This window comes from Liolophura sinensis, chromosome 6 (genome assembly GCF_032854445.1).
Source record: "Liolophura sinensis isolate JHLJ2023 chromosome 6, CUHK_Ljap_v2, whole genome shotgun sequence".
In the NCBI taxonomy this organism is placed as follows: Eukaryota; Metazoa; Mollusca; class Polyplacophora; order Chitonida; family Chitonidae; genus Liolophura; species Liolophura sinensis.
In genome coordinates, this window is record NC_088300.1 from 18,299,959 (window position 1) to 18,425,907 (window position 125,949).

The 125,949-nt window shown below is 39.8% G+C and overlaps 7 protein-coding genes across 7 annotated transcripts; 3 read left to right on the top strand and 4 right to left on the bottom strand.

Moving 5' to 3' along the window:
- Positions 1-7,212: 7,212 nt before the first annotated feature.
- Positions 7,213-11,947, top strand: LOC135466446 (NF-kappa-B inhibitor alpha-like). Its single transcript, XM_064743919.1, has 5 exons — positions 7,213-7,786; positions 8,514-8,863; positions 9,191-9,303; positions 9,512-9,763; positions 10,298-11,947. Exons 1-5 carry the CDS (start codon positions 7,362-7,364, stop codon positions 10,349-10,351), a joined length of 1,194 nt encoding a protein of 397 aa, XP_064599989.1. The 5' UTR covers positions 7,213-7,361; the 3' UTR covers positions 10,352-11,947.
- A 12,050-nt stretch (positions 11,948-23,997) lies between these two features.
- Positions 23,998-45,866, bottom strand: LOC135466371 (neutral alpha-glucosidase AB-like). The gene is made up of 23 exons (XM_064743811.1): positions 45,755-45,866; positions 44,320-44,439; positions 43,555-43,794; positions 42,794-42,961; positions 39,883-40,000; positions 39,375-39,489; positions 38,170-38,266; positions 37,603-37,704; positions 37,019-37,097; positions 35,785-35,958; positions 33,811-33,872; positions 32,615-32,692; positions 31,727-31,929; positions 30,917-31,140; positions 30,146-30,242; positions 29,437-29,597; positions 28,731-28,980; positions 28,359-28,435; positions 27,575-27,649; positions 27,145-27,258; positions 26,172-26,281; positions 25,287-25,390; positions 23,998-24,139 (listed from the first exon to the last, which is right to left on the bottom strand). Exons 1-23 carry the CDS (start codon positions 45,853-45,855, stop codon positions 24,030-24,032), a joined length of 2,979 nt encoding a protein of 992 aa, XP_064599881.1. The 5' UTR covers positions 45,856-45,866; the 3' UTR covers positions 23,998-24,029.
- Positions 45,867-46,256: 390 nt separating this feature from the next.
- LOC135466966 (uncharacterized) lies at positions 46,257-51,404 on the top strand. Its single transcript, XM_064744721.1, has 8 exons — positions 46,257-46,376; positions 47,015-47,059; positions 48,098-48,213; positions 48,533-48,696; positions 49,247-49,274; positions 49,558-49,651; positions 49,996-50,193; positions 51,049-51,404. Exons 1-8 carry the CDS (start codon positions 46,340-46,342, stop codon positions 51,402-51,404), a joined length of 1,038 nt encoding a protein of 345 aa, XP_064600791.1. The 5' UTR covers positions 46,257-46,339.
- A 5,410-nt stretch (positions 51,405-56,814) lies between these two features.
- Positions 56,815-67,517, top strand: LOC135466453 (protein kintoun-like). Its single transcript, XM_064743927.1, is given in 4 exon segments — positions 56,815-57,476; positions 57,478-58,533; positions 62,851-63,012; positions 64,893-67,517. Coding segments are annotated over 4 exon segments (2,883 nt in total). The 5' UTR covers positions 56,815-56,816; the 3' UTR covers positions 65,898-67,517.
- Positions 67,518-71,027: 3,510 nt separating this feature from the next.
- Positions 71,028-90,294, bottom strand: LOC135466967 (uncharacterized). Its single transcript, XM_064744722.1, is given in 6 exon segments — positions 71,028-71,261; positions 71,263-71,346; positions 71,743-71,941; positions 72,369-72,549; positions 73,153-73,536; positions 89,848-90,294. Coding segments are annotated over 5 exon segments (810 nt in total). The 5' UTR covers positions 73,397-73,536; positions 89,848-90,294; the 3' UTR covers positions 71,028-71,159.
- Positions 90,295-99,265: 8,971 nt separating this feature from the next.
- On the bottom strand, positions 99,266-106,775 carry LOC135467047 (proton-coupled folate transporter-like). Its single transcript, XM_064744808.1, has 4 exons — positions 104,673-106,775; positions 104,162-104,245; positions 102,618-102,774; positions 99,266-102,132 (listed from the first exon to the last, which is right to left on the bottom strand). The coding sequence occupies exons 1-4, from the start codon at positions 105,739-105,741 to the stop codon at positions 101,994-101,996; spliced, it is 1,449 nt and encodes a 482-aa protein (XP_064600878.1). The 5' UTR covers positions 105,742-106,775; the 3' UTR covers positions 99,266-101,993.
- Positions 106,776-114,224: 7,449 nt separating this feature from the next.
- On the bottom strand, positions 114,225-121,516 carry LOC135466968 (uncharacterized). The gene is made up of 3 exons (XM_064744723.1): positions 120,067-121,516; positions 116,677-116,856; positions 114,225-114,403 (listed from the first exon to the last, which is right to left on the bottom strand). Exons 1-3 carry the CDS (start codon positions 120,380-120,382, stop codon positions 114,225-114,227), a joined length of 675 nt encoding a protein of 224 aa, XP_064600793.1. The 5' UTR covers positions 120,383-121,516.
- Positions 121,517-125,949: the final 4,433 nt, after the last annotated feature.

The window sequence follows — 125,949 nt, forward strand, 5'->3', positions numbered from 1 at the left end:
GAAACCGGGCACAGCCCGGGGGAAACCCACGACCATCCGCAGGTTGCTGTCAGACCTTCCCACTTACGCCCGGAGAGGAAGCCAGCATGAGCTGGACTTGAACTCACAGCAACCGCATTGGTGAGAGGCTCCTGGGTCATTACGCTGCGCTAGCGCGCTAACCGACTGAGCCATGGAGGCCCCGGAGATGTTTTGAAGATGAGTTCTAACAGTTATACAAGTTTCGAGGTACGACCTTACGTGATGTCCCTTGTGGTTCTACGGCGCAACTGACCCAGTCTGCCAATTTTAACATTGGTTGACATATATAAAATAGAAAACTAATTAAAAAGATTCATCGTCTGTGATCTTCATGGGTGATTATGGGTTCCCAATATTGCAAAAAAAAAAAAAAAAAAAAGGAAATAAAATAATAATTGGCCGCCGGTAGTGTAATCTAAACACTGCCATGTTAAAACATGGGTAAGTAGCCCTACTGTGTAGTAATGCAGTCATTTTGCACTGAGACGTCACTTTGTTGTCGTAATGATGTAACTCGAAATCTGGGTATTGCCTGCATATATGTGAATGACAACATCAATTATTCAGGAGGTGACGCCATTTTATTTTTGTCTACAAAAAATGGGTGACTTCATACCTATTCTTTGCTCTGGAAAAAGAACTTTACTGTATATATAGTTGATATCATACTTGTGGTAACAGATAAGCTATTTCCTGGCTCAGCTAAAATGAATTGTAAGATAGAGGCCTTGTGCCGGGCGCTGCATAACATGATTTGTACCATCTATAATTGCAACTGCACAGAATATGTGTACGTGCAACGTATAGCAACGTGTTCTGTGTATATAGCTGCATTGATAACTAGCCGTACGTGGCTATGTCAGCAATTTGCGGATGGTCGTGGGTTTTCCCCTTGGCCGCCGTCGTATAAGTGAAATATTCTTGAGTACGGCGTAAAACACGTTAATACATGTATACATAATTGTTGAACGAATTCATTTTTACAGAAAATCTAATCAAAGAATGTGACCGCTATATTACAAAATGCGTCCTCATAACGTACCGACTAAATATATATGTTGTTACACTTTGCTCGTACTTCACTTCTACAACGGCGGCCAGCATTATGGAGGGGGGAAAACGAGGTCTAAAACACGACCATCTGCAGGTTGCCGGTATATCTTCTGTCGTACGACCGAAAATCAAATCTTGAAATCTAGCAGCAATACGAAATACAATTGTACAATGATGTATACTCAAAACCCTTAGTTTTTGTCAAATGTTATGCATATATATGTATTGCAGTACTGAATACAAGATAAATGTTTACATTACTTACATCTGAGTAACGCAACATTCTTATAGCATGCACAGGACCGGTCTGTCTACAAGTCTATCGTCTATATGTACAGGGAGCTACCACAGCAACGCGTCTTTTCTAATGATATGTCTTAGCCGACATCTATATAACTAGGCTTGACCGCGAGGTAAATCATCTATATCAATATTCTGTTTAAATAACTGCTCTCATTAAAATGTGTTCCTACAAATATTCAAGACTCTGAGTCTTTTTTTTTTCTTTTGCCCGAAAACAAAATATTTGTGATCTGCATTCACAGGAATGAAATGTATATATTTAGTGTTGTGTACCCCTAAATTATCTCGTTGACATTTTCCGCTTGAAATTTTATACGAGACACTTTTTGTAACTATCACTATAATTTGCGTGATTACAAATAACCTCATGATTTCAGCTGAAGTACTTGCATGTAGATAAAGCAACGAATGCGTCATGCATTTGGTAACAAATGTTTATCGTGATAACTCCCACGTCCCGCCGTACGTGGGAAGGTTTGCAGCAACATGCAGATGATTGTGGGTTTCCCCTGGGCTCTGCCCGGTTTCCTGCCAAACATACGGCTGCAATATTGCCAAAGTGGCGTTAAGCAATAATCATTCATTCCTTTTTAACTTAATGCTAGACACCGTCGTATAAGTGAAATATTGTTGAGTACGGCGTAAATAAGTTTAATGTGGCCAGTATTGTTCGGTTATAACATTAATACATGTATACATAATTGTTGAACGAATTCATTTTTACAGAAAATCTAATCAAAGAATGTGACCGCTATATTACAAAATGCATCCTCATAACGTACCGACTAAATATATATGTTGTTACACTTTGCTCAGGACGGCTTTGGTGGCCTAATGGATATAGATCTTCCGAAGTCCGAAGACCGGGGATCCCAACCAAACCGGGTCTTACCAAAGCCTTTATTCATTTATTTGATTTATTTATTTGATTGGTGCCTTACGCCGTACTCAAGAATATTTCACTTATACGACGGTGGCCAGCATTATGGTGGGAGGAAACCAGGCAGAGCCCGGTGGAAACCCACGACCATCCGCATGTTGCTGAAAGACCTCACCACGTACGCTCAGTACTGACTAGGCTAGAGCAAGGAAACAGAACTGGTTAATGGTCTAGTGCATGTCGGTACAATGTGACTGGGTGAGGTGTCATGTACGTCTGGTGTCTTCTGCATGATACTTCAGTGTCTGCTCCGTGGCTCAGTAGGTTAGCGCGCTAGCGCAGGGTAATGACCCAGGAGTCTCTCGCCAATGTGGTCGCTGTGAGTTCAAGTCCAGCTCATGGTGGCTTCCTCTCCGGCCGTACGTGGGAAGGCCCTCAGCAACCTTCGGGTGGCCGTGGGTTTCCCCCGGGATCTGCCCGGCTTCCACCCACCATAATGCTGGTCGCCGTCGTATAAGTGAAATATTCTTGAGTATGTCGTAAAACACCAATCAAATAAATAAATAAATGGACTGTAGATTATATATAGCTAAAACAGTGCCTGGTAGTCCCGATGTTTCGTCTATAATATAGTCACATAACATTGAATATATATAAGTGTAAGTTTGAGTTGGACGATAAAAATAGAAATCATGCAGCTGGAAGTTACTCATGGTCAGCATGCATGAAATTTACATTCTGTGTATATAGACACACAATTTCATGTCCACAATCACGTCTAATTATCTGGCTGAGCTGTACACTGAATAGGTATATATAATGTATGCACACGACACCAATATATATAGGATCCACATGTTGACCACAATGGGGAATACCACGTTAGTTTCCTGAAATGAAAAAAAAGTGAAAAGAGTCATTCACCGAATTCGTTATTATGAATAACTATTATATACAGCCTCATCTTGAAGTTGAAAAAGAAAGTGTTTGCATATTTAACGTTAAACCTATAATTACAAAAAACACGACAGGAACATGTAATATATTATATGATATGATATTTACCCGCAAGGATATATAGCTGTAAAATATCTGAATTTTATTTTTAATGCAAGACTATAGGTGTATTGTACATATATGTACGTTATGTGCACACTGTGTATAGACCTGAACTATATAATTATGCGCCATTAATAGCCCCAAATGAGACTCACTGAATCAAAAACATTAAGATGTGTTATCATTAATTGAAATTAGGTATACATATATTTAATTCTACAAGCGGGGCCTCCGTGGCCGATGGGTTTAGCATACTGGCTTCCTCTCCGGCTGTACGTGGGAAGGTCTGGCAGAAACCTGCAGATGGATTTCCCCCAAACTCTGCCCGGTTTCTACCCACCGTAATGCTGGCCGCCGTCTTATAAGTGAATATTCATGATAAATACATTCTACTAGCGCGTGTGTAATCAGTGTGTACAAATATACAGGCCCGTATAGTATAGAAATATCAACCATGGTCTTAGGAGTGCATTTCGGGAAAACTGTACTTCCTTGAACAAAACTCTCCTCTAGGTTACAGTGTGACTTACTTCCTCACTTTCCCGGATAAACTAATCTGTCACAGTTATACATACAATCAAATATAAAGGCCACCCGATAAGTCTGTATACCTATATATAGGTTTAGCCCAACACTGTCATCATGCTGCTGCAAGTCAAGGAATTATCCTACACTGTCACAAGATGAACTACAGAACTTCCTTTTCCTGGATTTACGTGACAATAAACAATAATTGCCGTGTCTTATCTGATACATCAAAAAATTTATCTGGTGTGTGTGTGTTTTTGGCTGTATAGATACGGACTTCATTCAGGAAAACATGGGTAGCTGTAAATAGAAACACCGGGCAAGTCTAAGCATTATATCCTTAACAAAGAAATAGAGTGGTCCTGTATATGAGACTGTATTGTTTATTCGGACTGCATGGGATAATAAAAAAACGCTATATACCCAGAGAAATGTTACCAGCTGAAATTACGGCATGTGAAGACAAGATCTGTAGATGAACACACAGATTTCATCTCGCGGTTGTTTATGTAATATTTGCAATTTTACGTAATATCTGCACATGAGAGTTTATAATATAACGCATAACTCATTCAGGTTTTATTTATTTATTCTTTTATTTATTTATTTATTCATTTATTTGATTGTTGTTAACGTCGTAACCCCTCCTTCCACCCTCAAGAATACTTCAGTTATATAGAATGGCGATCAGTTTTATGCATGGAGTATGCAGAGGAACCATATGAAGGAGTGCCCGGGGTAAACCGCCAACAAGTCGAAGTCTTGAGATCCCGCGGGATCGAACCCGGGTCGGGTGATACCGAAGACTTTAAAAATCGTACTTGCTGTTGTCTCGCTTGACACCGTACTGTTAGACTAAGGAAACATGACTGGTTGACCTGGTTTCAGTATATAATGTGACGGGGTGGGGTGTCATACCTGTTGTCTTCGGCATGATACTTCCATGGTGGCAGCACCCGCCCTGTCAAAATTTAGAAAGCACAATATATGTACACTCACCAAATGACTCCTCATCGTCATATAACTGAAAAATTGTTACGCACGATAAACCCCAAGTGAACATACATAAAACTTCTCACGTGTGACGTAACAAATAAACAACACACTAGTGGAAGATGTGCAGGTTTCAACACCCACATACAATCTTACACCCTAATCTCCATATATACTCTATATACCCCACGTATCCCACCCTCGATACTACCCCATACCTCTCACACTTTATAGGAGCTGTACATACGTGCATTTCTCAGGCACTTGGCATCGGCACAACTATAGGTCATTTATATATCTGACTCTCATCACCATACATATATATGGCTGACTCTTAGTGTAGAAACCAGGTTACATGGTGATGTGCCCAGTTTTTGAAAACGTCAGCAATGCATGCATGTATATATAGTTAGTACGTAAACCGGGGGAAAGGGGGGAGGGGGGGGGCATACATTATTTGCCATTCTGAGTAAAATATAGAAGATGACCACAGATGCGAAACTAACACGAACAAATCATAGAAAACTCATCTTATTTTATTATTTAACGTTGTACTGCTAAAGATTTTTTCCCCTTTTATACATGATGGGAGTCAGGTTTTTTGTGCATGGAGGAAAGTGATGCGAACCCGGGCTAAACCACACCTCTTCGCCAGATATACTTGAGATACTTCCTGCCTTAAACCTTGAACCGAACCAGCGAGAGCTGGAGTCGAACCATTAAGGTCCGTCACCTTTTAACCCACTCTTTAGATGTAGACTTATATGTAAGCCAGCCTTTTTCTTTGATGTCTCCGTTGTATTGTCTACGTGGGATTAGCTCAAGAGGTACTGATGTAATATGGTACCTGGACTACATCAAATCATATATCAATAAACAAGGTACCCTTTTGTCACATATATAGCTATGAGGTTTTGTTATGATTCGTCAAATAACACAGGGGCCTCCGTGGCTCAGTCGGTTAGCGCGCTAGCGCAGCGTAGTGACCCAGAAGCCTCTCACCAATGCTGTCGCTGTGAGTTGCTGGCTTCCTCTCCGGCCGTACGTGGGAAGGTCTGCCAGCAACCTGCGGATGGTCGTAGGTTTCCCCCTGGTTCTGCCCGGTTTCCACCCACCACAATGCTGGCCGCCGTCGTATAAGTGAAATATTCTTGAGTACGGCGTAAAACAACAATCAAAAAAAAAAATCAAATAATACATGCACAGTGTCAAATATACGCATGCATATTGGTAGTATGCATAAAAATATTAGCCTAGATGTATAGACTATACCTGTTCACACTGTCAATAGTCTATATAAAGCCTGCACAGACAGACACACATACATATATATATATATATATATATATATATATATATATATATATATATATATATATATATATATATATATATATATATATATATACATGTATATAGGACACAAGCCCTTCGAACTGACTGGTTCTGTATCAGCATATCTTGCAACCAATGAAATCCTCTTACTTTTTAAGTTAAACCATGTAAAACGCCGCTTCGCTCGGGGGCGACTACGTCTTATTTTCATATTTCCACGAAGTAAAATAGTTAGTGCGAGAAAAGTGAAACGAAACATTTAACGCCTTTACAGTTGTATATTAAGCTTCGATAAAGTATCACGCACATTATACAGAACTTACTGATTACTTAATTCATTGATTATTCTTACGGCCTTTAGCTATAAAGTACGAACACGTTTGGTTTGAACGAAGTAGTAGGCCTACTCCCATAATATATAAATAAATATATAAATTTATATATACCGGTACATAATATATACAATGTACATGTATATATCGCTATACGCAAGTAAAAAAAATTGTCACCTGCAGAAGTGGCGATGAATAATTAGCGTAAAGTAATTTCTAAAATGTCTCATACTTTTGTGAGATAAGCCAAAGTGAAAGAGGTATCAGCTAAAATATTAGTGTATGTATACACTGTTATGCTGTGGAATCTGTTTGTGTAGGCATATATGTATTATCAGAAGCAGGTAATGGACTTTTGGGATTATGTAGGCCTGTTAAGCTAATAGCCACATTTGTCACGATCATGCAGTAGGAGAACTTTCGTTATAGTAAAAATAGTAAACGCTCCAGGGCTTTTAAAATAACATTTACGAAATATTCTGACAGTTTCCCCTAGTTATTTCGTACGTCGCACATTGGATATACCGTAAGTTTGGTGATGAAAGGTAAAGCTATTGTCATCGTAATGCCTAGGAAAAAAGCTACGGCGTTTCATAGGGTATTCCCCTTCCTATGCAAATGACGAAATGTCACATGACTAGTGCTTACTCATTGGCTGCTGCTGGGAAAGTCCGTCCAGTGGATACTAACGGTTATAAAACCAACAGAAGGAACACTTCTTCACAAAACAGATACACAACCGGTCTGAAATTCTTGACAGCAGATCCAAATAACTAACTAGCGCCATTAAAACTGGCCAAAGTACTGTGAGTACTAGATTTCACAGTGACGCACAGCTGGTTAACTCGCTGATCAACATGGCGGATTTGAGGTCGCGGCTTGCACAGCCCACTAGTCGGTTAGACGAATGTGTAGAGACGGACGAAGTGCCGGTGGCCGATATGGACGTACATGTACAAGATATAAGGAGGTGTTACGGTACGACTGGCCCTGAGACTGACAGTGGTCGCTTGCTATCACAGCCTGGACATTTTGACAGTGGCGTTGGACTCGATTCGTTTCCCAGCTTTTGTCAGGATTTCAAGCTGTTGTCGGTGACCGACCATCGAGTTTCGAATCTGACTATTTTGCCAGAAGTATGTTCAGACGTTTGTGATAGTGGATGTTCAGAAGAAAGATTGAGCAGTGCGAAATGTCCTATCGTAGAAACAGATAACAATGCGGAGTATCATACTAGACCTTCAGAGGTGGCGTTTTTCGAACAGGACGAAGACGGCGATACGTAAGTGTTTTTTGTTTTTTTTCTTCTTTTTATTTTCTTTCTTCTTCACTTTAAACATTTGCAAGGTGTTGATACAGAAATTCAAAGGCAGCTACATTGGACTGGTTGACCTATTTTGTAATTAAGGTGCGTGCGTAGCTGAGCAAATAGCAGTTTATATTTAGAAACAAATTCCCCGGCGCAGTGCACAGTAAGCGTGACCTTGCCCAGGCTGTACTTTCCTGTTCGGTAAAACCCGGTGCTGCGTGGCTTCTCTAATCTCCAACTGCGTCACCGGCCTTTCCCGAAGCTTCACGCACGCGCCTCATGACAAACCCTACAATCCTGTCAGGGGCTTGCCAGGTGACCCAGTTTCTCATGTTCGAATGCAAATACACACTAGGCAATGTGTTGCAGACATACGGAAATCGAAAGTGATAAAAAAGCTTACAGCGCAAAAATTTTTTGAAAAAATTGGCGTTCATAAAATTTGTTATTATCAATTAACAGGCATGTATTATTGTATGCTTTCCGTGTGCTTTTGTTTCTCTTTTTGTTTTATTATTAACTTAATAACACTTTTAATATAATACCGCTGATATAATTGCATTTTAATAGGTAAGGATATTGAATTTAGAGCTCCTTGCCTTTCATGAAATGATATATCAATTCCTAAAAAAAGAAAAACATCATGCCCATATTGCACTCTTGTGACATGCCAGTTATATTTGATGTTTTACTGTTGCAGGCAATTACACATGGCGATTATCCAGCTGGTGGGACAGGTTGCAGAATGCATGATTTTGCGTGCCACAGACCACCAACAAGTGAATCTGATGAATGACCTGAGACAAACCCCACTTCATCTCTCTGTCATAACCAATCAGCCTCACATCAGTAAAAAACTCATGCTTTCTGGAGCCTTATTGGAACTGACAGACAACAAAGGAAATACTGCCCTTCACATTGCGTGTAAAGAGGGTTACAGGGACTGTGTGGAAGTACTTACTACACCTTTTTATTCCGAAGACATCAGGTGCCCTTACGCTCTTCCTGTGCAAAATGTTCCACAAAATTTGGAAATGGCGAATTATGAAGGTAATTTGAATTTTTCCTTGTTTAGTGGAACTATTACTGATGGTTTTTAGCAGGTGCTTTGTCCTCGCAAATTAGACAGGGATATTTATCTATCCAGAATTACATTATGATATACACGCAAAAGTTGATATGAATATTAATGTGTCTCTGGGTTACAATACAAAGTAGTTCCAGTAGCGATAAGTAGCTCTTGTGTCATAAAAAGAACAATTACATTTTGGACCTTCCTTGTGTTGTTCTCATTCGATTATGCTTTGTCCATTGATATCAAAACCACTCATGTTTAATAGTCATCTTTCTAATAAATGTGCTGTTTATATTGTTCAGGTCAGACTTGTTTACACTTGGCAGCAGACAACTACCTGAGGCCACAACAAAAGCACACCTACCTTCAGATTGTCAAGCACCTGTTGAATATCGGGGCCAATGTCAATGCTCCAGTAAGTTTTTACAACTGCTCTTCCCAATGTCTGGATTTTTTTTGTCATTTCTGTCTTCTAATATTTAAAAAACTTGCAGAAATATTAATTTATTAGTGATAATACTGTTCATTTAAATCTGCCAAGTTGTACCGTGGATTTGAATGACAATTGGATATCTCTGCGAATAATCCTGACAACTGATTATTTACTTTTGCATCTTTTGTAGGATGGTAAGAGTGGAAGAACAATTCTGCACTATACGGCTGAGTACGGGAACATGAAGCTCATGTTGGTTATCCTTCAGCTGCCAGGTGTGAACCTCAATGCCACCACCTACGCTGGTAAAACACCCCTAATGCTGGCCATTGGGCGGGGCTTTCATGATCTGGCCCAAGGATTGGTCGAAGCAGGTGCTCATCCTCCTCCAGAGGGCTTTTACAACTTAGATAGTTCTGAAGATATGTCCGATGAAGACTCGGTAAGCTGTCTTTCACATTTTTTATGCGAATTTAGCTGTGTGCAGTATGTGAGCCTTTTAAATATTAACTTTTCTCAAGGGAATGGGAGATAGGAGAATATCTTATACGGTCCATGGGCAAAGTCATATGCGTATATTGTATTATTGTAGCAATATTCAAGCAAAATACTTATATCTGTCTTGTTGGGTTTGTATAGATATTCATCTTTGTTAAACATAATACTCAGTCCACTATGTTACTGAACATAATACTCAGTCCACTATGTTACTGAACATAATACTCAGTCCACTATGTTACTGAACATAATACTCAGTCCACTATGTTACTGAACATAATACTCAATCCACTATGTTACTGAACATAATACTCAGTCCACTATGTTACTGAACATAATACTCAGTCCACTATGTTACTGAACATAATACTCAGTCCACTATGCTACTGAACATAATACTCAGTGCTCCCTGGCAAGACTTGTCTGGTTTAGTCAGTATTACTCAGTTGGTCATGTCTTTATCTTGTTTGTTTCACAGGGCAGTGAGTATGATGACATTTGTATTGATGGTCAGCCCTTGTCAAGAAGCTGAGCTGGCATCTGGAGGGGTCTTCCTATATCCTCTCCCCCAGGCACTGTCAGTGATGTCCTGTCATCTCCAGCCCCAATCCCAACAAGGGGAGGAGTCTAGGGGAGGAGTGGTCAGTCTAGAGTCTGACTGCTCCTCACACCAGCCAGGGCAGGTTTCCAGGCTGATGTCCAAAGAGAGGCTGGGGATCAACTGACAAGGCGGACTGAGCAGGCAGACTGGGCTTTTCCACAGGCAGGTCCTGTAAAAGCCCAGCTGTTTTTCCAGAACACTTTACAACTAGAGCCAAAAGGCCTTAGTGCTTTGGTCAGTTCGTCTGATGGTCATCTACAAATACAGAACGAAACTGTTAATGTTAAATCTGCTTGACCAGTTTCTGTTCACCGAATGACCAACTCTCTACAGTGTTATTTAATATTACTGTATATCTTTTCCAACCTTTGACTTGCACCGACATGTTTTCTTCCAAGATTTTCATTTTATTGAGGGATGATGGCATTCGTTATGTTGTAATTTGCGACTGCTAGTATTTATTAGCTTGAAGCTGTAAAACTAGATTTTGTATGCTTAACTACTTGTTTTGGCATAAAGAGTTCTAACCTCTTTTAAAAAAGCAAATAGGGCTTATTACAGGGAGTATATGTAGGAACACCCTATGCAAAGTTAAACCAATGAACTAAAATAGAAGAGAATATACGTAGCTACAAGTATGTTATATTGTGGTCTTAAATCTTTCAGTTTTAACATTTTTGAATTTATACAAATTAATTTTGATCTTATAGCATCAGTTCAGTGGTGGGTTCAGCTATATGACGAAACTCAGTTCTGGAATGTGGTAAATTGGTCATACAGATTTTGAAGATAGCTGTGGAAGCAAAGGGATACTATAGATGTTGCCATCAGATCTCCGAGAATTGGTGAAGAGTATTTGTCAGAGTAAAGAGTATAGCTACTTAAGCTATGGGGATTTTGTCAGGAAGAGAAGTTCGATATGAATACCAGGCGTAGACGCTTTCTGGGATTTATCTATCAGATAACCCAATTCACGAAAATATATTGGTATCAGGAAGAAAGTAGGGTTGGATTACCTACGTCAGCATGTAGGATCGTGCCACTAAGGCGATTAAGTTTGACAGTAGAAAGGCAGCGAAGAGCTTTGGAAAGTGAGATTGACATTTTCTGCTTAGCCAGTGCGAAATTTATAGCCAGTGAAATAAATATGTGTATATGAATTAGAGCTTAGTAGTAGATGTGCGAGTGAACTGAAAGCCGCCAGTTCGGTTAGAATGTTGTGTTAATGTCGACACCTGCATTATGATGATCTGTAATGTATGTTTGAGTTTGTAATTGTGGACAAACGTTTGTGATCAAGTTATATCGGGCAGCTATGTACATATAATTATCATTGTGAGAAATACACAAGTGTTTAGATTCAGAGTTATGTTCCCTTCATTTATTTTGAATGTGGTGTTTCCTTCAAGGCCACGTGCCGCTGTTAGCAAAAGGTTATGTATAATTTATTCTGTACTTCAAGTGTCAGTATTAGAATTAGAGGTTAGAATTCAGATGAAAAAAATAAAACTTTTCATAAACCAAGAAGTTGAGTTGTAGTGTTCTTCTCTTTGCTGGTAAATTAAGTGTACCAGAGTGGTTAATCGCGTTGAACCAGCTTGGCTAAAATCGAGATGACGCCTTTTTACTGCAGTGACACGGATGCTGAAATCGGCCCAATTATATCGATGATCTGAGGTAGTAAACTGCTTAAAACTCTGGAAGACGAATGCGACCACCTGTGTTTTGGAACAGGTCCTTATAATATTGGCGGATCGAAAATATATGATGCTTTTGTTAACATTAACTTTTGTATTCTCGACCCGCCGCTCCAGAACATCTACAAGTGAACTCATCTCAAAAGTACCCTGATGGTCTTAATGCATATCCAACACTCCACATGTTCATTTATTTTATTTCATTGTTCGTTAACGACATGCAGACTTAATGGGTAGATTACCGACCTTTGGTATGTTACTGGCAAATTTTCCCACATATGAGGTACAGGCAACATAGGAGCGTTTTCGAATGCAACGAACTGTGAGAGATGGGTAATCAAAATACATTCCCTCTCGAAGGCTTGATTCAAAACACCACCTGGTGTGTCCTAGCGATTGAAAGGCAAGTGCCTTCACCAATCCACCATCCACCAAAATAATGTTGTTTTTGTAAAGTAATATTAACAAAATATGCTGTATATGACACATCTATAGACAGAACAACGAAAAGACAGACGTCAATTGTATTGGGCATTTACATAATTCCTGTAATTTCAGCTGATATACATGTACCTCGGCTGTATAAGAGACACGCCCATTTCGAACGCCCATTATTCGGCATTGCTGACATAATCCTTGTAATTCCGTTCCATATTCCTCGGCTGATAGTGCACGGGACGCACCAATCATGCAATACTACTATGTGTATATCTATAAGGCATGCAAAGAGATAAACGGACGGGCACTCACTATTCGACATTGTTCACATTCATAGCATTCGTAGGGTGGAGGGAGTTGAATTTGTAATGGCGTGTACCCGTCCGAAGATGACGATTTACGATTCACAAGCATATTTCTTGTAATTTCTTTAAATATGCCTCAGTCAAGAGAGACGCGCCCAGTGCGGTCATATCTATTAGGTATATGCATGCGGAGTGATGAACGGGTGGATGCGGACTACATTCGCCCGTGTTCACATGCATAGCGCCCAGTGCCACTACTCTAAAATATTAATCTGTTAATTTTAACAGAAAGTCTGTTGTCTGAGTGATGCTAAAGTGTATTCTCTTGCTGTAACACAACAATGCGTCATATTCCACATAATATCCTGTTAGACTAATAGAATTAATAGAACATGTGCATTATATTTAAAAGAATAATATATTGTAATAGCAGAATACATTCTAGCTTCACTCAGACAACAAACATTCTGTTAAAATTAACAGATAAATTTTTTAGTGTATTTAAGCCAGAGTGTATAAATGAACTGAGCATATATCTAAGCATTCTTGTCCATTGATTATTTAACTGACACGTATGATATTACAAAAGACAATATATGGGACAAATGCTGCATGGGAGAAACAACCACACCTTGCCTTCACACATGAACGAGGCACCGTCTGGCGGCTTACATTTCTTCAGAAGTTGATTTTCTTCAGTGTGTGCTCTTTATACCACTCAGCAGCAACGAACAAAATTCTGACATTCAAGTGAAACGAATGATAAGCTATAGTGAAATCGTTTTCATGCATGCTAGTGCATTTGACTGGACTGTGGGCGAAGGAAGCCAACGCCTTTACTTGAAAGGTACTTGACAAACCTCTAAGGGAAACCCCCCGATGTTGGCGTTAACGCAGAAATTGTTAGTAACAGTATATCGAGGGGTTAAGAAATCGGCGTGACTCATATCCGAACTCACGCCCACACGGGTCTCAAGATGAAGAGACCTTTATACCACACCCGTAGCCTATGACCCAACTAAACCTTCGAGAGGAACTCCTGCTATTCTTAAGGCCATGCAAATTGTTAAGACTGCATTACAGCAAGATGCGAATTCCTCTGACGAATATTATTTAATTAATTTAATGTGTGTTTTGCGCCGTACTGAAGAATATTTCATTTATACGCCGGCGGCCAACCTTATTGACAGAGGGAACCGTGCAGTGCCCGGGGAAAGCCCACGACCATCTGCGCGTTGCTGACAGTCTTTCCCAAGTACGGCCGCAGAGGAAGACGGCATGTGCTAGATTTGAACTCACAGCGATCGCATTGGCGAGAGGCTTCTGGGTCATTGCGCCGTGCTGGCACGCTAATCAACTCAGCCACGGAGACCCCTATTATATTATGAGGACATTCACAATTATAATGTCCCAGTATACAGATGTCTGTAACACTCACCACGCTGATAGTGATTTTTCTTCGTTAAATCACGAGCCACATAAGTTATACAGCATATTATATTCCTCGGGGATATTTTAATTAAAAAACATGTCCTGTGTAATATGACAAAGATAGATCTATATAGCAGATGGGCCGTACCTTCTTCCATGGTTATAGCTTGAATGTATAATTAAATTTAATTAAACCCATGTAAGTACTAGAAACCGTTAGAACTCATAATTTAACCATAAACGCTATATGGATACATGATAACCTTTTGAATTTCAGTATTTACAATAAAAGTTGACATGTTTCATGATGAACCAGCGTATTGTGGTAGTGACAGCCCATCGAATTCATCGCTACCATATCTATAGCGGACATATTCATGGCAAGTAGCTTGAGGGGCGTGCTAAATTGCGAATAAGTGAAATCAGTATTCAGATGGTGCTAATATATATGTTGTCGCTAATGAAGTAGGCCTACGTATCTCAGTTGCGCTTAATTCGGCACGATGGAGATACGGTCCTTACGTTGAAAAAAAACAAAAAACAACAACACACAACTGTGTTTTACACTGTGTAGGTTTAATTGTTGTTAACCCTCTCTACACCATCAAATTTAAGCGCGTCATAGAAATTTTTGTCTAATTTTTACATGACAAAACCGTCGAGCCAAACGCAACCCCTATGCGTAAGACCGGAAGTGCCCGCCATCTCTTCTAGGAAGCCCCCCACTCCCCCGATATTTTCCTCATGTATAATTAGACTTTGCTCTGAACATCACAGATATCAAAGACTGTGGGCTGGGTGTGTATATTAAGGAGCAGTGAGAGTATACAGAAAACTATGATTTCTGTCAAATCGGCTGACTACAGCTGGAAGCCGCTGCTTCCGTTTATACGTTCATGCAGTTGTTCATTTCCTGTGACATTTTGATTTCGGCCATCTTTGTTTTACCGTTAAAGATGAACAGATCCTATAGGATAAATTAACCTATACGGGGAATTGTCTTGCAGTTCGTGGAAAAGCGGAAATTCATTCATGACATTCGGGATTTTCGGGGAAAAACGAATAAAAGAAGTTTGTAGAAATAACATTGAATCTATGCGACGAAACAAACATAATTTGTATACCAGCCGTCAACCATTTTGGACGAACTAAGAAAGTATATACAGAATGAAGTTAGAACGGAATCATGCAAAGAAAAGGAATCAAGAAAAGAACAAATTTAATATAATTAAAGACGTACAGAATAGAGAGTAAAACCAGAGCAACGATGACAATGTGATAGCTGGCAAATGGTCACACGAAATATGGCCTCTTGTCAATTTACCTCAGTCAGGGTTTTGCCGTGCAAGTACTAAAATGAACGCATTTATTGTCTGAAATTTTGTAACATAAAAACACAAAGTTCTAATGTCGGTATTTTCAAAAGAATTTATTTTTTAATTATTTATTTGTGGAATGCATGATTCCTTTGCTCGGGTTCTTAAGTGAACAAGACATTTTGAGCTTAATAAATAATCCCACTATAGTATTTGAATGGGGGCTTGGGAAATAACATAAAAACGTGAAACAAGACCAAGCGAGCCGAGTCAAAGATGCGGATCTAACGAATACAAATGAAAACAAATTCACTCTTAAAACGATGTGCTATATATTTTACAATATATGCTATAAAAAGCAAACCTGTAACCCTTTAACCTGGATTCCAATGAGTAACCAAACAATGTTGTGATTGTTGGACACCCAACAGATATGAATGTCGTGTTCATATTGAATCATCACTGGAGGACATGAATTCATGTAAAAACATATGTAAAGGTACATGTGTTATTTGTACTTCTTATATATGGAGAAGGTTACGTTAGGTTCCTATCCTCCGGGAAATGCGTATGGCCCTTTTTTTCCCTTTCACTCAACATTTGCCTTACGTAGACCCTGTATAAATCAAGATTCTGTTAGTGGGGAAGAGTTTTTGAGGGCGCGTCCCTTTGCATTGCTTTCATGTCGCTGCTCATTAAATATGATGGTAACAGAGCAATTGATTTATTTATGTATTTGACTGGTGTTTACCCCGTGCTCAAGAATATCAGAGAATTTAAGTAATACTTGATCAGTGATCTCTGAGAAATTGCAACTACATTTTAGCTAATTTTTCTTAAGCCATGTAAGCTCCTATTATTTAAACATTTTTATGAACAGTTAAAATAAAACCCTAACTAAGGCAGATTGACTTGAAGCCGGATTCATGAAAAGCAGTTTTCATGAAATTGACCCCAAGTTCCAGTCATTTACTAATATATTACGCACGAGGCACTTTTAGATTTTTGACGAAGATGCATGTGACACACGAAAATGCCAAAAACATGCTCAATGTATTCACTTTGTGTATGAGAGGACATAGGTATGGAAGCCCATAGAGGACATCTCGCTACCTCCCTGCCTCGCCTTGTATTACAAAGGTCGAGGTAACACAATGTAGATGTGTACATCACTAAACAATACATCACAAATGTACATACATGTCTTAACATAGCCCTATATAGCATAAATATACGTAGGTGACCTTGCAGGCATCGTGGCTTAGGTTTTGTCTGAGTCTGAGTGTGTCTAACCCACTTTCTGGAGGTGTATATAACCGCCTATACAAACGAGACCAGCAAGACAAATGACATCAGTGGCATCTAAGGACATGCTCACTCTTGCAGCGGATGTGATAAAGGCGGTCTGACGCACTCATTGATGTAATGTGGCATGTACTGACGTATCTATGTATACATTTGTGTATGTGTGAAGCCAGTGTGCGAGGCGACTAGTGTATTCTGGCCTATGTACTTGTAGTCAGTGGTTACATCCTGTATTTGTAGACTGTGTAGGCCATCGACATGAAGCCTTCATCACATGCTAACGCATGGTGTGCACAGAGGCGTGGCATATATAACAAGATGTGACATGCAAGATATGTAATATTACATTTAAAGCCCTATATACCGAAACGTTGCATAAAAGAGGTACGAGTGACGTGGCGTGTTGCAGAAAGTCTACATATACATCACCAGTCATACCTGTGTGTATAGGTCGATAGTTAAGTATAGAAACGTATTGATGGCAATTTCCATAGACATGCCAATTGCGTAAATAGCCTATACAAGTTTTTCGGACGTGTGTTCTTAATATGCTTCAGACGAAATCACGTGACTCGTGGCGTTGGCAGTAGTGTAGCATCGGGGCCGCATAACTACAACAGAGGCTGAAAAATCTGCCCATGTTTCTTATATAATCCACACGTGTATTAAATCTTATCCGTGTAGGCCGGTCTGCATGTCTGATTGATGCACAAATAGCACAATGCAAAGCACAGACACTCCGAATGAACTGGGATTGCTGAATGTGCATAGGGAAAGAGGGTCGTAAGAGGGAGAACACGAAAATGCTGTTGTTCACTTTATGGCATAGCCATGTAGGCTAGTATTGAATGTTCACTATGGCGGCGGTCGCCATTGCACTTGTGTCTAAAGCACCAACTGTCCTCTGTCGCCTTCCATAGATGTTAAATGTCAGCTACATGCATATATATACCCTTATCTACACGGAACAAGGTCGAGCAGCCTGGTTTGCTCTACTTTCTCAGTTCTGCTTGCTATAGAATCAGGCAACAATATGGCAGCCAATGTCCCTTAACAGGAACAAGGCAATTTTTGACAGCAGTTATGTGCTGTCAGCAAATATTCATTTTAAAAAAAAAAACAGCATAGATTTGGTAGCATCCATTAGCAACTGTACCAATCTGTCAGTAAATTTTCATTCACAGAACCAAAGTAATTTTGGCAACATTCGTGTTCTTTTATCCTGCGCTGTCAGGAACTAGACCTATTCACGAGCAAAACCAGCGTAATTTTGACAGCATCATGTACATTTGCTGCATCGTATCAGCAAATATTCATGAACAAAACCAGGGTAATTTTGAAAACATTTGTTCACATGTAGCTGTAGCTTGATGTTAGCAAAGGTTTATGGGTAGAAAAAATAACAATTTAATCAGTGTAGGCCTACTGACAAATACACAGTTAACAAAACATGTTGTCAACAAATGTTTAATCATATAATAGCTTACATATACTCTTGGTACATGACGTGTATATAGGCCTACTAAATAAATTGCCTCACTGCATGATATAAAGTTTTACTGTGTACAAACTTATCCATTACAGATCCAGAACTGAATGACTCCACGCTTAGTGTATTACCAATGCTACAAATATACGTAGGCTTTGTGCCATACATACCTCACGTCATGCACAATTACACTCTTACCTTACGTGTTCGCTTAGTATTTTAGAGTGAATTGCTCCTTTTTGTCTGTTCTAGTGGAAATATAAATGTGTCATAAACAGATCTATAGAAACAGAATGAAGGATGCTGAAACTTAAAGTACACGGTTTGAACAAAGATCTGCATGTGTACAATTATACACTATTTACCGTGTAGATTGGAACATATTATGTATTAAGATAAACACAAATATCTCATGTCTTTTATATCGTATGGAATATGTTACATAACTGATTTATTTATTTATTGGATTGGTGTTTTATGCCGTACTGAAGAATATTTCACTTATACGACGGCCGCCAGCATTATGGTGGGAGGAAACAGGTCAGAACCCGGTGGAAACCCATATATAAATATGCAGAATATAATACGAGAGACCTCAGTATATATAGCTTGGGTAAAATTACATGCCTATAAGTAAGAAATGCATGCGTGGTATTCCTCAACCCCTGCACAGATCATTTAATACAGCTACATGAAGGGAAACGTAGCGCGGCCATCATCCATGCAGGGTCCCCTGTTCCCAGTGTGGAAATATAGGCCAATACACCCAGGGAGAAAGTAAAACTATTGTGCAGCCAAAAGCTGTAGCCTGCTGACGAGGCATAACCATTAATTAAAAGTTGTGGACAACAGAGAATGTCATACCCTTTCTATATTCATTTATTTACACTGATGCATACATAGGTCTATTCTCCAGGTGCAAATAGAAACATTATTTCTGAATTTCATTTATGAATTATATACCAGTGAAATTTGTTGTGAGCAAAATCTGCACCAGCTTACTTTTGCTTTATAAATGTCGATGACTTGGAAATTTCCAAACCGTGCATAAGCCTGTACATTGCAGAGCGGACGGAGTGACCTAGCGACACGGATAGCCTACTTGTGTTTCTGAACCAGATAACGTGAAAATGGGTTAAGTACAATGAAGCCATATGTTACATACGCGCGCGGGTGAGAGCAAACGAACAGGGGATTCCCCGTAATAATTCCCCACAGTGCGCCTTAAATGTAACTTCAGCAGGCCTATCATATGCATGTTAGGAGAATAGGGCTATTGATCTATATATTACCCCAAGTCATATACACACTGGACGAGAGTTAACTAAGCTTTATCATAAGGCAAGATGAATAAGACACATATTTTAAGGGTTGACAATCTGGACTTAGGATCTTAACATACACCTGACATCATGTATATATTGCAGTCGACGCATAACATAACTTGTACTAGCTTGGGAATGTAATCATGATCTTTTAGGCCTAGGCCTATATGAAGAGTTCATAAAACAGAAAACGGCCTTCATCTACACTGCCTCCAGTTTGATTTCGCCTCTGCACATACTAAATATTAATTTGAACGCATTGGAGCACATTTCAGATAAGTTTGACAATAGCATATAGGGCCTACAAGCACGGGAGTTTCCTGTAAGCAAATTACAAGAACTATAGCAGCAAACTTCGTATCAGGAATATATATATATATTTATCAGGAATATATATCTGGTATTGACAAGCAATGGGGTCTGGTGTAAGCAATCTGCAAGAACTGGACGCAGTTTTTGTACCACGCAGGGGTGACGACAGTTGTGAAATTTGCCCTATACACTGCATGAAATCTTTAGCTCCGCAGAGTGACCTTCAGCTTCGTTGAACACAATGGAAAATCCACCATTGCTGTGCAGCGCGTATAGCTAGCTTTATAAGGAGAAAGGGAAATGTGAAAGAAAAAACCCTAAGGCTTAGAAGACAAAGAAAGCACACCAGGTGCACAACGAAAAGAAAAAAGATATTGTACGAAATAGACCTCACACACGGGGTATTACCGTTTATACCGGCATTGTGCCGCAGTTAAGTACAAACGTGGTAACGTGAGCTCTGCTGAGGTCAAATGTAAACAGGTTTACAACGAAAAATTCCAACCGGGCACTTTCTTTCGATTTCATTTTTATTACAGACTGACATCAACATTGTCACTTTTATGGAAAATAGAAGCTTCTGCTGCATGCATGCACTCTCAATGCACGTGTGTAAGCTATAATTGTCTCATTATATATATATACAACTATCAGATTCATGGCCAATAACCTGTACAGGTACATGTTCATGTATACACCTGATGCTGACCGCTATATACACTACGTAGTCAACCCAAGGCACTCTTGTTCCCTTCATCCATAAACACCTCTCCGGCCGTACGTGTGAAGGTCTGTCAGCAACATACGGATGGTCGTGGGATTCCCCCGAGCTCTTACCGGTTTCACCATAATGCTGGTCACCGTCATATAAGTGAAATGTTCTTGAGTACGGGGTAAGACACCAATCAAACAATTCTTCCATAAACCAGCTTGTTCGTTGTTGTTTAAAAAATTCTCAAGCGCGGAGTTAACCGCCACTGAAAAAAAAAACAAAAAAAAAAACAAAAAAAAAAAACAGCAAGATTGCGCTATACGGCGTTAGGACCTACAGTGATGACTCATGCACAGGTGCTCAAAACCAGTTAGTGTTTTAAATTTTAGATGGTCTGTACGTCGGTTAGCCATAGCTCAAACAAGAGAAAGTACTTGGTCCGATACAGCGTTCAACGCTACGATATGGTAGACATGTAGGTCTACTTTAATTTGTTACCTACCTACATTCCAATTTTGTAAAATGGGGTGAAATTTGCCTGGAATGTACATCTTTCAATTGGACGCATCTCCGCACAGTACCAGACAGTTAAATGCAGAGCTTAAAAACAAGTAAAGGGTGTGGGTTCTTTTTGAATTTGATGACTATTCGATATTGGCGTGCTTACAGGCCTTGTATATAGGATTGCACTGAATTAAGTTGGGTACGGTTTTCTGCTTTTAATTTTCTCATTTTTCTCATAAGGTGAACTACCACACTGCGTGTGTTATCCGAATAGATTGTTATTGCGATGTCGGGGATGAGGTGAGCTACCACATTGCGGGTATTGTCCAAACAGATTATAACGGCAACTTCATGGACAAAATGAACTACCACACTGCGGGTATTGCCCGAATGGATTGTAATGGCGACCTCAGGGATATGGTGATTGATTGATTGGTGTTTTTACGCCGTACTCAAGAATATTTCACTTATACGACGGCGGCCAGCATTATGGTGGGTGGAAACCGGGCAGAGCCCGGCGGAAACCCACGACCATCCGCAGGTTGCTGCAAGACCTTCCCACGTACGGCCGTAGAGGAAGCCAGCATGAGCTGGTCTTGAACTCACAGCGACCGCATTGGTGAGAGGCTTCTGGGTCACTACGCTGCGCTAGCGCGCTAACCGACTGAGCCACGGAGGCCCCCAGGGATATGGTGAGATACCACACTGCGGGTATTGTCGGAATAGATTGTAATGGCGATGTCAAGAGATATGGTGAACTACCACACTACGGGTACTGCCCGAATAGATTGTAATGGCCACAAGGATATGACCTCTGGGGATATGGTGAACTACAACATTGCGTTACTATTCGAATACACAGTAATGGTGACGTCAGGGATAAAATGAGCTATACTGTCTGAACATAAATCACACAAAACATGGCTAATGCTTATGTCCGCGGTACGGTCAGCTGGACTGCCATTATGCGTGTCATGCCCGCAATCAAGTATTAAGTTAATGACAGTCGCGGATAACATCACAATTATCATGTTGCACATACTGCGCAATCTCGCTGCGCAGTATTCATGGGTAAGGCAGACTCTGCAACAAGATCACGGAATGTGGGTCAATATTGCACATCAGACGGGATTGGGATTGCGATAGGAATTGCATATGTAGGATACATCGTACACACCAAAAGTTAATACACTACAAGTCGCACTGCAGCGGTGAGTATACACCATCGAAATATGCATTCCGACTTGACCTTTATTACAGCGATAAAACAACAGACACAAAACTAACTAGTATGGGACAACAAGGGACAGTTTATTTCTCAATGTTTTGTAACAAAGCACATAAAATGGAATGCCAAACTAAGTTTTTTTTAATACTTTTGGAGTCGGAAACGACAAAAATTTTTTCAGATGACTGTCCATGATTTTGACAATGCTTTATGACACATACAAAGTTTCTTTCGCTAAAATCTCAGCATAAACATACACCCAGGTAAAGGGGACAAATTTTTTATCTTGGTCGTACTGCGACAGTATTTCAACACACTTTTTCTTCAACATATACAGTAACTAACGCCATGGCGACATATTGAAAGAGTTACCGTGCGAAATCAGAAGAATCAATTACATATTTTTGTGATGACTATATGCATGAAAAATGAATGAATGACGAGTACAAAATAGCAATCAAACTGTATTTAAGCGATCACAGTGGACAGAACGGATTACATAACTGCACTGGCTACTGTGAAATGTTATTTATGGTATCACGATTTCTTTTAACACATTCCTTACCCGCTAATTCCACACTATCAAAATCCACATCAAAGTCAAAGTCTTTATACATTAATAATTAACAATTTAATGGCATAATCTGGAAAATCTATATGACAGAGTGGTAATAGTGTGCCATACATAATCAATCACTCAGAAATGTTTGCATATAGACAGTGTGTGTGTGTGGGTGTTTGTGTGACAGTACATTGAGCAAGGAGAGTTCAAGCATATTATCAATCGTGATACAAACAATATAGGTCAGAGGAACAAGTTATAAATGGTCAATTCAGCTGTTTTGGATTTCAATACCAATGATTGTGACGTTAATCTGGAATGTTTGCCTCCCCAGAATACTTACTTCACCCTGCATCACAAAAACCAACAGAATTGTAATCAAGAGTGGGAGCAAATGTTGTGAAACAGCTCCTTGATTGCCACTGGTCTCACCGAGTTTTGTTTGTCTTTAAGGGTGACATGAATACGTTATGTAACAGATACATTCTAACTAACAGTCAGAACCATGATGTGTTGAGACAGGAATTCTGTAGATTACAGTGTCATACAGTGTCATAGTGTCATTCTTTGATTTTTAATTTCATATCATTTCATCATGATGCAGGAACAACTGTGTCATGAAAGATTAAATGCATGTACAAAAATGCCCTCAGCTATTTAATCACCGTTTGCCTGAGACAATGTTAATATTTTCATTGATAACAGGCTTATTAGCACTTTTTTTTTCACATTAAAATTTTCAAAATATATCACGTGCTGTTATGCACACAAAATTTCTGAGTGGATTTGCACTCTGTGCACTATAGGAAGGGTAATAGCACTGGGTCTCATTCTTGGGGCTTGGTGTGGGACAGTATGTATGACGAATACAAAGACGGGTGAATAAATTATAGTGCTTAATCAGATAAGGTGGTACAGGTGACACAGTGGCCTCCCAGCCCGCACAACACATAGCACTGTTCATACAGACATACTGCTGAGCTCTCTACATCAAAGAGATTGTCCAGTCAGTGCCTATGTTAACTGCTGGTTTTCGTATCGTTAGTACGTGCTGACTTGGGTTGTAATTAAATTCCAATGACTGGCTCCCTCCTCCTGTACAAAAAACCACAAAGACACATGATTATTAACAGTGGAAAATGTCACTGAATAAGCATAAATTCGAAACAGGTCTCAGGTCTCTCATTAAAGAGGCTATATCCGGGAATTTCTGTGGCCTGACTTTTATATATATATTCAAATCACACCGCAGCTTTGCATGCTACACAATAAGCTTAAATGTAAGTATTTAAAGACAAGTTAGGATGGAAAACCAGGCTTCTCTGCACTTTTCTGCAATACACACAACAATAATGTGATGTCATTAGAACTCCTAACTCCCATTCAACTAAAGTTTAATGAAATGTCATTCCATAACCCACATGACCAATCATAGTCAATATCACTGCAAGTACTTCAACTGGATATCTCACACATTGCTTACATATGTTCATTCTTTCTGAGATGCCAAGACAGCACAATTGCTTTTGCAAATGAAAAGTGTTTAACTTGCACGAACATTGCTGTGCATATTTTCGCAGCCTTATAAAGCAATGCTCATTGTCATGCACACATTAATTTTCATAAATCATGTCAAATTACTACTGACCAGATTCACTATTACATAAAAACAAAAACTCACATACTGCTGAAAATGGCACTTTCTGAAAATGCCTAAGACAGATACTACAGAAAAAAACACAACCTGAATGATGTTGATCGAAAATTTACATTCATCCTCTTGTAAAGGCCTATTGAAGGAAGGGCCCATGTTATAAAAACTATGATGTCAAAATTTGACTGATCTTTCATCTAACAAGACAGGATGTCCAACATTTGACCAACTGAAAAAGGGATTTTTTGAGCTGCTTATCCTGGCAGAGAGCCATGTTGACAAATTCTGGTTATACGTTTTACAAAAGACAAGCTCAGATCAATCTGTGTGTGTGTGTATATATATATATATATATATATATATATATATATATATATATATATATATATATATATACATGGAGTCCTGAAGATTGTTATCCAACAAAATGGATACTTATGTCAATCTTAACAGTACTCCAAATTTGCTTCTAAAATCATACAGTTTACAGGTATATTTGATGAAGTTTTATGATCAGAAAATGTATCGTTTTGTATATACAAGCCCTCTTTAATGGGGAAAAATTACCCCAGATGTCTTCTCACTTACCTGGGAGGCTCACTTCTATTTTTGAAGGCTTTTTTGGTAAACCTATGATAACGACTCTCTCCAGCCAGGCTTTTGTTGTATATGTCCCAGTTGTGTTGACCTTACTAAAAACACAAAATACAAAAATGTAAATTGTCAATGAGCAGAAAAAAAAGACTATTTCAGTGCGCGAATTTTAAGCCCTGTCGATCATACATAGTTTGTAACTTATTGTCTTTGCATGGGTATATCATCAGTATGTCCGTTCGAATTTTAAGCCCTGTCGATCATACATAGTTTGTAACTTATTGTCTTTGCATGGGTGTATCATCAGTATGTCCGTTTATCTTTAAATCAATCAATTACCATCAGTTATAGAACATGCTAGATAAGTGTTTCCTACATTGAACTAAATACTCCGTGAGCAACTCCTCACGCTCTGGACGCATTGGACAAGTGTTTGAGTGAGTGCATGGGGCCTTGATGTATTTAACAATTTTTCAGTCATATGATGACGAAGGAGTCCATAGAGTGCTTGTAATGCACCGCCTTGTTCCAGGACGCATTTCTGTCGCTCTTATATCTAGTGCTGCTTTCCCTGAGACGAATTACCAAAGGCCAGGAAGCAGCCACGTCTCAGCCATTAGACTGATACGGGTCAACCAGTTGTTGCACTATCCCCTTAATGATGAACACCAAGCGAGGAAGTTACAACTTCCTCTTTTAAGATTTTAAGGTGTGACCCGACCCAGGACTGGCCCTGGATCTTTTGCCCTGGAAGCGGATGCTCTACCAAATGAGCTAGCGGGGCCAGTGGATGCATACTGAAGGCTTTCCACTACTGTCCTACAAACATATATACATGTACTTTTCATACTCTCACAAAGTCATATCTCTGTGTATTACCTGTTTACTAATTTATTTTGCCTATATGTGAATTTCCGTAGTTGGTATTTTGCGTTTTTGTTTTCAGTAGTGACATAGTCGTCAATATATAGCTCCCCTTCTGCTTCATTCTGCAAGATACAAAAAGAACAAAGACAATAGTACAGATGCTGGACTACAAATCAGATTGTGTTACCTTCATTCTACATCAGAGGCCACCAACAACTGCTGGGCTCTATTGACACATAATAATTATAAGGAACACAAATTACTCTTACACAAGACAACAGACTTGAAAATTGCATAAAATAGAGGAAAAGTATAGGGCATCACCAATGAGTTTGATTTTTAAAACACATTCAACTTTGGGATTTAACCCACACCTTGTGTGTTCTAGCAACTAAAAGACGAGCATCTTAAACCACTCAGCCACAACATGCTCCAGGGGGCCTCCGTGGCTCAGTTGGTTAGCGCGCTAGCACAGCACGATGAGCCAGGGGCCTCTCACCAATGCGGTCGCTATGAGTTCAAGTCCAGCTCATGCTGGCTTCCTCTCTGGCCATAAGTGGGGAGGTCTGCCAGCAGTCTGCGGATGACCATGGGTTTCCTCCTACGCCTGGTTTTCTCCCACCATAATGCTGGCTGCCGTCGTATAAGTGAAATATTCTTGAGTACGGCGTACAACACTAATCAAATAAATCAAATGAAATAAACAACTTGCTCCCAAACTTTTCTTTGTTAAACTGTAATATCTATTTATATATTGATTTGATTGGTGTTTTACACAGTACTCACGAATATTTCATTTTTACAATGACGGCTTAAACTGTATTAACTGCTCCCAGCAGCTTTCACAGCTTGGAAGTGAAAAGGTAGAAACTGGCCTTTAAAACATCCAGAATTGCTAGTACTGCAATGATCTATAAAATATACAGCTAATAGTTCAAGGCTACAGGCATTCCAAAGAAGATATAGTCCTATTTTCTCAACTCACCTTTAAATCTACACATATTATTAATGTGAATGGGTCATTATAGGTTAGAGAGGATGACCGTCGTATTCTTTCTTTTCTTGGTATAATTGTGCCTCCTCGCTGGAAAACTGGAATCTACAACAACATCAAAATTATTACGATGTGCTTGTATTTTACTCTTGTGTGAAACATCAGCATGTATGTGAAATAACAGTCAGATGGCTGACTCCTCGGGTACACTCCGACATAACACCCAACACTGGGTACGTGTGTGTTCATAAATACGAAAGACTTTACATTCCATTATTTGTAGCATTTGCAACCAAACGTCTGAAACTTCCAAAATTTTTAAACCCACATGAAATTTATATTAAATTGAAGAATATATATGCATATTATATTATCAATTTAATGGAATAATATAAAGATTATTACAAAAAAAGTTACCTACCTTTGATATAGGAGCGTTAATGTGCGTGGTTTGTCCACCGTGGTATGTCTCATGTGTCACCACATCATACCAGATCTAAACAGAGCAGAAACATCGTTACTGGTAGTGTTATTAGCTGTCTCGGTGCATACATAGAGTGAGTGAGTGAGTGCTTGGGGTTTAATGTCGTACTTAACAATTTTTCAGTTATGTGACGACGAAGGAATCCTTAGAGTGCATATACTTGTAATGTACCTCCTTGTTGCAAGATGGATTTCCACCGCTCTTTTATCTAGTGCTGCTTCAATGAGAAGCTTTACCGAAGGCAAGTAAGCCGACCCACCCGAGCCATTATACTGATATGGGTCAACCAGTCGTTGCACTATCCCCTTCACTCTAAACGCCAAGCGAGGAGGCTACAACTTCCTCTTTTACCTTCTTAGGTGTGACCCGGCCCAGGATTGACCCTGGATCTAAGGCTCCTGAAGCGGAAAAGTGTTAGGAGTAATGTATGGATTATAATTCTTCTAATTTTTATGACAGATACTGATAGTGCTGAAAAATTACAATTCTCTCTCAGTTTTCCAGAAAATTAAAGATATGTACATGTTATTCATTAGATGTTCTGACCAAGTGGGGAAAAAAAAAAATGTATTCCTGCAGAAAAGATGTCCCAAAAATTAGAAGAATTACAGTAAGCATCTTCAGCACTACAAAGGTTTGTTTAATACATGCTTAAGGAGGTTAGAAAACATTGTTAAATCCTTGACGTGCAATGCAGGTCAGGTTGATGTTGTGTTCTCACCTGGTCTGCTCCAGGAAAGTAGACACTGAATCCTGTCACTGCAGCTTCTACCACTGGCTTCACCAGCAATGCCTTACCTGCAAAACAATTTCTCATATAATGTAAGTAGAATCCAGAATAAAAATAAAGAAAACTTGTTTGTCTCTTTTTTTTTTGCATGACTTACAATTCCAAATGTCCAAAGCCTCAAAAAATTTGGATCTAAAGCTCCAAAACTTTCAATGCTTCACAAGTCAGGAATCTGGAGCTGCTAAATTCTTGAGCTTGACATGGTAAAATTTACACAGCCTTACAAATCCCAAACTAACTGTTTCTACAACAAAAGTTAACATTCCACTACCAAAGAGGGTGTTGGCACAGGTAATACATTACCTAGCATGTATTCATCATCAATGGGAAAGGTTTCCTTGTCTTGAGGAAACTCCACCCACAAGGGCCTCATGGGCGGGGGTCCCCCTTTTGAGCCCTCATAAAACAGGGTGTACCAGTAGGGCAGGAGGGCATAGCGCTCACGGATCACATGACGAATGATCTTCATGTTCTCCTCTGGCAGTAACCATGGCTCTCGTCTCTTTGTGTCCAGATGTGAGTGTGCCCGGAAGAACGGCTGATAAGCCCCTGCCTGGAAGAGGAGCAAGGGAGACAACTGTTGAATTTCTACAGGGCATGTAACGTGAGTGGATTAACTGAAATGGCGGCAACCACCTCAAATTTTCCCTGCTAGCAGATCAAACAAGTTCTATAGGAATAGAAGTAATAACATCATACATGAAACAAAGAAAGAAAAGAATGTGACAAAGATAAGCTCCATGCGATAAATTCATAATATCTGGCATGTTATTTTTTGTCTGCCTTCCCTCGTAAAATATGTTTGATTTCCCTTCAATTACATCTTAATTTCATCAGTATATTACACCATTCAAACAATGTTTCACTTTTGCATTACAGATTAAGATTATTAGAAACATTGTGCATTGCACCTCAGTAAATCTGCCACACCCACTGGATACCTCGTTGAACCTTCTCTATAGCCTGGAAACAATTCTAACATCAGGTGTTAAGTACAGAGGTGAGTTACCTGATACCACCGAGTCATTAGTTCAGCTTCCGGATTCCTGAAAAAGCCGCCGACATCAGCACCAGAGAAGGATATTCCAGCCAGAGAGAGGGAGAGGACCATGGGTACAGAGGCCTTCAGGTGGTCCCATTCACCCATGTTGTCCCCAGTCCACACAGCACCTACACACAAACCACAAACCCAATAATTGTCACACAAATATTCTTCACAAATCACAAGCTCAAGTATGGAAAGACAACAAATACTGAATAGTTACTATGACACAATATAAGGTCGAAACAAACTGTCAAACAAAAATTTTTGGCCAAAATTAATCGAAAAGCAAATCATTTTAATATTCACTGCTCCTTCATGTACAGTGACATGGAATTCTCGAAACCTTATTTTCTGAAACTTGCTAGTTGTTTCATAGAAAAATACTCACACTTTAAAATCAAGAATAACGACCCATGTAAACAATGGAACGGCTACACCAAAACGATTAATAGATGTTTAGTGCCTTATGAATTCTTCTCTCATTTGATCACTGCTAGGTTTACGGGTGGAGGAAACCAGAATGCCCATTGTAAAACCGACTTAATGCACAGCCAACAAAACAAGAGCTGGATTCGAGTAAAACACGATGTCACAGACAAAGGGCCTTAATCTCCTTAACCATCTAGCTCCTTTATCATCTATGACAGTGACCCTACCAGGAGTACTGACTTACCATATCTCTGAGAACCAGCAAAGAAGCCCCTGGTGAGAACAAATGGTCTTAATTTGTTTTTTGATCTCTTTAGTAGACCGTCCCATGTAGCCTTGTGCTGGGAAACAAAACAGCATAAATGTCTTTAATTTAGCCAAATAAGATTTGGGGGGGAAGGAGGGGGGGGACAAGGTTAATACTTAACTTGTTGCACTTTTCACCCCAAAACAGACTGTGTCTTGATTTTATGGAAAGGAACAAAACCTGCAGGTTGGGATTTACCTCATAAAGCAGCTCAGACACACAGAAGAAACCAGGTACACTGATTGGAGGTAATTTACATATCTTTTTCAGGCCCACAAACATCATCAAAGTGATGTATAACTAGAAAACAGACCGGCCAATGTTTATATTTATGTTAATCGCAGTTATGTGACAGCGTCATAATACAACTGTGGTTCCCTCCTTGCTCATATGAACAGTCACGCAATGAGCATCTACAAGTTCAGAGTTATTATTTACCCATAAGTGACTGATTATAATATTTATTTCACTGTCGTTCAATTCTGTACTCAAAGATGTTTCACTTATATCTTGACGATCCATTTTTCATAGGAGGAAGAAACCGGAGTGCCTCTGGCAAACCGCCTGCCCTTAGCAAGTTACTATCTCTTTTAATTGATGCGTTGATTTACACATGATGGTGGTGAAGACAAATGTTCTATAACAAATGGGAGATTGTGCAAAGGGCCCCAACCAGAGAGGGAGGAAGCGTAAATTTATCAAACTAACCACATAAAAAGCATAGATGTTATGGACATCTCTATTTTCTGTGTCCCCGAAATGTTTGACATCCTTGTGGAATGTGATCTCAGGTCCATTGAACACTGAAGGCTCGTTCATATCGTTCCAGACCATGAGATTCTCTGTGGAGCCCTCGTACTCCTCAAAGGCAAAATTGTTGGCCCACCAGTCACGCACTTCTGGGTTAATAAAGTCTGGCCAGCTGGAGGAGCCTAGTACAGAAAAGACAGGAGCATTACAGTACACGTCTCAATGTATTTCGGAAGAGCCAGCAGCTATGGAGACAGACAGAAATTACATGTACAGGTTTACAATGATTGGGAGACACCACTATCGTCAGCTTAATGTTTATTTTATTTATTTATTTATTTAATTGTTGTTTAATTCCATACTAAAGAATTTTTTACTTACATGCCAGATTTAGCAAGCCTGAGTACCCAGAGTAAACCACTAATCTTTGGCAACTTAATGACAAATGAGTGACACCCATATATACACATCATTTTGGTGTCAGACAGCACATAAGGCTATCAACAAATGTCATCAATCACTTATTGTCACCAAGGCCCCAAAAACAACAGTGGGTAATCCAAAAATTCCTTGTGCGAGAATTGAACTCCTGTCTTGTGTGAGTTATAACTGAAAGGCAAGCCAGCTCATGGCCATAGCACCCTGCAGATAAAGAGATAGGAACCAAGAGTCTGATACATACAGATGGAGGGTTACCAAGAGTTGCACACAAACAGGATTTGCAAGAGACAATATGTGGTGGAAGTGGGGTAGACAGGATATACATACCAGGCCAGCACCAGCCATCGTAGTCCCCACCATCCTTGTTCTTCACCAGGTATCCTCGGTTCTTAGCATCAGTGTACACCTTGTAATTATCATCTCTTTTAAGATGTGGGTCAACAATAGTCACCAACCTCCGTCCCTTGGTGGTCAGGTTATTCACCATCTCAGTGGGGTTTGGGAAACGGGATTTGTCCCAGGTGAAGTACCTAAGGAAAGGTATAGTGGAAAGTTGAATAGTTTGGCAGATGAACAAATAAAAGGTTAAATCCAAGCCTAGAAAAACAGAGAAACCTTGAAAATGATGCATATAAGACAAAGAAGTCAGTAAGGTAACATCAGTTTTATTTTGTGTTTTACACGCAAGCCGATCTAAAAAACAAAATAATTGACTAAAATTAGATCTTGTCACCTTGTCATTTTATCATATAGTAGAATGTTTGTCAGGATTTTCCTGTTTTTGAAAGCTTTCCAATCATTTACATGTCTTGCAATAAACGATTGCTGGGAAAGTCCACATTTCCCACAAATAGGATGATTTCACAATTTTACATTTATTTTTATATCCTCCCTCAGTTTTGAAAACAAATTCAATCTGCCAATAAAATAAAATTTTAAACTGATGTCGCGTACAGAACATTTCTGTTTATTCATTTATCTGTTTCAAGGTATGGTTTATGAAAATAAAAATTACCCAGCAAACACTTTGACACTTTGTAACATGGAGCTTCAGGCAAGGCAGCAGAGTTGACCTCACTGGTCGAGGAATTGTCGTCCAAATTAAGGGGCATGAACAGTACAAGTGTCATGTATTTTTTCTAGAAACCTTTGTGGAGAAGTTACTGTTCAGACATTAGACAAACCCTCCAGAATATTGTGTGATGATAAGCTTACCTTTTACCATCTGTGTGCTCTATATCCAGCCAGAGAACATCATAAGGGATATCATGTTTGTCAAAGTTACTGTCCACCCTTCAACAAAACACATAGATATTCCATATAAATCTGAATACAAAACCTGACAATGGTAACAAGTTACTAACAATAGTAACAAGTTATTACTAAACAATGGTAACAAGTTACTATTAAACAATGGTAACAAGTTATTACTAAAAAATGGTAACAAGTTATTACTAAACAATGGAAACAAGCTATTACTAAACAATGGAAACAAGTTATTAACAATGGTAACAAGTTACTACATGCACCAATCATAAGTTACCGATGATGATAAGTCACTAACAACAGTAACTTGTTACTAACAATGGTACCCAATTTATTAACGGTAACGATTTACTAACAATGGTAACAGGTGACTGACAATGGTAACAAGTGACTGACAATGGTAACAAGGTTCTGACAATGGTAACTAGTTATTAACAATGGTATTGAGTTATTAACAATGGTAACGAGTTACTGGCAATGGTAACAAGGTTCTAACAATGGTAACCAGTTATTACCAATGGTAACACGTTAGTACCAATGGCAACAAGTTACTGACAATGTAAGAAGTTATTAACAATGTAACAAGTTATTAACAATGTAACAAGTTATTAACAATGTAACAAATTATTAACAATGTAACAAGTTACTAGCAATGGTAACATTGTTCTGACATTGGTACCAAATTACTCCCAATGGTAAAGAGTTACTGACAACGGTATGAGCCACATGAACAACACTGAGCCATGTACAAGTACAGTCATAACCAGCTGGGAATTTCAAGTAACCATCCATCAAATCCCATGTGACCTAAGTCCTTAAATGAAGATGGTGAATCTTTTATTTATTTATCTGATTCTTGTTTATAGCCATATTCAATGAATGTTAGAGAGCCCAAATGATTCCATCATGCTGTTAAAGAGTTCATTGTCAGCAGGGCACCACACACAATGAGAGTGGGTGAATCTTCAAATTCCCTATACAAAATTGGGTTTGAACTCACATGTCATGTGTCCTTGAGATTGAAAGGCAAGCGCCTTAAAGATGTTGACATAAAGAAGTAAGGATATCAACCATGTACATAAGTGTACATATATGTACACAAATCATCAACATACACAGACGAGAACATTTTCATATGTACTCACGTCTTGACATCATCTTCATCATTATAATTCCACCTGGACTGATGATAGGCTATACCAAACAGCTGCAAACAAGGGATACAAATCTGGCATTACTCATACAAATGAACAGCTTGCTCCAGCAAAAACTGGGATGAGGATGTCTTCAATTTTGCCTTTTGTTAACACCTACATGTGTACACATGGACAGCTTGCTCCAGTTAAAACTGGGATGAGGATGTCTTCAACATTGCCTTTTGTTAACATGTACATGTGTACACATGGACAGCTTGCTCCAGTTAAAACTGAGATGAGGATGTCTGCAATATTGCCTTTTGTTAACACGTACATGTGTACACATGGACAGCTTGCTCCAGTTAAAACTGGGATGAGGATGTCTTCAATTTTGCCTTTTGTTAACACCTACATGTGTACACATGAACAGCTTGCTCCAGTTAAAACTGGGATGAGGATGTCTTCAATATTGCCTTTTGTTAACAGGTACATGTGTACACATGGACAGCTTGCTCCAGTTAAAACTGAGATGAGGATGTCTGCAATATTGCCTTTCGTTAACACCTACATGTGTACACATGGACAGCTTGCTCCAGCAAAAACTGAGATGAGGATGTCTGCAATATTGCCTTTTGTTAACACCTACATGTGTACACATGGACAGCTTGCTCCAGCAAAAACTGGGATGAGGATGTCTTCAATTTTGCCTTTTGTTAACACCTACATGTGTACACATGGACAGCTTGCTCCAGTTAAAACTGAGATGAGGATGTCTGCAATATTGCCTTTTGTTAACAGGTACATGTGTACACATGGACAGCTTGCTAAAGTTAAAACTGGGATGAGGATGTCTTCAATTTTGCCTTTTGTTAACATGTACATGTGTACACATGGACAGCTTGCTCCAGTTAAAACTGAGATGAGGATGTCTGCAATATTGCCTTTTGTTAACACCTACATGTGTACACATGGACAGCTTGCTCCAGTTAAAACTGAGATGAGGATGTCTGCAATATTGCCTTCTGTTAACACGTACATGTGTACACATGGACAGCTTGCTCCAGTTAAAACTGAGATGAGGATGTCTTCAACATTGCCTTTTGTTAACACGTACATGTGTACACATGGACAGCTTGCTCCAGTTAAAACTGGGATGAGGATGTCTTCAATTTTGCCTTTTGTTAACACCTACATGTGTACACATGGACAGCTTGCTCCAGTTAAAACTGGGATGAGGATGTCTTCAATATTGCCTTTTGTTAACACCTACATGTGTACACATGGACAGCTTGCTCCAGTTAAAACTGGGATGAGGATGTCTTCAACATTGCCTTTTGTTAACATGTACATGTGTACACATGGACAGCTTGCTCCAGTTAAAACTGGGATGAGGATGTCTTCAATATTGCCTTTTGTTAACACGTACATGTGTACACATGGACAGCTTGCTCCAGTTAAAACTGGGATGAGGATGTCTTCAACATTGCCTTTAGTTAACATGTACATGTGTACACATGAAAACACCTCATTCTGCTAATTATGTGTACCTGAAGAGTGTAACTTTGTAAATACTGAACTGATTGCCAGGAAAATTAAGAGAACACAAGTTTAGGTCATAGGAATGATGCACATAGAAATTTCATGAAAATAATGCGAATGCTGGACATGATGGATACAACAGTGATTGAAATTATCCATTGCAAACCAGTGCCAAAAATGACATTTGCAACATCCTGCTGGGATAAAAATGGAAGAAACCTTAGAGGTACACGTAAAAGTTGACAAGTTACTTGAAGAATCAGTTTAACCAGCCCTACTGACTAAGTGAGTTTCCTCCCATCATAACGCTGGTCGCTGTCATGTAAGTGAAATATTCTTGAGTACGGCATAAAACACCAATCAAATAAATAAATGAATACTAATAAATAATGACAGTGAAATTACTAATCATCAAAATGCATAACGCATATATCTGACACTTACTGGAGGCACTGGAGTACTGCCAGTCAGTACCGAGTTCTGCTTGAAGATATCAGCAGGGGTGGGGCCAAACATAAAGAAAATGTCAATAACTCCACTTTCTGCAAACCAGTGGGTGTCGATCTGGGGAATTTCATTGTCTCCCACTACTAGGTTAACCATCTTGGACAAGAAATTCTGCAAAAAGAGGCATTGTGATGATTTGTCAAACTGAGATATACAGAACACACTGAGGTAAACAATCACCTACTTACAAGCTGACAGTAGTGTGCCAATGACCTGCTAGAGGTTAGCTTGTGCTTTGATTGTCATCACTTAGAACATAGCAGTTACAATACCATACTCCTCACAGCGCATGCATCGCTCTCTACCCTTCACTTTACCAATAGACAAGCTTGAGCTTTGGAGCCTGTGAGACGCACGTAGGCTTGTTTAGGCTTAGTCTCGCCAATTTTGTCCTCCTGCGGAACTATTTGATCAGCATTCATCAATAAAACTATTTTAGGTTTTGGTAAGAATCATGTTGAAAAAGAGAATGCATGTGAATGAAGTATTATTAGAGACAAGGTTGAGACGGATTGTTTGCGTTTTGTGACATCACTTCCTGCCTTATCATCGTGACCCCAGTGCGGTTGTTCAAGATTTTGGTACAAAATTTGCTGTCGGTTGCAGTGATGTAAAGTGAAAGGTAGAGAGCGACTTATGCGCTGTAAAGAGTATGTTACAACACATTTATGTGTACAGAAAACCGTCACCCTTCTCCAGTTACTTGACAAAACACCTTACAATGTTCCAGCAGGAGCTGGGTCCCACTTTTAGTCAGAGTCTGATAAGGCTGCACTAAGAACAATGCTTTTTACTCAAATGAGCTGCAGAGGGCACTAATTTTAATTACTGGTAACAGTATTGCATTCGCAATTGAACACTGGCAAACTTAAATAACACCAGTCCTTAGCTATTGCTGGAATGGAGCAATTTACAGTCTGAAATGCTGTATTTACAACCGCCTTTCTCCATCCTGGGCTAAATGGTATATCTACAGTTAACAAATACATGTTAATCCTGTTCATAACTACAGAGGTAACAGGAAAATGTTGGAAAAAACAAACAGCGTCATAAACTGGAAACCAAAACAATTCCTTTTCACTAGGATTCTTACAATTCCATAAGAGATTTGTATTTCAACCAACGACATGAATTTTGAGAATCTGGGTCATATAACAATATGCCACCATACCTTATCTGCAATGTTGGAGGCAATGTCAATCCACATCTCTGCAGCATTCTGCCAGAACATGCCCACTGTTCTCTTCTCACTGGGGAATGATCAGCAAACCAGTCCATTACACACAATACAAGTAACATTTATAGTTAGTTATTTGTTTTGTGCTTTATTGAAGAATTTCTCACTTACATGACAAAGGTCAAGTGTATGGGTGGATGAAACCAGAGTGTACTAAGTCATTTAACATCACAGGATCATTTCACTGGAATTTACCGAGTCACTATTTCACTCTACCAGTATCGGAATAGTACTTACACATCAAGTCTAAATGAACAGGTTATTTTTCCAGTTTCTTGTTTGCAATCTTGAATCAATTAATGATTATGGCTTTATGCCTCATAAGCAATCAAAATAAATATTACCGTCTAAAAGTGCCCAAATCAGAAGTCTTTCCTTCAATTTTTCTCCCAATATTAATAATTTTACAAATCCATATCTATTTCTTTAGCCAGAATAAAAGAAAAGACAATTCCCAACCAATCATATTTTTTCTTATAGGGTTGGGTTAAGCCCAACAAAGTTATTTCTCCACCTACTTGTGTGCAATCATGAATGGTACTGCGCCGTATATCGCCATTGGTGAGTGAAGCTCATACTCAAACACATCCAGGTTAAACAGACGGTAAGGATCCATGTCCCTAAAATTCACAACAAACAACAACTTTTTATATTTTTATACTGGTTTCGAGCCTTAATAATCTAATTTTCATGGTCCTGTCAGGCTTATGTGGGTGAAAGAAGCCTTCTAGAGCCTGGAGGGAACCTTGAAAACATCCTTGCAACCTGACCAGCAGAAGTGGTTTGTGGGAAGGAGTGAGAAGTGTATCAGAACTTGGGACATCAATGGTCAGGAGCTAGTGCTCTATACTTATTCATTTGACTGGTGTTTCATGCTCTAGTGATCTATACAGAGAGGTCACTACATATACAGGGTAAATGCACTGGTAGGCATACTCAGTTGTCTCCCTTAATTCTGTCTTGAGGACTTACTGATAATATGACATCAATAAATTATTATATGTTTAATTATGGAGGCAAACACATGTAGAATCATTAAATATACAGAAGTGAGGTTAAAAATGATGGATACAGTGAGTACATACTTGGTGGATCTTAAGGCCAGGCTGTCTGCATGCTGAGGAATTCCGTAGACATACTGAAACCCAGGAAATGACACATCCAGTCCAATGGAGGTGGGGCCTGAAAATGTTTGTCATGTAGCGGTTATTCCAATTTATCAGACTGAGAAACAATGATAACAGATGATGAAATTGACACATCAATATCTGAAAAAGAGTGCTTGTTCAAAACTGATAACATTAAATGAAAAAAAAATGATATCTCAGACTGTTCATGTAATATGTTAACAGGTCAATATATTTGATTTATTTGACTGGTGTTTTATGCCGTACCAAACAAGATTTCACTTTCTGACAGCAGTCAGAAATATGGTTGGAGGAGACATTAACAGCTCAATGAAATGGTTTTTGAGATCAAGATGGTCAAGTCTAAAGGTGGAGAAAACATAAAAATTGCATAAAGTTCAGATGAAAGAGTGTGAAAAGTTATTCCTAAATGTGGTCTTCAATATTTTTGAAGGAGAAAAAAAACACCTGAAAATAATTTTTGTATGGTGGGTATTTGGGAGCACCTTTTAGTATTTATAGTCTTTGTTTAATAATGTCATAAAGGAGGACATAACACAGGTTTAATAAATATTTTTGCACTATAGTTTGTTCTTTTCAGCTAACAAACGTATTAAACCTCAATTTTGATCATATTTATATTTTTAATATGTTAATAAATATTATCATAATTTAGGTTAAATGCCTATGTTTCGATATAAACAACAAATTTCTATTCAAATAAATTTATTAGAAAAGCATCAGATCGTTATTTAGAATATTATTATGCAACAACGATAAATACCAAAAGTTGGTCCCAAATACCCACCATACAAAAATATTTTCAAATACCTTTTTCTCTTGAAAAAAAAAATCCAAAAATACATTAAAGATCATATTTGCAAATAAGTTTTTACGCTCTTTCATCTGATTTTGACATCATTTTTGTGTTTTATTCTCCTTTAACAAAGCGTTTAACTCTTTGTAGCTTGGGAATAATTCAATATATCATCCAGAAAACTAGCGCAACATAACTGGTCTTAGTATGGAACATTCACTGTACACAATTCTACAGTGAAAGTTGTTCTATCCTATTAAAGCATGATCATAACATTTATATAGCTTTATCTGGGAAAACTGCTCTGCATTAAGAAAGCCTGTCAATATGGATCCTTGTATATTACCATTAGGCTTGGAATCTGCATGTCCTTTAAAAGACTCCTCCCATAAATCTGGCTCCTCCTCTTTAACTGGCTCTGCCTCCTCATCCTCATTTTTATCTTCTGACTCCACCTCCTCCTGCATTAAGACAGTGTGCATGTAAATGGATTACAACAAATACATGTGTCTATGTTATGTCAAAACACCTGTGTGATTTTCAGATTTTTTTGCATGCATAATCAGGCATTTAAATAGTACAATGTGACTTTGTTTTGAAAGTTATTTATCTGACTGGTTTACCAAAGAATATTTCACTTCTATGAAAGTGACCAGCATTATGGAGGGATGAAACCGGGCAGAGCCATCAGCAGGATGTTGACAGGCCTTCCCATGTAAAACCAAAGTGGAAGCCAACATAAGAATTTCATATCATGATACAGGATAAAAATTCAGGCTTGGAAATACATGTAACATTCAATCAGTCTGATGTGACGGTATTGCAGAACTTATACATGTACGTGAAATTCTTACTTTATGCTCCTCGTCATTTTGGTTGTCGTCCTCTGGAGGAGATTCAGCTTCTTTGGCCTCTCTGAAAGGTTGGGAAAACCAAGAATATAGACCTGAAGCCAATTTACTGCCCCATCCCCTACAACAGGGAGCAGAAATAACAGCCACATTACAGTGGTGCTACACTACAGCATGACAAGGGATGGAAACAACAGTCATGTTACCATGCAGGTACGCAACAACACAACAAGGGTTGGAAATAACAGCCATGTTACAGTGGTGCTACACTACAGCATGACAAGGAATGGAAATAACAGCCACATTACAGTGGTGCTACACTACAGCATGACAAGGAATGGGATTAACAGCCACATTACAGTGGTGCTACACTACAGCATGACAAGGGTTGGAAATAACAGCCATGTTACAGTGGTGCTACACTACAGCATGACAAGGAATGGAAATAACAGCCACATTACAGTGGTGCTACACTACAGTATGACAAGGAATGGAAATAACAGCCATGTTACAGTGGTGCTACACTACAGCATGACAAGGAATGGAAATAACAGCCACATTACAGTGGTGCTACACTACAGCATGACAAGGGATGGAAATAACAGTCATGTTACCATGCAGGTACGCGACAACACAACAAGGGTTGGAAATAACAGCCATGTTACAGTGGTGCTACACTACAGCATGACAAGGAATGGAAATAACAGCCACATTACAGTGGTGCTACACTACAGCATGACAAGGAATGGAAATAACAGCCACATTACAGTGGTGCTACACTACAGCATGACAAGGGATGGAAATAACAGTCATGTTACCATGCAGGTGCGCGACAACACAACAAGGGTTGGAAATAACAGCCATGTTACAGTGGTGCTACACTACAGCATGACAAGGAATGGAAATAACAGTCATGTTACCATGCAGTTACCCGACAACACAACAAGGGTTGGAAATAACAGCCATGTTACAGTGGTGCTACACTACAGCATGACAAGGAATGGAAATAACAGCCACATTACAGTGGTGCTACACTACAACATGACAAGGGATGGAAATAACAGCCATGATACCATGCTGTTACGCTACCACATGACAAGGGTTGAAAATAAGAGCCATGTTACAGTGGTGTTATGCTACAAGATGACAAGGGTTGGACATAACAGCCATGCTACAGTGGTGCTAAGCTACAACGTGACAAGGATTGGAAATACCAGTCATGTTACCAGGCAGTTACGCTACAACATAACATGGGTTGGAAATAACAGCCACATTACAGTGGTGCTACAGTACAGCATGACAAGGGATGGAAATACCAGTCAAGTTACCAGGCAGTTACCCAACAACACAACAAGGTTTGGAAATAACGGCCATGTTACAGTGGTGCTACACTACAGCATGACAAGGGATGGAAATAACAACCATGTTACAGTGGTGTTATGCTACCAGATGACAAGGGTTGGACATAACAGCCATGTTACATTTGTGTTACGCTATAACATGACAAGGTTTGGAAATAACAGCCATGTAACCATGCTGTTATGCTACAATACGACAAGGGTTGGAAATAACAGCCGGGTTACAGTGGTGCTACGCTACAACATGACAAGGATTGGAAATAACAGCCATGTTACCATGCTGTTACGCTACAACACGACAAGGGTTGGAAATAACAGCCAGGTTACAGTGGTGCTACGCTACAACATGACAAGGATTGGAAATAACAGCCATGTTACCATGCTGTTACGCTACAACACGACAAGGGTTGGAAATAACAGCCATGTTACAGTGGTTTTATGCTACAACATGACAAGGGAACACGATCGTCCATGTACATCTATAATATCAGATTTGCTCCAAACAGGCCCTGCAGCAATGTTGAGTATCTCAGTGTCTCAGTTACTATGGTTTGCCACTTTGCCTTGCCCTACACATCACCAGTGTTACAATCACAGTTCCTAAGGCAACTCGTTTTAGGAAATACAAACCACATGCAATACCACAGTAATGATAACAGAAACAATTGTCCCTTACACAAAAGAAACGTAGAGGCACGTAGAGAAAAACAGAAAATCAATAGGCTGAACCTACATGTACAGCAAACAGTAACTTAGTCTAGATAAAGGTAGAATTATTGACATGTTTCCGGGATAAACAGCCTCCGTTTACACCTGGTTGTCACGGTGATGGGACAAAGGATTATTGAATAGAACACACAGGCCAGTTCAGCCAGCATTAGCTCTGTGCATTAACTCTCCAGATGAACAAGTGTAGGTACCTGCAAGCCGACATCTTTAGGCAGAATCCGTGTGAAAAAAAAAAAAGAACTCAAATAACTTGTGTATTATTACCAAGTGATCACCATGCCAACCCAGGCATGATGAACAAAAGGCCCTTCTAAAGTTTACCAAACTCTGCCTTAAAATGCCTCAATTTAAAGTAAAAGAAAATGATCTTCCATTTAGTTTCCAGTTACATATTTTTTAAGATGTACGGGGGACAGTCAGCTTATAGAATTTCACACATTTTGAAGTATTTGTTGGTGAAACTTCAAAATTAGCATCTTTCCAAATATTCTGTCAAAAAAAAAACAGTGCACAATGTGTGATTACGAATTTACCCCACATTTGTTATATCAGTGCCATATTGCTGAAATTGGATAAAGACATGACTTTCCAGAAATCAGATATCCGAATCTCCCATCAGAACTTGATGAAAAAGGAGCAGCTGATCTAAAATTATGTGAGGCTAATCAACTATAAACAGTGTCCATTAATTCTGTAAACAAGTCAAGCATTACTTTCATAATTACTAGTTCATAAAATATGTTAATAATTAAGAAAAGGTTTCACTTAAGAACATATTGCTGCACTCCACTTGTGTGCCTAACAGTTATATGAACAGGTGCACTTACTCTCTACGTCGAAGGTGTTCAAACTTGAGTAGGCCTCTTGTGTTCACACTGATCAATGGCTCATTGTCTACGAAGAAGTCGATACGGAACGGTTCAGCTGTCATGACAACCTTATTGTTATGCATGCTCATCGTCAGACTCCCAGTTTCCTTCGCAAGAATGTCCAAACTGGAAAAGATAGCACATTTGCAATAAAAAGCAACACCCAACTGTTTACTTACAATCATTAATTTACTCATTTACTACCTACTGTTTTCTCAGGATGCAGCATGCTGCCCAGAAAATGTGCAGGCTGTCTCCTTCTTGTCAGACATGAAGTTACTTGATAACCTGCCCATTTTTTAAAGAAGTGTACCTCTCCACTTTGCCACTGTTCATTTCCAGCTAGGGGTCTGAATTTTATGCAGTAAGAGTATTTCACATATATGATGTGAAGGTTTAAGAAGGAAGGAAATGGAGCAGAGCTCAGTTGGAAATTCATGGACTTTTTAAGGTGCCTGACAAACTCCAGGCCTTAAAGCCTGCCGCCATCCTAAACCAGGAACAAAGATACAATTTAAAATGTGGGCATCCTCAGTGAACACAATGGCAGCCTTTACAACACAGCCAACTAAAATGATAACATCCACGATAGAGGTTTTTTTCAAATAATACATCACCTTAAGTGTGTTTTTCTTTTCAAAGTTTCATTACTAACAATGTTAAAGAACTCTGCCCATAAATCAACTGGTTATTAAGATTATAGAACAGCTAATACTAACCTTCCAAATATAGGTTCTGTAACAACATCTCCTTTTGGAATTTCATATCTGGGTTTTATGGGCTCCAGCTCATTGATCTTTAGTCTGGCCATATTCTCCTCAAGTGCATATAACTCAAGGTGAAGCTTGACATTGTTCACTTTGTTTAAAACTTGAACTTCAATTTTATATGGATGTATTACTAGGCTGTCCATTAATATCACATACGGTGACTGATTTGGCTGCATTGCACGATGACGTCTGAAAACATACAAAATAATATTTATTTTATTTATTTGATTGGCGTTTTACACCGTACTCAAGAATATTTCACTTATACGACGGCGGCCAGCATTATGGTGGGTGGAAACCGGGCAGAGCCCGTACAAAATAATAAGTTACAATGAAATATATATGACACATATTGCAATAAAGCACAAAATATCCACATTGTACAGAAATTCTTATTAAATGTACTTTTATCAATGCATCCAGGCTAATCTACGTATCAGTATTGAGTAAAGTACATATAAATCCATCACAACATAGTTCTAAAGAGCTTCCAAGGTCTTTTGTGGATAGAGTAGAAAAACAAAATGTATAAATCTGTACATACATGCACCTATGTGTGAATTATACTTCAAGAAAGAAGAAAAAGAAACTATCAAAGCTTATTAGCAATTATGTTATGATTTACTCTGCATAAAGTAGAAAATTTAAATGACAGCCACAACAAAGTGGAAAGCAAATCTTGATGAAAACAAATACAGCAGTGCCATTGCTCACCTGCAAAACCCACACTGTTCACAAGTCTTAAAATTTCCCCTATCAACAGCCAAAGTCCAGGGTAGCAGGAATAGCACAAACAGGGCGTACATCTGTCTACATGCTCCCATCATGCCAGAGCTGTGGAAAACAAGAACAATTCTAAGTTAAATATTCTCCATTGTCTCACAACTTTCCTTTTTAATATAACTACATGAATTCATAACTGATACTCCAGAAATTATGTAAATCTTTCTGAACTATAATATAAAATGTGAAAATTTCTTTCTACAATGATTAATAGCACTGTTTTGTCCCAAACAAAGCCACACTTTTTCACTGAACTCTGCACTGTATTTCCCCAATGTATATTATCAAGAAGATTAGGCCCTTTTCACAATATATATTCCCTCAGTTCTCCAATTTCAACTATTTTCCACTGATGCCAGATAGTATAACTTCAAACAAAGAAATTAAACTGGGCTGTTTGAAGTTCGTCTTTACCCTGTTTAGGCCTACTGTTGCCCTCAGGCTAGTGTCAGGTTAGCCCTGAAAGACTCCAACTCCTTTTCTTATGCTGGTCTAGCGTTGTTGCAGTCTCGACGTCTACAATGTTAATTTCATACTCAACGAAGGTCCAGGCCGATTGTCTTTGTTATCGAACAACTCTTGTGCAAATAGAAGACACCAACCTAAAGACCTGCAAATCCGCACTCAGCGCACCGCCACCATTCATCCCTACTCGATTTAGAATAAATTTATCGTAGCAACGAAGGGGGTATATGCTCTTCGGCGAATGCCGCCATGTTGAACAGCTTACCACATGTCCTGCTTCATAGTGGAGTAATGGGAAGATGGTGACATTCGCTGAGAAGCGTATACCAAGCGAGCCTTCATGGTTATAATAAGTCTATAAGTGTGGAAAGCAGGTTTTTAGGTTTGCGTCTTTTATTTGCACGAAACTTGTTCGATAACAAAGCCTGAACCTTTGTTGCCAACAAAATTAACATTGTGTGCGTCGAGACTCCAACAACGCTAGGCCAGTATAAGAAAAGGAGTTCGAGTTGTTCGGGGCTCCTGTCAGGTTTGTGCTCCACAATCCATCATTGAACAGTACGCAATTCAAACATAGTCACCATTCCTTAGCTTTATAATAATTTCTTTTCTTCTATGTGTTCACAATCTTCACAACTTCCATGCAATGTCCATAGGCATGCAAACGTGACTGGTTCCACAACTCCGCAAAATATATATACAAAACACCGAATCATGAGGACGTTGACGTGTCGCATCCCATGCTTCTTCAGTTCTTTCTATTGTATAACCTACAATTCTCATTGCAAGTCATTGAGTGACGTTTTAGTAACCAGTCTCCAAACACAGCCAACGAAGTATTTGTGACATAAAACAAAAGACATCAGAAGGCATATTAACAATGATAAAATTCAATGTGTACCTCGAACGCCAACGACTGGGCAGCGCCATCTTGTTTACCTGTTCCACGATGATTGGTTTACGCGAGAGGCTTTTTGAACATCCACTTAACACTTCAAACATTGCACGGAAAATCTAAATGACAAGTATAAATCCATCAAAATTCTAGGGGATACTAATTTATAAAAACTAAATAGATTGTATTCTTCTAAATTAGTTACATGAATACAAAACTTGAGCCGATGTGATATGAAAGGACAAGGTACGAGTATAAATCAAACTTCTCACAGCGATTGAAGCTAGTTGGTTCTGGAAATTAAAGCTCTGCCGACAGAATACATTAATGTTTCGAGCTTTATGTACAGTATGGAAATATGTAAACATCAGACAGCATATTAGACAGATTAATTGAACAAAGTGTATCAATCGTCGTTATCTGAACAGAATTCCATACAAATGCAATTGTGAGCGTCACAGGGATACCTAACTTGAATAGTGCGACGCGCATGTCTGTTGTGCAAATGTTTAGTTGTTGACAGTGACAACAGTGACTTCATTCAATGAGAGAAAGCGACACTCTTATGTATGAAGTATCACCCTTGTCAAGATGTCATGTGCTGGGACAGAATCAGTAGAAATATCTCGTGAGTATACGGATAATCAAAGATACATTTGGTTTTTTATTTTTAAAGTTATCAAAGATGTTAACCGGTTAAGTTTCATTTACTAGGTCAGTAGCTTTACCAAGGGACCAATTATCGATGTGTGATTGTCAGCTTCTCATGCTGCTTAAATGAGAGGTTGGAGCTCCCTTGTTCCGGCCCAATTCTCAGAATAAAAGTTGCGAAATTACTGAAACGCGAAGTACTTGGCAGTCTGGTGTCATCACTGGTCGATGTTATGCCTTCCTCTGCCTTTGTTGTGATCTCCACGTGGTAACACACTCTGGCATGTTCCTCTCCGGCCGTAAGTGGGAAGGTCTGCAGCAACCTACTGATGGTCGTGGGTTTCTCACGGGCTATGCCGAGTTTCCTCCAACCATAATGCTGGCTGTCGTCGTATAAGTGAAATATCCTTGAGTACGGCATAAAACACCAATCGAATAAATAAATAATGTGGCATGGCTGGATAGGTGTCAATCAGAATTAATTATCCAGAAAGTAGAGGACATGAGGTTAAAAACTGCTACAGAATCAACTTGGTTGTGGTCTTTATAAAAACTTTTTTTACTTAAAATGGCTATCATTATCTTGACAGTGTGAATATATTTATTTTTTTTCAGCAAATGCTCCAAGAGTGAAGACAGGTTATCTCAGGCGATATTGTAGTAAGTACTTCATATTAATGCAGTGGACTCTCTCATCACCGACACCTTAATTAACCGACATATTGTCTAAACTGACAACATTTCGTGGTCCGTTTTCTGCTCCATTTGACAGTAATGTTAATTGTCTTCAGTAAACCCACTCTGGTCTGTTCTGAACACCGACAGTGGTTTGTACTACAAACATTTCCAGTGAGTGTGAATTGGCCTTGTCTAATTCGACGTGGTGTGTCGCACGACGTCCGATGAAGTCCGAGTTTGGCTTCAACTTGCCTGCTACATCCCGCGGAGATCAGAGTTTAGTCACTCTGTGAGTAAAAGATGAGTCTGACACTGCTCACTGACAGAATAAAAATGCCTCAAACAACAGTTGCCATCACAGTTTTCCCTGCTATTGCCCTGACAACATCCGACCATGGCCAGTAGACCATCAAAGTGTTGCCGTGTGGAAATGAACTTCATTGATGAAGTTCGATTTTTTGTAAAGTAGTAATGCATATGTACTAAAGTAAAGTAGAGATCAGCTTCTTTTCATAGTTTGTTGCTATGCATCACTGTGCTCTTTAACAAGTTTAATTAAAGGTATATATGACCCAGGAGCCTCTCACCAATGTGGTCACCGTGAGTTCAAGTCCAGCTCATTCTGGCTTCCTCTTCGGTCGTAAGTGGGAAGGTCTGTCAGCAACCTGCAGATGGTCGTGGGTTTTCCCTGGGCTCTGCCCGGTTTCCACCCACCATAATGCTGACCGCTGTCATATAAGTGAAATATTCTTGAGTACGGCATAAAATACCAATCAAATAAATAAATAAATTAAACGTATATATGTACAATACATAAGTTGTTGTTGTTGTAGGCTACTTGCCCATGTTTAAAACACCGACATCTTGTCTAACCAACGTTTTTGTTCGGTCCCGAGTACGGTCGGTTTACAGAGAGTCTACTGTAGTTTTCAATTCATTATATGGCTAAACTTACGTTGTCTATTTGATGTGGGTATCTGTGTCTAAATGTATATAAAATCTGTTGCATGTTGTTTGCAGAGGGCTTTTTTTCAAACAAGTGGAAGCAGGAGTTTTTTGTTCTGTATCAGGATAGTACATGGGCATGGTTTGATGACCAGGGAAGCTTCCAGGCTAATGGATGTGTTAACTTGAAGGTACAGTGCATGTGTAAATCAGAATGTTATGTGACTTTGAAAACTGGTACCCAGTTTTTCTTTGTGTGTATAAATGGAGCATCTACATGTAGATGGGCTCTTTTTGTACCTGCACTTTCACCTCATTTATAAATATAGTGAGAAACGGACAACTATAATTCTTCTGCTCTGTATTTTACTACGTTTAATGTTTGTCTTGCTGTTGATCTTCATCTGTTATATTTTCTCATTTTGAAAAGATCATACTTGGAGACCAGTGACTTCTCATTTCAAGAAATCTGAAGGATGACAATTGTTTCTTCATGTGTAATTGTTTCAGGCGATCTGTCGTTTTCTGGCTGTGGGTCAGTACACCAGGTCTGTGCCTAACAGACCAGAGTTACCACCTGGGGCCAGTGAGCATGGATTGATCTGTGCCCCACAAACAGCCAGCAAGACGGACAAAATCAACTGGATCCTGTGTACAGATGAACAGGACATGTCGTAAGTCAGAATTATGTAGCACAGTTTGTTCCACTTAGTTCTTTAATATTGTACACACTTTTTCAAATTGTAAATGGAAAAAAAAGCATAAATTGGAACTTATACCATTAGACATTCTGGTTAACATTACAAGATGATTTTGAACTGTTCACAGATTCTTGAGGAGGATGTCAGTCAACAATCAAGCCAAAATAAATAAGTGATTCATTTGTCAAAAAATATAAAACGTCCAATGACGAAGAATTTTTTTTTTTTTGTAACATTTCTGATGTCTTTCATCAATTATTAAATTTTGTTACCAGGCTCACCCAGAAAGAGAAGTATATTTCTAAATGAATGAGATAGTAGTTACATGATTATCCCCCCTTGACAATGAATCAGGGGCGGTTGACCACTCGAACACCACAGGTAGTAAGTCACTTATGCTTATGTTTATAGATTCACTATTTGGTAATGTTTATCGCAATAATAATGATCATTGCTAACAACAAGAAGGGTTCATGTTTTAAATTGGAGCTACAGCTGAAACCTTTTTTTTCTTTCTTTTCAGAGGCTGGATGACAGCTATTGGAAGTGTGGTAAGCCAGTTAGTGTACAGTCACAAGAGATAACACTAGAACTACAGTACAATGCTCACTTTAATGCATGTACTACGTTACCATCAGGTTTAATGGATCCATTTCTTTTAAGAGTAATCACATATGAAGACAGCTTTTCTGCTCCAGTCTGAAAAATGCTATATTCAAATGAGTAAAGTGTCATCTCAGAATTTACCTACTATTTATTTTTCAATATTTGTTGAAATTTTTGTTTGAAAATTATATTTCATTTCAACATGCCGTCCTACTGTTTATTTTGCAGTTACCTCCGCCTCCTCAGCCACCTCAGCCACCACAGCAGCAGACCCCACATGGTGGCCCTCCACCCCCAGGATTCAATCCAGCTGTCACTCAGGGTGAGTAGTTCAGCAGGGGTGAGCAAATCTAACATTTACGTGACAAGAAAGAACAAATGGTTATTAGTTCCCATGTACATATTTTGATTTCCTTTAGACCACTGCTGTACTTTACTTAAAGATTAGCATGTGAAAAATACACTTTCAGGAGCGCATAAATGCCTTAAAATTATATTTTTGATGCCAAGACTAGATGAAATTCAGTATTTGCCCAATAATGCCTTTAAAAACTATGTAGGATGAAGAAAACGATTCTCATGATCTTGACTTCCATTCCAGGCCTGCATTTTTCCACACTTTAAGAACGGCATATCATTATTCCATTGTACTGTTTGTCATTGCAGGAGCACCTCCACAGGCAGGATATCCCCAACCTCAGCAGGCGAGCTACCCTCCACCTCATCAGATGGGGCATCCACCTCCTTACCAGCACCACCCACAGCAGGTAGTATCCCAGCAGCGAGTGGTCCAGCAGCAGCAGCCCAGAGTTGTGTATGACAGACGGCGGAGGCGAAGCTCAGGATCCGGAAGCTTTGCTACAGGTAGTTTGACTCAGATTTCTTGATAAAAAGGCAGCCCATTTTAGGAAACACCTGTTTTAGTTTTTTTTTAGAAAACTAAAAATTGAGGATGGTCTCAGACGGACAACTGAAAGGCATGCGAAAAAATAAGAGAGTGAAATACATTTTAATGTTTGAATTCTGTGGAGGGCTTTATGAACCATACAAGAGTTGTTTAGGTACTCTGACATCACAACAAGACTTTTCAACTCTAACGGCAGCTTTTAACATTGGCATAGCTCTTAATATCTGTGACTAAAAGATTACTTTTAGAAGATAATGTTCACAAATATTGCCCCTGCAGATCAGTGTAAAGGAAAAAAGGTGATGTACTCTGACATTGGGAGTGTGGTCCATAAACTTCAACGGAGAATTCAAACATTTGAATGTATTAAACACCACTTGAATACCTAGAAACCTAATAAGTCTAGAATCATGAGTAGACATAGTCTTAGATACAGTTTTCAGCACTGTATTGTGCAATGCTTACTTCATATTGGAGCTTTTGTTGCCATAAATAAGAATCAGTATTCTCAGAAATCATGAAGCTGACTAAGAACTGCAAGCAGTTGCTGCAGCTGTAAAAATAACCTTTTTTTCAGTTCTATAGATTTCAAAAGTTTAGGATTCAGAAGCTGCTTTTACTTTTTACCAAGGCCTCCATGCAGTGACAATAAGCTTTCCTTTTGTGTTTTGAGTTCAAAATGCTTCTCAGAAGAGTCACTCAGACAGATATGTGTGACATGCAACTTAGAGTTTATTTTCTCTACAAGTTAAGCCCTCCAAATATTTTAATCCACATTTCTATTGGTACAGTTTTTTTTTCCCTCTTTTCAGGTCTTCTTGTTGGAGGTGCTTTAGGATATGGAATGGGTGGTTGGGGTTATGGACGTGGGTGGGGATATGGTGGTGGGTGGGGATATGGGGGTTGGGGTGGGGGCTGGGGTGGTGGATATCATGACACAGACATAAATATTCATAATCATTATGATGTTGACAACACAAACATAGAGAATACCAACATCAATGAAACAAATATAGAGAACAATGAGTACTATGATGGTGGGGGTGGATATGATGATGGGGGATATGATGATGGGGGATATGACGATGGGGGATATGATGATGGGGGATTTGATGACGGTGGGGGATTCGATGACGGTGGTTTTGATGGTGGGGACTTTGGTGATTAATCAGGTTTCTATGTATAGCTGAATTTTTATACGTCTTTGTTACATAGTTAAACCCAATATCAGACATAAATGTCTTCATACAGAGATGATATAACAACTGGTATCACCTGTACATATGATAACCATGTTAATTTCAACCTTTTTGCTTAAAACTTGTACAGTTTTGGTAAATTTAGGACCACTTGATGGCCAGATAGTCAAAGTATTTGATCTTATCCAGTTATTCATAGAAATATTGCCAAAGGAAAGGATGATCAGAAGCTGTGCTCAAATTTGTGGTTAAGTTGAAAATAACCACTTGATACCTGTTAACTGATACTGGTGTTAAAGTGTACATATGAGGTTAGATGAAACAGACATTATCTGTAAGACGAATGTTCTTATAAACAAGGATCTTTAAGCTAGATTTTAGATTGAGTCACATTGAAATCCTTATAACATTTTTAATGGCATTTCCATAATAGGTATTTGTTTGCAAAGCTGCGTGAGAAAATAATGTTGCAATGATCATTCTTAGAAACAAATCGAATAAGGCTTTATCATTACTGTGTACCCTTAATTAAGATTTGCAATTATCATACATTGTCTTCAGATTGAGAGTTCTTTCATCTGTCCATTTGAGTAACTACATGTACTGATATTATTTACAGATTGATGATATTCATGTGTAATTAATTATTATGGATTTTAAAAAAAATATATATTTAATCCGTAGACAAGAGAGATGTAGAAATTTGTGAGATCATTGGGCATGCAGGAGAGGTTAATTTATATCTCAATATGTAAGGATGGCTAATGCTATAAATGTATGGTTTACTGGTAATAAACCCAGTGCTCAAATATACAGGTAATGTCGGTTACGTTGTGGTATATACTCTCTTCAGAATAGGTAATGGTTATTTGAACCAGCTTATAAATGTCAGCATAATTACTGCTTGGCTTTTTATTTAGATATTTACTCAGCATTATTTGTAATGCATGTTTTTTATTGTCGTTCCTTAATTCACTAACCCGCTGAACAAATACTATGTTTTGATTTATTCCAGACTGTAATATATAAATTTTTTAGAAGTATACTTTTATGCGACAATATTTCCCTGTATGATTTTTGCAGGAGCATGTTGGCTGACGTATTGGATGACTTTAGAAACCCTTTTGTGATAATGATATGTATTTTATTTCATATTCAAGCAACTGGTTATTAGTTCTTGTGTTTAATTGAAAATTGTATATTATATATTGAAGCATTTCCCTTCAACTGACTGTGATATGACAATTTCATACCCCTTTTCTACATACAAGTCCTTGCTGAAATAATATTTCCATGTAGCATTCAGCTACATGTACTTTACATTTTGATGTTTCTTGTTTTAAGAAGATATGTTCATGTACCTTGTTTTTGTTTTTTATCTTATGCATTGTTTATGTATACAACCTTGTGTCAGGTAGCACAGAGTGTAGAAGTCTTTGAGAGTGTTTTAAGAATACATACTGTGTATGTAAATGTAGGCCAATGTGCATAACTTAATGGTGAACGGCCAACATTTTTGCCCAAAATGCCGTGGCTAGTTCCCATTGGATTTTCTGGAATGCTGTGAGATCCAAGCAGCCCTGGTTCCTTCATTTGAACATCAGCGACATCAAGAAAACTGCTACATTTTTGTAAACATGAATGGTGTACTCTGCTAATGACTTGCAACATTCCCAAACCGAATGTAAACAGCTGTAAACACTTAAATTTTAGAAATACTTAATGAATCATTTTCACTGAGTAAACTTGTGAAAATTGAAAGGTTGGCAGTTCACCTTTACAGGCTACATGTATATATACATATATATATTTTTATCCCTAGTCCACAAATGTCTCCGTCCATGTCCACTAATAAGTCTAGAGATGTTTGAACAAAAAATTAAATAAAGACAGATAAAAAGTGTGCAAATGGACATGTTTTTATGTTATTCTTACTGCATCTAAAGGCTGAGTTTAATCTCCACTCAGGTCAAGCTTACTTTAACAATCTTGGTACATGCACATCCTTATAGTGTATGTTTGACTGTGACTAGGTGGGTGTTACACAATGAGGCAGCACTATGAAATGAGGTTGAAAACAACCATAAACCACAAGCAAACAAGCGATAAGCCTGGCCAAAAGTGTTCCATCAGCGCTCGGTAGAATTGGTAGGGAGGCTAAAGTAATCAAAAAATTGATGTACCCAGTAACTGTGAATAAAGTTAACAGGATATCACATCCTGTTAAGAGTTAATTGTTGACAGATTTGTTACTTTTTCTCTGTCTTGTAATTATAGAATGTTTTCTTCGGTATTTTCTTGAATTTTCTCAAAATTTCTGGACAAAACTGATCTACAAGATATTCAAAGCCAGAATATGGGATAGCCACAAAGAAGCCTTTGAAACATGTTGAATGTCGGTGGTTGTCTTTGGGGCCTGCTGTAGAACAATTCTGGCGATCTGGAAATCCCTTATTGAGTACTTTTTAGTTTTTCTGCCAAAGCACAACCCCAATGATTTATCAAAACCAAGGTATAAAAGGATCAAGGTGGAAATTGAGAGACCGGAAATCATAGCCCAACTCAACTTTCTCTCATCTACGTTTGCTGAGTTCTTGGTCTTCTTCCAGTCTGAGAAAACCACTTGTTCATATTCTCTATGACAAACTTTGTGATCTACTCAACGCGTTAGTTAGGCGAGTCATGAAGCCCAAACTCTTCAGCTACTTGATGTCTCAATTGTCAATGGAAATTGGTCTGTCAGATCAGTCCAAAGCCTGTCCAGAGAACTAAGACGAGATTTTGACACTGACATCATTGCTGATGAATGGAGGGTCTATCAGGCAGAAAACATCCCAGGAGACTGGTCCCAGGAAATAAAACGGGATGGGGCCGTCATTATGTGGAGGATTGCTACGTATTGGTCTAAAGTCCTTGGACTGAAGAATTGCGCAGGAAGTTGCAAGTTTCCAGTGCTGAGTAACTTAGTGAAAGTTGTTTTGGCCCTGTCCCATAGAAACAGTGATGTAGAAAGGGCATTTTCAGTAAGTAACAAGAGCGTTACCAAAGACGGCAAACCTAAGTGAGGCTTAATTAAGGGCCTTCGGGTAACAACTGATGGCATGAAACATTAGGGCAACCGACCAGAGCTTGTTCCAATTACCAATGATTTCCTTTCTGTCGGACGTATGGCAAACATGCATTATAGACAGAGACTGGAGGAAGAGGAAAAACAAAGAAAAAGAGATGAGCGGAGACAAGATAGAGCAGAAAGAGAGGAGGAGACTGCCAAGATTGCTAAACAAAAGAAAGAATTTCTTCTCAGTAGTACACAACTGAAAAACACACAGAAATCACTTACTGAGAAGGAATCACTGCACAGGTAATTCGCTGGGTGGGAGCAATAGCCTAATAAAACCAGGCAAATCAAAAAGTGAGGGAGGCTTTAAAGCCTGAGATTGCAGTTGCTCAGGCCATGCTTGAATCTGCATAAAAAAAGATGGAACAGGCACAGGCAGAACTTAAAAAGACCCAAGAAGACCAGAAGAAGGTTGAGAAGAGAAAGATGGCAATGATATAAAACATGGTTGCTGGTAAAAAGAAGAAAGAGTGACAGCTTTTTGTTGATTCTACAAACAAGACAATCACTACCAATGTTATTGTTCAAAATGGTTTTGTTTGTGTTCCAGAGTGTTTCATTTATACATTAAGTGATTGCTTTGGATCGCATTGCAGTATGATTAATGAGGCAGCTTATAATGTTAAGCTGTGACCATCCACCAACTCATGATAATGTATTTGCATCTGGCGGCCTCTATAATTGTAGGGAGGCTTTAAGTTTTGGGTTGTGATGACAAACAGGCATGTAAGCTTCCTGGACACTGAAATGTGTGATGTAGCAAGCCATTGTATTTTTACCATATTAAATCTCAAAATTATAGAAACTGATAATCTATATTGGGACCCACTAGTAACTCTCTGTGAAGTTCATAAAAAGTGTTTTATTTGTAGCATCCATTGTTACCAGTAATTAAAATGGTAATATCATGTATAATTACAAGTTACTTTAAGATGCGACTTGTTATGGGCTACACGAGGCATAGTAAGCTGTGAAATGACATCCCACTCCAGTATTAAGAACTTGTCTTGAATATGTTTATTATTAAAAACACTGGGTTTAGAGTGACTTATAATTTAGAATATAGTTTAGAGTGAGTTATAATTTTCATTTCATATAATTGATACACCTAACTCCAGTTCATTTAAATTCAGTGTCAAATTCGAAAGAATATATGTAAAGAGAAAAAATAAGTGGTGATTTGATACTTTCCACACCAAAAATGACTCCTTGACTGTTGTGAGATGACCAGGCAGTGTCCTCATACATGGGTAATTGACCAACTTCAGCTTGCAGCTCACAGGACACATGATCTAATTGGGCCCAGATATACCTATATTGTTATATAAAGTCAAGGCAAGAATGCACAAAGATCTTGCCATCAGTCTCTTTGAAGTAACAACGTACTATGTCTGGTGTGATATAAAGTTAATAATTTGGGTGGACAGCGTGGCCAAGGGGAGTAGGCAGCCAAAGATTAGAATACATGTAATTAATAGGCAGACCTACCTATCTGTCAAGCAAAAACAATGTGAAAATTCAAGCTCTTTCTCCTGCTTTTCCTGCTTTTTCATTTTAAAAATTCCTATAAAACTCTTATAATTTATAAAAAAAATTCCTATTTTTCCTATATTTTTTCTTTCAATCTTGGCTGGGACAACACCAATTAAACAAATATCTGTCATTCTGGTAAATGGCAAAATTTAAATTTGACCTATTTTTTTTTATTGCTATTACAGATTTTTTAAAAACGTTTTAGGACCACCCTTCCTGGACTGCTATCGTACCGTAAATGTTTATCCTCCGTAAATGCAGAGGGTGGGGGGGCTGGGTATGCTAGAAATCAGATGCCGACTTTCTGTGGGTGTTTAATAATCTATCTTTCACACTACTATATACTATTCTACTAGGCGACGTCTAGTGGTTCATTCATACAATTCTGAACAAGAAAGAACTTGCCCGCTTGAGAGAGCTTTCTAGAAATTCGGTACAGTACCGTAAACTTTCCCTATATTTTTCTCACGTGTACAAGATTGAACACGACGCTCTGTTTGTTTATAGCCGTTTCTATGACGGCTTCTGTGAGCAGGGCGGTGGTGAGCCAATGCATTAGAAACACGTGTTAGTATAAACTGAGCGACATTTTAAACAATCCTCTACTAAATCAGCTGGAAAACAAGGAAAAGTTTGCTGCACATTTTCTTTTCGAGTTTATCTCCCTTCCATTATTTACGTTTACACTGCGCATGCCCATTGGAGTCAAGGTGCATGTTTTCAAACAAGCATGGCGTCGAAAGACAAGTTCGAAGATTTGGATCTTTCTCAAGACGAAATAAAACGTCTTGGGGAAGCTCTGAAAGATGAAAAATTCCGCAAGTTGTTCGTGGAATATGCACAGGAAATATCTGACCCAGAGAACAAGAAACGTTATGAAGAAGAAATTGCACAGTTGGAAAATGAACGTGGTATGGATGTCTCCTTCATTCATCCTGAACCTGGCTACGTGATAAAAACAAGTGTGAATGGGGATACAAAAATGTTTATTAACATCTGCAAAAACAGTAAGATCGGAAAGCCTACAGCTACCAGGAAAGAAGGTCCTGATGGTCGATCAGGTGTTCAGTGGTCAATCCCGCATTCGTTTGCACCCGCCCGAGACGACGTAGATAAGACCGGTAATAAATGCCGGGTTGTTGATGTGGTTTTTCACCCTGATACTTACCGCATGGCAGAAACGAACGATCGCTTCAGGAAACTTGTGGATGACACGGCTTTAGATGGTATTGAAAGTCAGTATGGACTTAAACTAGATCGCAAAAACATCAAAACACCGAAAATGACGTATAAAGGGATGCCGACTGCGACAGTGATTCGATCCAAGATACCAGATAAGGAGGGGAAGTCCAAGAAATCCGGTTCAAGTGTGATGGATAATTTTCCCTATCCCTTATGGTAGCAAGACTAGCGAAGAACTGGCAAAAGAAAAAGCTCAAGAGGTGAAGAAAAAGGCTGAAATGAAGAAAAAGGAGGAAAAGTCACAAATGAAACGTACTGTGGAAGCTAACAGCCCAACAGAGCCAAAGTATTCGATTACTCACCGGTCTGAGATGGATATGCAAGAGTACAGGAACGCCCCAGACTCTCGCCCGAGCACTAGGCCTAAAGAGCTCGTAGTGGCAATAGATCTACCCTTGTTAAGTAGTGCAGCATCTGTGGGGCTGGACATATTTGAGAAGAAACTGGTGTTGGAATCTGTCAAGCCAGCAGCTTATAAATTAGACTTGAATCTTCCATTCCCTGTTGATGATACTCGAGGCTCAGCCAAATTTGACAAGGCTAAACATCGCTTGACTGTTACTTTGCCTGTCATCCCTGCAGAGGTACCGGATCTGCCAACCTTCATAAACAAAGATGAGGTGGAAGTTTGTGAGCCAACAATGCAGATTAATGGTCATGAGAATGGGGACAGTAAGCCATTGATAGAAGTCCTTTCCTCCAATACCTTGAGTACAGAGACCACACCCATTATTAGCGAGACCATGCCAGATAATTCACAGATCACGCCCACAAATACAGGAACTCAAAATCACAATGATAACAATCAGCTATCTCTTCCTGAAGACAACAAAAATATCTGGGCTGAAGAAATGATTTCTAATGCAAACCGACACATTGCTTTTCGACTGCCAGTGTTCAGTCACAGACAGGACAATGAGACAGTGTCATTTGTCCTGGATGTTAAGAATGTGACTTTTGATTCTGTCACGAAACTCTTCCCTTCTCCGACAACATTTCAGCTACGTTTTGCCTCAGTTGGTTCTGGGTGCTTTCCCATGTACTACAGCATCTACCTGAGATTCCCAGATGACTGTGAGGTTTGCCCGGACCACTGTAGTATCGATGTGGGCGAGAAAAACCTGGTCATTCTCATTCTGAAATCTCGTAACTCCCGTGGCCTGTGGCAGAAATTCTGGGTAGGGGAAGATGAAAATCACTTAGCGGTGAGTATATGTTAAACCGATATAATAATTCCCTAAAAGACCATAAATTTCGTCCATGACTAATTCTAGATTCTATAGACTTTAGAAAGGTGTTTTGAGGTTTGCATGAAACAGGGGGTAACATTCTGCTGGAAAATTGTATGTATGTATTTTTTTCAGCACCCAAAAAAATATTTTGTGACATTTATTTGCCTCAAAAAATGCAGTTTTGTGGATGAAATTTTAGGTCAGTTAGGGAACATATAGGTTATACATGCATGTATTATTTAATTGGTGCAGGCTGCGATCTAGTTGTTTGAGATTCTTACCTTTCAGTCACCAGGACCTGAGGTGTAGGTTCCATATGGGCCTTGGGCAGGGAACTTTTGGCATCCTCCGCAGTTGTAAAGGCTAGATGGATGCTTTTGTTAGTCGCCTTGTCAGATGTTCTTTATTGAATTGACATCACTCTACCACATGATTGCAACGTCATCTTAAAAATTACTGAATCTGCCACTGCTGGTGCTTGTAGGGCCTTAGTGACAATACTCGATCGATTATGATCATGTAGCCACTAGTACAGTTTAACTCTTGTTGAAGACTACTTTCCTTCTTCATTGGATATAATGAGCATATCCATACATCAGGTGGGGAAGTTCAATGATCAGTGTACTTCCAAGTTCCAAAAGATTGGTGGTTTACCTTAGGCACTCCTGTTTCTGCCAAACAGGAAATAGCTGGCCATTGTTTTTGTGAAAAATTCTTGAGCGTGGCATTTAACAACAATCAAGTTTCTCATGTCACACAATCCTCCTTGTTATACGAAAGTATTTTCAGAGAATCCTCATCAGGAAGTTGTATAAACCAGATGGCAGTGGGTATAATGTAAACTTTACAGCTCCCAATGAGATTCTATAAAAGGATGTACACAGGTTACGCCTGGAATTGTGAAAGAAAAGTTTACATCTAGGTAATCGGCCACATAGATGTACATGTAGTTAATAGTGTATGCTTGGTTGGCTGACTGTTAGAATTGTTAATTACTGTCTTTGATTATTTCTGACACTTGTGGCCAGATGGTAGGGCAGGCTATACCTGACTATAGAGTATTAAGCCACCTGGCTGTGCATAAAGCTGGTGTATCAGCAGGGAGCTAGGTCGGCTTGTATCGCCTAGTAACCCGGCCAAGACCTTGGAGAGCTTGTTTACCAGCAGAGAGTGTGAGTTATTTTGGTTCTCATTGAAAACACATCTCTGCTGATCGAGGCCTGTGCTGTTCTGCAGATAACTATGTGCATCAGGCGTGGAGAATTCAGCATGTGTAGTTTTATGTGAATGTAGGGCACTGCTTTGCATCACAATACTGGTTGTGCCAAAGGGCAGGTGATGTGAAACTTTGACCGTCCATTCCCTTCCAGAAACTTCCGCACTTGCACAGTCTGTACCTAGCAACAGGAAGAGTGCACTGGCCATTTTTTCTTTCGAGAGCTCAATGTGTGTGCCTGTGAAAAAAAACCCACAACATTCTGTTGCTATGTTCAGCTGGCTGTTGTGACATCCTTTTGCACCTATATATCTATATACCTGTATAGGAACTTGCCTGTGCATGTCACATCCTCACAGTGCCTTGCTTGCAGCAGAGGATTCCATCTGTGATGTTGGTAGCAGTATATATATGACTATATTGATTTCTGCAGATCTGCCTATGTTCTCTGACAATTATGGGAGTTGTTAACCAAATTCCAATCTGGTACAGTCGTGTACTCAGGTAGCAGGTATCTCAGGTGGATGTGTTTACTATTAGGTGACTGTTGTCCATTCGTTAATTAGCGTGTCACTCTGCACAACGCTAAGGATGTTGACTGTTATGTCCAGTTCCGTTCAGCTGCTCTACTGTCAGCTGCAGACGGTGTATTACCTGCTGACAACTCTGCTCATAAGGGTGTTCACCTGGCCAAAGGTAAGACCGATAGTCACTCACTCAGACAATGTCATCTTCTTCGGGTACATTTTCAGAAGGCACACATACAGTATATTGTTGCAAATGTACAAGGGTATTCCTGTAATACACAAGTAGTGTAACACAAGGAAAGCTTCTTTTTGACTCATTTATTAGCATTTTATTTTGCCATGGTCATCACTCTTGATGATGGCAACATAAAATGCTAAAATAATGAGTCAAAGTGAATCTTCCATTTTTCAGAGTTAGATTACTACTTGTGTATTACACAAAATTCAAACTTATCAATGGATCTGCTGGATTTTATGTGTGGGTATTCGTGGTCTGTTCGATCTTCTCATCCTGTGCATTCATGAACATAAAAGTACATGTGCATCTGCAGGAGTGTTTTTTGTATGTCAGCCATACCTGATCATCAAAGCATCTGCCTCATTTATAGTTGGCGTCACTGCAGTGCCTCAAACTGGCATTAGGTTGTTGCAGGGGGAGGGGTGACCAGGAATTTAAGGCATGAATAAAGCTGACAGATTTATTTCATTCACAGGATGACATGTGAGAAATCATTGAAATCAGGGCTGTCTATATTGTCAGTTAATTGAGATGCAAATACACATGCTAAGCTTACTTAACCAATTGTTAGAGCATGATTGAAATGGGCTGATCCAATCTTCTTAATGGGCAAGAATTCCTGTGTATTCATCTGTGGATAGTTTTAATATATCAGGGGTTTTTTTTTCTCCAGTCTTCCGGACTGGGTCTACTTACATAAAGACATGATTCAGCTTGCAGTTAATGGTATGCCAGACTACATGCATAATTGTTTTCCTAACAAGAACAGCATGAAACATTGTTAATGGACTTTAAAACATTACATGTATGCTTCATTGCCTGTGATCTAATTATTTACAAATAATACAACTGTCAAGAATTACTTAAGATAGGTATGGTATTCACTATTGTAAACAAAGTGAAAATTAGCTTTGCTAAGATGTTAGTCCCTGCAGCTTTGTTTAGAAGTTTGAAAGCATTGACCTGGACAGGCAGTGTGGAGAATGGGCATGATGAGGGTCAGGTGGGGTGTGTTTTTTGTCATCCATGTTAGCAAGTTGCTTCGTCATAACTGTTTCTAATATGAATAATATTCATTTACATGTACAAATTAGTAAGCAAATGTGCAACTTTTTTAAATTGGGGAAATCTTAATATATGAGGCATGTTTTAGTCACACATTGGTCATAGGCACACATTGCAGGGGGACTCACAAAGTGTCTTTCTGTTATACCCCCCTGTGTGGAACCTCTTGTCAAGCTGACCTCCTCCACATGGTTATATGTGATTCAGCTATCCAGTTGGACACAAGCAGTTAAAAGACCAGAGCTGAAAGCAGGAAGTGCTCTCTAACTTGAGCTTGCATCATTTACATTGCCTTAACGAACTTTCTGGGACTATCAGATGTGCTGGTCTACATATATATAGGTAGTGTACATTCATGTGGTGTACATGTATCTCTTGAGGCTATTTTAGACTAGCTTTTTTTTAACAGGGAAGGTTTACTGCTTAATCTTCTTTTAAATTCTTTTTTTTTTTTTTTGGCAGGGGAGGGGGATTTACTTTCGTTTCTTATTTTAAATGCTTTATAGCTCAAATACATATATGTCTGTTGGCACAGATAAACTAGTGTAAAATGACTGTAGACTAGGTAGAGATCTGATGAAGTATTAGGTTTTAAGATTTTTGTGGTTGAGCTAAACACACCTCTTTTCTCTGTCAGCATGATTCTAGGTCAAGCCTGTTTACAATCCAGGCCTGCAAACTAGGCCACAAGATGGAGGGTGCATGGCCCTTTAGCATCTCATAAAAGAAATGCATACCTTCACCAAAAAATGTCTCCAAGAGACTGACATTTTCCTAGAACTGAACATTTTTTATTACTTACCGTTACATAAACTGTGTTTCTCTGAATACTTGTTTGAAATTGAAACTGCATTGAAAATGTTTGCTATGTACAACCAGGAAGCTCAAACTTTGTTTATTTAATTTTTTATTTTATTTCATTTGTGTTGTGTGGCTTGACACAGTAGTGCTGTGCGATGAGTCAACATTCTTTTATTCTTAAAGTGCCTTCAGTCTTGGACAAGCAAATGATGTTCATACGCTTGTAAAATTAATATACATAATGATTGGTGAATTCTAACCCAGGAAAAAAAAGGGTTTTTTTTGTGGTAAAAAAATTGGAACTGTTTGGATTAGAATATGTATACATGTACATGAAGTATGCTAATGTAGCTTTAATGCTTGAAGATATTTTTTAATTTTAATACATTAAACTGTGTCAAATGTACAAGTACTCAAAAGACTGTTGTTATTTTTTATTGCAGGAGAAACTCTTTGCAACTGAAGACAATCTCGAGCTAGAGTTGTGTCAGCTGGAAAGGGAAGCTTTGGCCAATGAGAAGATGGTGCAGACTCAAGATGACAACGAGGTGCCCAAGGTCAAAGTGACTGAAATGAGCGAGAAAGCCCTCAAAATTAACCTCAGTGTGAGTACATTTCTCCATCCTAATTCTATTCTGTCTGTCTCTGTTGGATATTTAACAAGGCACTGGGACATGTACACATAGCTATAACTTGAACTTGTCTCAGTACGTGTGATGTTTGTTGTCAGAACTTGTGGCTCTGACAAGGCACATGTAGTGATTATAGTCACTTGTCCTGCAGTCTTCAAGTTCACCTGCATGTTCACTGTATGTTGAGGCAGCCCTAATCATGATAAGCTCAGTATTTTGCATTTCACATTTGAACGGCATCTGAGACACTAGCATAAGTTACAGGGTTTACATGGGAAAATCCTTATGCGACACAGTCACAAATGAACCTGGTGATCAGATGATGCAACATGGCCTTGTGTGAGGTAGTGTTGAGTTCGGCTCCGGCAGACGGCGTGGTAATTGATGTCATTGTTTTTAGTTTGGTTCAGACAGTGTTTCCATGTGTACCATGATGTTCAGGTTGATTCAGACTGTGTTTCCATGTGTACCATAATGTTCAGGTTGGTTCAGACATTGTTTCCATGTGTACCATGATGTTCAGGTTGGTTCAGACATTGTTTCCATGTGTACCATGATGTTCAGGTTGGTTCGAACAGTGTTTCCATGTGTACGATTGCATCAGGTTTGGATCAGTCAGGCAATGTTGCCATATGAACAGTCGTATTGAGTTTAGTTCTGACAGTGTTGCCATGTGTACTGTTGCATTTAATCCGATTTAGACAGACAGTTGGACAGTTGCTTTGCTTATGATATTGTTCAGTTTAGTTTTAACAGACAGTGTTTCCATCTGTATCACTGTGTTCAGTTCGATTCAGACAGACAGTATTGCCTGTTCATCCTGATGTTCAGTTCCGTTCAGACAGACAGTGACCACGTGTACCATTGCTTCCAATTTAGTTCAGACAGACAGTGAAGCAGTTGCTTTGTGTATCTTGTGTTCCATTCAGTCCAGACAGACATTGTGACCATGTGTAAACACCCAGATGGTAGTTGCATTCATTTTGGCTCAGGTAAACCAGCTTGACATGCATGTACCTGGTATTGTGTTGAATTTGATTCGCACGGACACAGAGTTCTCTTGTGATTTCATCATCCTAATACAGATAAGCTTTAGTTACTGTGAACAGTCTTTGTGCCGCATTACCTGCTCAGGTCATCACTCCGCTGCACACTTAAGGAAGCTCATTGATCTGTTATGATCACATATGTTGCCCTGATCAATGTTTAAGCTTGTTTGTGCAGTTGGTGTATTTAGGTTAGTATGATCGGTCTAGAAAGTCAACTCGGGCCACGGCGGTGACAGCTGATAACGACGGATATGAATCAGTGCTGTACCCTGACCCGACCAATCACTGCACACAATACCGTACATGTAATTCTCTGATAAGCTGGAAGTTTAATAGTGCATCTTCCCACAACCCCACTTGTGTGTGAACATGTACATGTAGCTTCTAGAAAGTGTATTAAACTCTCTGCTGAAAGTCAATCTGCTTGAAACTGGAATGCTTGTTAGGCTTTCATCTTCTTGAGTAAATAAATGTGTTCTTAGTTTATTCCACAAAATTTAATCACTTCGATATAACTAAAGGATTTTTGAGTCCAGCATTAAGCCCCAGTTAAAGAAACGTTTTGAGCATTTGAATAGTTGAACTAAAGAGATATAGAATCAGTTCTGATTGGCTGGTGTGAGAGATAGGCATGTCCAGGTTATGCCTAGCCTAAGCTGAGTTTTAGATATGGCAGATATAGTCATGCATGACCAAATGCTGTGTATTATTATGTATGATTACATACCTTGTTCATATTTTGTAGTTAAGAAAGCATGTGGGGGTGATGATATGTATTGATCTGTCTCTTCTTGTTTTCCACAGCTGGGGAAGAAGGGGAAAGTGGTGGTGCCCCCAGAGGAGTGTAATGAGGATGAAAACCAGCCTAGACCCGACATTGAGGTTATCTGTGAGCGACAGAGCCGGCACCTCCATGGCATCCTGAAACAGCGCAGCCGCTCGCACTCCGAGTCCTCGGATGACGTCTCCTCAGCCAGCGTATACAGCAGGGAGAACAGCACCAGCTCCGGCAGCCACATGTCTGAGAGCCCAATCTCTGAATCAGAGGAAGCCGATGGTTCGCTTGAGGGACGGCTTAAAAAGTCTGTCTCCTTCAGCGACCATGTGGATAAGGCAACATTTAAGCCAGGTGCCACAGTGAGCAGTATGACCACTGTACTGAAGAGCAAGCGCAGACGCAACCGTAAGAGGGAAGAGAAGAAACGCCGGCGACACAACAGCACCGGGTCCGAGTACAGCAGCAGTGATGAACACCCCCATCACCATGACTGTGACACAGGGGATGAGCCGCAAAGGAAAAATGAAGATAAAGGCAAAGGATCTTCAAACAAGGCTGAGGAGTCGACCAAGCAGAAATCAGGTGCTGCAGAGAAAACAGGCAAGGTGGATGATAAAGTAGCCTCCCTTGATGAGGCTTACAGGACTAGTGAGATAAATGTGGAACCATCAGCTCAGTGCGATTCCAGTGTTGGAGTAGAGCAGGGTGTATCCTCTGAGAGTGTGTCTACAGAGGGATGCCCTGAGGGGAAGAGGGAGGGTAGCGATGCCAAGTCCCTTGGCGCGCCTGCTCCAGCATCCTCACCCACCAGGACTAAGCCTGAAGCAGTCTCCAAACAGGCCCAAAGCTGTGATATTAACGGAAGAGGAGATACCGCTCCTGACCCTCAGCCCAAAGCTGGAGGGGATTCCACGGAGGTCGAGTCCATGCTAAGCTGGAAGGAGAGGGAAGGTTCTCATTCCCAGCAACACAAGACCCAGTGTGCCTTCAACTTCAGCAATTCTGTGATGTTTGATCTCGATGTTGACTAGCCAGTGTCTTTGTCATTTATGCGGATACAAGATGGCGACCTACAATATCCTACATTGTCATTAAATACAGAAAAAATGAAAAATTACATTTGTTAAAAGTGCACGTGGAATTATTCCTTTGTCATGAGAAAAAGAAATGATTTGCCCGATAAAGACATGTACATTTAATAATTGCAAAGGCTTGTTTCAGTAGGAGTTCCACAGTAACTTAAATATACAGATTTATACAAGTGGTAACTGGAAAAAAAAACCATTAATTATACATAGCTTGTATTTGGAAACTCTCTCTTGACATTTATGTACAAGAAATGAAAAAAAAAAAAAACATAATGGATACTTTTAAAGGACTTAATGATATAAACAATGTGAATGTGCCCAGAGAGATAAAGTGTGGGTCATCAATTACTTCTCATCACAAAGTTTTCGTCATTTGACAAGTTTTAATTTACATTTGTTGCACACTCACTTTTGTGAGCGTGCAACAGTGAGGATTTGAAAATTCATGAATGAACGCACAAAAGGAATATTTTTCAGATTGTACATTTCTGTAATCACACCCAAGGGGTGAAGATACAGTTCTACTGTTGTCCTGTTGAGACCTTACCAAGAAGTATTACTGAATTATTTCTTCTGTTATACACTGTCAACAAATCCAGCTCCAAGAAAATTTTGTCTTCTAAGAAATATAAATTGAAATCATATATTCAAAAAAAAAAAAAAATGTCATGTAAGTATTAAAATTTTATACAGATCTTGATATATTGATATTCAGGATTATTGGCCAGACTGGTGCATCTGAAGGTTATGTTGCAGATTTTCGTAAAAGTACTTAAACTTGCGTCTTATTTGTAGATGTAAGATTTTAGTGTGTAAGATTAAGTTGTCGTGGTCAAATATTGCAGGCATGTCTTTACTGTCATCTTATCATGCCATATACTCCATTTGACATTTTCTGATGTTTTACCTGAATGGTTTTGAGATACTGTCTGTGCTTAATGAACTTTGACTACACCAAGCAGCCATGGGAATCTTTGCCTGGAATACATTTTCATATCATATGTACTTGAACATATGATCAAGAATGTTGTACCTGAGATGCAAACAATGTGTTGTGTGTCGTTTAATTTGTTTGGGTTTACATACAATACAGCATGCTACTTAGTGCATGGTTACGGCTTATATAATCCTTACAGTATCCTGCTATTACTGATGTTTTTGTTTTCATACTTATACATGTACATTGCGATTTCATTTGTATCCAGAATTCCATGTTGAGTTTGTATTCGTTCACTAGGGTTCCTTGGAAGCAGAAAGGGAAAGTGAAAGTGGTGTACAATAAATTTACACTTTATTTACTGTTAGTGTGTGTGTTGTAAAACCTGATGTTTTGGTATTAAGACGAGCTTCTGGCATGTCAGTCATCGTTGACAACTGAGAAAGAGTACTTTTGTGAAGATGAATATGATAATATTACTAAGGGATAGTGCAGTGGGAACGTGTAAAGTGAGCAGAAAAATGTATGAATGTGAAGTTGAAACTGCCCGATGTACGGAAATTTACGATATGTACACTAAAAAAAAAATAATAAAAAAAAGTATCAAAATAAATAAATGAAAAATATGAGTGGTATTTTCGTTGCTTTATCCTTGTCAATACTTGTTCTCAGAGATAAATATGGAGATTTATTCATTCATTTATACTATTCTTATCGAGTACAATGTTGGTCGTTCATATTATTCATTGATTAATTGATGATTAACGCCCCGTTCAAGAATTAATGAATCAAAGATTATGGATTATCGCCACATCGACAATTTCCCAGCCATACCGTGGCAACCCAGTTGAAGAATCTTTCATCATGCAATATGTCTGCCAGGTTTACGGGTGATCGGAAAAAAATCATCAACCTTCCTCAATTTCCTGACAAATCCTCTTGACGTAAGGCCACAGCCTAAACCGCAAAACACCTTTTACGGAAAACCTGCTACATGTAAGTTGCGTACTATTTTCAGTAAATCAAAACCTGCAGCGCTGCACCATGGATAATCAACGATTTTGCATACGTCGGTTCACAGGATTCAGCTATAAAATTTGAGCAGACATGCATGGGCATCCTAGTTTTAAGGAAAAAAAATGGCCTCTTTGAAGACTGAGATTAGAAACTCACCGTACATTTAAACGAGCTCCTCACGATCCCGATGAGGCTGGCGTCAAATTATCACGAACGCATCTGATGTAGCTTTGGGCAGACGGAATTTATTGGGCAGTTGTTTGATGAAGAGGGTAGGGTGATTTGTGCGGAGTTCGTGTGCCGGACAACGGTTTAAACGGCTCTTGACGTTCGGTCTAGGAGACAGAACGTGGTTGGCATCGCTCTTTAGGCCGTTATGGTGATCGTAGATAAAGTTCACTAAAACCACTTTAATATCCGAAAATATGACATGTTACACACTTAATTAACTGGGCTTGCCAGTTAATATCTGTGTGTCACATCTTGTGTGTGACTTAACAAAGATCAGTGGTTTATTATCAGTGGAGTATACAAACACCAAGAAATTAACCCCACATTCTAATAGACATTTAATCGCCACGATAAACCACTATACCCAGAAGTGTTTGTAAAGGCTGTTTCAACTTTTAACTCTATGTGAATGCTAAGAGCTCTATCTCTTAATACGATATTCCGACTGAAACAATTAAAGCCAAGTGCGTGGTTGTTGATAGAATCATTATGACTGGACGCCACTTCGACAGTCGGCAATTTTACTACCATACTGTTGCCAAAAAGCTTGTTAGATACAGCTTAATGTACATTAAAGTAAATTTTCGGTAGTATATACACTTAGTTACTGTGCCTTAAGTAGTAGTTATTAACCCGGGATCACCAAGTTTCAAGATTCAGTCAATGGGCTTTGATTGTGTTTGTATATATCTACAAATAAAAAAAGTGTTCGGCTTTTAATAGTAAGAGTCTGGCAATAATTATCGTGGAACCGTTATAACAAAGCTGAGTTGTTTGTGCACACCTCTTGTGATCAGCAATAAACCTAAGTGTATACACTGTAGGAATCTAATATTTATGGATGTGATTGCTGTTCCACGTTTTACTCAAAAGTATTTCGCATACGTGACAGTGGGTGGGTTTGCACATGGAAAAAAACATAGATATAGTCTGGGGCAAATCCAGGCCCCACAGGAAACCGTACTACCCCCAACAAGTAAATGACTATCCCCCCTTCCAACTTACAGTCGAGGTAAACTCCGTACGGTTTGGGAGGTCCTCTATTACATGCATCTTTCCAATCGCATATCCATAGTTTGCCTCTGGGCAGAAATGGGTATAAAGCACCCTTCTTTAAAACAAATGCACCAAATGTGTGTATGCATCAATAAGTATCCCACATAAATTTTTAAAAAGCGTAACTTTTTATTTTTGTGATAATGCATAACCGAGATATCTCAGTTCAACGTCAGCTAAAACGAGGACAGTGACAAAATCGAAAGTGCCACCGTATCAGTTTTAGCCACTCAGGCGCAATTTTTTTTTTTATGCCCCAACAACGCGGCTGTTTCCGCTGGCGTCACCCGAAATCCATTTTGCCCTTTGACTATATGTTGGCAGAGTGTGCGTGACACGACATGGTATGTTCCGGTTTCCGGTTAACATGGCACATCCAACGGGCTTCAAAATTTCATATTAAAAGTTGATTTATTAGAATTACCAAGCATGTCAGAAAATGTGGCTCGGGCCGTTCAGGGACCTCTATCACAAATCTTCGTGAATTAATTTTCCGTAACGTTTCTCGTAAATGGCGTCGCCTTTTGGCATTATAATCTAAAAAGGTTTCGAGAAATATGACGTACGAAGTTTGTGAAACTGTCCCCTTATGTTTCCATCCCTCTTCCGAAAAGCTGAGGTTATATTATGTGTTGTTTCTTTTAAGCTATACACTTTTAATAGAGAGTTTATAGATGTTTTGCTACCAGTAACAAACTGCACATATATTTCTTTTAAGCTATACACTTTTTAATAGAGAGTTTATAGATGTTTTGCTACCAGTAACAAACTGCACATATATACTGTTGAGCCAAGTTACTTTATAGAAATAGCCATTCGTACCTCGCAATTAGTAAAACGTGCGCTAAAGGCGATGATTTGGACCATCGACCAAGGAATACTTAAATAGGTAATAATCCTATACGAACGTCACTACCTTGTCTATGGTATTCATTTGCCGATTTGTTGTTGCTTTGTCAATCTCTTCTTTGAATCGGATCTTGGGAATAGAACTGATCAACAGCACTTCAAATTCATTTCACTTTCGATAATATCATAATAAGAGACATCTTTGAAACATAATTCATTCTTATTTATTTGAATTTGTCGGAAGGGAAACGACTCTTCAGTATACAAGTACAATGGGAAATTAATTAAAAAAACATAAAATGATAGATCACACAAGTATAGGTGACAGGTCAACCCGTCTGATTGGACAGACGGTTGTACAACAAGTTCAGCTGAAAGGTCAACCAGCATGGTGGAGATGGTGAAAGGTCAACCAGCATGGTGAAGCGGCTGAAAGGCCAACTAGAATGATGGAGCATCTAAGTGTGCAATAAGTTCAGCTGAAAGGTCAACCAGCCTGATGGAATAGCAAGGTGTGCAACCAGGTCAGGCATCACTGTAAATTGTCCCGGTGAAATAAGAGGAACGATGCATGGTAAACTTCCGCAGGCCAGCAGTGTGCCAGTCTGACAAAGCTCAATATTCTCCCTTCATCAGGTGAGAAACACGTCAGCAAGGTGTACAAGAAGGCCCGCAAAACGTATCATGTCGAAGAAGTACGGCAACATGTAACTTCAGACAATTGATTGCAGACAGACAGACCGTTGATTCCAGTTTACAATGTTCTTTGTCAAGAAGAATGGACGCGGATTCAACATTTTCCGCGAAACGCCTCGACCTCACGAAAAAAGTCCGTGCATAGTTTTCTGTGTCTTTACGAAAAAAATACTTAAACTCATCTTTTTGCTTTCCAAGGCTTTAGAAATCACGATTCTCGCCCTGAAACTCATCCTAGCCCTAAGGTAGAGGAGTTTGTTTTCTTTCCTCCGAAACACAAGATACTGCGAATATGCACCTTCATAAAAGTCCATTTTGTTTAACAAGTTCATGGCGGTGGATGGATGGATGGAAAGAAAATATTGGCACGGTAAAAGGCCTTCCTGACCCTCCAAGCGCGTGCTGTCGAATGTCGCCATCTAGTGGAGCTGAGTTGCGTAAGTCTGGACGTAGCAGACGAAGTCTCTTGATAGAGTAAGAGGAAGATCTGGGTGGACGTGCATCACTACCAGGCTTGTTTTTACCCCACGGAGGAAGACTGATGCCCATCTGGATAGTTCTCTTGTTGTACTTCTGGGAAACCGGAGGTGCAGCTTTCCACTTTTTCTGAAAGTACATATGGAATTGAGGGATTAGAATGTAAACAGCACTAAAGCAATATGTCACGGGATCTCTTTAAAGTCGGATCTATCTGCCGCTGCCTATAAGACACGACTTGTCTCTCCTAGATCTGAAGAAGCAACATATTCCAAGCATTTTTTCATCCAATCAACTTCTTGCATCCATATTTGGGGGTGAAAAGTTCACTTAATCTCAATTCTTTCATTTGCTTTATGAAACGACGTTTCTGATTGGTACTAGGGGTTTTTCCCTCTCCATCGAAAGAGAGGTTATCACAAGAGCTGGAAGTGACAACAGGGTTGGACATCATAAAATAAGGAATTTATTTCACACTTTTGCCCAAACGGGCATCACACATTACGTAGATAATAACATCCTTACCCCAAGACAGTTGCAAAGACATAAGTTTTGTGAGACAATCTTGGTCCCGGCCGAGGCTCCGACAGCTATGGCCAGCTCCACGCTGCGGAAGGCTGACAGAGGGATGGACTGGTATACAACATCATCCCGCTGAGACAGATTCAACTTGTAGGCGTTAGGAGCCTTCCGGAGTCCTGACCAATCGGTGTCAAGTTTGCGTCTGCGATAAACAAGATAATATGACTCTGATAAGCAGGTGACAAATTCTTGGATGAAAGTTGATTAAAAACAGATATGTTGTGGTTATACCTTAACAATTCCAGTGTTTTTGTATCATCTTCACATCCCAGTAGCCCCAATCTTTTCTCCCATTTTCCGCGCACCATCATTCACATTTACTGTGTGGCACACTGCCATAATTGTAGCTTTGAGCCTACCGATATACCATTAGCAAAGAGTACAGATGCAAACAACCTGCCCCCAACAAAACGAATGCACCGTGGAAGATGGGGTCAATACAAAATTTGTGGCTGGAATTCACTGTTTCTTTCCTTCCAAATGCAAAACACAAAGTAAACCTATGGCGATTTCATTTCGTACGATGCTAAAGATATTATACCGGGTGATTTGTAGTGTTGTCAATTAACCTGATCGCACCTGAGTTGGACTCTGCCACGAGGAACATAAGCCGCTTGTTGGTGAGACAGGCTCTGCCGCTCCCCAGAGAGGGACGAACCTCAGATGTACCCGTCTCGTCCAGGAACTCTACCTTAGTGTAATAGATCCAATGACCACTTAACAGCAGCCGCTCTCCATCAAACAACATACCTGTATAATGGAAACAAGTCATACTTGATGCCGGGAAGATTCGCCAAGTAACAAAGTTGACCAGGTGCCACCGGTAAATCTTCAGGTTCAAAGTAAAGCAGTTAGTACAAACCCCTGAGGCAAACCTTAACAAGAGGCTGGATTCCACCAGTTACTATTTGTCACAGTGTGACCATTTGAACCTTGTACTCCATGCTTTCGTTTTACTCTCTGTTTCTAGTCTTGTATATCATCATGCTTTTTGATGCCCGTCTAAAGAGCAGCCAAAAAAAGCTGCCTTCAACACATTATACATGCATGGTATGGAACAGATTTGTTATGTACTGTATGACTGACTCCACAAATCATAGGTATGTACTTTATGACTGACTCTACAAATCATTCATTCGTTTGTTTTTATATTAGTATCTACAGGGATATTTAGCTAACGGGTATATCTTGGGAACGATATTATATAATTCCAGCAATAATTCGTTGCATCTTTTTAATTTTTAGGGACTTTGTCGTAAATTTTCTTAATATCCGAATCTTACATCGAGTCCAAAATCTGATAAGTATAAAGACAATATAATTAAAGTTTTCTTGCTCATTAAATACCGGTACCTTGTAGCAGCTGCTCGTATGTCAGCTTGTCCCGCAGCTTGCTCTGAGAATCGTATAAAGGTTTTTGGAGCTCAAAGCCTTGTTTAAGGATTAGGTTGTAAAGTTTGGAGTAGGATTTGTGATCTGTGTAAGTTTTGTTCAACACTTCCTGTGACCGAGGATTGAAGTCGTTCCTCTCAAAGGGGAACATCACTGATCCTGGCTGTTTGGTGACCACCTTCCCCTGCTGAATGCTCACTACCATCGGTTTGTTTGGCGGAAACTTCCCCGATGACTTTGTCTCGGTTTTTGTCTGTGTCGTTGACACCTGATTGGATACCGGGGTCGATGAAGAGAGAAGCGATGATTGGTTGAATGAAGATCCTGTCGGGAGCCCGCGCTTGTCTGTAATGAGAAAAGCTCTCTGTTACTAAGCAACCACATTTTTTTGCACACAAAGGTGATACAACAATAATCCATCCAAGGAAATATATCACAAGATTAACTCGACACCATATAGCATATAGCAATTGTAGCATTACGCCTGAATTATTAATTCTGGATTTCGGGAATGTCTATCTGAGCTTTCAAAACATTAAATACTTTAATGATAAGACATGATCAGCGCATAGAAACTAACATAAGTACGGTATTCGTTAATGATATTTTCTTGGCTTCTTTGACGTCATGGGTGCAAATGTAAAAAATACACGAAGAGAAGAGAAGTCTGTGATGAACGGCCTGCCAATTGTGTATACAGTTCTAGGCCATGTAATGTTGTATCTTTATGATCTGATTGAAAGGTTAGTACATCTTGTCCTACTGATGTACAGGGGAAGTCATCAGAATTTGAGACGTCTTGTAAGTATATGAATATCAGAAATCATAATTCCGGAAAGGTTTACATATAGTTATCAGCTATTGATATTTAGAAAGTAACCAGTCAGGTATGCTTATGCTATATTGTCTTCTGAACCCCTTGGTTATCTACTTGTAAGACGGTGTAATACAAGCGCCGTCTCTTTCTAAATTCCCTCCAGCCTAGTTGCAGAAGCGTGTACTCAAAACCAAAAGGTCATTGGTTCAAACCCCAACGGAGTCGCCCCGTCACATACATTTTTCAAAGAACTGGAGACTCTGATAACGAGCAGTAATGTTACCAAGACAATTCGTACGTTTCTGAAATAGCAACAGAATACAAACTTGATGGGGCAATGTAAGCTAAGCCTTCCTATAAAAAATATACAAGTTACAAACACCGACATGCCTAAGCTCATAGCCTCTCAACGGCACCATCCTATCAAGTACCAGACGAGAATGACAGACACAGAGGTAATCATCTCGGAGCACATGGCAGATCTTTTCACCGCAGGGATGATGCTGAGATAATACCCTGATACATCCACCATAGTATTACCCTCAGTGTATAAATCATCTTAATACAGTCGTCTAATCTGGCACAGAGACATACATCTACAAACCGTTACAGCTTTTCCACTGCTGTACGATTAACGGGGATCACACAGGATAAATTATTGTGTTGAGTAAGTCGTTGTTTATGCGTAGTGTAAGACGAGTAGATTATACCGTTGTTAAATGAATTTAAAAGGGATTCATGGGATAAAAGTGTGGTATACGACAATAAAAAAAAAATCCCGAACAAAAACCGCTGTTGCAAGAGATAGTGGAAATATGTGACAATTACGAAGTTGATTTCCCCATATTTAGCTTGTATTTACTCGTAGTATCCGTCTCAGGGGCTGTAAAGCATGCATCCTGGATTAAAGTCTTAACCATACTGACTACATTTTTAATTTCTAATATTACATTGCAATCTTTTACAGACAAAAGTTTGACGATTTGTAGGTTTGTTACATAAAATGAGCCGGATCTTTGGCATCTGTTTAGAACATTCATTATCTTTTTGAAAACTATGGAGTGCTTCTCTTTACATGATTCCGAACTAATTTTGTACTTTACATACTATCTTAGCCCTTTGGTCTTCTAGTAAAAACATGGTTTTAGGAACTGGCCTTGTGATTATAGACCCGAACTGAGACAACTTAGAGTTAAGATTTGCGAAACGTTTATATTTTTTATCACGTAGATATCTTCTTGTAATTAAAGACGGATTGCATGGATGATGTCAGAAACAATGATAACTAATTCACCACGCCAAAGTTGAAACACACACACGCGCGCACACACACACACACACACACACACACACACACACGCACACACAAAGCATAACAAGAAATTTTCATTTAGATACTGGATACTTAGGCTACCTCTAAATCCTATCTTGTCTTTAATAGGGTATATTTTGCCATTAAAGCACCAATATTGTTATATTTTTAATACCGTTAAATTAAGAAGTAACTGTTCATGTTAAGGTATCTAAAAACTCCAGAAACAGATATACAGAGTGGCGGTACATATGGACAGTCTTTTAAGTATAGATGGCTCTCGCTATCCAGAGAATAATCAAATTTATCATGCCCATTCCGGTACAGAAACATATTATGCTGAGTTTATCTTGACAACTATAGCTGTATATCAAAACTGGAGCCTGGTGAGGTCGACCTACGTCATCTGTATGTTTTATAGCAGGTCATAACACCCAACACTTTAAGTAATTCTATACCAGTGACGTCTAATAAATTGCAATTAACATCAGTGCATTTTTTACTTAATTCCTCTTAAGGCATTGTGCTAGGGGGTGTGTAATTTGCTATTATTTATGCATTTGCTTGAATGTAACCCTGACAGATGTAAACTGACAACGGACCGCAGTTCATCAGTTACATGTGATCATTTGCCAGCTATTACACTGTCGCCACAGATCTGGCTTTACTCTCTATGTTGTACGTCTTTAATTATATTATTAAGTTGTTCTAGTTGTTCTATTAAAGAATTGCACATCCAAGATTGTCGGATTTGACCTCCACGCGGAACAAAGTGTCAGATTCCATACTCCCGGCCGCACACCATATATTGTCGGATTTAAAATCCACTCAAGTTTGCTATATTCTATCTGCGCAGAACACATATTGTTGGACGCTACCTCCACGCATCAAAGATTTTCACACTATTCTACCGCCGCACATCAAACACTGCCGTATTCAAAGATAATGTATCATCTCTACTGTTTCCAGTTGAGCCTTTGTTGTTCGCACCTCACCTCTGAGCTATGATCCGATATAATGTTGGAAAGCCGGACTCAAGCCGAATTAATAGTTGCCAAGATGACCGCATCTTGACGTCAAGGCAATCAGTATATCAACAATTCATCTATCATGCAGAGGGAAAAATAATCGAACATAAATAGCTGAGATCAGAGGCAATTCCCGTACAGACGTTCCGTGCCTATGAAGATTTCCACATGTATAGTCTCTCGCACCTTTGGCTAGAACATCTGGCCCTGACCTGCCATTCTGACCGCTATTTACAGCTGGTTCAACTCAGGAATCTCTACACAAGTGTTGGCCATGCAGCGGGCCGACAAGACAACTGAGGCACAAGGCCTTATGATGGACGATCTAAAAGAGCTCAACAGACCCCAGCAGATCACGGACCGCGCCTGAGCACAGGTGAAAAATCAACAAACCACATCTGTCGGTAGAATTGAAGAAAAACAATGGTAAAGTTCAAACAGTGAGGTTAAATGGTTCACTCTGAGAGTAAGATGCAAGGGAATCATATAAAGACACGGAAATACCTGCCAAACATAGGCTGTCTGAACTCGTTTGATTCCTTCGCTGGCAGAGGAAAAGGTGCATGATGGAGAACTGATTAATGTCTTAATATAATAGCAAAATTTGGCAAGCATTACAAATCATTACCCTAATGGCTCATCTTCAACAACTGCTACAAACAAATGCAAAACACGAAGCTGTCAGAAAGTTCAGATTCACATGGACAAGAAGAGAAGAATGTCGAACTGATGGGCTAATACAATACCAAATTTGGCTGCCATTATAGATCATTACCCTAACTTTGGATCCACAACAGATGCTACAAGGGGATTGGACATAAAAGATGTCTGCGCCCACCCAGATCCCATAGAATGTATGTGAACAAATAATGTCGAACTGATTATTGTGCAATTATATATTACTAAGTTTAGTTGCCATTATAGATGGATACGCTAATCTGCGCATGCTCAACAGTTGCTCACAGTAAACTGTGATAAATGGATCCAATAACCTTACAAATATTTCAGCGATAACACGAGATAAATACGATACTTATTTAAAAAATACAGCTTGTACCATACCAACATAACAAATATTGTGGACTCATGTAAACAACTAATGTAATAAAATTCCTAATATAGAACAGAAATTCCACGCCAGTGTATGTGCCATAGTGCTAGAGGGCGTCTAAGTTGCTACAAGTAAAGAATTTACATGAACAGAGTATATGAAAGACAACAGCACAGAGAGTAAAACCAGAGTAGCGATGACAGTTTGATAGTTAACCAATGGTCACCCCTAACCGGTAAAATCCAGCCTCTTTTCAATTTACCTCAGATTTATGGTTTATTCTCACTGTTCTTGTAAATGCTTAAATGGCATTCATTTACAGAAGCCCAACAACGGTCTAAAACTGTCAAAATGCTGTAATGTCTTCACATTTAAATAACAATCAGATGAAAACAATGCAAAGATACCCGACCTCGGGTTACCCTAAGTCACGTAGGTTGACAAAGGGTCATATCTGCGGGTTACGCGTGTGACCATTTGCCAATTATCACACATGCGCAATTCAGGCAAGTAAGTGCACGATTTACCTCCGAACTGAAGAGTGAAGGAGCACAGAGTGCGTAATACTGCCACACAGACATTGCAGATTGTTGATGCACTATAAATTTCTGCGTTGTTAGTTTGCACCTAGTTAAAATATATCAGAATTTTGTTTGTTTTGAATAGAACTGAAAGCTTTTTGCCCACTGTTACTTTCTAGCCCCTCGCATGGTAACAAAATGAAGGTAGCAAAATGCTATGATTTCACTTCCAGCAAGCATAGCTCAAAAAATGGTGGTTATGTGAGGTTGAGTTTTTGACATGTTGTAGAGAAAGGGTATCACGCAAAAGTTAGGGCAAATATATTTTTGAGGTTGAAGTTGACAATTTAATAACAAAAATAATAAGAAAAATCAATGCGCGCGTGTAACTTTCATATTGTAACCTACTGGTGCAAGGGCGTCGATGGCATTTATTTTTTGGGAGGAGGGGCTTAAACTAACATATTAACTTGTGAGATAATCATAGTTACGGTATAAACCATATGTAGTCTATCGCCACGATATGGCTGAAATATTGCCGATGTGGCGTAAAGGCATAATCATTCATTCATACCCAGCTATCATGTGGGCAAAACCATATTTATCTTTACTGGTTAAGAACAGACCAAATATTTCCTCGTTCGTCTGTGTCATGTTTAGTGTATTTAAAACTTCCACGTAAGATTTGAAATATTGTTTTTCCTTGTCAGTAAAGACGAAGGCTAAAGCATGTCTTCTTTCTAGGCTAAGAAAACATCTGTTCTTTGAATTGGTCACATCTTAATGACAGATAAGGCATAGACTCATCCTGCACATGGTGAAATGAGTACAGCTGCTGGCCTATGCATGTGTGCAAACTGTCAGATGGTTCAAGCAACATATACGCTGTACATGCAGCAATGTTGGCTGATTCATCAAGCAGCCAGCACAAAAAATCTGACTTCTATAAGCATACTTTTTGCATGTGGCAACTGATTTTACAATGCGTGTCTACAGGAGCTTGCCCTGCAAAGATCGTGTAACACCCCAACATACGCAATCCACTATAAACAATTACGTATATAATCAAAGCCAATGCACCGCACCGTTCTGAAAAACCTACCCTAAGTTCTCTGGTTACGATGTTCCACGCCCTTGTCGTCAACACCCTGTTGATTGCTAAAGAATGTTCTTTATGCCAACTATACCGTATGAAGCATTAACGTTTTTCTTCCACGCACAGGCCTTGTGGGATTAGGGTTCTAACGTTTTCTTGAGATCGTAGCTGGACATTGAATCAGATCTTGTATACGTAATCTATGACGCATGTGGACATTCACAGCTGAGCCAACAGGGTATAAACGCCACATAGCGACAAAAGACTAGTGTCAACACACAAGTATATCTATGTCCATGATGAAGAGAATACAACCACGTCTTTCAGTTGACATACTGTTGTTTTAACTCCATACTCAAGAATGCTGGTTCATCAGATCCGGTATAATTTTAAGGAGTCTTACATATATACTATAGCTAGTCTCGTTCATACATATATCAGGGTAATGCTTATGAGTTATATCTATATCTCAGCTGAGGTTTGATTCCTGCTATTCACAATTGCATATAGTATGGCAAAGTCAAAACAGCCATGTATCCAGTTAAGATTTAATTGTATATTACACATGCGCGGTTCAGGCGGTTGGGTGCAGGAATTGTCTCCGAACTGAAGAGTGAAGGAACACTGATTGGGTAATACTGCCACGCGGAGAGTATAGGCTGTTGATACGCTAAAAATATCTGCACTGCTATCGAGCACTTAGTTAAAATATATCAGAAATTTGTCCGTGTTGGATAGAACTGAAAACTTTTTTACCAGTGTTACATTTGCTTGGCGGGTCGACCTGTTAACATATTCTATCCAAATGCTTTGGAAATCACACCACCGCGGTGAGAAATTTACTCACCCACAAAGCGGATAACATTTTCGGACAGGAGTTTTCTACCAGTGACCTAGTAAGCTCTACCCTCTGAACCTGCCACTGAGGTAGCTGGATAGGAGTCCCCCCAGGGTTGGCCTTATGGTCGAGCCTTATCGCCCCATGGTCCGTCTATAATAACTTCCAGGTGACATTCTCATGCACTCGTACTGGATAAGTGCAGGGTAATTGAGTAAAACAGCCCATTAGTACAGAAACCCTTAGCCTGTCAATATCGCCCCAGATTATCACACACCATTGTGTATGACTTGCACAAAGTACTATCATTTACACTGAAGGCTCTTCACGGCCAAAATTTCCCCGGAGATCGCGGTTTCCACATCTTTAAACTCACAGTTTTTGTTTACAAATGTGTAATTATGGACTAACGTTCACGTCCTCGGGAAACATGGTATTCTTAAATCGTACCATCGAGCCGATGGCTCTAGTGACAAACGAGGTTTATAAAATTCAATGTCAGTGTAACTATGACGTCTAGATTTCTTTTATAAATGTTGTTTTATTTTGTTGAGGAGACGTCTGTCTGGCCGGTGAGTTCAGCATGGTATTCCAATGAAGCTGCACTATATATACAGTGACCCATAAGGAGACCTCATCGTGAAATCTTTCAAATTATGTTGAATGATGTTAAACCCTCGAACAAAGCAAACCACATTTCAAAGACTTACTTAGTATTTAATTCAACTTAAGTACCCTGTGAAAATTATGAGACTTTTTGACCATGTTATACTCACCGGTTTAGTTCAACCGCTGTGCAGAATTTGCTGTAAAAGTGTAATTGAGATAAGTAACTTTAGTTACAACGGGTAATTGTGTGTTAGAAATATCTGGGCGTCAAAACAAACATTCGTATACCAGCCGTCAAATAAAGTGGACCTTCCATGTCAATAATCACGAGGTCAGTTCCTAAAACAACATTCAGTGATGTTGGAAAGACACAAGTAAGGGATGTTCCAGACAAATAAATGAAATCAGAATCCTTACTGGACACCGTGCTATTTTATAACTTGTCGATAATTAAAATATGTATCTTAGTTGCACTTTGATGGTAACTGTTCACATATGCAACATGGAGATCTAATACAGTACCATAAATGTACAGTCCCTAGCCCGCGGTTAAGCAGAAGTAGACACAATCATGAAGCAGAGTGCCAGAGGTTCTACACGCTCTATCCATACTTACATACAAGAAAATCATACTCAGTGTAAAGCTTTACAAACGTAGAGTGAAGGCGTTTGATGGACCACGCATAGGACTTGGAAATGGAGTGGAAATTACAGTCATAGGTATAGACCTTTTAGATATTACAGAACACTGCAACTTTCGTTCAAATATACGGATAGAATCCAAAACTTGTATGATACAAGTCATAAATATCTCAAAACATGTAAAATACATGTAAATGTGTACGTAGTATAATTATATCTCAATAATGAAATATTCTGACATTTTATTTGAGAATCAAATGAGACATTCGCACACCATTTGCAGAAAATTATTGATCGCAAGATCCATTCCAAGCAACGATTACGACCAATTCATGTACAAAAAGCATTTTTCTAAAACTGATGGATAAGTATGGTAAGTATAAAAAGAAGGACTTGTTTATCTACAAGCTTATCTATTATTTAGGCGCGACTATCCAAATTAGACTTCAGCTTAATTGTTAAGGACATGAGACTTTGTGTCTTTTCCGATATTTGAAACTTAGACACACTGCAAGTCTGATTCACATATTATCCATCCTATGAGGCGATGACACATATTCCTCGGACAATCTGGGTTAGCTGTTTCACATAGTATACAGCATGCATGTAATTTACATTGCACGAGCGTTCATGTGGGCTGAGGGATTACAGCATGGGCCATGGCCTCTGAGTCATCCCGTGCTGCCTGCAGTGCTCTGCATCGCTAGCATATTCGCTAGCACCGGCTGAAGCTGTTACGTGTTCGTGATATTCTGAATTCGGGGATGCTGACGTCCTCGCTAATTATGCCTTCCACACCGACACGCCCAGAGCTGACAAGCTCTTTGAATTCTAGATATGTTCGTGTTTTTGACTTCACAGAAAGTAATCATCAAGTTGAATTCTGGGCGTAAAGACTTTACATGCCATATCGTATCTCTTAGCATGGCACACATGGCACACTTCAGTGGTTCCAAGATACTTATGTTCCAGTGACGTCATGCCAAGCATCTGTAACACTTGCCGTGCGTAGAAACGATCCAACACAGACGATATAATACAAGATGTGATGGGGCCAAGAGTTTAATATATATATATATATATATATATATATATATATATATATATATATATATATATATATATATATATATATATATGTTAGATTCTGCTTGCCCAATGCCCTGTTAGAACCATACAAGTAAGTCTTCATAGACCTACACACGTAGGTTGCTGATCATAAAACAGACATGAATGTATCATTATCGAAGTTATTCGAATCATTATAACAAGCAATACATCAGACAGTCACGTGACATGTTCTGTAACATGAATGCTGAGTATGCATATAACTAGCAATTAAGCGTAAGACATATCCAAGTTTGTATGCAATATTCAACAGCTGGTACAAAGGTCGTTCGATGATTAGCCAGGAGAAGTCTAAATGAATCCAGAATCTCTTAATTTTACATTTTAATCTTGGGGCATAAAAATGCAGAATGCCCTATGCTGGGTTACATCTACATGTACACAGTCAACCAGAATCAATTAAGAGATCGGTATGTTTTCCAGATATGTGTGTTGTGACAGACATTCCTGATTCATACAACTGCTAATCACCAATGGCGTTCAAGGTCAATAATCGCAAATCTAATTTTAAAGTATACAAAGAAATTAGGAAAGAGTCATGTACTCTGTTGCGCTTGGATTTCAACTGATTATTTTTCTGAGATGACGATTTTGTTCACACGATGCTTATACATCCTCAGTTTAAGGGAAATTGAATGGGTTGTGCCGTTTGTCTCCATCACGAGTCTTATGACTTCATGTCATAGAGTTGGAAAACTGTATTGATATGAATGAGTCAAACAGCCATGCAGAGGATTGCTTGTGACTTATTGGGTTATGTGAATCGTGACTCATTGACCGTCACTTTTCTGTCTTCTGATCACGTGACATGGTTATGTAAATGACAATACGAATATTCATAAGATTAACTCCCCTAAAGACATTCTATTGGACTAATGTTTGAAAAAGTTGAGTTCTATAGCAACCCCTTGCTGTCGTTTGCAAACAAGAGAATTAGGTATCCAGAAATTGTAATGAAATAGTCGCTCCTCTCATGGGGTGAATATATCATATACAGTATACAAGATTACGTTTCGTTTCAAGAGCCAGCAATAGGGGCGTCATGCGAGACCTACCTCAAAATCCTCCTGGTAAATATTGTCCGTACTTTTGGTTTCTGGGCTCATTTCGTAAGAATACATCCTGCTGGACTCCGGTTTACAGAAGGGAATTTCATACACATGCAGCTCCATGGTGAACACTGTCTCCAGACAGGCCCGATACCCACGGCTGAACAATGCTAGCCATTTCACCTCCCCACAAATGTCAAAGTCAGGCCAATTTATAATGTTATGGGAAATGGTGTTACATAGGGTTAAACTGGTACATCTCGGGGGTCAATGAAAAGCTGCTGACTTCTGACACTAATAAATAACAGTAAGATTTCACTGCCAACCTGGAGCCAACCTCAATCAGCTAATGGGGCAGTATCGTAGGAATCACTAACGATAAGGCAATGTGGCAATGATCCACTATACAGGCAGGCTTGAATACCTTTGTGCGATTATATCTGAGCTCACCGGTGAACCACAATCACACCAATGATTAATACATGGTTGTCAAGTTCGTAGGTCTGTTAAGTTCAATGATTGTACTCAGTTTTAGGTTTTAGACATGTTCAGGAAAGGCTTAAACAAGCACAAGTTTAAGAACAGTTGCAGTCAAAGCGCGATTGGGATACCTATCTTTGTATTTAACCGGGAAACTCACGCACTACTACACAGAAATTTGAACTGAATGCCATGCATAGAATATCGGCGGTCTATCTTCCTGGCATCACTGAAAACTGAGAACTGATAATTTCTAAATTAATTATGAAGAAATAATCTCTTAATAATAAGGCTTTAACGGCTGTCTTAATTAATCAAATAATTTTAAAGAATTCATTTCGTACCAGACAGATTTGATTTTTCGCCTTATTGCGAATTTTAACCTTACTTTTTGTAATCACGGTAAAGATTTACCGGTAGACATGGAATAAACTTGTCCATTTTTTGCCTTCAATGTTTCGGTGTTCTGGTAGTCTCATACCCCTTCATGGTATACGAATATACGACTAGGCGCTTAGAATTGATAATTTCTGACGAGAAACCTTAGATCCCCCACCCCCACCCCCATCCCGGATTTAAAGATTTACCAGTAAAGATGGCACTGATCTGGCCAGTCTGCTTTCAAGATTTCTGGTTGCGTTTTCTGATTTCTGGGGCGTCAAATAGGGCCAGATTTGGAGAGTGGACTCATACACGCCATGTTCAGCGGAACGATCATGTCTTATTCATGTCGTGATCGTTATCGAGAACCCCGGTACCGAAAAAACACATTAAAATCTTATTAATTCTGATGACGCCACCGTTTGAATCTGCGGGTCGTAATGGCAGATATATGTTGCTTGGCTACCCTATCTCTTATAAAGCTCGCAGTTTTGTGAATGGTTTGAGTATGGTTGGCTTTTTCTGCTGCCTGTACTTGCGTGAGTTGTCATCATAGATCACCCGAATGGATAAGCCAAGTAGACCTCTCGCAGCCCGCACCGGCAATATGCCCATCACCAAACGTAAACTATCAACCAGACCTATTGCGTAAAAGTAGGGCTATTAAGTGCCACCAGGTGTCGCTTTGAGTGCGTTGATGATGGCGTCACCGGAAATCAAACTCCGCAGACTATTTACACACGTCCCACCGGTTGCAGGGGGTTCTGCTGATAACCTATAATGAACTTCTAAACAAAGCAGTATGAACAGCAATTACACAGGCTAAGTGGTCTAAATACCGTACAACCCAGATCCGCTTGGAACTTGACCTTCGAAGTTCAGAACAACCCATTAGACGAATTTCAACAATGATTAACAACGTTAGGCGCATGAATAATGTGCCTAAAAGTTAACCAGTACCTACTGTAAAACATAAGAAAGAAGAACAGCTTTTGTACGCAAATTATAACAATTATCGAAGCAAGATCAGTAGGCTTTCAGCTTTCAAGTTGGGAAATCCACAAACAAAACCAAAATAGGTTTAGGAAGGAGTAGGCTAATAAGCTGAAAATATGTAAACGTTCCACTCAAAAAGAGTAATCGCAAAGGAGCCATGTATAAAGAGAAGCAGTAAAAACAGTTTTCAATGGTGATGGTAAGACACAAGAAATGTTCTAAGTGTGTAAATTAAATCCGTATCCCACTCGTATACCATGCTAACGGCAGTATATAAATTGTCCTTTACTAAACATTTTATTGTATAAAACAATACAATTAATTGTATATTTATTGTATTTTATTGCATATTTATGCATATGCAACATACCAAAGTTATTACACTATCATTTTACAGAATATGGACGGGGCTATAAGTAAAACTGTAAAGCGCCAGCGCGCCAGTATAAAAATTTCCTGAATGACACGATCATACGGACAAGAATTTTAATTGGAAATTCAAATATATTCAAGAAATAAAAAGTTCCATCCAGTTAATTCAATTGAAAAATACAATAGTGTGTGGTCATCGAAACATTCAGGTAGTGGATAACATGATCAGTACACCTCCAGCATCATTAAGGCATGGCTAAAGGAGGTGTACACTGTGGACAGTCACCATATGACCAGCGCACCTCCAGCGTCATGACGACATGGTTATAGGACATGTATACTTTAAAATGTCCCAATATGATGAGGGCACCTCTAGTGTCATGAAGATATGGTTATAGGAGGTGTATACAGTGGACAGCCACAATATGGCCAGCGCACATCTATCATCATGAAGACATGGCACAAATCCAGCATCATGAAAACATGGCTATAAGAGGTTATACTGTTGACAGTCACAATATGATGAGGGCACCTCCAGTATCATAAAAACAAGGTTATAGGACGTGTATATTGTGGACAGTCACAATATGATTAGGGCACCTCCAGTGTCATGAAGACATGACTATAGGGCGTGTATACTGCGGACAGTCACAGTATGATGAGAGCTCCTCCCGTGTCATGAAGACATGTCTATAGGAGGTGTACACTGTGTACACAATATGACCAACGCACCTCCATCATCATGAAGACATAGTTATAGGAGGTGTATACAGTGGAGAGCCACAATATGACCAGCGCACATTTATCATCATGAAGACATGGCACAAATCCAGCATCATGAAAACATGGCTATAAGAGGTTATACTGTTGACAGTCATAATATGATGAGGGCACCTCCAGTATCATGAAGACATGATTATAGGGCGTGTATACTGTGGACAGTCACAATATGTTCAGGGCACCTCCTACGTCATGAAGACATGATTATAGGGCGTGTATACTGTGGACAGTCACGATATGATGAGGGCACCTCTAGTGTCATGAAGATATGGTTATAGAAGGTGTACACTGTGGACAGACACAATATGATGAGGGCCACTCCAGCGTCATGAAGACATGGTTATAGGACGTGCATACTGTTGACAGTCACAATATGACCAGGACAGCCCCAGTGTCATGAATACATGGTTACAGGAGGTGTACACTGTGGACAGTCACAATATGATGAGGGCACCTCCAGTGTCATGAAGACATGGTTATAGGACGTGCATACTGTGGACAGACACAATATGACCAGCGCAACTCTTGCGTCATGAAGACGTGGCACAACTCCAGCATCATGAAGAGATGATTATAGGAAGTGTATACTGTGGACAGTCACAATATGACCAGCGCACCTTCAGTGTCATGAAGACATGGTTATAGGACGTGCATAGTGTGGGCAGTCACATTATGACCAGCGCAACTCATGATTATATATAATCAGGGCACCTCCAGATTATATCACGTGTATACTGTGGACAGTTACAATATGATGATAGGACATGTATACTTTGAAATGTCCCCATATAATGAGGGCACCTCTAGTGTCATGAAGATATGGTTATAGGATGTGGACAGTCACAATATGACCAGCACACCTCCAGCGTCGTGAAGATATGGTTATAGGACATGCATACTGTGGACAGTCACAATATGATCAAGGCACCTCCAGTGTCATGAAGACATGATTATAGGACGTGTATACAGTACAGTCACAGTATGATCAACACACTTCCAGCGTCGTAAAGAAAACACCTAGCAGCATGCCTTAAGGATTTGAGGGTGTTGGTGTGGCTTGACAGGCTTTTAGTGAATTTCGGTTAAAGTCGTGTTGTTTTCGGGGATCGCTGGCCTGACGACATGGACATCAATGGCTAAAATGCTGACCGACAGCTTGTTGGTAGGTGTGAGATTGGCTGCAAATACTTGAATGCGCTGAAATACCCAGAACGCGTGCTTGGTATGCAGACACGTTGTGCCTGTAAGAATAGCATGTATATGAGGCACGGCGTCAGCCATGAAGAAAACAGTTTAGATGCGGCGTTTATGTATTGTGGAATTCATTGAACATTTCCGGGATATGTCTTCAGTCTAGGGCCTCAACAGGGAATGTTTGTTTGCTAACGGACCCGAAGTAAAACCGTTGTACGTCCACCGTTTGTTGAAGAGGGTCAGTTAGTAAAGCATTCCACACGGAGAAAATTCTAGGCATATTTCGGTAATTGAAGGTAATCAGAATTGATGGAGGAAAACGTTTTTGCTATTTGACAGCGGCATACAGAATACACCACGACAATGCCTATCCAGGCTCAAATTAAACAATATCGAGCTTTTTGTGGTCCGTTTTCAAATTCCCCCTCCTCCTGATCTTATTAAGGTGCATATTAAGGTGCAGACAGTACAATACATGTACGTGATTGTAAGGACAGGCTTGGAATCCTGTAGCCGAAAACCGGCTATTTCCATTCATACGTCATGAATAATTCAAACTGGTTGAAAAAAACAGGCAGATAATAGTATCATCCCTGTGATATTGATTATTTCACACCTGATCAATGTCGTTTTTGTATACAAACCATTAAAGACCTTTAATACTACATATGCAGTTTACAGATTCTGTAAATCCAGAGCTCTACATTTACCAAACTAAGTGCGTGGAGCAAAATATGTACCAGGAGAGTCAATGCCACAGTACAAATTCCTGGCCAGTGCGGTTCCCTTGGAAACAGAAACCTCACGAGATAACAATGACCTTTGACCTCGCTAGTTAATTTTTTGAGAGATGCTTTCAGGATAAGCATAATTTAGAGGGCAATGAATAATATAGACGAGTTAACTGTATAGTACTTTGAAGGTGTGAGTGAATTCAGTCGTATAATCTGAGCAGTTAACACGTAAACCTTGGGTCATCAGCGACGCTAATCACAGCCTTTCAGAAGTAGGCCGATATAATAACATAAAGTGGTCTTTATGAGCTGGAGGTACAGGGTATAAACACTGGGTATGGTTTAGTGAGGCAAGACGCCCGGCATGTGGTTTGCTTTAGGTCTGTGCTACACTGAGAAGCATGGAGGCTGGCATAGTTCCCCAAATATCGCCCTCCTGGTATGGGCTTTCAGCCAAACAGATATCCTACACCAGGCATTGTCGAGGCGGACTCTGTCTTCCCTGAAAACCCATAATAGCTCACACTTGTCGTAATATAAAATACATTCCCTTTTGGCGACATCTAAATTATTGGAAAAATAACCAAAAAGTCTGAGAAGACAGAAAGTGGTTTGGTGATAATTTTCCTCTCTACACCAACGTAATACGTTTAAGCTATGTGTCAGTGTTTACTAAACATGATGTCTAGTATATACTACGTCAGTCTAACTCCGTCATATTTCACTTATTTAAGTAGGCAGTGGCCGTGACCCAGACCACGTGCAGCTAACCACGCATTCCGGGGTACCAACAGATGGGCAATGACTCTTAAGATCCTGGGTACAGGAAGAAAATTGTGGTTATATGATCATCACATCGCAGGCCGAACCACATGAAACCGGCTGGGTAGGTTATGTTACCCAGTTACATGCTTGTCCCTGGACCATTCTTCCCAACTGAGCATGAGGTTCAGAAACTGTATAACCGTCACAGGCATGACCGTTCGTACTGAATATATTTAAAAAAATGACACTACACTCACATTCCCTGTTGGCACAGACATCATATGCAATACAACTATAATGTTTTAACGACTACCCTGGACAATATGTACGCTGTAAACATTACCGATTCATTTATATATTACATACAATACAATTCACCGAAACCTACAGCCTCTGGAGGTTTAGTAATAGCATGAAACTAATGTACAATTCATTAGAATTTAGCGTGGGAACTAGTAATTCCTACCGTGGATAACTGTAATGGGATGTGTGTGTGTGTGGGGGGGGGGGGGGGTGCAACAGACACCCAAACATGAAGAAGCGAATATAAACATCTAGGACTTTAGTAGATATATGTACTATCTATGAAGGCAGTTAACAATTTTGTACAGAAAATAACACGCAATTTGGCAGTTACTCACTATCTATATATACATGCTATCAATATGGTCTGGTTGAGGCAGTGTGGGTGTGAATGTGGGTGGGAGTACGGGTGGGACTTGTCTGAGATATCAGGACTAACCCACAGAGTAAGTCAAATCTTTATACAGCCCCCAAATTACCCAAAGCGGCCATGCATAGAGAAATTATTCTTCAACAATAACTTATCTAAATGTGGAAATAAATAAAACGAGTTGAGTTACCGAAGTCGTTGATGACGTCTTGGTAAAAGAGCTAACTTTTTCGTCGGTTTCCAGTTCGGAGCCTTCCATTTCGATTACAGGAGCTAGGGAGGAGGTTTGATGTTTCTCTTGAGGAGAGGGCTGGATGTGAAGGCGGGGCGCCGGTCCCACTCCCGTGACTGTGGGCTGGGGACGCCTCACCGGGAACTCCACATTGTCGTAAGGAAAGTTGTCCGTATCGTCCATCATTGTGGAAGTTTCTCTAAGACGTAAAAAATCCGGATGTATTCTTTGGAAGTATGTTTTCTACACAGTGGATCTGTAGACAACACTTAAAGCCCGCGTAATGGTAATCCCCTTGCTAAGTGCCAACTGTTACACAATTGAACTTAGCACTGAAGAAGGTCTGAGATGAAGAGAGGCGCTACCCGCATCCCGCTATACCGTGCGCTCTCTCAGACTGGACGGGCTGAGTCAGTCAGAGGCACATCAGGGGCAGCCTTTGTGTGCCAGCAACTCGATCGTGCTGCAGCCGGCATGTATAGACCATTCTAATGTTGGTTCGGCCCGCGGGACGACGCTAGCCAATCAAATCACGGTTAAACGATAAGGCGGGAAAGTTGTCTCAACGTTATCATCCTTTATAAGCAGGCAGAGTATACTTAAAATGTGATGCGCTTCTCAGATCTCTTGAGGATATTGCTGGGTTAAAACGCAGAAAATGTAAGTTAGTTCCATATTTATCAGCTGTTGGAGGGGTCAGAATACCCAAGAGCAGTCTTAGTACTCAGTTTAAGGATCGGTGTGAGAGACAAGGACAATACCCGTGCGCATACTGTAACGCAACGGATGCATTCTTATAACACATTAGTTGTCTGTTACCAGATGTTTTGGCCAGCATTTTGTTTATACATTAGATGAATGGATTTATATAAAAAAAAAACGAATACTTTTAATTTTATACAATGTCAATCATTCAAGAATACAACATTGAGGATTATTTTATTACGCGTCTCTCATGTGCACGGGAACAGGAATTATAATATAGGTTATCCGTCATCAACGTTATCCGCTCTACAGTAACTGTTCATTTATTTATTTGTTTGTTTATTTGTTTGTTTTTAAATGGTGTATGATATTTATTTGATTGGTGTTTTACGCCGTGCTCGGTATTTCGATTATACGACGGCGGCCTGCATTTTGATGAGAAGAAACCGGGCAGAGTTCGGGGAAATCCCATGACCATCCACAGGTTGATGACAGGTCTTCTACAAACGGCCGTGAGAAAGCCAGTATGAGCTGGACTTGAGCTCAGAGCCACGGCATTGTTCGCTGATGATTCATTATTCTGAGCTAGCACGCCAGTCACTCGGCCAAAGAGCGCACCCCCCTCCTTCCCCCCCCCCCTTCATCATGAATATATCTTAGTCGGTGGGTGTTTAAAAACATCAAGGCTTCATGAAAAGTTACTCTAACACGAATATTATAGATAACGTAGCAAGATAAAGAAAATTTGCCAAATAAAATTCCTGCGAGATTTAAATCTTTTATCAGTCTTATCCTAATACATAATTAATTGGTCTTAAGTCTGGTCTAAAGCTCAAAATTGGGCTTAAATTCTTAATTTAGGCCGTATGTTGCAAACAGTCAAACTTGTGCACGTGAACGTTAGTAAATCATGATGTCAGCGATACAAACCAACATTTTCCATGTACACGCAATAGGTAATCACCAAATTACTGCCTCGTCCAAACATGTATAGCTTACATACACGCAGTATATTAAACGTGTATTAAAACAGTATTGCAGCATTTCTTACCCAAGTTATTTAATACGACATACTCTGTGATATTATTTGATTCCATTTAGATTACTATACGCTGGGATATACTATTTGACTCCATTTAGATTCAACGATCGATAACACAAGTGATCGATGTATTGATTGATTTTTTCCAGGAGAGGATTGAAGCAGATCATCATAACCATATTCGTATTAACACAGAGAATTGAGTTGCTTTGGTGTACCTGGACCAACTTGTTCATTTAGTGACAATTCACAGTTTAAGGCGATGGATTTACATGAGCAAACACTTTTTCATATACCCAGGCCTAATTAAAGATGAATATTTGATAGCCCCCACCATCTGTTTGATTACACCAGTATACACTGTACAGCATAATCGTTAGCGTCACCCTATAAAGCTATCCTGGGTATTCGAATCTATTTGGATATGACGCACACATTCTTCAGATATGGGCCTACCGCTTTGTAGATTTGGATGTTTATAACGCGTGTTTCTAACCTAACCCGGCGGACATTTGCTGCACTGGAAAATTTTTTAGCGGCACTGTGCATTTGTCTTCTACCAGTATTGCGAGCCAGATCAGTGCCTTCATACTTCTAAGGTTCTATTTATATAGGTTGTATATGAACCGAATGATGAAGAAGGTCTTGTAATGATTCTGAGGCGAATCACTGATAACATTACGTTCCTCCTCTATCAATATACCGGGTTACTGGAGACATTATTGGAGTTTACAGTAAACTTCAACGCCCTTCAGTATACTGTCACGGATAGATAGGTCTGACATAGATATATAGATCTTTCCTAAATTGTCAACGATACAGGATAAAAATGGCGATATTGTAAGACACCATTTATTGCATTGCCAGTTGTGAAGGCATCCCTTAATTCTAGACAGCAGCAACAAATAATCAGCTTTTGAGCCAGTGAGAATCCCTGCTATACGGTGACAATGGACACTGACCAGGTGGATAACAGAGGAGAGTTGGAAGAAGATGACAAGATTCCAGAAGTAACGCGTGAAGAAAATGTGACAAACTCCCCGGCGAAGTGGTATCCATCTGCCACGACCGTTGGTCCGATGACGTCTTCGGCAAGACACGATGCCAACTCTGACAAAAATTTTGAAGTGTCCAGCTTGGATAAATCATTAACTTTATTAGAAGACGAGAGAAACAGACAAGGTTCTGGCGCCAGAAACTATGGAGAAGACTGGGATCTTCTGTGTTACATTAAAGAAAGAGATATTGCTCGGGCGGAGACAGTAAAGGTCAAGGCCGAGTTGTCGGTCGCCCAGGTTAAAATGTACGATATGACGAAAAGGATAGAGAAGCTAGAACGACAGCTGGCAGTACAGCATGTAAGTTCACAATGTACGTGGTTATAAATCAGTATGGTACCGGCCAAATGTATAATACATGTATAACTCTCCTGTCATATTCTGTTCTATGACGACGACACAAATCGAGCTAACCATTGCCTCATGTACTATGTTTCCATTAATTCTTGCCATCGCCCCTTCACTTCGTGAAATCGTATAATCAGTCTTTCACCTAGAAGAATAAAATGAAAGCCACAATGTAACGTTTCGGTCACGTCAGAATTCAGAGGGCGATGGCATGAAGCGATGGTACTATGATACGAAGCGATTAACAATGACAAGGAACAAAGGAAGTAATGTACCATCGCATTGTGACATCTTGTCATCACATAGTACTTTCATACTATCGTCTCGTGTCATCGCGCCATCGCTTCGTAACAACTTGGCATTGCTTCAAGTTATCGTGGGGCAATACTACGATGAAACGATGGTATGATGATGATCTTTCCCGGATTCCATACAAGACCGCGTTGTGCATTTTTCTTTACCAAAGTAACAAAGCTATGTCTTCACTATTTTGAGACGACGAACATATAATAACGTTCATCCATCAAAAACGTAATTATCAGAAGAAACTATTGATCTTTACTCAAACTATGGCAAAAAGGTCGATTAACTACAATAGAACTGTTGTTAATCAATGTCTACCATTTTACTACTTGTACATGTCATTTTCGGTTTATCGTATTTGAAAATTTTGTAAAACAAGAATTATACTTAAGCGGGAAAAGGGGTATAAACGGTAAAGCTATGTACAAACAACAAAACAGATATATAAGTTTTAATGTTTTAGGGATCTAGATCACCAACCAAGTCTGCCAGGAAATCCAAGCGAACTGTACCAAATGGAAACATTTTGAAGATACCGGATGGCAATAAGGCGCCCTCGTCCTCACGGAAATCCCCGACCCGGATCCGAAGCCCATGTCCCAGTCCATCCCGGAGCCCTTCCCGAAGTCATTCCCCCAGCCCCCATAGACCTAAGACCCCCCCAAACCCTCCAAAACTCACCAGTAAGAAAGCCAACAAAGCCCATGGCAAAGATGAAAACCCACAAGCTGCTTTCTATAAGGTAAGTCACTCGAAATGTTGAACAGCATTGAATAACGAAGTCGATATCATTTATTTGTGCTTCAAAGAGTAACGCAGGGTTTACAGAGAGCGATTTGTCGTATTGTTTACTTTGCGAATATAATCAGTAGACAGTTCATACGTTTAGACTGTTCAATTCCGCGGGTCGCCATTGCCGCACAAATGAGAGCGTGCGCTGAAAAAAGTTATGGTGCCTAGAGGAAATGATATTTGCTGTTGTCTCTTTCAGTTAAACTAACCAACATCACTCAGTAAAAGTTACAGGTTAAGTCTCGCTTAATTATTGGTAAAGTAAAAGTTAAAAGCTTACGTGATAATTTGCCATCATTGTTAAAAGCCATTACGCAGTTGTAGAGTGCTAAATAAAGCATAGTGCTCGGGAAAAAAACCATACTACCGCGAGTCGATTTTTGCTTTATTTTTGCTATGTACAAATCAAACATTTCAGCAGAGGGTGTTAATCATGCAGAAGCTTTGTTTCGCATCTTTCTTTGTTAGGTTGTTGCAGAGCGGTTTCCATACATGCCATTGTCCACAGCTTTAAGTGCAGAAGAGAAATTCAAGGCGGCAGATATTAACAATGATGGGGTGAGTATCTCCGTTATACAGTGCATTTGTGTCCGTGGATGTTTCTCGGGCTCAACCATTGCCACAATTATATATTCCAGGATTGCTAGTGCGAGTCCCAGCCAACAAGATATCATAGTTAGCACCCAGGTTCTATTATTGTACTGCTTTGACACCGCGGGATGACGATCTGTAAACTTACCTGTGCTTTAACACAAACGTGAATGCCTGGTAGACGTGATGCCACAGTGACTTTCACTAAAGATTTAACTATGAAACTTGTCATATTATTTATTTATTTCTTTATTTATTTTATTTATTTCCTGTTTAACGTCATACCCAAATGTTCGGAGGGAACGGTGGGGTTTCCTGGAATAAAGCTTTAACCATTCGTCAAGTACCGTTATAGGGTTTAATATGCTATGCGCAGATAAATGACCCTCTGCACTCCGAACCATTTACAACACAAAAAAAGGTTTCACGAATCACAACATAAATGCATATTTTTACAGAGGCAATACGTGTTAATGCCTTATAATTTGCTACCATGAAAGTCCCGTCATATTCTCCATCAGTACAGGGGGCCTCCGTGGCCCAGTTGGTTAGCGCGCTAGCGCGGCGTTTTGACACAGAAGTCTCTCACCAATGCGGTTGCTGTGAGTTCAAGTCCAGCTCATGATGGCTTCATCTCCAGGCGTATGTGGGAAGGTCTTGCAGCAACCTGCGGATGATCGTGGGTTTCCACCGGGCTCTGCCCAGTTTCCTCCCCATTAATGCTGGCCGCCGTCGAATAAGTGAGATATTCTTGAGTACGGCGTAAAACACCAATCAAAATAAAAAAAAAATCCATCCGTACAGCTGAAGACATCAATGAAACAAATAAATAAATATTCTCGACCAGTTAAAACAAAGAGGTGGTGAATGTGTCCAAGAGGTCCATGGAGTACTCACTCACATTCACTGAACTTTGCCAAGTCCAAAGTGATAACAAAATCGATTATATTTGCCTCTCTTTGAGGAAGTCATGTATGCATGCACGCCAATGTCTACTTCCTGTCTTGTCTAAATGATGTATATACCTAGGTGAAGCTCAGTCATATATGTGTGCAATTTTATGACTGAATACGTGATGAGAAAATTCACTTTAAGGAATTGCTACTGTACAAATTCCAGTTTTCCCCCGTGCAGCAACTGCGTGATGTACGTTGATGGCGTGTGCTCCCGCTAGCAATCCATCTAACGCTGGTCAATGACTTCACAATTTTGACTCAAACTATGGATGCTTCGGCTACAGTTTTATGTCAGGATGTTTGTCATTGCCCTGATGACGAGGTGTGGTTTAGTTCCAGCAAAACCACGACATTCCTTCGCCCATAACCTATCCACAGTAGAGAATTTTTGAATACGGTGTTAAATACTAAGCAGCTAAATATATAAATAAATAAATAAATAAATGCGTTGATGGTGTTTTCATGTTGTGCCAAATGTATGTAGCGTATTTATATTCTCTGCACATGTTTTCCTTGTCCATACAAATTTTTCTCGTCTATTGCAGACTATCGACCGAGATGAGCTAGATACAGTACTGATGGCCAATAACTTCCTCTTAACCCCTGACCAGATTGATTCGCTCTTACGTGAGCTTGACATGGACAACAACCAAACAGTGGACATCACTGATGTTCTGACGGTAAGGCGGGTTGGTGGCACCGATTCGCCCAAAACGTGTGGAGACAGTCCATGATCTGACAGTAAATATGTGAGGTCCATACAACCATCCCAAAACTGAGGAAATCCCATGAAGTATGTAGCCAATATTAACGTAAAGGGACTCTGTCCTCCATGCATGGTCTGACAATAATTAAAGCGCGTTAGGCTCATACAATCACTCCAGATTGGGTAAATCCCATGAGTGAGTTATTCAGCCAAGACGTAAAAGTAACCGATGTATGTATTCTAATAGTAAATAAGTCACGTGAGATTCATGCAACCACTCCAGTCTGCATGGGCAAATCCCATGAGTAAGTTATTCAGCCAAAACGTAAAGGTAACCCACGCATAGGTTGACACTAAATAAGTCGCGTGAGATTCGTGCAACCACTCCAGTCTGCATGGGCAAATCCCATGAGTAAGTTATTCAGCCAAAACGTAAAGGTAACCCACGCATAGGTTGACACTAAATAAGTCGCGTGAGATTCGTGCAACCACTCCAGTCTGCATGGGCAAATCCCATGAGTAAGTTATTCAGCCAAAACGTAAAGGTAACCCACGCATAGGTTGACACTACATAAGTCGCGTGAGATTCGTGCAACCACTCCAGTCTGCATGGGCAAATCCCATGAGTAAGTTATTCAGCCAAAACGTAAAGGTAACCCACGCATAGGTTGACACTAAATAAGTCACGTGAGATTCGTGCAACCACTCCAGTCTGCATGGGCAAATCCTATGAGTAAGTTATTCAGCTAAAACGTAAAGGTAACCCACGCATAGGCTGACAGTAAATAAGTCACGTGAGGCCTATTCAACCACTCCAGATTGAACAAATCCCATAAGTATTTATTTATTTATTTATTTATTTATCTATTTGATTGGTGTTTTTTCGCCGTACTCAAGAATATTTCACTTGTACGACGGCGGCCATCATTATAGTGGGTGGAAACCGGGAATCCCATCAGTAAGTTATAAAGATGGAACCATACATTCAGCTTAATAACAAGGCCATAATTTGACGTTAATAAAGGTACTGACCTCTGTACCCAGATTGTCACCAAGGGGCCATTTCCTCACCAATATCGAATCTGACAAATATCAAATACATAAAATGGAGTGTCAATCCCCACTTTATACAGGAGGCAAATGTCTGGGTTTGTATCGGATGAGCTTTCAGCTGAATATCCTGTTGGGGAATTGAGAAATTTAACTGTTCACATATACTCGTTATATAATGCCTATCTTACTTCACGTTGCAGGTGCTAGACAAATTGGAAAAAAGGAGAAAATCCCCGAGTGTACCATTGTATATCCAAGAGAAGAAATCTCAAATATGTGCCATCCAATGAAATCAGAGGACGGCCTTCCTTGAGGATATATAGCCTACCCAGTCAAATTCTAACACTGTGTTCTTGGTTCTGGCTGAGTTTGTGAACAGTAGTTAATATAGTTCCGAGGGAAATGTGGAAACCTCGTGGGATAAGTCCTAGTATTGAATGACTGTATTTGCTTATTTACAGGCAATGACAATGAGCAATAAATAATTCATTCTCACCAGGTCACCAGGTCTGATATCAGAAGTGCGTTGTGTGTGTGTGTGTGTGTGTGTGTGTGTGTATATATATATATATATATATATATATATATATATATATATATATATATATATATATATATATATATATATATATATATATATATATATATATATATATATACCAGATTTCCACACTGCAATCCCATAAAGTTGTCACTTTTCATCATTTGAGGAAAGCAATATATATATACATATATCAATTTTATTGCTGAAAACCTGCTTGCCTCAAATGATGAAATGTGACAACTTGATGGGATTGCAGTGTGAAAATCTGGTCTTGTCTGACGTAATTGTCTGGGAATTTTTTTGGGGGGAATTTTCCTTGCGTTCATGTGGCTAAGATATCGACAAATCTAACAGAGGTTACTTCCGGTCAGCAGCAGATTGGCGAGATTAAATGATTGTCCATAAAAAATAGACTCAGCATTAATTATTTATCGGAATGAATCACTGAAACATTTTGTGATTGCTGCGTTACAGTTGATTAAATTAATTTTGCTGCCTTGTTGTATTTCAGTTTTCGAAAATAATTTGTTTGAAACATTTTCTTCTTCTAAAAATTTAACTTACTGGATGACTGACTGAAAGAAGCTGCATTAGATAAAAGAGCGGTGGAAATCTGTTCTGTTACAAGAAGGCACATTACATACACCCCAAGGATTTCTCCGTCGTCATATGACTGAAACATTGTTGAGTACGACGTTAAACCAAACACTCACTCACTCACTTTAATGACAGGCGGTCAAGCTTATGGGTGGAAAACACCATATGGAGGGAGCTAGCGATAGCTGGATTCGAACACACGAACTCTTTGCATGGCCCGATGGTCACAGGTAGACAAATATCAGAACAAATGACCGCGTGCGGTTATCCCTACATTCGTATTTAAGGGATTTTTGGTGGTATAATACATGTATTATTGCGTGGACAGATCCAGACCTTTCATAATGCACTGAGGGCCTCCGTGGCTCAGTTGGTTGGCGCCCTTGCGCAGAGTAATGACCCAGATGCCTCTCACCAATGCGGTCGCTGTGAGTACAAGTTCAGCTCATGCTGGTTTTCTCTCCGGCCGTACTTGGGAAGGTCTTGCAGCAACCTGCGGATGATCGTGGGTTTCCCCGGGCTCTGCCCGGTTCCTCCCACCATAATGCTGGCCGCCGTCGTATAAGTGAAATATTCTTGAGTATTTATTAAATAAATAAATAAATCATAATGCACCGTAGATCTCCTAAAAAACGGCATTGGAACAATTCCTGAATTTATTTCAAAAAACCTTTTATTGGCTCGTTCAACAATACATTGCGCATATACATGACACACTGATGACACGATAATCTTTCGTGGATCCAGCGTTACGTCGTGTGGTTAACTAAGCACAATGACGGCGGTGTATATCTTTCTCGTGTATACCTTTAGTGACTGATTTATGAACAAAACAAAAACACAGTATGTACTTGCGGACGTCAACTATAATCAGGAATGTAGAAAATCACATTAAATGTGCTTTGGTTATTTATATTTTCTTAATTCCGATTAAAATTCATCATCATTTTGTTATAATACCACATTGCAAGGAAGGGTATTATAGTTTATTATTCCGTTGCTTTATACTTATATCCGACATATAAAATAAATTAATCAAAGGGAAATAGAAAACAGCGTGTAGCTCTAGCCATCCATTTCGGTAGATAGAGTTTAATGATTTTCAAACAGATATGTCTGGAGGATTGTAGACTCCTTAGCTATGTATACCATAAAACCGCACACCGATTCTGATAATTTATCGTATTTCGTGAACAAATCCAGTATAACATCTACATCAAAATGAAACGATTGTCATGCATGCTTAACCGAATATTCCAACTTCGGATCCACTTTAACAAAGGGGCAAATTATCTGAAATATTGCACATGAAAGTATACAGTAAAGCTCTCTTAGAGTTAAAGTTTTAGTCATTACGTTATATGTCTCTATATCGCTGCCTATCGATACTTTGTGAAATCTGTGAACTTATAAGATACTGTGACAAACAGAGCTTTGTTCAGCAGGGTAATTCTATTCCGGATTATTTCACTTATCCTTAAAACGGAGTAATGGTTTATGAATGAAAGAAACCAGACAGACCCATAAGCGACACATCTGACAATCTTATATTCTGATGGCAAAGTAGTCAAAAGTGGTGTTAAACGACAATAGACAACAAATACATGTATACTTGTAAATCTCAACTTTTTAGTCATTCCACGAAAACACTCGCAACCAAGTGTGTGCATTTTAAACAACACTGCTATAACCAACAGTATAGCTAAGATGGATGTTAGGTCGGGGGTCATTCAATATACTTATTGCTGAGAAAGCGAAACATCATAACTACAACATCATAAATCCTTATGAATTCGTTTACCGGGAATGTCATAAAAATCCTTCACATAAGCTTTTGTAGAATATGAAATGAGTACTAAATACAAAAATTTGTGTTTATTTATGACACCCAGTGATCGACCACGTAAAATGTCCACATACATGTAGCGACGTGACTAAGCGAAGGTTTTACAGATTGAAGTTGAGTTTCCTTAATCAGAAAAATCCACAGTTATAATATAATGCATTCTCCACGTACAGATAATTTAGCCAACTTAATCAATATATTGTAAACAAGTTCCAGCATAGCCATGAAAGCGTACGGTATATGTACACGGCATCTTAATACGGAAACCACACAGTGAGAACACAGCATGTAACGGTAAAATAAAGACAGTATTTACACTGGCACGACCATGCAGTGCAGTCACGAGCAAGCCACATGGTAATTTGATTTAGGCTATAACACGCATTAAAGTATGTACACCAACATAAGTTAGCCTTATTGAAAATTATATTAACTGACAGTTACTCTGCTTTCAACACATAAATATCACAATGAAAGAATCCTCAATGAACGATAAAGAGAGATAGGAAAATTCTGACTGAGATGAGATCAACGGTAAAGACAAAAAGAGGAATTGCCTGTATCCAAGGCATACTCCCTGACACCCAGGAGAATCAGCCCTGCACTGGCGCGGCTTCTGCAGTGCGTTTGCCATCTCCAGAGCACACCAGTCCTGCACACTAACAGTTTCTGCCAGTCTGCTTATCATTTCTTATCACTCCTGCACCCTTGTACGTTTTTGGGCGTGCTTGCACACTCGCAGCGTCTGTAGACGTGCTTGTCATCTGTGAGACACGGGAGAGTCAGCCTTAAAACTGACTGTGTCTGCGGATGTGCTTGTCATCTCTGATCCACTGAAGAATATAGCATCTGTGGGTGTACTTTGGAGCACAGGAGACTCAGCCTTGCACACAAGCAGCGTCTGTTGGAGTGCTTGCCATCTGAGTCTTCTGTACTACTTTGGAGTGCAGAAGACTTAGTCCTACACACCAGCAGCGTCTGTAGGTGTGCTTGTCATCTCTGATACTTTGGAGCACAGGCGATTCAGCCCTGCACACCAGCAGCGTCTGTAGGTGTGCTTGCCATCTCTGATACTTTGGAGCACAGGAGACTCAGCCCTGCACACAAGCAGCGTCTGTGGGTGTGCTTGCCATCTCCGATACTATGGAGCACAGGAGACAGACCTGCACACAAGCAGCGTCTGTGTGTGTGTTTGCCATCTCTAATACTTTGGAGTACAGGAGACTCAGCCCTGCACACTAGCAGCGTCTGTAGGTGTGCTTGTCATCTCTAATACTTTGGAGCACAAGAGTCTCAGCCTTGCACACAAGCAGCGTCTGTGGGTGTGTTTGCCATCTCTGATACTTTGGAGCACAGGAGACTCAGCCCTGCACACAAGCAGCGTCTGTAGGTGTGCTTGCCATCTCCGATACTATGGAGCACAGGAGACAGACCTGCACACTAGCAGCGTCTGTGTGTGTGCTTGCCATCTCTAATACTTTGGAGCACAGGGGACTCAGCCCTGCACACTAGCAGCATCTGTCGGTGTGCTTTTCATCTCTGATACCCCGGAGCACAGGAAACTCAGCCCTGCACACTAGCAGCATCTGTCGGTGTGCTTGCTGTCGACTCCGCCATCATCTCCAGACTCTGGGTGTCCGGCTGAGCCATACGCTCGTATATACCACGTGGACCCTTGTCGTCTTCAAATACACGTATTGCTCTGAAGGAGGGTAAACATAGGAGAGTTTTGGTTAATAACAATATCTAGCTAATAGAAGAAGTAACTCGGTAGTCAGCACCTTGGTGGATTAAATATCTTATTTCATCTGTTTCACTCCTTGCTTAGGGATATTAGCTGCCAATAGCAATCGGAACTCATTTCGAAGCAAACTTGGACACAAATACCTTTTATCCACATAGGTACTGTACAAAGGATATCCTTATGTTTATAAAATAATGATTTGGTTACTGTAATTCATCATTATAAGCGCATATATGCAAGATGTTTATTAAAGCATATTCTCAAGGCATTATTCTGTGTGGAATGATAAAATCATACTTTTTGTGAAGCCCTGAAATTGGCCAATACAACCAATGTAGTTTTGTTCATTAATTGCACTGAAAGTTGCTCTTTCATATGCGAAACAGTTGAGGAATTTGTTAACCTCTAATAGCTGTACTAATTACTAATTACTGTCCACTTACATCGTGAAGCCAGAGGGAACGGCCAGCATGATGACGGCAGCTATGAAGACAAAGCCGGTGAAATACTGGAGAGTGGCGCTGTAAATGGCGGTAAACACCAGCGGTGCCAGGAAAAACGTGATACCCTGTCCACAATGCATTAGAGCGAACAGACTTCCTGTCAACATAAAACAGAATGGACGTCGTAGCAAAGGTGGTTAGATCAGCCAATTCTCCGGAAATAACTTTGTTGAGCCATTAAATAGGTGGATCGTGTGATATGTGTTCATGGACCCATATAACTTCACCTTATCCGTCCAAAACAAGGAAAACCCAAACAGGTGCATTAAGTCGTTAAAACGGCGGCTATTTTACATAATTACAGGTTTCCGTGCATTGTGGAACAACGTGCACTCTACTACAACCAAGGCTTCACTCCTGCTTTTGTTCGCATACCCAGTAACAATACACTGTGTTAATATGCATATGCTGATATAGGATTTGTGTCAACATACAATCACTGCATATCAATGGATCAGTACAACAGTTGTGTCAATAAACATATACCGATGTAACAATTGTGGCAATCTACACAGCTGATGTAACAATTGTGTCAGTATACACAGAAATGATGTAACAGTTGTGTCGCTATATAAGTACTAATCCACAAACACAAGTGCTGGCGTATGTGTACACGTAATTACACTAGAAATGCATAGTGTTTTTAATTTACATAAACAGTTAGAATAAACACCTAACTGACCTAAACTGACAAGAGGCCATGTTTAACCGCTTTCACCTGTGACCATTTGCCAGTTATCACACTGTCGTCGCTGCCCTGGTTTTACTTTCGGTGCTGTAAGTCATACACCGATCTTAACATGTGGTTTTGATTTCTCTAATATTGGCCTATATGTGTTGCTAATCTGCAGATTACGTGCACTACAAGACAGATCATGCGTAGCACAGCTTTATCCCTTTCACTGTATCCACATGAGGAAGTTACATCACCCCGTGAATCCATGTTGCAAAGAAACATGATCACAGTATGATGTTACCTATGAGAGGCTTGCGCATTAAGTTTGACGAGATCTTACAACACTTTATCTCAACGCACTTGAGTCTTCATGACCCATTTTTAGAGAGTGCAATAACCTTTGGTATATAAAAGAGAGAACTCTTTCTATTATGACGTTGTTTACTGTCTAAAGACAAACTTGACGTTCGGGTCGGATCTAAAGTACAAGCCAAGTCTCGAATTCGTCATTCATGAATTATTAATTTTCAGGTTGAATACAAGGGTTCATTCTGGACTCATTGTGTAAGCTCCACATCACTGAAAACGAACAGTGATGGTGTTAAAGGTTCTCGACCTTGAGATTCAGGTAAGTTGCCTGAAGCAGACAATATATCAGCAGCCAACGGAGTGGAAAGACTGGTTTCCTTTGTACGTGTATGTACGGGTAAAGGTATAAAACTGATCGACTGCTTAGACATATATTCAGCTTGAAGATTGCTTCTTTAAGTGATGTGGTGTTTGTTTGATGATGCTCACATCGACTTACCGTGGTCCGTCGTTGGTGCCTGCCGTGACACGATGGATCGTAGCATCGGCATTGGAATCAGCTGTAGAACCAGCAATATGGTTGCTGAAGTAAAGAGAGAGTGTGATTCATGTTGTGATCTATAATAAAGCTATTTGCGCCCAAAATTAAAAATTGAAAACTTTTGCGCAAAACTACGTTTTATCGTGCTGCAGAATAGAACTAATTACATAACAGCAAAACTTTTCTATCTGAACTACAGATTTAAATCTTGACAAGCGTATATACTGGTTTTCCTTATAAGTAATCGATCGGTGTAATCTGGTATAAGAATTTCAAGCTCATTATAAAAATAAATCATGAACTTAAAGGTTCTAGCACATACATCTGTAATAAATTAACAGCAATGTGATGAAAGATATCCTTTCTAAATAGGATCCAGGTACAGGGTCGTCAATTAATACGGGAATAGCGATATTCATGATACATAAGCCTGTCCCACCCACAGACTGAGAATAAATGATATACTTACTGATATATTTAAGCCCGTCGTTCATGATGATGCCAAACCACATCATGCCGAGGGCTTTGGACAGGTAACCAGCCATGCAGAGGCTGTTCTCGCTAAGGCTCAGGAAACGCCCCAACAGGTACGTGCCCAAGACGGCACCCACGGCCGAAAGGCCCATCATGACGAACAGGTAGACCCCAATGTTGACAGGGGACCAGGAATGCGGGGCCCCCAGCAGGTACAGCACAGTGGTGATCTCCTGGCCCAAAGCGATGAAGGAGAATGACTGGAAGGCCATGATGGCTAGCCATATCCGTAGAGACGTCCTCTCAGCGCAACGGAACAGCTTCAGAATGGGGCCGAACATTCGGGAACAGCAGTTCGTGTCGTGGATGAGGCTGTCCGGTGGGGTCACTTCCTCCACACCGAACATGGACACAATCACGGCGACCAGTGAACAACCTGTGACGAACCAGAAAGGCTGGGCGAAGCCGCTGTTCTTCACCCAGTACCCGACAATGATGTTGCCCAAGGCGAACGTTAAGCCGTTCAGGAACTCCTGTATAGCTAGTCGCGACGCACGATGTTCCTCTGAGACGCAGTTAACGGCAAAGAACGTGGCCCCTGCCAGGAACGCGGGCATACTTCCGGTGAGACCCCGTAAGGCCGCCGCCATGAAGAGTCCGTCAAGGCTCCAGCCCGTGTAAACAGTCATGACGTATACAAAGGCATAGCACACCATTCCAAGGCTGGGTAACCACAGCAACACCTTTCTCTTGCCCATTCGGTCACTGATGGCTCCTAGAAGCACTACCATAATGACGGCTGGCAAGCCTTCTGCAACCAGTAGTGCCAGGACCGTGATAGCACTCTGTTGCTGAGCCTCAGTGGCACTATCAGGCTCAGACACTGACGAGGCATTGCTCAGTTTCTTCACATCAGAGCTCAGTGTTGCCTTGTTTTTTTCAATCGTATTCTTCAATGTCTCCGCCTGAATGTACTCCTGGAATAATGGCACTGACATATGTCTGGCCAGGAAGTAGAAAAAGAAAGCCACCTCGACGAGGTATGACCGCCATCTTGTCAGCATTGTTATCCCGTAGTTATTTACCGGGCATCAGTGCTTCGGTTCGGTATAATACGATCTACAATGTCGTTATACAAGCCCTATATTAATTCCTCTGTCGATGTATGGTTACTTACGCGCCTTTACAGATCATCGGATTTACCCTGACAGCAACAGTCCAGATATTGCAGATTTGCACGTTATGTGGGCTTACTGTCAGTTCGAATGGATCAGCCCCATGCCAACTTACCGTACGTACCTGTCATTTACCTACAACCAGAGAGCAATAAACGGGCGGTGTTAACAGTAACATATTGTGTCCGACTTGTGTATTCCGGCGCAGGTCTCGGCCTACATCCACCTGGTAACGCCACCTGTCGGCATACACACAATCTGTTTGCCGTGTAACTATATAGCCTCTGGCTGGTAAATGCGTTTTCAGTGCAGGCCCGTTCCGTGTAAGCCGGTATGCGCAGATCAGCCACACGTCCTAGGCCTTCTGCACGCGCTAGTATAGCGGCTTATCCGGGCTTAACAGGCTCATGCCTTTCATAATTATCATCAGAATAAGTCAATAGTCAGCCTGGCGAAGCAAAGCCCTTGTCAACCCGTATCCCACTGACGGTAACCTTTCACTGTGTACGCCTGTGCACCAAGGGTTGAGGATATTGTTTTTCTCCGCTACTTCATTCCAGTGTATCTCTGTCTGTGTCTGATGACGCTATACATGTATCATTACTGTTACAGTGAGCACTCCGCACACATCAGCAGACTGTAACCATCCTTTTACGTCGAATCAGATAAACAGGGGACTAACTTTGCTGCCCAGATGATTGTCTGAGTGAGGTCCTCGCTGGGATTCCTGAACACCCGGCTTGGCTGCCCCTCCCGCCCACAGCCTGCCAGACGCCCCGCACGGCACGCGATTAGCATGTATGGATTGATGAGTCACACCCGCACTTCCGAGGAGATGTCGGACAGCGCTATCCGACTATACCCCTGGCTCAAAGAAACCGTAGACCTTACTGATTCCTTCTCTGGAATGTTCTGATAACGAGGCCCATCGATCAGAGGCGTTCAAACATGCGCTATGGCCAGACGGCGTCTCAGAGGAGGATTACAACAAAACGTCTGAGGAATCAATGCCCATCTTGGATGATGCGCGAGATTGTCTTAAGCAAAGCTTTCATATCAAATGACATTGAACCGTATATCAGAAAAGGCACTGACAGAAATCCGCACCGTGTTCGATTTTGTCAAGGTCTTTAATTGTTAAGCGTGGTTTGCCTAGACGATGCAGTCATGAGTGTCGCCCGCCTTAATACGCTACAAGTATATACATATATAGTGGAGTTCCGTGAAATTGGTGCAAGATTCCAAAATAACATTCAACTCCATATTCACAGTTGCACGAGCTGCATTCTGGCTAATATGGTGTTGAATGCTGTGTTGAAATCTTGTACTAACTTCACCGAGCTATATAGCTTGGTGTTTTGTTACTTTTTTGGCTTGGATCCAGCTTGCTCAGCTGTAGAGAGACACATTTTATGTGTGTGGCGCAGATATGTATATCATGTTCGTGGAATGTAAGTGCGAGACTAATCTTCGACAAACGTTCGAGTGCATGCACAGACGGTCACACCTGCGTCTTCATCTCCCTCACTCCACAAACAATGAGAGCGGGTGCATTGAGAGGTATTGCAACATATTAAGAAATTCTAGTCCATGCAGCCATGTCTAATACATTGTACATCAATGTATTCTTTTATTTAATTCTGCTTAAGCTACGTTCCTACTTTTCAAGCAATTGCATTAACAGTTAGAATAAAGTCCTAACTGAAGTAAATTGACAAGAGTCTAGATTTCACTTGCTTTGGTTTTACTCTCTATACCGTATATAGTTAAGGTCGGAATTGAACCCATATCTCATTATTTAAGCGATGGAAAGACAAGCCTCCTAAACGCCTGGGCCACGATCCGCTCCCCTGTGTACAACTAAACCTGTCTGATTTTTTTTGTATAAACTAGTCCCATAAGTTGTTTTCCGAAAGTGAAATCTTCTGAAGAACGCATTTCGCTTCTCACATTGTTAGAAAAAAATGCCTGCATGATTTGTTCTTATAGGGACTGTATTCAGTAACAGAAGTTCAGCGTTTGCATGCACCAAAAAGTCCTTGTTTAGGTATTAAAAGCACCAGGTTACCAAACAATAAGTTTCACCAGGTGTGACCAGGTGTCAGTAATCACAGGGTCGCCACCATTGTATACTGTATTCGTTTCATTTCATTGTTGCAGAATATTTTATCAATACATCTGTGAGCTAATCTTGGTATATAATCTTTGAGTACAGAGTAATACAGTGAAATGAGTTCTCTTGTTAGTAAATATGGACGCAGCTAGTGTTCAGACTGTCTGGCGCTGTGTTTCGTAACTGTATCTTAATTCCACTTAAATCAAATATGCATCGAGTTGAATATAATCGCCACTGCATGGATATGGATAATGGATAGTGATTAAATTTATACGCCTACAGAATATTCCTTGAGTCTTTCCGGGGGGGGGGGGATGGGGGGCATCCGTGGCCGAGGTGATTAGCACGCTCAGGAGTCTCTCATCAATACGGTCGCTGTGAGTTCAAGTCCAGCTCATGCTGGCTTTCTCTCCTGCCGTATGTGGGAAGGTCAGGCAGCAGGTCTTGATGATCGTGGGTTTCGCCCGGGCTTAGCCAGGTTTCCTCCCACCATAATCCTGGCCACGGTCGTATAAATGAAATATTCTTGAATACGACGTAAACACCGATCATGCAGATAAACCATGCTGTCTTTCCGGCATCATTCAAAAAAGTTGACTCTTGCCGTTCTCATACATGATTCCGTCCTAATTACTTACTTTACATATTTTATTAGTTCTTTGGAGGTTTGTGTTGATCACTGTCTCTTAGTTTAGGAAACTCATCTTGCGAGCATTGGCCTGGGACATTCAGCTGTCTGAGTTAAGGAAAGCAGATTTCAGGAAATAGCTGACAAGTTTGAATTAGACTTAAGCCAGAGTCTTAGAAAAGGTGAATTGAAAGATGCTATTAGGAGACACTTGGGCTCAGGTAATACTTTACCCGATACGGGCCAAAGTGGTGATGTTGAGTTGGCTAAACTTCAGTTAGAGATGGAATCGTTTAAGTTAGGAAAGGAAGGAAGAGAAACAGAGACAGAGAAAGAAAAAAGAGACGAAGGGGAAAGAGAAGATTCTAGACTAGTGCATCTAATGTAATGCCGTTAACATCACTACATTTTTACCTAATACTACTTAAGCTATGGTGCTAAAGGGCGTGTAACCTGTCACTATTCATAGGTTTGTATGAACAGTTAAAATAAAACCCTGACTGAGGTAAATTGACAAGAGACCGTATTTCACCGGTTACGTGTGACCATTTGCCAGCTATCGTACTGTCGTCGCTCCTCTGTTTTTTCTCCCTATGCTGTACGCCTTAATTTTATTATGGTTGACAATTGGTATACGAATGTCTGTTTCGACGTCTAGATCCTAGTACCATACAGGCACACTACATGTGCTGTATTTAATGGAATGTTAACAAAAGTGTCATGTTTTACACGATCGTTGTGTCTAATTCCCTTTACTCTCTGCTGCAAAGATAAGGATTAATGATTCAGTAAACTCTGTTTGCTCCCATATAATGTTTATATTACCAATGCGTCTGTAAAGGTTTTATAAGCAAAGTGTCTGTAAAAATGAATAGGAATCAAAGCTCCAATGAAGTCTATATATAAGAATCAAGACGTCTGTTAAGGACATAAGCAGAAAAGCTCCGGTAAAGGTTGTATTTATAAGCACCAAAGCTCCAGTAAATGCTCTATAAACATCAAAGCTCCTGTTAAGTGTGTATTAGCATCACAATTCTTGTAAAGGCTGTATAAACATCACAACTCCTGTAAATTCCTTATAAACATGAAAGCTCCTGTAAAGTGTGTATAAGAATCACAGCTCCTGTAAAGGCTGTATAAGAATCACAGCTCCTGTAAAGGCTATATAAGAATCATAGCTCCTGCAAAGGCTGTATAAGCATCACAGCTCCTGTAAAGGCGATATAAGCATCACAGCTCCTGTAAAGGCTATATAAGCATCACAGCTCCTGTAAAGGCTATATAAGCTTCACAGCTCCTGTAATGGCTATATAAGCATCACAGCTCCTGTAAAGGCTATATAAGCATCACAGCTCCTGCAAAGGCTGTATAAGCATCACTGCTCCTGTAAAGGCTATATAAGCATCACAGCTCCTGTAAAGGCGATATAAGCTTCACAGCTCTTGTAAAGGCGATATAAGCATCACAGCTCCTGTAAAGACTGATATTATTCATAACCTATGAGGGTAAATTGAATCACTATTATTTATTACTTTACAGACACGGCTGAATGGAAATTGCAAATGGCTTGGGACAACTATAATAGTATTTTCCGGGTGAACTTTGAAAGGCGATTTTTCCAGCCATGATGACTCCTGATTTACAGCCGGATCAAACAAACGTTAAATGAATTGGAACCTGTGTCCTTCAAAAGGCTATACTGCAAAAGAAGCAAAGAATTTCACATTTACCTTTCTGATCTTTGGTTTTTGTCTTATGTCACACCTGGAAATGTCGTGTGACTGTGACAGGCACTATGTTTGTGTTAGACCTATGCTATTTGACCTAGGTTCAACTACAGTCCTAGATTCAGATATGACATCAAACCGCCTGCCTGGGAATATTTCACTAAAATTTATCTATCCAAATCTTGACTTTAAGTTCTTTTTTCTCCATTTGTAAACAGATAGTGGACCATAAGATTTACCAGTTTTTACCGAACTATTTTTCAGACTAAGAATAGGTGAAGACACTTTGAAACACGTTTTAAGCTATCTATTAATTTTGTGACACTCACTTTATTAGAGTTGTGAACAGACTTCACCAAGGTAACACGAATAATGTTTTACAAGAAACCAATTATCAAATTAACTGTCTATGTCCCATTGCGAGATGTTAACTGGGTTACCGCCGAGTTGGTTTCACAATACAAGGGAGACAACCTCCCAGTGATTATCATACGATAAAGGAGTGTCCATAGACAGTTATGTCCCATTTAGCATTTATTTGATTCAAGTTTTCTCGAGATTATTTCCTTGGAGGAAATCGAAAAGAATCCAAAGGAAAGGACCAGTCTTTTACAGGTATCGCCTGACGTAAGGCCGTATCTGAACCAGCGGGAATTGGTTTTGAAAACGATATCCTAACTGGTAGAAAGTATAGGCTCCCAGTATGTCGAATATAGCTGGTTAGATTGAGCAGCGCTGTTACGACTGGACGAACAGGGGAGTCTCGTTTTTTTCAAACCTAGTCACAAACAAAATATTCCGCCGTCAGTGCACAGAAGATTTTGGAAGAAAGAGATAAAGCGTAGGGAAAACGAGATTTTCTGACAGCTGACAGTTGACTGGATATATATTCTTGATAACACGTAAAATCAACGTTTTGAAAATGATACGATAAATAAATGTACAAAAATTATGTGGAGTAAATAAATAAATATATTTGCAAATCATGCATGATACAACAAGAACTTTGATTGCTGGGAATGCCGACATGGTTATGTACGTGAAAATCTGTCGATCAGTCGGATCCTTTTATACTTAAAAACGCTATATAGAATATAAGCGTCAAGTCCGACATTTATATACCATTCGTAGTCCGTAAAGGGCTTTCCAAGTCGATAATTGCAAGATCCATTTCCAAAACAACGTTTAACACTAATTCTCAAAGAAAAAGGTATGAAAGAAATTATGCAAATGAGAAATAAAGGCGGTAACACACTAGAGAGAAGCGGTCATCAGTTTACAATGATGCCGGGCAGACAATGAATATTCCAGGCATGAATTCCATATCAAAGTTCAAATTCGCAGTCCGTGAATGAAGACGTTAGGAAAAATCCATATTTGCTAATCAAATCAAATTTTCTGTATTTACCTAGAACAGCTCAAATTGTCTTTCAATAAATAGCAAACTTTAACCTGAGCTATTTATAGTGTTTTAAAAGTTATTATGCGACCTGCTCTATAAACATTTTAGGAACTTCATCATTGAATTTGAATGGTAACACGTACAGACATTCACGCTGATATTTTGTCGAAGTTAATTAATTTGGCTATTCTAAAAACATAATCCCAAAACACGATTGGATGTTGCGCTGATCGATTTCCCCAAATCTCCAGTTTAGCCTCTTTTTATGTCATACTGCAAATAACAGTTACATTTGGCATTCTCAAGAGCTGTAACGTAGTCACTCTGCTGGAATAGTCATAAATGTAAGTGTACCATTCATACATAGTTAAATATGGTATATATGTGTGCATATATACCTGTGTAGAACGTAATCACTTCGCTAGAACAGTCATAAATTTAAGTGCAACATTCATACATAGTTAAGTATGGCACATATGTGTGCATATATAGCTGTGTAGAACGTTGTCACTTCGCTAGAACAGTCATAAATATAAGTGTAACATTCATACATAGTTAAATATAGTATATATGTGTGCATATGTAGTTGTGTAGAACGTTCTCACTTCGCTAGAACAGTCATAAATGTAAGTGTAACATTCATACATAGTTAAATATGGTATATATGTGTGCATATGTAGTTGTGTAGAACGTAATCACTTCGCTAGAACAGTCATAAATGTAAGTGTACCATTCATACATAGTTAAATATGGTATATATGTGTACATATATAGCTGTGTAGAACGTAATCACTTCGCTAGAACAGTCATAAATGTAAGTGCAACATTCATACATAGTTAAATATAGTATATATGTGTGCATATGTAGTTGTGTAGAACGTAATCACTTCGCTAGAACAGTCATAAATGTAAGTGTAACATTCATACATAGTTAAATATGGTATATATGTGAGCATATTTACCTGTGTAGAACGTAATCACTGCGCTAGAACAGTCATAAATATAAGTGTAACATTCATACATAGTTAAATATGGTATATATGTGTGCATATATAGCTGTGTAGAACGTAATCACTTCGCTAGAACAGTCATAAATGTAAGTGTAACATTCATACATAGTTAAATATGATTATATATGTATGCATATATAGCTGTGTAGAACGTAATCACTTCGCTAGAACAGTCATAAATGTAAGTGCAACATTCATACACAGTTAAGTATGGCACATATGTGTGCATATATAGCTGTGTAGAACGTAATCACTGCGCTAGAACAGTCATAAATATAAGTGTAACATTCATACATAGTTAAATATGGTATATATGTGTGCATATGTAGTTGTGTAGAACGTAATCACTTCGCTAGAACAGTCATAAATGTAAGTGTACCATTCATACATAGTTAAATATGGTATATATGTGAGCATATTTACCTGTGTAGAACGTAATCACTTCGCTAGAACAGTCATAAATGTAAGTGTAACATTCATACATAGTTAAATATGATATATATGTGTGCATATATAGCTGTGTAGAACGTAATCACTTCGCTAGAACAGTCATAAATGTAAGTGCAACATTCATACATAGTTAAGTATGGCACATATGTGTGCATATAAAGCTGTGTAGAACGATACAAAAGAATTCATCGTGTTATCGGCTACTGGAATGAATGCTTGTGTTTATGTATCAGTGGATAAGTGGAATTCACATCACTTTATAGAGTAGGGCCTACACGTTTCTGAGAAACTTAGACATATATTCGGGGGAGCAAGTAAGTGACGACAGTTTTCTGCAGATACCGGTAGTCTAGAACACACAAGGCCTGCATTCATACAAGCTTCTACATATCACTGTTAAGACGTGTCATCTTAGAAAAACATCGGTCACGTCACATAAATGGTTGTTCTTCGAAGTCAGTATAAGATACACTGAGGTTTTCCATAGTATGACAGCCTGATGACAACTAAAGAGGCTGAGCCTTGTTGAGCAAACGTTGGCATTACATGTATGTATTTATACCTCAGCAAAGGTATTTCCAGTCCTTACACGCATTCTGTTCCTCAGGAGCCCAAGGTGTGAAACACTTCACTCAAGTGCAGAGATTAATGCGCAAGAAAAACTCGGCAAAGAACACAAAAGTGGACGTAATATTAACATATCATTAGCATTAAAATATCAAGTAATGTGAAGTAGATCCATTCCCTCGTTGTCAGAAGCAAACTGAGTAGCAGCGAACTTTCATACTGTGGCATATAGCGCGTAAGTTTTCTTTGTGATGATGGTTCGCTCCAACAGAAGCCACAAAAGGTCAAATCTTCTGCTGAACACTGACATTTGTGTGGCGTCAAACTAATGCAGTTTAAAGAGAATCATTTGAGATGATGATGGCATTTACCATGAATATTTATAATTGTTTCAAATTCATCACATTTTAGTGCTAAAGAATCAGCAGATGTTCTGGCGTTAAGGTGAGTTATTTCCTCTTGTGTCACGTGATCAAGGTAACCTCTCCACGTGTGCCTTGTCGCGGAGGAAGAGGTCCACGAACAGAGGGATGGTTCCGAGGATGAATAGAGTGCCTGCCGCCGCGGTGAGGCCGAATGACCAGCTCAGGTCGCCGCCGTCCTTAGTCATGTTCATACCGTACACGATTATAGCAGCCAGGATTAAGATGCCTGTAACAGAAAAAAGGCAATAGTGTAACAGCCAATAGTGTAAGATCAGATGTACATTATCATAGCGGCAAATTTCAGGATGCGTGTAAAAACAAAAGACAACAGTGTACTATGAGATGTACACTTATTTATAGCGGCGAGTATCAGGATGCCTGTAACAGACAAAATGCAAGAGTGTAACAGGCAATAGTGTAAGATCAGATGTACACTATCACAGCGGTGAGTTTCAGGATGCCTGTAACAGACAAAATGCAAGAGTGTAACAGGCAATAGTGTAAGATCAGATGTACACTATCACAGCGGTGAGTTTCAAGATGCCTGTAACAGACAAAATGCAAGAGTGTAACAGGCAATAGTGTAAGATCAGATGTACACTATCACAGCGGTGAGTATCAGGATGCTTGTAACAGACAAAATGCAAGAGTGTAACAGGCAATAGTGTAAGATCAGATGTACACTATCACAGCGGTGAGTTTCAGGATGTCTGTAACAGACAAAATGCAAGAGTGTAACAGGCAATAGTGTAAGATCAGATGTACACTATCACAGTGGTGAGTATCAGGATGCCTGTAACAGACAAAATGCAAGAGTGTAACAGGCAACAAGAGTGTAACAGGCAATAGTGTAAGATCAGATGTACACTATCACAGCGGTGAGTTTCAGGATGTCTGTAACAGACAAAATGCAAGAGTGTAACAGGCAACAAGAGTGTAACAGGCAATAGTGTAAGATCAGATGGACACTATCACAGCGGTGAGTTTCAGGATGCCTGTAACAGACAAAGGGCAACAGTGTAAGACCAGATATACGGTTTCACGTGATTTTGTACAAAATATCAGCCTGGTCTGTGGACGAGTTACCGTTCATAATCGATGCTGTATAATTAATAAATCGGGTAGAAATACAACTTTTTCAAACTTTAGGATCGCTTTAACCTTATATATGATAAACGCTATCATGGAGGTTAATATAAGGATGTTTGTGAAAAAGCAGTTGCGTTAGATCAGATGTACATAGTAGTGTTACATTAAAACACAAAACTCAGCAGTAACTTAACGAAGAAATAAATATATAGAACAATTTCTGGTATCCTCGGCTTGTAAACACCCAAGTATATGCCTCCCTAAAACCAGAAATCTTATCCAATGTGAAAACAGAAACATGGGGTGCAATCTGCCCCCAGGGGTGGGGTAAGAAGTATGATATCTTCAGTCAGTTGGAATGAGCCACGCAGTGTCAGCTGGGATGGGGCAATATCACGTGCGTTTGCTGCTTTGTGCGATAATATTGCAACCTACAAATACTTACAAATACATATGGACCACTTACGAATGCATAGACAACTTACAAATACAATTAGACTACTTACATGTACATATAGACTGCATACAAATACAAATAGCCTACTTACAAAATACATTATGGACTACTTACACAAACATACATACTACTTACAAATACATATAAACTACTTACAAATACATATCGACTACTTGCAATTACATACAGACTACTTGCAAATACATACAGACTACTTACAAATACATATAGATCACTTACAAACACATACAGACTACTTACAAATACATATTGACTACTTATATGTATATACAGAGTACTAACAAATACAAATAGACTATTTACAATAACATACAGACTACTTACAAATACATATACATACAGACTACTTACAAATACATAAAGATTACTTACAAATACATGCAGACTGCTTACAAATGCATATGGATTACTTGCAAATACATACAGACTACTTAGAAATACATATAGACAACTTACAAATACATACAGACACTAACAGATACATACAGGCCAAGATAACAATCACGTACATCTGAGCGTAAACAGAACATACATTTGCAAGGATGCTGAACCATATGCGAGTTTGAAGCATTCATTTCATATATTATTTTGAATGTCTGCGATGTTGGTTTATTATTCTTGAGCTCAAAGGCCGGATAACTGTTAAACGGTTTACTGATTCCGGCTTTGACGGGTCTACACTTTGGATGACGTAGGGAATCAGCATATACCAAACATGTGGACGGGTTTTAGTTGTAAATGTCAGTGAAATTTTCCGCGTGTGGTCAAGTGCTGACGAACTTGAGCTCTACATAAGGACAAACCATTGAGTTAATTATCCTCTAATTGTCTATTTCGTCCAAATTTCTAACGCACATTCATTTGGGTTAATATGAGCGTAGAACTATTTTGCATGTATTTTGTCAGTGTAATGAGTGATCACCTGGACTTACCTGACAGAAGGGAGAAGGCAATAGTGACGATGAGGATTGTCCGACGGCGAGTGAGGTTCCGCCGGATCATGTAGAGGATGAGAAGAGCCAGTGGGAGGATGGAGGAGATGAAACCGAGGACAACGAGGACCTGGACGGCGTAGTGCCAGCCGGCCCTCACATACACGGAGTAACGCCAATCTATGGAGGTGGAGGAGAAAGAACAAGGAACAAGTTACACGTTATATACTAAAAAAAACGGACGTAGGCAACACCGGTGTTATGTAGGGAAGGAAATGTACCTGTTGCATGTTGTGTACAGTAACGTAAACTATCTATCCTGAGGGGTGGAGGATGGGAAATAACCTGTTACACATGTTACATATACAGTAACGTATGCTTCTAAAATCAGTCATAAGGGAGAATGCACCTATTACACACTATATATACTAATTTTCTCTCTGACCCCTGCACCTGTTATACACTATATACAGTGAGGTACGCTTCCTGACATCAATCTCAAGAGAGAGGAGTCAGGAGGAGACACCTAATATACACTAAACAAAGTCAGGTACGCTTCCTGTTATCAATCTCAAGGGAGAAGGGTCGGGAGGATGCACCTATTACACACTATTTACAGTCAGGTACGCTTCCTGACATCAGTCTCAAGAGAGAGGAGTCAGGAGGAGACACCTAACACACACTAAACAAAGTCAGGTACGCTTCCTGTTATTAATCTCAAGGGTGAAGGGTCGGGAGGATGCACCTATTACACACTATATATGGTAAGGTACACTTCTTGATATCAGTCTAAAGAGAGACGGGTCAGGAGAATGCACCTATTACACACTATATATGGTAAGGTACACTTCTTGATATCAGTCTCAAGAGAGACGGGTCAGGAGGATGCACCTATTACACACTATATATGGTAACGTACGCTTCCTACAACAATCACAAGTGAGATGGGTCGGGAGAATGCACCTATTACACACTATATATGGTAAGGTACACTTCTTGATATCAGTCTCAAGAGAGATGGGTCGGGAGAATGCACCTATTACACACAATATACAGACAAGTACACTTCCTAACATCAGTCTCAGGACAGAAGAGTCAGGAGGATGCACCTATTACACACTATAAACAGTCACCTATTACACACTATAAACAGTCACCTATTGCACACTATATACAGTGAGGTACGCTTCCTGACATCAATCACAAGTGAGAAGGGTCGGGAGGATGCACCTAATAAACACTGTATATAGTAAGGTACACTTCCTGACATCAATCTCAAGAGAGAGGAGTCAGGAGGAGGCACCTCTTACCCACTCTATATAGTCAGGTACGCTTCCTGACATCAATCTCAAGAGAGAGAGGCCAGGGGGATGCAACTACATGTATTACACACTATATACAGTAAGTAAGTTTTCTGACACCAGTCTTAAGGTAGGGGATAAAATACGTCTGTTGCACACTTTATTCAGTATTAACGTACATTCCCGGGTGCCAGTCTTAGGAAGTGGAAGAAAATACATCTGTGACACACTGCATTTATATACAGTAACGTTCGCTCCCTGATAACAGTCTGAGGAAGTGAGAGAAAATACATCTGTGACACACTATATAGGTCTATAGTAGAGTACACTCTCCAATATCAGTCAAAGGAAAGTGAAGAAAATACATCTGCCACACACTACAGTACACTACAGAGCCTACAGTAACATACACTCCCTGATATCAGTCTAGCGAAGGGGAAAATGCATCTGTGACACACTATACAGGCTTACAGAAATATACACTCAATGATATCAGTCTAGAAAAGGGAAAAATGCATCTGTGGCACACTATACAGGTTTAGAGTAACGTGCACTCACTGAAATCAGTCTAAGGAAGTGGGAGAAATTACATCTGTGACACACTTCATGTATATACAGTTACGCACCCTCGCACTGATATCAGTGTTGGGAAGGGGAAGAAAATGCATCTGTGACACACTATATAAGCCTACAGTAGCTTACACTCTCTAATATCAGCCAAAGGCAAGGGAAGAAAATACATCTGTGACACACTATACAGGCCTACAGTAAGGTACACTCCCTCTGATATCAGTCTAGCGAAGGGGAAGAAAATACATCTGTGACACACTATACAGGCCTACAGTAAGGTACACTCCCTCTGATATCAGTCTAGCGAAGGGGAAGAAAATACATCTGTGACACACTTCATGTACATACAGTAACGCACGCTCCCACTGATATCAGTGTTAGGAAGGGAAGAAAATGCATTTGTGACACACTATATAGGCCTACAGTAGCGTAAGCTCTCGAATATCAGCCAAAGGCAAGGGAAGAAAATACATTTGTGACACACTATACAGGCCTACAGTAACGTACACTTCCTGATATCAGTCTAACGAACGGGAAAATGCATCTGTGACACACTATACAGGCCTACAGTAACGTACACTCTCCAATATCAATCAAAGTTAAGGGAAGAAAATAAATCTGTCACACACTATACAGGCCTACAGTAACGTACACTCCCTGATATCAGTCTAACGAAGGGAAAAATGCATCTGTGACACACTATACCGATCTACAGTAACGTACACTCACTGAAATCGGTCTAGCGAAGGGGGAAGAAAATACATCTGTGACACACTTCATGTACATACAGTAACGCACACTCCCTCTGATATCAGTGTTAGGGAGGGGAAGGAAATACATCTGTGACACACTTCATGTACATACAGTAACGCACGCTCCCTCTGATATCAGTGTTAGGGAGGGGAAGAAAATGCATCTGTGACACACTACATAGTCCTACAGTAGCGTGCATTCTCTAATATCAGTCAAAGGAAAGGGAAGAAATTACATGTCACACATTATACAGGCCTAAAGTAATGTACACTTCCTGATATCAGTCTAACGAAGGGGGAAATGCATCTGTGACACACCGCATAGGCCTCCAGTAGCGTACACTGATATCAGTCTAAGGAAGGGGAAGAAAATACATCTGTGACACACTGTATGCACGAACACCAGTCTTAGATGATGGAGAAATACACCTTGTGACACATTATATGTAGGCCCACATTAATTTCCCAACAAATCTTTTACTCTCAACACATATGTAATGTGTATAACTACTTTGATCAGTACCTAAACGACCACCTAGAACATATTTCTTGACGTTTTCCAGGTAAAAATTTCTTAAACATTGAGAGTAGGTGCACAGGTAATAGAAGGAAGTGTGTGAAGGTAGACTCATTAACACACGTGTCCCATACTATATCGAGCTGTGTAAACATAATTCTATACCTGACGTTTTCTATATACGAGAACTCCTCCCTTCACATTGAGTTATCCAGGTGTTTAGTTTATGAGGCGGGGCTTACTGACTCACCATCACGATTTTGTAGGAAAATACAGAATGAAGTATAGTCCTGGGTACCGCACACCTCCCAGATGCCGAGGCCCGTCACATGTAAGCCCAGGAAAGTGTCGGTGAAGGTGGGGTCGGGCAGGAACCAGGCTGGCGTTGTGAAGCCGATCAGGTGAAGGAGGAAAGCTAAGAGCAGAATCAAGAGTCCGAGGCGGGCCAGGCGTGACACGGCGCTACAGTCCGCCTTCATCCCTTCGAACACCGATGGGCTGGCGTAGATCAGCGGACCCCGGGTATAGAACCCCGACGTGTCTTTGTACGTGTATACGGACCCCATCTTTAACACTCCGTCAAATATGGCCGTCTACACCTTAGAAGACGCAGCTAGGTATATGTATGATACAGTCATACCGACGAAAACAGAAACAAAAGCTAATCAACCTGTAGGACGACTTTTCCCATGGCTTCTTACGTTTTTTTCACTCACCTGTCACGCTTGAGTTACTTCGTGGCCTAATTAGATGCGTCAAGTGAAACAGACAAGGGCATATCAGGGGCTATTTAAATACATGACTTTTCTTTAATTTCCTGGATGCATTCACATAAATTCACTCTGCGCAGACTGACTGAAAACACCTTGTCGGATTGTTGCAGAGAACGCTGTCCTCAGGTAAGATTATATCAGGTGTTTCTTCAGATAATAGGTGCATCAGCCGTTTACTGAGACCGACAGGCCACTGATACTCAGCATTATTCCCAAACTACAATACATAGCGCGAGACTTTCACTAGTTGCTGTGGAGATTCGACAAGATAAAAGTGGAGCTCCACCCAGCCAGCCCCGCTTACCTTGGCCTTACCTAAGATTATAACTCAAACATTGTCCCCACCTGTTCAGCCAGTGCAGAGGAGACGTGTAGAAAATCGCTAGCACTGTACGGCATTGTGAAGGAATTACGTGTGTAGTCGTGGTACAATTACCTAGCGGGACTACAAACCAGGATTCTCTTACTCATATACAGATAGTGTGTGTGCGTAAACAGTAACAGTGGGTCAGAGAGCCGTGCGCCAATGGACTAGTGTGTGAGTGTACAACTGTGGACTATTGTCTGACTGTCCTCTCTACTTGTGGGGTGGGCGCTCAGTCCAAGTTTATCTCACATCCACTCATCCTCCGTGGTTCAGCCTCTCGGTGTGTCTGCCAGCTTACATCTACCCCACGACCCAAAACAACCGTTCCCCTGCTCTTCCGGCGCCCACTATCACCCGATCCCCGGACCATGGTGGTGGGGTGAGGATACGGCCATGGTGAAGCTGTGGACCCTCAACGCTCTAATCGTCGTCTGCATCGCCTTCATTCTCTTCATCGTCAGTTTCTCCACGCCGTACTGGTTAGAGGGGGTGAATAATGCCCCGGTTACTATGGGGCTCTGGCAGACTTGTAGCACATCGTGTTACCTAAATCACTACAAAGCAGGTAAGTCGCTATTTACACTGTCACAAAAAAACACTCTACCTTTACAATTAAACCAATTGGTTACTACAAACGTCATTACAAAGCCGGTAATTAAGTCACTGTCTACTTCATTACACAGTCAGTAAGTCACGGTCCACGTTATTAGAAAGTCAGTAAGTCACTGTCCACGTCATTACAAAGTCGGAAAGTCACTGCCCAAACCATGCCAAAGCCAGTAAGTTACTGTCCGTGTCATTATAAAGTCGAAAAGTCACTGTCCTCGTCATTACAAAGCAGGTAAGTCACTGTCCACGCCATTACAAAGCACTGTCCATGTCAACGCCATTACCAAAGCGGGTAAATCACCGCCCACGCCATGACCAAAGCCAAAAAGTCACTGTTCGAGCCATTACATAAATAATACTACCCACACGATTAAAGTCAATTCCTACTGCATTGAAAAGCCAGTAAGTCACTACCCACACCCCAACAAAACCAGTAAGTCACTGTCCACACCATTACAAAGTCGGCAAGTCACCCCTCACACACTGACAAAGCAAGTAAATCACTGCCTATACAATTGCAATGCCGGTAAGTCACTTTCTACACCATTTGAAAGACGGCAAGCGATTACGTACAAATTATAAGGCCAGTAATAATACCCACACCCTAACAGAGCTAGTAAGTCACAATTTACATCATAGCAAAGCCGGTCACGACTTATGAAATAACAAAACCATCAAAGCCCTAACTGTATACAACTACAAAATAGGTAAGTCACGACTTACAACGTTACAAAGCCGTAGATCACGCTTTAGCCAGTATCTATGCTATTGCAAGTGGATGCACTGGTCAGCAACTTGCGGCTGGTCGTGGGTTTCCCTTGGCCTTTGCTCGGTTTCCTCCCATCATTATGCTGTCCGCCGTCGTATAAGTGAGATATTCTTGAGTACGGCGTATAACACGTATAAAACAAATAAATAAATCACTGCATTGGGGTGTTCTTGGATGAAATTATACCTCTAAATGTTCAAGGCAACTCATACTTCATGTCATCCTGAATAGTACAATACTGGGAGTTGTATGAAGAACTCAATCATGCGTAGGCCTATATCATTTTAGAAATATAGTCTCTTGAGCTGTTGTGTGAAATAATCAAGTTTTAGTTTCGACAATGTAGGCTAGAATTTGAAACAATACAAAATCTTTTTGTATGAGTGAAATATCGCGTCGTTCGAAAACTTTACTCCGTCAGTTCATGAAAAATTACTCTTCAGGTTATGACATTTCATGTCGGGGTGGTACATGCCAATATATTATTCGAGAAAGGATGGTGTTAAGAAGAAGACATGTTTATGCACACAAATTACTGTCGCTTTTGAGCCAGACTCGCGTTAAAAGTAAGACAAGAAAGTTATCTGCAAATCTTGGTGAGAGTTTAAGTTTTTTGGAAATGAAATCTAGTCAGTGGTCCATGTGAATGTGGTTTGATGACATTTGGTAACCCTGCCTAGGGATATGTGTAGCTGCAGTCTTAACCCTGGCTATCGCCTTATGATATAACCAGTATATATGTCATTACGTGTTTACGATCTATAAACCACGTATTACAGAAGACAGGTGTTAAACGTGGAGTAGTCACGGAACACAGACTTATCACCTGAGCTATCTGTACACAGCTAGCACTGTGTTCTATCTCAGTTCTTTAATCTCAGCGGTCTGTTTGGCTTGCATACCTGTGATCACATACCTGGCCAGGTATACCACGATTTGACAGCATTGCTTGGCAGGAAATGGATTTGCCTCGTGTTTAAATTTGCGTAATAGGTGTATACACTGCTGTTCACTTTACATGTAGTTATTCAGAATGACATTCAATTAAATCCATGATAATATTGCACTGTTGTTGATGACAACAAACATGGTGGTGGTTAAAATGTCCATAAATTCGCAGCCTTAAAATTTTACTTTTACTTTTGACTCATTCTGTTTGGTAGTTTTGAGAGGTTTGCTGAGGATGTTTATTGTGACAATTAAGAGTTACACCTGTTCTTTGTGTGATATATATAGGTGACACATGCTACATTGTTCTGATACGACATTCCATCGAGTGGATGATCTTTTGTAGTTGATTCTTGTAAATGGTCTCCCTTCACTTGATGAAGCTACAAGTGTTAGCCTAGAATGTTTGATAATGCCTAACGTTATTAAAAAAAATGAGAAAATAATATTTGTTACCACTTGTAACTAAATTTAATTCATTATAAAGTCTGAAACATACATACTATGAATACGGTTCACGAAAGCAGTTTAATCGCCAGCGTGTAAATGATCTCATGTATACATTCATACTTGATTGGTCTACTTTAGATTAAGTTCTCACCGACTGCACTGGCTTAGTTGAAAGCTAATTAAGCGTCTCTGGTTCGGTAATCTCTAATACCCATTGTAAAGGTCACATCATTTGACCTAACCCACAGTTAAGGTCGCACACTTTAATCACTACTGTACACAAATAATGTGATTTTGGTGCCATTGCTAACCCCTTTGATCTTTTTTCTTCCGCCTAGATTAATTCTGAGATAATACCGCTAATTAAACACTATTTTGCTTGTCGTACATGTATAAAAATGAAAGCTAACCGAATCAAACTCCTTACAGCACATGCATCGCTCTTCGTTCACTTTATATCACTGCCAAGATCAGAAAATTGTGTACAGAAATCTTGAACAAAGCTGACGTCACTGGGTTCAGGGTGAAGGGGCAGGCAGTGACATTTTCGTTTTCAAGCCGTATATAATATCCGATATGTATGAAGTACATACATGAAATAATCCAGAACATGTCAGTTGTCTTCAACACTGACGCATGTCTAACCACTGTTTTCCTTGACAGGGTTTTTCCAGGGTACCCAGGCCATGGCAACCATGGGGCTAATGGTGGCTGTTTTCACCATTCCCATAGTTGGGCTCTACATGCACGTGGCCGGCAAGGACGGTCTGGATACCATCGAGTACGTCACCTGGAAATCCGCCATTGTCTCCACCGTCCTGTCATGTAAGTCACTGACCTGTAATGTAAGTCACCGTGCTATTATATGAGTCACCGATCTGTCATGTGAGTCCCCGACCTACCATGTAAGTGGCCGTGCTGTCATACAAGTCACTGACCTATCATGTAAGTCTCCGTACTATCATGTAAGTCACTGACCTATCATGTAAGTCACTGATCTATCATGTAAGTCACTGACCTATCATGTAAGTCACCATGCTATCATGAAAGTCACCATGCTATCATGAAAGTCACCATGCTATCATGTAAGTCACCATGCTACCATGTAAGTCACTGATCTGTCATGTAAGTCACCATGCCATCATGTAAGTCACTCACCTATCATGTAAGTCTCCATACTACCATGTAAGTCGCTGACCTATTATATAAGTCACCGTGCTATCATGTAAGTCACCATACTATCATGTAAGTCACTGGCCTATAATGTAAGTTACCGCCTTATTACGAAGTTGTCTAGACCTAAGTAAGATTTTGTTTTATCTTCAAAGATAAAAGAAAAGTTTGGCTTATCTTAAGGACTTATGAGTTTTCTTAAATGCCCGTGAGAAAAGTGAAAATTAGCGTTTAAGCTCAGATCTGCATGTAGTTTGAAGATTATCACCACCAAGTGGAAGTCTATGCCAGCTTCGGAACACTGGGCCCAGAGGTATACATGAACATGCCATTCACAACCACTGCAGCGTGACAGTAGAGAGTGATGTGTCACAAGTTCAAGCCGACATGTGTAGGCGGGGAGTGTGTTTTCACACCCACTGAGGACAACTGTTTGGTTGATTGCACATTCATCGTGTACTTGAGACCGCCTGTCCCTTGATTACACGATTATAGCTTACTTGACTACGCGACTATCTCTGCCTTGATTACACGAAACCAGCTTATTTGACTACGCGACTATCTCTGCCTTGATTACACGAAACCAGCTTATTTGACTACGCGACTATTTCTGTCTTGATTGCACGAAACCAGCTTACTTGTTTACGCGACCACCTGTCTCTTGATTACATGACTCTAGCTCACTTGACAACGCAACTATCTCTGTTTTGCTTACACGAAACCAGCTTACTTGACTACGCGACTGTTTCTGTCTTGATTACACGAAACCATCTTACTTGACTACGCGACTATCTCTGTCTTGATTACACGAAACCAGCTTATTTGACTACGCGACTATCTCTGTCTTGATTACACGAAACCAGCTTATTTGACTACGAGACTATTTCTGTCTTGATTGCACGAAACCAGCTTACTTGTTTACGCGACCACCTGTCTCTTGATTACACGACTCTAGCTCACTTGACAACGCAACTATCTCTGTTTTGCTTACATGAAACCAGCTTACTTGACTACGCGACTATCTCTGTCTTGATTACGCGACTG

Excerpts from the sequence above, each read along its gene's own strand:
- LOC135466968 (XM_064744723.1), bottom strand. The coding sequence starts at position 120,382 with ATGGGGTCCGTATACACGTACAAAGACACGTCGGGGTTCTATACCCGG. Across the intron at positions 116,857-120,066 it reads TTTCCTACAAAATCGTGATG|ATTGGCGTTACTCCGTGTAT; the intron begins GTGAGTCAGTAA and ends CCACCTCCATAG. Across the intron at positions 114,404-116,676 it reads TGCCTTCTCCCTTCTGTCAG|GCATCTTAATCCTGGCTGCT; the intron begins GTAAGTCCAGGT and ends TTTCTGTTACAG.
- LOC135466446 (XM_064743919.1), top strand. The coding sequence starts at position 7,362 with ATGGCGGATTTGAGGTCGCGGCTTGCACAGCCCACTAGTCGGTTAGAC. Across the intron at positions 7,787-8,513 it reads CAGGACGAAGACGGCGATAC|GCAATTACACATGGCGATTA; the intron begins GTAAGTGTTTTT and ends TTACTGTTGCAG. Across the intron at positions 9,304-9,511 it reads GGGCCAATGTCAATGCTCCA|GATGGTAAGAGTGGAAGAAC; the intron begins GTAAGTTTTTAC and ends CATCTTTTGTAG.
- LOC135466371 (XM_064743811.1), bottom strand. The coding sequence starts at position 45,855 with ATGTTTGAAGTGTTAAGTGGATGTTCAAAAAGCCTCTCGCGTAAACCA. Across the intron at positions 39,490-39,882 it reads AAAATGACGAGGAGCATAAA|GAGGAGGTGGAGTCAGAAGA; the intron begins GTAAGAATTTCA and ends GTCTTAATGCAG. Across the intron at positions 29,598-30,145 it reads TGCTGGTTCTCAGAGATATG|GTGCTGTGTGGACTGGGGAC; the intron begins GTAAGTCAGTAC and ends GTTTGTGTGTAG.
- LOC135466966 (XM_064744721.1), top strand. The coding sequence starts at position 46,340 with ATGTCATGTGCTGGGACAGAATCAGTAGAAATATCTC. Across the intron at positions 48,697-49,246 it reads ACAGATGAACAGGACATGTC|AGGCTGGATGACAGCTATTG; the intron begins GTAAGTCAGAAT and ends CTTTCTTTTCAG. Across the intron at positions 50,194-51,048 it reads ATCCGGAAGCTTTGCTACAG|GTCTTCTTGTTGGAGGTGCT; the intron begins GTAGTTTGACTC and ends CCCTCTTTTCAG.
- LOC135467047 (XM_064744808.1), bottom strand. The coding sequence starts at position 105,741 with ATGCTGACAAGATGGCGGTCATACCTCGTCGAGGTGGCTTTCTTTTTC. Across the intron at positions 104,246-104,672 it reads CGACGGGCTTAAATATATCA|CAACCATATTGCTGGTTCTA; the intron begins GTAAGTATATCA and ends TCTTTACTTCAG. Across the intron at positions 102,775-104,161 it reads GGCACCAACGACGGACCACG|GAAGTCTGTTCGCTCTAATG; the intron begins GTAAGTCGATGT and ends TTATGTTGACAG.